Raw genomic sequence first — 127770 nt, 5'->3', positions numbered from 1 at the left:
GGCTCAGGTTTATTTAAATCTACTTTAATTGTGGAGGACAGAGTTCTTTTTGTCTGATCTGGTATTTGTTTCACCCCATTACCAGCTCCCTGCAGTGCCTGATGCTCAGTACTTAGAATTACTCACCTAACACTGAGATCTCGGCTCCCCAGCAGCACTAGCCTTGGCAGCATCACCTTGCCTGCCCCTCCTTTGAGTGAAGGGCTTAGATTGCACTTCCAGATCCTGAGGCAGGATGAGGTGCAGAAGGGGCCAAACTTCCCTTCTCTCTGAAACAAAATGAGAATTAAAAATGAGCTCTGAACTTACACAAATCCCACACAAGCACATTGAAAAGTTGATGCCCTTTTCAAAGGAGGTAGGAAATCAGATTTACTTATTGACAAGGGATGAACATGGAACATTTTAAGTGCTATCAGCAACCTCTTAACTGAAGCTTGTGAAGGGAGAAAGGAATGAGATTCCGATAAGCTTAAGAAAAGCCATAGTAAAAATTACAGGAGTAGGACCTTGCAATATACTAATGCTATTTGCTGGAGTAGGAGATGGCACCCCACTCCAGTATTCCTGCCTGGAAAATCCCGTGGGCAGAGGAGCCTGGCAGGCTACAGTCCAAGGGGTCACAAATCGTCAGACAGGACTGAGCGGCTAAGCACAGCACCAATGCTATTTGTAATAACATGTTGGTTACTTTTTGTCTTTTAAGGAATGTTCATATGCATGTGGATAATACACATTTGCAGTCTGGTCCCCCAAACATGCACGTCTAATCAAAGTTTATTGGAGAGAGAAACAGTCATCAGTCTTGTCTGCACTTTGTAGAGTCCAGGGTAAATGTCTCGTATCACAGAGTAAAAGCCAGAGCCTCATAGGAGTCCTTACGATGAAATAAAAAGACTTTGGCGTCAAGGCTGTTTTTGAAATAAGACTCTATCCTTTATTATCTTGATGACTTTGGACATATTTATACTTCTTCTCTATAAAATATTCCTATTTCATCTCTAAAATATTATAATAGCTACTTTAAAATATTGCTGCAATGATTAGAAATCATGCTTGTAAATAGCCTGGAATATATAAGGTATTTAAATGGTAGCTACTACAAAGAATGGCTTCTTGTCAGATTGATGTGAGGTATATTTAAACTTTTGTTTAGATGTGTGTGTTGTAAAGAATTCACCCTTGCTCAAAGAGGTCTGGAGAATATCCTACCTAATAAAAATGTCTTTCCCCACCTGGGGGTTTCAAGTCTCCAAGATAGTCTAACAGTGTGATTCAGGGTCTGGGCTTTGGGTCCCATGATATTAGCTCAGCCTCTCCAGGAGCTGGGGACTGAGGTCAGCCATATGTACAGCCAACCAGGTCTACATGACCAATAAAGCTTCTGGACACCAACGCTCTGGTGGGCTTCCCTGGTTAGCAGTCCTTTCTGTGTGTTGGCATACATTGTTGCCAGGAATGTTAACTATTCAAGACTCCACAAGAGGGCAGTAGGAAGCTCCATGCATCTTTCTTTGGCTGATTTTAATCTGTATCATTGTCATGTAACACACTGTAGCTGAGAGTCATTTCAGTGAGTTCTATGCCTCTTTCTAGTGAATATAAAAACTGAGGATAGTCTTGGGGAGCTTTGAGCTTGCAAATGATATAAGAAGAGAATGATTTTGTGGAATGTTTCCTAACCTTGCAAATTGCTTTGCAACTTCTCCATATGTCTAAAGTAATTTCAAATAAAAATGTTCACTTGAAAACAAAACAAATAACCCAGAATATACCAGAATCTTCTCTGGAATATAAAGCAGATATAGGAAACTAAGTGGAGGAGTCTTAAGGTTAAAGAACAAAGCCTCAAATCACACCATTAAATGTTATTAACACCAGGAACTTGACTTTACTGCAACCACTGTAGCTTTCACTAGGGCTGTTTCTGCCTTAGAAACTCAACCCTGCAAGCACTAGAAAAGCACCACTACTACTGCTCCTGTGACCTGTACCAGCAAAAAGTAGAAGCCCCATTGACAGTATTCTATCACATACCTTAACTGCAAAGGAAGCTTGCAACTCGAATTCTGACATCTCCCTTTGGGGAGGGATGGCTTATTTGTGGAAAAAAAATTTAAAAAGAATAACTAAATGGATGATGGAATAAATACACAAAAGAGAACAAAGAAATTGTAGCTCTAACTAATTCACTCATGATTAGAAAGATTATTAACTCCATACATTACCATGCGACATCACTTCAGTCATGTCTAACTCTTTGCAATCCCATGGACCATAGCCCGCCAGGCTCCTCTGTCCATGGAATTCTCCAGGCAAGAATACTGGAGTGGGCTGCCATTTCCTCCTCCAGGGAATCTTCCTGACCCAGGGACTGAGCCCGTGTCTCTTATGTCTCCTGCATTGGCAGGCAGGTTCCTTACGAATGGTGCGACCAGAGGCCGAAGTGGCAAATAAAAAGCAATAAAAGGTATCATTAGTTTACCATGGGCTTCCCTGGTGGCTCAGCTGGTAAAGAATCCGCCTGCAATGCGGGAGACCTGGGTTTGATCCCTGGGTTGGGAAGATCCCCTGGAGAAGGGAAAGGCTACCCACTCCAGTATTCTGGCCTGGAGAATGCCATGGACTGTATAGGCCATGGGGTCCCAAAGAGTCAGACACGACTGAGCAACTTTCACTTTTAGTTTAGCATCTGTTATGTGCCAAGCACTCTATATACCCCATCTCTAAAGTCTTTAAAAACCCCGTATGGCAGGTATTACTATCCTCACATTATAAACATTAGTAACAAAACTGGAGTCAGAGAAGTGAGCATGCCAGGGTCACACAGCAGCGGATCTGACTCCTGTCCCTCTCCTTGTTGCTGCTTTAGAAAGTCCCCAAACAGGGCCCCTGAAATTAGGTTCACATTGCTACGTGAGTAGTTGGTAAATATATTAAAAGTCTGTTAACGTACGTTTTCTTGAAAGAGTGGTTTTCGTTCTGAAATCCCAGTCAGTGTCACATGGTCCAGGCATTGTGGTAGTAACAACGTCCCAGCCCAGGCAAATGCTAGCAGACAAGAGCTCAAGAAAGCTGTCCACGCAGAGGTGGTCCTGGAGTGGGCACTGCTGGACAGGTGGTGGTAGACACGGAGGATCAAGAGGCACCATCTGGCCTCAGGATCACTGTGGAGGGAGGTTCACCTTCCTGGGGCTAGGAGGATTGGATCAGGCCATCACCCCACTGTTCAGCTCCCCAGCTGGTGCAGCCTAACAGAGGCCCCAATGATGACACATAGGAAAAAGAATGCTGTCCCTTTTTAACTTCTAACCTAGATAGCATATTGAAAAGCAGAGACATTTCTTTGCCAACAAAGGTCTGTCTAGTCAAGGCTATGGTTTTTCCAGTGGTCATGTATGGATGTGAGAGTTGGACTGTGAAGAAAGGTGAGTACCGAAGAATTGATGCTTTTGAACTGTGGTGTTGGAGAAGACTCTTGAGAGTTCCTTGGACTGAAAGGAGATCTAACCAGTCCATCCTAAAGGAGATCAGTCCTGGGTGTTCATTGGAAGGACTGATGTTGAAGCTGAAATTCCAGTACTTTGGCCACCTCATGCAAAGAGTTGACTCATTGGAAAAGACTCTGATGCTGGGAGGGATTGGGGGCAGGAGGAGAAGGGGACGACAGAGGATGAGATGGCTGGATGGCATCACTGACTCGATGGATGTGAGTCTGAGTGAACTCCGGGAGATGGTGATGGACAGGGAGGCCTGGCGTGCTGCAATTCATGGGGTCGCAGAGTTGGACACAACTGAGCGACTGAACTGACAGAACTGAAGTGTATCATTAGGACATTGTATACCTTTTACCTTGTGAACTTCCATTAGGTTTTCTGACAAAGACTTAAAAGACATACTTCTTTGTTTTAGCTGAAATGTTACTTTGGGAAGGTTATGATTTCCCAATAGAAAATTCACACATGGGAGAATATGAACGTGACAGGCTAAACCCTTTGTCTGACTTAAATTTAAATTTCCTTCCAGTCATCCTTGGAGATTTTAATGATGTGGACTTGTTCTTGCATAATGCGTATGGTATAAATGGTTCAGTACCCATGAACAATGCTCTCTTTAGTATCAAAATAGAAGCACAGCAGAGTGATATATTTAACACGCGAATTGAATCATGGGCCTCCTCTCCTTCATTGGCATTCCTTTGCTTTTAGGATAAAATCCAAACTCTTCAACAGAGAAGGAAAAAAAATAAAGATTTGCTTGCCTATGTTATTTCTTTTGCCCTTGACTTTATAAGCAGCAGTGCAACATGTTACAAAGATGCACAAGTTATAGTTCAACTTGGTTACATAATATTAAGTACCTATCATATGTCAAGTTCCTGGTAGGTGATGGGGGTATATATATGTTCATAATATATGGACAATGGTGTAGTCTGTTGGAGGAGACATATATAAATCAGTAGCTACAGAAAAACGAGATACACGCCAAAAAAGTGCATTCACGATGGAGTTGTGGGCGAGGCAGGGAGTGACTGTTGGGAGGCAGACAGCCAGACAAGACTGCACAAGAGATAAGATGACTAAATAGGGGACTGGAAGGTGAAGTCAACAAAGCAGAGAGAACCAGTCCAGGGAGAGGTGCCAGCATGTTAAAAGGCCCAGGAGTGTTAAACAGCACCATACGGGTTTCGCTATGTTGGGCCATACAGCACCGGAGGACAGGTCATAGAGGCGGATGACCAGGCTGAGGCCAAACACGAGGGACCTGAATGGCATGCTAGTGGGTTGACTGCCGTCTTCAAGCCAACGCTTTTCAACACTCCATGAGTCTATGGTAGCGACCTGAATGGAAAACGACATGGTGACATCATGTTTAAAAACTACGTGAAGACATACAGCAGTGTGTGTGCGAATATACGAAGAAAACAGTATTTATATTCTGTGGTGCTGTGCTAAGTCGGTTCAATTGTGCCCGACTCTTTGTGACCCTATCTGTGGCCTGGAGCCCGCCAAGCTCCTCTGTCCATGGGATTCTCCAGGCAAGAATCCTGGAGTGGGTTGCCACTTCCTTCTTCAGGGAATCTTCCCAATCCAGGGATCAAACTCATGTCTCTTACGTTTCCTGCTTTGCCAGGTGGGTTCTTTACCACTAACGCCACCTGGGAGGCCCATATTCTAAGGAAATAAGTGCCATAATTATTCAAAATCGTAATTGTAAATTAGTTCACATTTTAAAGTGAGTTTTGTCTAACCGAGGGCTTTTGCTGGTGGTGAAAACATCTTCTTCTGCCTGCCAAAGGGACCAAAAGTACCAGCTCAAAAGTGCCCAGGAGTGCCCCAAGGCACCTCTGCAACAGTGAAGGAAGGGTGTTGTTGTGAAAATACTTCTGCTTGCGCAGACCCTCAGAGAGACGGTTCTCAGGTTTGCTTCTGTTCCCCCCTAAGAGGCCCCAGCAGGCAGTCCAGGCGCCCATAGCAGTTACCCCCTCACTAATGTACTGAGTGGTCCTTTCCTTCCCTGCCTCACTCCTGCTCCCCAGCCATACTTTAAATTCTTGTCTTGGGGTCTAAGAAATTCATGTGTTTTGTGTATTTTAGAAATGTTAGGAGGAAAAAAACTAAGCCTTGCTTCAAGAGAACTCAAGTATTTCCTTGTTCTCATCTATTACAAGAGTACAGAGGATTATAAGAATGAACAATCCCCATGTGCAGAGATTTGAACAGAAAACTATTTTAGCGTTTGTTGTTGTTCAGTTATAAGTCGTGTCCAGACTCTTTGTGACCCCATGGACTACAGCATGCCAGGCTTCCCTGTCCTTCACTATCTACTGGAGTCCACTCAAACTCATGTCCATTGAATTGGTGATGCCATCCAGCCATCTCATCCTCTGTCGTCCACTTCTCCTCCTGCCCTCAATCTTTCCTAGCGTCAGGGTCTTTCCCAATGAGTCAGCTCTTTGCATCAGGTGGTCAAAGTATCGCAGCTTTAGCATGAGTCCTTCCAGCGAATACTGAGGGTTGATTTCCTCTGTGTGTGTGTGTGTGTGTTAGTCGCTCAGTCATGCCCGACTCTTTGTGACCCCATGGACTGCAGTCCACCAGGCTCCTCTGTCCATGAGATTTTCCAGGCAAGGATACTGGAGGGGGTTGCCATTTCTTTCTCCAGGGGATCTTCCCAACCCAGGGATCGAACCTGGGTCTCCTGCACTGCAGGCAGATCCTTTACCGACTGAGCTACAAGGGAAGCCCAGATTTCCTTTACCAGAGCCTAACTCTGATCATCCATCAGCACCGTGTGGCCCATCAAGGTAGAATGTCTCCTACTCACTCAGAGGAACTGCAGTTTCAGGAAACACATGGCCTTTCATGTATCCTGGCTTGGTGTTAGGGTCACAGCAAGGTCTCCGCCAGCTCCACTGAATCACACGACGCTCTCAGCTCCATGTTCTGACTGCCCCACCGTGTGCTCTCAGTCGGAGCACAAACAGATTTTACACATTGATCAAATCTCTACACTTCGATCTGTGAAGGACTGACGGTCACACGTGCACGATACACCCTGGGCTGGTTTCTTACCGTTCGTCTGTCTGGCTGCACCGGCTCTCAGTTATGGCGTGCAGGCTCTGTGGCTGCGACAGGTGAACTCTTAGCTGTGGCATATTAAGATCTGGTCCCCTGATGAGGAATCAAACCTGGGCCCCCTGCATTGGGAGGTCGGAAGTCTAAGCCACTGCACCACAAGGGATGGTCCCTTGAATGGTTTTAATCAAGGGAATGACGTCTGAATTTTATTTTACAAGGCGCACTCTAGAAGCCAAAGTGGAACATGGAATGAGGAAGGGTAAGAACCAAGATAAGTGAGGAGGACATACATAATAAACCAGGTGAGAAATTATGAAGGCCTAAACGCAGGGAATGAAGTTGGAGACCAGCCAGTGGACCTAAGCAAAATCACAGCAGTGTAGGCGTCCCGGAGCAGTGGCAGTGAAAGCACACGTAGACATGTGGCTGCGTCAGGATTTTGTTTTGCATTTGAGATTGAGTTCTACCAAAAAATAATAATAATAAAGTAAAATACGGCATACAGGAGTCAACAATTACCTGAAATGGTCTCTAGAGCTAGGACTTATATTCTCAATGAGTGCTGTGAATAAATTTTACAGAATCCAGAAGCTACTGAAAGTGTTAGTGATAGTTGCTTAGTCGTGTATCTGCTCTTTGGGACCCCATGGACTGTGGCCCACCAGGCTCCTCTGTCCATGGGATTCTCCAGGCCAGAACACTGGAGTGGGCAGCCATTTCCTCCTCCAGGGGATCTTCCCAGTGCAGGGACTAAATCTACGTCTCCTACACTGTATGCAGATTCTTTACCATCTGATATGTAATTGTGTGTTCTTTTGTGGAGTGAGAATTCACAGCTTTATAAATATTCAAATAGGTACAAGACCCAAAAGAGAAAGCTTTAGCCTAAGGAAGGCAAAGAGAAATGCCACCCCCTCTCAGGGAGGCACATAGGTCGGCCCTGAGTGAATGGTAGGAAGAGCTTGTTGAGGCTGAAGAATGATTGAGTGCTGAACAGGCAAGTTTCTATGAAGATTCTTCCCGACGGAGACAAGGAGACGGGCATATTGAGGCAGCAAGGTTTTCAGGAGCAACTGATGAGGGAGCTTGAGATGGCGCTGAGGCATAAAACTTTCTCCAGTTTGCATCAGGACTTTCATCAGAGCCAACTGAGAAAATGAGCACTGGCCCAAAGGTTTACAGAATGGAATGGGGGGAGGTAAAGGGGCAGGCATGGATGCATGCTGAGTCACTTCAGTCGTGTCGTGGGGTCTGTGCGACCCCATCAACTGCAGCCTACCAAGCTCCTCTGTCCATGGGATTCTCCAGGCAAGAATACTGGAGTGGGCTGCCATTCCCTCCCCCAGGGAATCTTCCCAACCCAGGAATCAAGCCCAACTCTCTTATGTCTGCGTCATTAGCAGGTGGTTCTTTAGCACGAGGTGTTTCCAGATAGAGGAAATGATGAAGGAAGAAGCCCCTGTGTTAGTGGTTCCGGTGTCAAAAACGACCAGAGTCAGTGCTAGCGGCCAAGGCAGTGCTGGTCCACACAGGGCTTGTGAGTCTTTAAAACCGTGCCCCCTTCTGCTAAGGGGTGCCATCCTGTAAACCCCACTCAGCTCCACAGCCATCTGCCGTGCACACAGCCCCGCCTGCACAGCAGTGCTTAACAGCCCTGCCCCGGTGTATGCAGACAATAGCCCTTCCGTGAGTCCTTTCAACCTGTTTTTGTCGCTCCCTTCTCCACACACCAGTTGCCCCAGGTCCTCAGTTACTCTCCCACCATTGTACCCTAAAGAGTCACACTAGATACTCTCCATGCCCTTGCCATCTTGTGCATGAAAAGCTTCCTCACCCATCATTCTCCTGCCTCTAACATGCCTCTTAGGTAGAAAGCCTGGAGACACCTTTCCAGCCTCAAGCCCTGCCGCGCGTGTGCTCTGCGTTCAGAGCATGCCTGGTGGTCATCAGGCCTTGCTGCTCTCCCTCTTCTCATTCTGTCTTCTTCCCTTCATGCCAACCCTCTCTCTTGCCCTCTGCTCTGTTTTTTTGCCCACCTCAGGCTCTCTGATCTTTGTTACTTGCTTTCTTTGTAGAATCAGGAGCTTAAAGCCAGACAAGTCTGGAAGTAAAATGACGTCACTGTGACTGCCAGCACTCCACAGCTGTTTGCCTCAGTGTTCTGCCGAAACCTTAGAGCTCAGTGCTTCATCTAATTCGTCTCCAGTGGTTCTTGGACCTGAAGAGGGCACCTGATGTGTATTATCTCAAGGCCTCTGTGCTGCCTGTTGGCACCGGCCATTCACTTTCTCGGTGGTCCCAGCTCAGCACGGTGGTGGTTTCTGCCCCTGTTGGGACCCGTGGCAGGGGGTGCAAGTCATCCCCACCATCGCTTCTCCTCAGGGCAAGGCTGCCAGTGACTGAAGGTTAAAGGCGCTGACATCTGCCCAGGGTGCCGCCTGCCATTGGTGCCAACCCCCGTGCTGCTAGCATCTTAGGCGTTTAATATCACAACGTCCTTTTCAGTTTTCCTGATGCCGTCCTCAAGAAGTAGTTCACCTGCTTTCCTCTTGTCATTGTCTAAAGTTATTCAAACTGAGCTGCCAATACTTTGATAAACTGTCAAATGTATTCTGGTTAGCATAAAATAAGAGACAATATTTAGGATTCTAATACCTGGATCAGGCGTGTGACCATTATAAATTAATTTTCATTCATTTAACAGATTTTCTCTAACATTCAATTTCCACAATGCTATTTATTAAAGCTGCCTGTGATCTTAATTCTGCATCAGAATTCACCTGTGAAAGACGGTGAGGAAGACATAGACCATGCCTTCCAAGGAGTTTCCCATAAGATCCTTACTATCTGTTACGGCTTGAATTGCATCCCCACAAAAGATACATAGCCCCCGCATACTTCACAACGTGGCTTTATTTGGGAATGGGGTTGTTGCAGAAGTCAGTAGTTAAGATGAGGTCGTGCTGGAGTGGCGTGGGCTTTTAATCCAGTATGACTGGTGTCCACATAAGGAGAGATTTGGACAAAGACACAAAGGGAAGAGGGCCATGTGAAGGCCGAGGCAAACTGGAGTTGCGCTGTCCCAGCCAAGGAACATCTGGGGCTACCAGAAGCTGGCAGAGGCAGGAACAGAGTCTCTCCTGGACGTTTGGTAGCAGGTATGGCTCAATGACACATTCACTCCAGACGTGCAGCCTTCAGAACTGAGAATACATTTCTACTGTTTGAAGCCACTCAGCTTGTGTCACTTCATTACAGCAGCCCTAGTAAACTAATACACCATCCAAGAAACAGCTCTGCTACTACTTCACTTAGTGAGTATTTAGGTGTCCACTGCTGTCTCTCTACACCACGTGCTAGGAATTCAGAGATTAATGGCATGAGCCCCGTTTCCAGGGGAGCAGGGCTGGGGGAGGCAGACACACCAAAGGCCAACACTGAGCAGAGGGTTGCCCAGAATGAGACAGAAATGAACACCAAAGACAGTGAGTGCAAACACGTGAGCTGTGCCCAAGGGAGCTGAGGAGGGCTTCACAGAGGAGGTGCTTTTAGGCCAGATGGAAGGAACACATAGGAATTCTAAGGAAATGGAAGGAACAAGGACTGTTGAAAATGGAATAGTACTAGGAAAGGACCCCACAGTAATATTTTACTGTGGGACTTCCCTGGTGGTTCAGACAGTAAAGAAACTGCCTGCAATGCAGGAGACCCAGGTTCAATCCCTGGGTTGGGAAGATCCCTTGGAGAAGTGCATGGCAACCCACTCCAGTATTCTTGCCTGGAGAATCCCATGGACAGAGGACCCTGGCGGGCTACAGTCCATGGGGTTGCAAAGAGTCAGACACAACTGAGCGACTAACACTTCACTTCATGGCTGAATCACTGTCTGTGTTCAAACACAGCAATGCCCTCCTATTCATTCAAACAAACCGTATACCTTCTGACACTGCGAGGAGTTACCCTAAGGCACCCCTTTGTTTGGTGCACAAAGTCTGCTTCATTTCCCAAGAGGAGGGCACAGCACACCATGGATGCCACGGTGGGGAGCAGCGGGGTTAGTCAGGAGGCAGAGGCCGTTGGAGGAGAACATGACACTTATGACCTTTGCTGAGGTTTCTGTGCGGAGGAACAGGAGGAGCCAGGTAAGCAGGCTCAGGCCGGCTGGTTTGGATCATTTCAGAGGGCTCTGGGGGGTGAGGGCTGTCTCTGGTTGTCTGGTGCCAGGGTGAGCAGGGTGGGTGAAGAGTAGCCCAGAGTGTGAGAGCCAGATAGAGGGTACATGGTGTCCCTGTCTGGGCTGGTTAGTTTGTGTATGAAGGTCATGCTCCGGGCTTTCCTGAGTTTACTGCCTCCAGGACTTGGCAGCCCTGGGGAGGGACAGACTCTCTAGGGTCAGCAAGGCACCCAGAATCAAAGCATCTGAAATGCAGAAGATAAAAAGGCGTGAGGAAGACGAACACCTTTCATACCACTGAGTCCAGTGTAGATCAAATGCAATTCTACTCCCTAAGTTGCCCACCTTAAAGAAATTATTTTATCATTAAACACCTTTTTTGGAATGGTAGGATCCCAAACAAATACCAGTGGCAGGTTCCAGGTTCCAGGGCTGTCCCAGCATGGCATCTCATGGGACTATGTCTTCTAGGTGAGACGTATTAGGACTTTTGCTAGGACATGTGTGTGTTAGTAGCTCAGTCGTGTCTGACTCTTTGTGACCTCAACGTCTGTAGCTTGCCAGGCTCCTCTGTCCATGGATTTCCCAGTCAAGAATACTGGAGTGGGTTGCCATTACCTTTTCCAGGGGATCTTACCACCCAGGGATTGAAGCCAGGTCTCCTGCATTGCAGGCAGATTCTTTGCCGTCTAAGCCATCAGGGAAGCCCAGGACTAGGAGGGGACCCTTGTATTTCTTTCTGTGTGAAAGAAAGTCAGATGAATAGCTAACAAGGAGTCATTTGGACTAAGTGATTCATTAGTTTTTTATGCAGAATACCAAGAGAACCAGACCCATCATGTCCACAGACAGACAATTATCTGAGGAGTAACTTTAACATAATGATTCCTTTAAAAAATAACTTTTCTTCCTTTTTTCCTTTAGTCACCCTCTTTCTTCCTTCTTTCCTTGGTGGTGGTGGGGAACTATATTGGAAGTTAAAAAGGCAAAACTCTAACATAAGAAATTCAAATGCTTCCTCGACATTTGCTATGATTGACATTATTAGCAATATCAATCCTTAACCTTCACTGACTATGTTCATTTGTACTGTTTGAGGGGGTTGCTAAGCACCATGCTAAGAGCTTTACAAGCATGACCTCATTTTATCCTCATAATAACCCATTGACATAAGTACTCTCACTCCCCTTGTATTGGAAATTTAAAAACTGAGGCTTAAAGACATTCAGGTAACCACAGGGGCCCACTTAGAAGAAAGCATGTGATAAATCGAACTCAGAACCAAGGCCACCTGATACCATACCCCCTGTTTCTGACCTCTCTGCTAGGGCTTCTTATCCTGCCTGGAAACCTCTCCAGGGTCTTGTTAAAATGCAGATTCTGACTCCTCCCTCTTCAGCAGGGGCCTGGGAGGCCTCAATTCTAAGGAGCTCCTGGTGATGCTGGTCAGGAGCATCACCCCCCCCCCCGCCCCCCAGCAAGTTGAGGCTATTTGCTGACATTGGGATCTATTCCTTCAGGAAAGCAAAAATCCCATTTTTCCAAAGGCCACAATGACTGGTGAAATTACTTGTTACATTTTAAATCTTCAGATTGTTTCTAATTGCATCTAAAGTTAATTTCTTTTTAATTCAGTGAATTTCAAAGTTTTTGTAGCTTTTAAAATTCTTTTTAAAACTATTACTTTATGTTTTAGAACAGTTTGTCTATAGAAGTTTACATAGTAGAGTCCCATATACACCCTCTCCTGTCTCCACACATTTGTGTGTGTTAATTGCTCAATCATATCCAACTCTTTATGACCCCATGGACTGTAGCCCACCAGGCTCCTCTGTCCATGGGATTCTCCAGGCAAGAATACTGGAGTGGGTTGCCATTTCCTTCTCCAGGGGATCTTCCCGATCCAGGGATGGAACCCTGGTCTCCTGCATTGCAGGCAGATTCTTTACCAAGTGAACCACCAAGGAAGACCCACACGCACCCTTAGTATTCCCTTTTATTAACATCTTGCATCAACATGGGTCACTGTACAGCAGAGTCAGTATTGATGCACTACTATTAACTGAAGTCACAGTTCACCTTAGGGTTCAGTCTTTGGGCTGTACCTTCCCTGGGTTTGGATTCTGCCCCCTCAGGACCCAGACGTTGGCGATCCTGTGGATGTGATCCTCACCATACCCTCTGCCTCCCCAACATCTACCACGGATCATGTGTGTGTGCTATGTCATTTTTCTTATGAAAGAAAAACCCTTTGGGTACTCATGTCTAGAGCAAACATAAGGAAATCAAAGAGGAAAAGCCTCATGCTTCCAGAAAGCAGAGGAGAGGGGTATCACGTAGCTTCCCGTGCCTCTGCCACCTGTACAGCCCAGCGAGTCTGAGGTGCTCAGTAGAGAACTCTGTCCTGCGGCTTTGTCCTTTATGCCTCCAGCCAGGTGGGATAGCCACGATAGAGGAGGAAGGGACACTTCCGGAAACCCAGCATGCTCCCAAGGCACCCGGTTCTGGCCCCTCCTGCAGCCCTCTTGCAGCCACTGCTTCCTTCCCGTCCCTGCCAAAAACAGCGTCAGGCCCCGTCTCTGGTGCAGCCCTGCGCCCCTGCTCTCCTCTAGCAGACTGTCTCAGGTTCCTCTGAAATGAAAGAAATGCCCAGCCAAATTTGAGTTGAGTACATTCATTGGATTAATCATCTAGTGTGTCCACTGGGACTGACAAAAACGACGATACACGCTTTTTTCTTTGAATTCAAATGTGACCGAGTGTCCAGGTTGCTTTTGTCCTGCGCTGCATGTTTTGTTTCATTTTGTTATCGAATCTGTCATAGCTGCCTCCAAGATTCCTTCCTGCCTGCTCAAGTCTCCTCCCGGAGACCATGATTCATCTTTTGCTAGGACCTGCCTGCTCCGCGTTCCCTCCCAAGTGAACCCACTATCCAGTCAGTGCCCGTTTCCACTCTAACGTCTTAGTTGAAAAACGAAGTGTCCTGTCACACTTTTCTGATGTAACAGTAGTAGTCGACCTCCACAAACTTCCACTCCTTTCTGTCTTTTCCTTGTCACCAAGGCAGACATTAGGACAATCCTGAAACAGAAATAAACCGGTAATGTTCTTCCTATGAATCCTTCCTTGGCACCGCCATCTTCCCAGGAACAACCTCGTATTTTTGGGCTGCACTTTAAAGCCTTTTTTCCCCAACTTTATTTGGCACCTTTATGTGTTGCTACTCACACCACTCTTTTTATTTGATCCAATTTTGAAGTGTCCCCTTTCAGTTCTTTATTAGGGACAGGATAGTATGTCCTTGCTTGCTCTTTTATATATTAGGATTATTTTTGTGATGAAAACATTTCTAAAGACAGAGATATAAAATATAAAATATTTCCCCAACTCTAAACTTAATAAAGCCATGGCAAGTGGATCTCTGAGCACTTTGAATGTAAAAGGGATAGACATGTAGACCTCACAAAGTCCTGGTGACTTGTTTTTATGTCACAGAGGTGGACAAGTGAAGGGACTCCTTTTATATTTATTTTCCTCAGAGGTTGCTAAGCTTTCCAGCGGCTCTTCTGGCCTGCCCACTCTCTAAACTCCCCAGTCAATAAAGGATTTCAGACCTTTTCAGGTAGAAGTACATTCTGGTCTCTTCCATTATAGACTTACTCTAAAACTAGGAAGAAAAAGCCGAGAGTTGGAGGTCATTTTGAGAAGTAATTTAAGACCTATAACCTAGCCTCCGAGTTTAAAAACTGAGAGGGCTGGGAATTAGGGTGGACCATGAAGAACTGTGCAAGTGAATATCAGAACACGAAATCCTCCATGTAGGAGCCTGATCAACCATATGTCCAATTCCTCAACAGAACTGGTTCTCATCTGCCCAGGAAATCAGCCTGTTTATTATGAACTTTTTGAATCGTACGCCAGGTGTAGTGTCAGCTAACTCATCCACTGTATTTACTACACTTGACTATTTTCCAAAATCAATCACACCCTCAAAGGCAAAAGATAATGTCCCTGAGAAGTACTCAAAGCATTTGCCAAAATATGTTAATGTTTCTCCTATCTTCTTAGTTATCCCTACTATTTGCACTAAGTGACTGGACACATAGTCACATTAGGTTTCAGGGCATTAAACTTGTAAAAATAACCAACTTGGGGAGAGAGAGGTGGTTTGGTGACCAGTGCAGTGAGGTGCATTGTCGCTTGTGGTGAGAGGATTTTTCATTTCTAAGTTAGTTTATTATAGCATATCTCTCAGTTCTGCTTCTGTAGTCATTACGCCCTTTCAATAAGAAATTTTATCATTCTAAAAAGATAATGGATAGACCTCTACCATTCCTGTGGCAAAAGCACTTAGGCAGATTTGTGATGAAAGCTGAGTCAAATGGAAAGATCCCAAGGCAGTAAATAAACGGCCACATATAGACATCATGGACACACAACCATTGACTCAAATGTGGTTGTGTGTGTGTGTTCCCTGATAGCTCAGTTGGTAAAGAATCTGCCTGCAATGCAGGAGACCCCGGTTCGATTCCTGGGTTGGGAAGATCCCACTCCAGTATTCTTGGGCTTCCCTTGGGACTCAACTGGCAAAGAATCCACTTGCAATGCAGGAGACATGGGTTCAATCCTGGGTTGGGAAGATCCCCTGGAGAAGGGAAAGGCTACCCACTCCAGTATTCTGGCCTGGAGAATTCCATAGAGCGGGCAGTCCATGGGGTAGCAAAGAGTTGGACACAACTGAGTGACTTTCATGTCACTTCACTTTGTGTGTGTATGTGTGTGTATACAGAAGTGCCTTTTGAGATTTTGACCTAGAAGATAATGATCTGACATTTCTACTATGGATTCAGGTTCAATTGAGGTACTTTTGCTTCTGCCTCTCCAGCTGATGCCAGCTAATTGTTTATGTAGTGCTATTTTCTTCATAAAAATGTCTCCACACATGTCCAGAATAATTTAAAAATAGAGATTTCAAATTTGTAAAGTTGAGGATTATGAATGTGAATGGAAGTCTCTCTCCTGGATCCTTTCTTAAAGCTAAGCAACCACTGTGCTGTGCTGGGTGCTAAAGCACTTCAATCACATCCGACTCTTTGTGGCCCGATCCTATGGGCCACAGCCCGCCAGGCTCCTCTGTGCATGGGATTCTCCATGCAGGAATACTGGAGTTCACGGGATTCTCCATGCAGGAATACTGGAGATCATGGGATTCTCCATGCAGGAATACTGGAGTTCACGGGATTCTCCATGCAGGAATACTGGAGATCATGGGATTCTCCATGCAGGAATACTGGAGTTCATGGGATTCTCCATGCAGGAATACTGGAGTTCATGGGATTCTCCATGCAGGAATACTGGAGTGGGTTGCTGTTTCCTCCCCCAGGGGATCTTCCTGACCCAGGGATCGAACCCAAGTCCCTTACATCTCCTGTATGGGCCGGCTGCTTCTTTACCACTAGCACCACCTGGGAAGCCCAATCATTGTGCTGGGTAAGCCTATTGTGCCTCGACAGTCTGGGTAACAATCCAAACGGGAAACTCACTCTGGTGACCAGGCATTAAGGTTCTGGCTGCGTGTGACTTGGAGGCAGAAGGCCTCATGCTACTCCTGCTCCTCCAGGTAAAGGTGGGCTGAGTCCACTGCTGAGCTGACTGACCCTGATTACTGAAAGGAAACTGGGTTGCTGCTCTGCATGGAACAGAGAGGACTATTTGGATTCCAGGAATTCCTCTACCCCTCTCCAAAGCAAGTCCCCTGAAGATTCTGACCCATCAGGAATGAAGCTTTAGAACATCCCACCAGGCATGAAACCATGACCTTCTGAAGTTATGGCTGAGACCAGGAAACATGAGACGGGAGTGGAAGAAGGGAGTTACAGCCTGTGACTAGCTGCAGAAACATTGGCTGAAATCGCTCTAAGTTATTTCCTCTTTGCTTGTTGTATGAGTGGGTGTATGTCTGTGTATTTGTAAATACAAATTTATTTTTCTTTCATGTCCTTCCACTTATTATTTTATACAAGTTTACAATATAGGTGACCAAATATTCAGACAGAACTGGGACTGAGGTTCTGGAACAATTAATACAGCCCAGAGATAAATAGTGTGACTAACAATGAAGGTAAATTCATTTATTTTCAGAAAAGGGTGAGAATATATTTGAACAAAGCATAGTTGCGTTTCTGGGTAAAAACGTATGAGTTGTTGTTGTCATTGTTTGAAGAAAGATAGGCATAGAAAGGATATGGATGTGTGCTGAGTAGTTGAAGGAATGGAGTTTGTCAGTTATTAGGTAATTAACTGTCCCTTCGCTTTAACCCACCCTGTTTTGTGATGGGTTTGGAACTCTGCAGACCCTTGCTTTGCCAGAAGGCTTTGTTAGTCTCTGCCACTAGGGGGCGCCAGAGGAAAACTACTAGACAGGTGGGGAACTCTCACCTCTCACTGCTTGCCTATCAATGTCGCCTCATTCACTTTAAAAGTGGCAACTCCTTCTCTGACATTTGCAAACTAGCCTCATCAGCCCATCTCAGAGACACAAACACCAGCTATCCACTGCCCTCTCCTCAAAGGTCTGGGTTTCAGCTGCTCAAATCACTATCTCTAAGCTTCAAAAGCTTAGTCATTTCAACCTCTCCATTTTTACTCCCAGCCCTAGAACTGAGAGCTGCTTTCTGGAATCTCTCTGATATCTTGGTGTTCTCTTTTTGCTTTCTCAGTTCTTCAGTAACTACTTAACAAGTCTTTATATTAAATTAGCCCAGTAAAAGTGCCTGGTATGGTTTCTATCTCCTGCATGGCCCCTGATTCCAAAGACACAGACTGGATCATAAAGAATCCTACAAAACCTGGTAAGAAGTTTGGACTTCTCCTCAATAAAATGGTTTAAGAGTTTTTAAAGCAGGAAAGTGACATAATCAGATTTAAATTTGAGAAAAACTGTCCTGGCCGCGCTCAGAAGAGGTTGGAGGGGTCAAGACTAGAGACAGTTAAGCAGGTAGGGCAGAAATACAGATGAGGCACTGGCTTGAGTGAAGTGAAAGTGTTGACAGAAAAAAAAAAAAATGACTGACTGTAAGTGCTGTTAGAATCAATAGGAATTGGTGATGAATGGCACCAAAGTGGGAAGGAGGAAAAGGAATTTGTTTCACTTGGAGGTGAGAAAGGGCACCATCAAGGATGATGTGCAGACTCTGGTGATGACAGCTGGTGAGTCAGTTCAGAAAAAGAAGCCCCAACCCTGAAGGGTAATCAGGTTCAGGGCAGTTGCATCAATTCAGTTTTGAACTGTGGTCTTTAGGTCTTAGGACATTGGGGGGTGGCTGGATTCAGAGATACAGTGCTCAAGAAAAATAGATTTGACCTGGAGGCTCATCTCCTCCAAATACTTTAGAAAAGTTCGTTTAAAATACTGACAAATTCAAATCCAGTTCATTCAGCTGTTTTTACCATAACCTTTTTGTTTAATCATATTTAAAAATCAAAATGCTTTTGAGTGAGCTTGTCTTATAAGTTCATTAACAATGTATTTTTAAGTTTAAAATTTTACTATTCTTTACTATCCTGGTGGTTAGTTCCCCTTTCAGTCATCTAGGGTGAGTGGCAGTATCATTGGATATGCCACTCATATGCAGATAATCATTTCAAAGTTGCTTAGCAACCATTATTCAATATTCAACTTTTATCAGCTTTTGCCCTAAGATGTTTTAAACCCTGAAGAGAGTGTACTATTTCAGGTATATAGCACTGAATTCTATTATTTCTTTGCTAAAATAGCATGAGTTAATCTTAAAATTTGTACAGAAATGAAATATCTGTTAAAACTCATGATAATTGCCAACTGAACCCAGCATTTCTGTGTTTCTGTCAGAAATCCAGAAAACAAAATTAATTTGAACAAGTGAATTTCTGTTTCTAATGCACTAATCTTGAGAGTCAAAATGCATTTCTAAATCATTTCTGAGAATGAAAGGGTGAAAAACATTAGGCTATATAAACTTACCATCTTCAAAGTCAATAATTTTGTATGAATTTAACTGACATTACAAAGATCCTCTAGTCTTTTCTACCAGGTCTCTCAATGAAAGAACAAAATTACAAACCAAGGAGAAAACGCAAACAATCCCAAGTGTTCACTGCAAAGCCAAGTTTATTTGAAACATCAATATAAAATGGTGCCAGGGCTAGAAAGCAAAGACCTTTATAACAGATGAATTAAAGTAACAAGTGCAGACACAGAACTAACACTTTTATTTCTCTCACAAATGGGTAAGTTCTTACATCACCATTTTGATCAACTTCATGAAATGTTATGAATACATCAAAATTGTGGAGAGTTGATTTATGCTAAAAGAGGGGAGCTAACTAAGCTGACGGAAAGAAAACTTGTGGTTGCTCCTTAATTGAAATAAAATATTTCCCTGCTTTATTCGTTTAATGATGGACTCTTGTTTTTGTAAAGCAGTAAAACTCAATCTCAGAAATTCGTCAAAATTTCCTAGAGAGCTTTTAAAAACTCTAACCCTCTAAACTGGTAATCTATCCCATACCAATAAAGAAGGAAAATAATTACCCAGTAATTTGTAGTTTTAAAAATCCAACACCATAGTCAACGGTGAAATGCTCTTTAAACAAGGCCCACTACGCTGGGTATTGGACAGGGCAGGAGGTTATTGGTATCTTCTTCAACAATCTTAACCTTTTTTCTATGACCTTAAGCAAATGTCTCCAAAAGTCTTCCAGTATACTTAGAGATTTTCATTATTTCTCTGTTTCCTTTGCTGTTATTTTGAACAATAGCTATCTTTCCCACTTCCAAAGTTTTTACTAGTTTAAAAAATGAAACAGTGAGGTATACCACATATACAGGAAAATGTATACAACATAATTAAAGAATAATGATAAATATTCACACAAACATCTCACAGTCAAAATATAAAACACTGCCTCCCAGACCACAGAAGACCCCATGTGTCCATTCCCAGTCACACGACCTTGTTCCCATGCAAATACCACCCTCCCAGTGTTTATGACTGTTATTTACTTGCTTTTCTGGACAAGTTTACCATTAATATCTGCATCTCTTACAACTTTGTTTCATTTGGCCTGTTTTTGAACTTGTACAAATGAATTCATACTACATGTGTTTGACTTCTTTCAATTAGTATTATGAGAAGGGATACAGTTCAGTTTCATTTCTACATGACTACACCATAACTTCTTATCCATTCTACTGATGAAGACATTAGGACTGTTTCCAACTTGTAGCTGCTAAAATAATTCTCACTTCACATGAACATTCTTGTATAGCATCCTAATCTTCCACAAGTATATGCAGGACTGGTTTTGTTGGTGGTAAAGTAATATTATTAACAATAGGATTAGCAAGTAAAAATGATAGCAAATACTTTACAGTGTTTATTATTTTCTAGGTACTGTTCTGAGTAGTTCACATAGATTAACCCACTTAACCCTCACAAAAATCTTCAGAGGGCAAAAACTGATCCTTGCAGGAAGGGGAGAGGGGAGGAGAGACAAAGTCTTACTCTTTTATGTATAAAGTCATATACTCAAGGTCACACAGCTAGAAAGATGGGAATCAAGTCCATATAGTGGGCAGCAAAGTCTGTACTCAATTGCCACATCATAATGCAACAGTAAGTAAAGGAAAGGAAAGGGAAGGCGCTCAGTCGTGTCCGACTCTTTGCGACTCCATGGGCTGTAGCCTACCAGGCTTCTCCATCCATGGAATTTTCCAGGCCAGAGTGCTTGAGTGGGTTTACTATAAACACCTTCAAATTTGTCAGAGAATGTCAAAATGTTTTCCAAAAAGGTTATAACCGCATTAGTAGAACAAGAGAGTTTCCATTACTTCCTATCTTTGACAGCATTTGTTATTTGTCAGCGTCCTTATTTTAACCTGGAAGTTGTGTGATGCAGTACTGCTGATTTATACTTTCATTTCTCCATTACAAATGAGGCAAAGGATATCTTTTATGTCTACTGATCATGTGGGCTTCCTATTTGTGAATTTCTGGTTCAAGTTTTTTTTGCCTATTTTCTATTGGATTTTACGTCTTTCTCACAATATGTAGGAATTTAGATGTTCCGAGTATTACTTCTTTGGCCATTATCTGAGGTGCAACCATTGCTTCATACTCTGAGGCTTGCATGTGCACTCTGTACTCCTTTTAATGAAAAAAAGTAACACGGATTTTGTTCCAATCACTACTCTGCCAACTTATATATTATTCTTATTTTTAAATCCCTCACTTCTTAACCTCAAGAAACATCATTACGGTTCCATATGGTAAATGTTCCTTTAGATTAATCTATATAACAATCTTGGTCCTTTATTCCTTCTTTCATTATTTTTCTACATACTATATAAAGCATTTCCTTTAATAAGAACGAACCTGCAGGGGGCAACCATGCTCACGCTTTGCCATCTCAAACTGTATTCAACCATCATTCTTGAGATAAATTTGCTGAGTGTAGAATTTTAAGTTGAAATTTATTTTTCTCTCACACATTGTAGACAGTTATCCAACTGGTTTCTGGCTTCCACTGCTGCTGTTGAGAAGTCAGCTAAAGAAAAGTCTAGCTGACGCTGCTCTGAAGGTTATCACACCACTTCTGTTAGCTGCTTTCACGACTTTTTGTCTTTAGCATCCTACTGTTTCACTATTGTTTACCCAGCTGAGCATTTCATCTTTATCCTACTTGGGATAAATCTTTGGACTGGTATTTTTCATTGATTTAAAAATCCTCACCAGTTATTTCTTCAAATATTGCTTCTGCCCCATCTGTCTATTTGAGACCATTACCAGCTAGACCTTAGACCCTTTAGTTTTATTCTCCACGCTCATTTCCAAGTTTCTCTTCGGTGTTACATCCTGTTCTATGCTGTACCCGCTGGGTCTCTTTTCGGGCCCACCTAATCCTGAGTTAAACCTCCTCATTGGCTTATTTTTAATTTTAGTTCTTCTATTTTCCACTTCTAGAATTTCTGCTTGGTTCTTTTTCACGTATGCTAAGTCAGTTTTTATAATGCCTTGTTCCCTGTAGATATTTTACAACTTGATTTTTATTTTTTAAACATGTAAACACAGACGTTTTGCATTATACGTGTGCCAATTTCGAAGTTGTTCTCTTGTGGTCTTTGCTGCCTTTCATTCACGATGCTAGTCTCTTCCTTATGGACTCTGTTAATTTAAGCTTAAAAGGCATTCATTTCCTAGGAAAACTATTTGTGAACCTAGCACCCTCCAAAGATTTGATTACATCGGCCAGGTATTCATTCTGGGGCCCCTAAATTCACAGCTTGAGTTGTTTTAGCACCCAATTTGAATTTGGGGTGACCAATTCTGCAGCAACAGTGGAGCTGGTTCACTTCTGGCTCACTCTTACCTTGAGGGTGTAGTCCTTAGGGTCTGGCTTTCCCCACCTCTGGTGGGCTGTATATTTTGTCTTCTGCTTACTGGGTTCAAAAGGACCATCAACACCAAAGCTGAAATTCACCCTTCGGGCAAAAGAGGCTTCAGCAGTTTCACTGAGATATTGGCCTTATAATTACATAATCTCTTAGGATATTGCCAACTCTAAATGCTTCTCAAAAATGCTTTTATATTCTGCCTAAAAGGAGGGATTGGGGGCAGGAGGAGAAGGGGACGACAAAGGATGAGGTGGCTGGATGGCATCACTGACTCGATGGACGTGAATCTGAGTGAACTCTGGGAGTTGGTGACGGACAGGGAGGCCTGGTGTGCTGCAATTCATGGGGTCACAAAGAGTCGGACACCACTGAGCGACTGAACTGAACTTTAGAGTTCATTTTCATGAGAATTGTTAACAAAGTCTGCCGCAGTACCGAAAAGGAAATCGAACGTCTTTGTTGGAAATGTTGTCTATTTCATAGCATCCTTTCCATGCTTATTAACGTCAAGAAATTTCCCATGTCCTTAAAAACCCTTTGTAAACCTAAATTTAAATTTTTCGATTATCAAGTAATTACAACTCAATCTTTCTGACATGTGGGAAATTTTTGTTCTCAAATTTTGACTCTTTTAAACACCAATTCTAGTAACATGTTTATATCAAAACCTTTGTCTAATTATTTCCCCTTAGGATAGGATTCTAGAAAGAGTTACTAGGTCCAAAAAGGTATGATAATTTTTAAAGTTATCAATACACATTGCCAACTGATTTCCATGGTGGAAAGGAGCTACCCCAAGTCCAAGGTAAGGAGTGGCGGCTGCGCTTTGCAGGAGCAGCCATGAAGAGATACCCCACATCTAAGGTAAGACAAACCTAAGTAAGACGGTAGGTGTTCTGAGAGGGCATCAGAGGGCAGACACACTGAAACCACAATCACAGATAACTAGTCAATCTGATCACACGGACCACAACCTTGTCTAACTCAACAAAACTAAGCCATGCTGCCTGGGGCCACCCAAGATGGACGGGTCATGGTGGAGAGGTCTGACAGAATGTGGTCCACTGGAGAAGGGAATGGCAAACCACTTCAGTATGCTTGCCTTGAGAACCCCATGAACAGCATGAAAAGGCAAAAGGATAGGATACTGAAAGAGGAAATCCCCAGGTCGGTAGGTGTCCAATATGCCACTGGAGATCAGTAGAGAAATAACTCCAGAAAGAATGAAGGGATGGAGCCAAAGCAAAAACAATACCCAGCTGTGGATAGGATGGTGATAGAAGCAAGGTCCGATGCTGTAAAGAGCAATACTGCATAGGAACCAGGAATGTCAGGTCCATGAATCAAGGCAGATTGGAAGTGGTCAAACAGGAGATGGCAAGAGTGAATTGAATGTTCACATTCTAGGAATCAGCGAACTAAAATGGACTGGAATGGGTGAATTTAACTCAGATGACCATTATATCTACTACTGTGGGCAGGAATCCCTTAAAGAAATGGAGTAGTCCTCATGATCAACAAGAGAGTCTAAAATGCAGTACTTGGATGCAATCTCAAAAATGACAAAATGATCTCTGTTCGTTTCTAAGGCAAACCATTCAATATCATGGTAATCCAGGTCTATGCCCCGAACAGTAATGCTGAGGAAGCTGAACAGATCTATGAAGACATACAAGACCTTCTAGAACTAACACCCTAAAAAGATGTTATTTTTATTACAGGGGACTGGAATGCAAAAATAGGAAGTCAAGAAACACCTGGAGTAACAGGCAAATTTGGCCTTGGAGTACAGAATGAAGCTGGGCAAAGGCTAATAAGAGTTCTGCCAAGAGAATGCACTGGTCATAGCAAACACCCTCTTCCAACAACACAAGAGAAGACTCTATACATGGACATCACCAGATGGTCAACACTGAAATCAGACTGATTATATTCTTTGCAGCCAAAGATGGAGAAGCTCTATACAGTCAGCAAAAACAAGATCGGGAGCTGACTGTGGCTCAGATCATGAATTCTTTATTGCCAAATTGAGACCGATTGGAGAAAACCACTAAACCATTCAGGTATGACCTAAATAAAATCCCTTATGACTATACAGTGGAAGTGAGAAACAGATTTAAGGGACTTGATCTGATAGACAGAGTGCCTGATGAACTACGGATGGAGGCTCGTGATATTGTATAGGAGACAGCAGAAATGCAAAAAAGCAAAATGGCTGTCTGGAGAGGCCTTACAAATAGCTGTGAAAAGAAGAGAAGCCAAAAGCAAAGGAGAAAAAGAAAGATATACCCATTTGAATGCAGAGTTCCAAAGAATAACAAGGAGAGATAAGAAAGACTTCCTCAGTGATCAATGCAAAGAAATAGAGGAAAACAACAGAATGGGAAAGACTAGAGATCTCTTCAAGAAAATTAGAGATACCAAGGGAACATTTCATGCAAAGATGGGCTCAATAAAGGACAGAAATGGTATGGACCTAACAGAAGCAGAAGATATTAAGAAGAGGTGGCAAGAATACACAGAAGAAATGTACAAAAAAAGATGTTCACGACCAAGATAATCTCGATGGTGTGATCACTCATCTAGAGCCAGACATCCTGGAATGTGAAGTCAAGAGGGCCTTAGAAAGCATCACTGTGAACAAAGCTAGTGGAGGTGATAGAATTTCACTTGAGCTATTTCAAATCCTGAAAGATGATGCTATGAAAGTGCTGCACTCAATATGCCAGAAAATTTGGAAAACTCAGCTGTGGCCACAGGACTGGAAAAGGTCAGTTTTCATTCCAATCATGAAGAAAGGCAATGCTAAAGAATGCTCAAACTACCATACAATTGCACTCATCTCATACGCTAGTAAAGTAATGCTCAAAATTCTCCAAGCCAGGCTTAAGCAGTAGGTGAACCGTGAACTCCAGATGTTCAAGCTGGTTTTCGAAAAGGCAGAGGAACCAGAGATCAAATTGCCAGCACCCACTGAATCATTGAAAAAGCAAGAGAGTTCCAGAAAAACATCTATTTCTGCTTTATTGACTATGCCAAAGCCTTTGACTGTGTAGATCACAATCAACTGTGGAAAATTCTGAAAGAGATGGGAATACCAGACCACCTGACCTGCCTCTTGAGAAACCTATATGCAGGTCAAGAGCAACAGTTAGAACTGGACATGAAACAACAGACTGGTTCCAAATAGGAAAAGGAGTATGTCAAGGCTGTATATTGTCACCCTGTTTATTTAACTTATATGCAGAGTACATCATGAGAAATGCTGGACTGGAAGAAGCACAAGCTGGAATCAAGATTGCAAGAAGAAACATCAATAACCTCAGATATGCAGATGACACCACCAGGATGGCAGAAAGTGAAGAGGAACTAAAAAGCCTCCTAATGAAAGTGAAAGAGGAGAGTGAAAAAGTTGGCTTAAAGCTCAACATTCAGAAAACGAAGATCATGGCATCCGGTCCCATAACTTCATGGCAAATAGATGGGGAAACAGTGTCAGACTCTATTTTTCTGGGCTCCAAGATCACTGCAGTTGGTGATTGAAGCCATGAAATTAAAAGACGCTTACTCCTTGGAAGGAAAGTTATGACCAACCTAAATAGCATATTCAAAAGCAGAGACATTACTTTGTCAACAAAGGTCTGTTTTGTCAAGGCTATGGTTTTTCCAGTGGTCATGTATGAATGTGAGATTTGGACTATAAAGAAAGCTGAGCACTGAAGAATTGATGCTTTTGAACTGTGGTGTTGGAGAAGACTCTTGAGAGTCCCTTGGACTGCAAGGACATCCAACCAATCCATCCTAAAGGAGATCAGTCCTGGGTGTTCATTGGAAGGACTGATGTTGAAGCTAAAACTCCAATACTTGGGCCATCTGATGGGAAGAGCTGACTCATTTGAAAAGACCCTGATGCTGGGAAAGATTGAAGGCAAGAGGAGAAGGGGACGACAGAGGATGAGATGGCTGGATGGCATCACTGACTCGATAGACGTGAATCTGAGTGAACTCCGGGAGTTGGTGATGGACAGGGAGGCCTGGCGTGCTGTGGTTCACAGGGTCACAAAGAGTCGGACACGACAGCGACTGAGCTGAACTGGACCTGCGTTAGCTTCCCCTAAACTATCACCACCATGGTAGGATGCTAACTGTACCATTTCCAGATCAGACTTGCATGTCGATAAGGCAACGTTTACAGCCACACAGAGAATATATTAAGAAGTATGCCAAAGATAAGGAAACCACATGTAAGTTACTATAAGGGAAAAAAAATTCTAAGTCTAAAATCTCAGGTAGAGAAAACGTAATGATTTTAAAATTAGCTATTTTTTCTACATAACAAAGCATAGGGATTTAAAAGAACTCTCCTTTATTTAACTTACACTTGGCAGTCTGGGCTGGTGGGATCAGCCAGGCGGTCCTTCAGAGCTCAGCTGGGGTGCTTGGTGTGTCTGCCCTTGGCTGTGAGCTGGCTGGTGCAGGATGGCTTTGCCTCTGCTCCGTATTCTCCACGGGGGTGGGTTTGTTCACATGGCAGCTGGGCAGGTTTGCAGCAGCACAGGTGGAAAAGGACACAGCTCCACAGCCTAGAGCCTAAGCTTCCCTCATGTCACACTGCCCACATTCTTTCTAGCAAATCAAGAAACAAGACCAGTCCAGGTTTAGGGAATTATAAAATGGATGGCATTGCCACTGGGAGGAGCTGAAAAGTCACAGTGCAAAGGCCATGGGTACCAGGAACGACAGAGAACATGGTTATTTTGCAATTCACCACCTGGAGTTGTTAGACCTGAATAATGAGGAAGAGGCCTCCAGGCAAATTGTGAAGATCTAGGCTAAGTTACAGAATTCTGGACTGAGTACATGTTACTATCATTCATTCCCTGAGGAGGGAAGAAAAATAAGTTTCATTTTAAATATGAGTTGGAAATGCCAAACACAGATCTGGAGCTCAGAAATGAGGCTGAGGTTGGTGTTACAGATCTGAGTATAGCTAATATCTGAAGTAATGGATGTATAAAGTGGGAGTCCTAAACATGAAATCCCAGAGAATACTGCTATTTTAAAAAAGAGAAAAACTATAACCTAGAGGAGAGTTAGGCAGTATACAAACCAGGCAGCAGTGACTTAAAAGCAGGAGACAGTCAGTCACATTCTCCAGTCTCACAGGGTAACATATCGACCTTATCCTGAGGAATACACCATTAATTTTGGAAAGTGAGCGGTTACCTTGGTGGAGCAGATGAGGAAGAGCAGACAGTGACATCAAGGGTATTGCTACATGGCCGAAGCGAAAGATCACAGAAATCAGGGCTGGGACGGAAAGGAAGGTAATGCGTTCAGCTACACACCATTCTCTAACACTGCTGATTTCATCCATTTGCAAGGTACACCTACGTGAAACAGAATCCCACAACAGTTTCAGAACACAGTTCAAACAACTCAGCAGGTATTAAGGGTCTAACAATTTAGCACCTGTTGGACACCACAGCTTCTCAAATATTGTAATCATACCGAACATTTTGTCACTAATTTTTGTGTGCTATTTGCTTTTCTCACATCAATTGCTAAAGCCCAGGTTTACATAAGATACGTCATCCAAAAGAACGTTGCAATAGAACAGTAAAACTGTGAACTACCTCAAGCAAGTAACTGTGTGATATGCAATAAACAGAGCTGCGATTTCCTGGAAAATCTGATATACCCTGTAACACACTGCAGGTTCTCTGTGGTGCCCTGGGGGATCAGAGTGCATAATGTGGGAACCACAGCTCTGCCCCCCACCCCTGCTTTATTTTTCTTCATTATTCTTACCACCTACCTATTTTGTGCATTTTGTCCCTCTCCTTTAGGATGTAAATTCCGTAGGGACAGACATTTTATCTTTGACAAGTGTTGTATTCGTCTCTAAAATGATGCCTGGCATATGAAGGTTCTCAATAGGTATTTTATTTATTTAATCATTTTTAATTACAGGATCATTGCTTTACAGTATTGTGTTGGTTTCTACCAAACATCAACATGAATCAGTCATAGGTCTACCCATGTCCCCCCCCACCTGAACATCCCTCGCCATTCCACCCCACTTTGTTACCGAGCCCCAGTTTGAGTTCCCTGAGTCACACAGCAAGTTCCCATTGGCTGTCTATTTTACATGTGGTAATGTATGCTTCCTGGTTCCCCTCTCCGAGCCCCTCCTCCCTGCCAACCACGTCCAGAAGTCTGTTCTCAGTGTCTTATCTCCATTGCTGCTCTGCAGACAGGTTCATCAGGACAACACGGATTTGCTGAAGGAATGACCAGGCACACTAGGAGCGAAAATCTGATCACATTAAAAAGCAATGACAAAAGCACGGAATGCTACAATTAGTAATTTCAAACTGAAGCCTTATTCAGTTTTGAATAAAGCAGTTTTAAGTGTAGCCAAGAAAATGGATGGCTGCATTAGTGAAACCAAGAGAGAATCATCTGATTACTAGGTTAAGTCGGCCACATGGATTAATACTAAGGTCACCAAAACGATGCAAGACATGAGATGAAGAGGTAAGAGTCAGGAACCAAAGAACAAGAAAAACAAAGTATAACCAAATTGAAAATAGTACTATAAAGTTCTGAGGAAGTAGTGTATCTGTTTATGATGAAACAGCATTCCTGAATGTAGTTAAGATTTTAAACTTTCGGGTAACAGTCTTATCTTGTTCACTGTTTATTCCTAGAGCCTGTTATAATGTAAAGAGTAATTACTGACCGCTTAGCTTATGAGGAAAGCCTCACCCATCCATCTACAGACTGACTCCAAGAGAGATGGAAGAAAGGACTGAGGGACTTGGCGGCCATAAATGTACATTTTAAAAATATTACTCTGATATTTGTATATGAGATAGATTGTAGGTGGTCACAGAGGATACAGGGAAAATGATTAGCAGTAAGTTCTTAATAGTCCAAGTGAGAGAGATGACAGTTTGGACTAAAGAAGACAAGACAGCAAAACAGAGCAAATATGAATTAATTTTTTAAAAAGCTGATATAAACAACTGCATCTGAAAATGATCAATCTCAGAGTAAACATACATAATTAAATATCCAAGTCATTTTAGTGTATAATATTTTTTTAAATTCATAAGCATTTTAGAATATGAATGGGATTTTCATTTGATTTTTTTCAGTTTATAAATCAACTTAACGTGTAAGAAAAAAAAATAATTAAAGTGTTTTTCTCTCTCCATGAGCTAGCCCATGAGATTCTCCAGGTAACTACAAATTATTTAAGGGGTCATCTGTTACTAACAAATACCACAGAAATGTATTACACATTGTATAATCTATTAGACAAATGATAATATGTATAATAGTGAATTCTAAAGCTACTTTTTAACCTTTCATTGTAAATAAAAAATGACTCAGGAAGAAGGAACACTTAAAAGAGTAATCTTATGTATTATTAAAAGCAGAAATGATGAAGTTTTCAGGGTAACAATGTATCTAAATAATAACCTAGCAGGACTTCAGGTCACCACCACTCATGAAAACACCAAAATCACAACTGACTGCTGAACAACCATTGGCAAATTAGACTTAAATCTACCTGCAAAGACTTTCTATACCCACAGACGAAAAAAGAAGTCACAGTGAGATGAGGAGGGGCACTTTCACAACATAATCAAATCCCAGACCTGCTGGTAGGCAACCCGTGTCTGGAAAACAATTACATCACCGATGTTCTCCCACAGGAGTGAGGGTTCTGAGCCCACGGCAGGCTCCTCGGCCTTCGGGGTCTGTCATTGGGGGGAGGGGCCCCCGGAGTTCTGAAGGCCAGCAGGGCTTGAGTGCAGCAGCGCCACAGGACTGCATGGAACAGACTCCCCTCTGGAAGCGCGCACAAGGTTTCACAGGCACTGGGACCCAGGGGACCCAGGACAAAGCAGTGACTCCACAGGAGCCTGGGCCAGACCCACCTGCAGCTCCTGGAGGGTCTCGTGTGGCTCAGGTGGGGGGGTCCCAGGAAATACCTGTTGGTATGCGCTCTCCTGGAGGCCGTCATCTTGAGACTGAGACCTGGCCCCACCCAAGAGGATAAACACAGGAGGAACACACCAAGACACATATTAATATCTGATTAAAAGTTAAAGACAAAGCGAGAACATTAAAAGCAACAAGGGGAAAGCAACAGTTAACACATAAGGGAATCCCCATAAAGTCATCAGTCGATTTTTCAGGGGAAACTCTGCAGGCCAGAAGGGAGTGGCATGATATATTTATCTAAAGTAATGAAAGGGAAAAACCTACAACTAATAATATTCTACCCAGCAAAGCTCTCATTCAGACTTGACAGAGAAATCAGAAGTTTTATAGACAAGCAAGACCTAAGAGAATTCAGCACCACTAAACCAGTTTTACAACAAATACTAAAGAACTCTATAGACAGAAAAGAAAAAGGCTACAACTAGAAATAAGAAAATTACAAATGGGAAAGCTCACCCATAAAGGCAAACATACAGTAAAAGTAGGCAATCATCCACACACAAATATATCAAAACCAGTGACTGTGAGAAGAGAAGAGAGTACAAACGCAGGACACTGGAAACGCATTTGAGACCAGCAACTTAAAATATAGACTGCTATATTAAAGCTTCATGGTAACCATAAACAAACAAAAAAGACCTACAAAAACAAATTCAAAATAACTGACAAAATGGCAGTAAGAACATACGTATTGATAATTACCTTAAATCTTAATGGATTAAATGCTCCAACCAAAAAACAGACTGGCTGAATGGACACAAAAACAAGATCCCTATAAACGCTGTTTACAAGAGACCCACTTCAGATCTAGGGATACTGAACGAAAGTGAGAGGACAGAAAAAGGTATTCCATGCAAAGAGGAATTAAAGAATGACCTTGGAATTCTGGATCTATCATGATCATGATATATTAATCTGATACAGCTAGAGCCACAAGATTAATGCTTGAATATGAATAGCACTAAAACAAATTTACATATAAAATTTTGGGGAAAATTTCACAAGCTTTATGTAGTCCAAAACACAAATCCTATCCAGCAACTGTTACTACTTCAATAAATGTAGTTTCATCCACTCATGATCCTGACCTGTATATTACAAGATTCAAAATATCCCCAAATAGAAGAACAGTTCATTAACACCAGGCATTCTCAAAACCTAAAAGCTTAAGAAACAAATTTTAAAACCCAATTAGTTAAAAGGCTCTGAACTTGAAATGCTTTTTTAAACTTTATTATATAGACTAGAACTTTGGTTTCCTAGACTCAGTAATATTAAATTGCCTGTTGGGTTTCGTGGCTTCTTGCATCAGTTCCTGCAATTGTCCGATCTGTTCATCACGAAAGTCATTAAGTTTTTCTTCTGGTAGGGAGATTCCAAAACATGCTTTTTCAGTTGAATTTTGTTTGCTTTCATTAGCTTGTTGCCACAGCACTGCTGCATATGCCTAGTAAAAAGAACAACAACAACAAAAAACGAAGGTTATAGATATTAAAATAAGATCTGTATTCATTCATTTAACATTGAAGGACTTAATTCTATCGCCGAGTCTTATGCATTTGGCAAATCAGACTTGAACTGTGTCTTCACTACTCAGTGATCATTTCAAATACCCTGTATCTTATTATTAGCATTTTAAGAATTTCACTGAAGTCCTGAATCTGAAAAATCTAGAAGGCTCAAATGGAGCAGGAGTGGTCCACGAGCAGGCTTCAGGAACACGCATAAACTACCCCAAATCATATGCAAAATGGCACGCACACAAAAACACATACAGTTCCCAGGCATGAATTTCATCACATTTTCAGATGGAGAACTATGGGTCTTATAGGCTTAAAAGTGAGTCTTGAAATTCTTAAAAGGTTTATTCGTCTGTCTTCAATTTAAAAACCAATTTAAATCACAGAGAGAAACTTTTCAAACTTTAAGCTTTCAATATTTAACAAACATCTTTGTCAGAAAAAAAAATTCTACATTTTTCACACTGCAATTTTTCTCTCATTTAGTCAACTTGATATTACAACTACCATTGTTCAGCACAGATTAATTAGCAGCAGATTCTCACTCTAAAATCAATATTGTAATTAGGCAGGAAGTACAGTTCACAAAGTTAAAAACTGATGTGCCCCCTCTGGGCAAGTAAACAAATTAGTGAACTCTGGATAATGCTGCTATTTTATCTGGTTTAAGACAATTAAATTGCTTATAACTGCTGGATTACCAGCATCACCAAAGAAACCTTCATTTTAATTCCAGGTATTCCAAATAAAACCTTTGCTTGAATCGAAATAATATCTTCATGTTTTATAGAAATCCGTTAATATAATAACAACAAAAAAAAACTGTACACATCCTGAAAGTCAAAGTGTTAGTCATTCAGTTGTGTCCGACTCTTTGTGACCCCACGGACCACAGCCCACCAGGCTCCCCTGTCCATGGGATTCTCCAGGCAAGAACACTGGAGTGGGTTGCCATTTCCTTCTCCAGGGGATCTTCCCAACCCAGGGATCAAACCCGGGTCTCAAACTTTGCAGGCAGATTCTTACCACCTGAGCCACCAGGGAAGCATTCTAGGGCTTTATAAATCCCACTTCTGAGTATATGGCCCAGAGCAGCATTTCTCAACCTCGGCTCTATTTACAAGTTGTATGATTTGGGTCACGCTTTGTAGTTGGGTAGGTGGGAATCTGCTCCACCACAGTGGCATGTTGAGCAGCACCTCTGGTCTCTCCCTAGTGGCTCAGACGGTAAACGCATCTGCCTACAATACGGGAGACCTGGGTTCAATCCCTGGGTCGGGAAGATTCCCTGGAGAAGGAAATTGCAGCCCACTCCAGTATTCTTGGCTGCAAAATCCCATGGACAGAGGAGCCTGGCAGGCTGCAGGCCATGGGGTTGCAAAGAGTCGGACAGGACTGAGTGACTTCACTTTCTGGTCTCGCCACCTGCTCCGTGCCTGTAGCACTCCTCCTCAGTCTTGACAGTCAAAACCATCTCCAAACACTGCCAAATGTTCTCCTGCAGACAAAACTGCCCAGGTTGAGAACTACTGTCTGAAGGAAACTTTCCAACACGTGGACAAGTATCAAGCAGAGCATGTTCATTATGGCGTTGTTTATAAAAGCAAACCACTGAAAAGAATTCAACTGTACTTCAACAGAAGAAAGGACAAGTGCTTAGACACTTCTTTATAATCCACTATGTGAATTAAACGTCTGTATTGACCTGATTAAATCTCTAAAGTAATCAGAATCCAATGAGCAAGTTTTTAAAGAAGTTATTCATTTGTAAAATTGGAAAAACCAAAACTCAAATTCATATGAAAATGTGAAGCCTTGAATAGCCAAGACAATCTGTTGGAGTATTCAGTTCTCAATTTTAAAACTTACTACAAAGTTACACTAAATAATCAAAATAGTATGGTACTGGCTTTTAGGGTAGATATATACACCAAGGGAATAGAACTGAGAGTTCAGAAATAAACCCATATACATACGGCAAACTGACTTTTGACAAAGCATCGAGTCCATCAATGGGGGAAAGAATATCTCCTCAACAGATACTGCTGGGAAAACTGGATTTCCACATGCAAAGGAGAAAAGCTGCATCCCTACCTCCCACAATACACAGAAATCAATGCTGTAAGATGGAGGAAAGACACAAACAAATGAGCTAAAACCATAAAACTCCTAGAAAAAAATGGGTAAATTCTCATGACTCTGATTTGGCAGTGGAGTCTAAAATATACCAAAAGCATAAACGAAAAAAGAAAAACTAGATAAATTGGATTCATCAAAATTAAAAACTTCTGTGCATCAGAAGACACTCAAAGTGGAAAAACCACAGAAAGGGAAAAAATATTTGCAAACCATGTCTGTAATAACCAGAATATATAAAGAATTCCGACAAGTTAACAATAAAAAAAGGGCAGAAAACGTGAATACACATTTCTCCAAACATACATAAACCATCAACAAGAACATGAAAAGACACTCAACATAGTCATTAGAGACACAAAAATCAAAATCGCAATGAGACACCACTTCATACCCACTAGGATGACTATAATAATAAATAAATAAATAAGGAAAATACATGTGGGCGAGAATCTGAAGAAACTGCAAACTTGTAATTACTAGCAGGAATATAAAAGAGTATAGCCACTGTGGAAAACAGTTTGGCAGTTCCTCAAGAAGTTAAAGAATTACCATATAATCCAGCGCTACTTACAGGTGAAAGTGAAAGTGAAGTGAAGTCGCTCAGTCATGTGCGACTCTTTGCGACCCTGTGGACTGTAGCCCAACAGGCTCTCAGTCCATGGGATTCTCCAGGCAAGAATACTGGAGTGGGTTGCCATTTCCTTCTCCAGGGGATCTTCCTGACCCAGGGATTACTTATAGGTATATACCCTAAATAAATGAAAGCAAGAACTCAGACAGACACTTTTACATCCATATTCATTACAGCATCCATTACTTACAACAGCAAGTATGTGGCAACAACCCAAGTGGATATCAACAGACAAATGGAAACATAAAACATATCCGTACGATGGAACAGTGTTCAAGCTTAAAAAGAGTTCTGATACGTTCTACAACATGGATGAAACTTGAAAACATCATGCTAAAACTGAAATAAACCAGACACAAAAGAACAAATATTGTAGGATTCCGCTCATGGGAAATATGTAAAATAGGCAATTTTACTGAGACAGAAAGTACATTAGAGGTTACCAGAGGGTGGGGGAGACGGGGTAGGGATGCACTGCTTCTGGGACACAGAGTCTCTATTTGGAGAAAACGTTTGGGGTAAAGACAGTGGGAATTGATGAAGAAGACTGTAAATGCAATTAATGCCCCTGAATGTACCCTTCAAAGGCTAAAAGGCAAACTTTAAATATATTTTTACCACACTAAAAAGAAAAGTTATGTGAGGAGTGCCTTCTATCAGACCCTTCTACAGGTAACATGAAGTCCAGACGGAACATAATCCAAACAGCAATCCAAAGACGCTGGAGAGCAACCAGTCAGAAAGGAGAAAGGATTTGACGGAATGGAGAATGGCAGAGAACACTGGGTCAGATTGCCATTTTTATGACTGCTTTACGGAGGGAAGATGCCAGTTGCTACTGCAAGGTGACTGAGGACTCACAGCAGTGTGGGAGAACAGGAGGAGTTGAAACATAAGAAAGGGAAATCTCAGAAAAAGAACTGCAGAAGAGGATCCCCATTTATTCTGTAAATAAACTGCCAAAATCTCCAGTTAACCCCTTAACTACGTATGCTCAGGACAAAGCTCAGCTAAGGCAGAAAGAACTAAGAGATTAATTCTTCCGCTGGCTCTCATCAAGGTGAACACAGAATTTAGAGAACAAGTATACTATGTTAACTGCTTGATGAAACAAAATTCAATACACTTTGAAAGAATACAGTGGAAGAACGTCTCTACAATGTATAAATGATTGACAGTGTCCAGAAAAAAAACCAGAGTCACAAGAAACATGAAGAAACAGAAAATGTGACCGATAAATCAAGAGAAAAGACAATGCCTGAAATGATTCAGACATTAAAATTAGCAGCAAAGGATTCTAAAGTAGCTATTATGAATATGTTTAGATACATAAAAGAAAATATGGTCAAAATAAATGCACAGATGAGAAGTCTCAGCATAAAGTAAAAAACTTTAAGAACCAAGTGAAAACTCTAGAACTCTTAAATGTACTGTCTGAAATTTAAAAATCTTCACTGACTGTTCAGTTCAGTCACTCAGTCACGTCCGACTCTTTGTGATCCCATGGACTGCAGCACGCCAGGCCTCCCTGTCCATCAACAACTCCTGGAGATTACTCAAACTCACGTCCATTGAGTAGTGATGCCATCCAACCATCTCATCCTCTGTTGTTCCCTTCTCCTCTCACCTTCAATCTTTCCCAGCATCAGGGTCTTTTCAAATGAGTCAGCACTTCACATGACATGGCCAAAGTATTGGAGTTTCAGCTTCAGCATCAATGAACATTCAGGACTGATTTCCTTTAGGGTGGACTGGTTGGATCTCCTTGCAGTCCAAGGGACTCTGAAGAGTCTTCTCCAACACCACAGTTTAAAAGCATCAATTCTTTGGTGCTCAGCTCTCTTTATAATCCACCTCTCACATCCATACAGGACTACTGGAAACACCATAGCCTTGACTAGACGGACCTTTGTTGAAAAAGTAATGGCTCTGCTTTTGAATATGCTATCTAGGTTGGTCATAACTTTTCTTCCAAGGAGTAAGCATTTTTTAATTTCATGGCTGCAATCACCATCTGCAGTGATTTTGGAGCTCCCCAAAATAAAGTCTGACACTGTTTCCACTGTTTCTCCATTTGCCATGAAGTAATGGGACCAGATGCAATGATCTTCGTTTTCTGAATGTTGAGCTTTAAGCCAACTTTTTCACTCTCCTCTTTCACTTTCATCAAGAGGCTCTTTAGTTCTTCTTCACTTTCTGCCATAAAGATGGTATCATCTGCATATCTGAGGTTATCGATATTTCTCCCGGCAATCTTGATTCCAGCTTGTGCTTCATCCAGCCCAGCATTTCTCATGATGTATTCGGCATATAAGTTAAATAAGCGGGGTGAACATATACAGCCTTGACGTACTCCTTTGCCTATTTGGAACCAACTGTTGTTCCACGTCCGGTTCTAACTGTTGTTTCCTGACCCATACAGATTTTTCAAGAGGCAGGTCAGATGGTCTGGTATTCCCATCTCTTTCAGAATTTTCCATGGTTTATTATGATCTACACAAAGGCTTTGGCATAGTCAATAAAGCAGAAATAGATGTTTTTCTGGAACTCTCTTGCTTTTTCGATGATCCAGCAGATGTTGGCAATTTGATCTCTGGTTTCTTTGCCTTTTCTAAAACCAGCTTGATCATCTGGAAGTTCACAGGTTACGTATTGCTGAAGCCTGGCTTGGAGAATTTTGAGCATTACTTTACTAGCATGTGAGATGAGTGCAATTGTGTGATAGTTTGAGCATTCTTTGGCATTGCCTTTCTTAGGGAATGGAATGAAAACTGACCTTTTCCAGTCCTGTGGCCACTGCTGAGTTTTACAAATTTGCTGGCATATTGAGTGCAGCACTTTCACAGCATCATCTTCCAGGATTTGAAATAGCTCAACTGGAATTCCATCACCTCCACTAGCTTTGTTCGTAGTGATGCTTTCTAAGGCCCACTTGACTTCACATTCCAGGTGTCTGGCTCTAGGTAAGTGTGAATGACCACACCATCATGATTATCTGGGTCGTGAAGATCTTTTTTGTACAGCTCTTCTGTGTATTCTTGCCACCTGTTCTTAATATCTTCTGCTTCTGTTAGGTCCATACCATTTCTGTCCTTTATTGAGTCTATCTTTGTGTGAAATGTTCCCTCAGTATCTCTAATTTTTTGAAGAGATCTCTAGTCTTTCCCATTTTGTTGTTTTCCTCTATTTCTTTGCACTGATCATTGAGGAAGGCTTTCTTATGTCTCCTTGCTGTTCTTTGGAACTCTGCATTCAAATGGGTATACCTTTCATTTTCTCCTTTGTCTTTGGCTTCTCTTCTTTTCACAGCTATTTGTAAGGCCTCCTCAGACAACCATTTTGCGTTTTTACATTTCTTTTCCATGGGGATGATCTTGACCCCTGTCTCCTGTACAATGTCACGAACCTCTGTCAATAATTTATCAGGCACTCTATCAGATCTAGTCCCTTAAATCTATTTCTCACTTCCACTGTATAATCATAAGGGATTTGATTTAGGTCATACCTGAATGGTTTAGTGGTTTTCTCTACTTTCTTCAATTTAAGTCTGAATTTGGCAATAAAGAGTTCATGATCTGAGCCACGGTTAGCTCCCGATCTTGTTTTTGCTGACTGTATAGAGCTTCTCCATCTTTGGCTGCAAAGAATATAATCAGTCTGATTTCAGTGTTGACCATCTGGTAATGTCCATGTGTAGAGTCTTCTCTTGTGTTGTTGGAAGAGGGTGTTTGCTATGACCAGTGCATTCTCGGCAAAACTCAAATTTGCCTGTTACCCCAGGTGTTTCTTGACTTCCTACTTTTGCATTCCAGTTCCCTATAATGAAAAGAACATCTTTTTTGGGTGTTAATTCTAGAACGCCCTGTAGGTCTTCATAGAACCGTTCAACTTCAGCTTCTTCAGCATTACTATTTGGGGCACAGACTTGGATTACCATGATATTGAATTGTTTGTCTTGGAGACGAACAGATATCATTCTGTCATTTTTGAGATTGCACCCAAGTACTGCATTTTGGACTCTCTTGTTGACCATGATGGCTACCCCATTTCTTCTAAGGGATTCCTGCCCACAGTAGCAGATAGAATGGTCATCTTGAGTTAAATTCACCCATTCCAGTCCATTTTATTTTGTTGATTCCTAAAATGTTGGCGTTCACTCTTGCCATCTCCTATTTGACCACTTCCAATTTGCCTTGATTCATGGACCTGACATTCCAGGTTCCTATGCAATATTGCTCTTTACCACATCGAACCTTGTTTTCAATCACCAGTCACATCCACAACTGTGTGTTGTTTTTACTTTGGTTCCATCTCTTTACTCTTTCTGAGTTATTTCTCTACTGATCTCCAGTAACATATTAGGCACGTACAAACCTTGGAATTCATCTTTCAGTGTCCTATCATTTTGCCTTTCCATACTGCTCATGGGGTTCTCAAGGCAAGAATACTGAAGTGGTTTGCCATTCCCTTCTCCAGTGGACCACATTCTGTCAGACCTCTCCACCATGACCTGCCCATCTTGGGTGGCACTATATGGCATGGCTCATAGTTTCATTGAGTTAGACAAGGCTGTGGTCCATGTGATTAGATTGACTAGTTTTCTGTGATTATGGTTTCAATGTGTCTGCCCTCTGATGCCACCATAGTTTGAAAGTGAAGTCACTCAGTTGTGTCTGACTCTTTGCGACCCCATGGCCTGTAGCCTACCAGGCTCCTCTGTCCATGGGATTTTCCAGGCAATAGTCCTGGAGTGGATTGCCATTTCCTTCTCCAGGGGATCTTCCCAACCCAGGGATCAAACCCAGGTCTCCCACATTGTAGACAGATGCTTTTGTCTGAGCCACTTGGGAAGCTGGCCAAACCATAGTTTGGCCCCAGGTAAATAGCAGGGAGGGAACACAGCTTCACCCATCAACAGAAAATTGGATTAAAGATTTATTAAGCATGGCCCTACCCATCAGAGTAAGACCCAGTTTCTGGCTCAGTCAGTCTATCCCATCATAGACCTGGGCTCGATCCTGGGTCGGGAAGATCCCCTGGAGAAGGAAATGGGAATGCACTCCAGTATTCAAACTTTCAGACTTTGGAGTGGAAACATTTAATGTGTCCTCGCCATCAGATATGTGTCTACGGGCCAACTACGTGGGTGGTCAGGGAGGGCTGCTGAGAGGAGACAGTTGGGGTTGAGGTTTAATCAGCAGAATCAGTGGCCATTTATGAAGATGAGCAGGGCAGGAAGGAGCTTTCTGTACTGAACAGCCAGGGCAGAGGCCTGCCAGTTGAAGGAGCTTGGTGTGTCCTACGGCCAGCAGGGGGCCTAGTGCTTGCTGGCTTCAGGAGGGTGTGAGCATTGTGTGGGCCTGCGTGAGAAGTCAAGTTTACCTGTCACTATGATGGGCATGGGGCACTTTAGATACTGAGCCATCGGGAAGTTTTAAGGAAGAGTGTGACGTGGCCTGATCTGTGTCTTTAAAAGCCACTGGGGGGAAATCCCTGGTAGTCCTGTGGTTAGCACTCTTGCACTTTCACTGCAAAGGGCACAGGTTCAATCCCTAGGGAACTAAGATCCCATGACCCACAAGGCCCAGCCTGTATGTATGTATATATATATGTGTGTGTGTATATATATATATATGTATATATATATATATATATATACATATATATATGCCACTGGGCAATGAATGGAGGGTGGATTCAGAGGGGGACTTGGTGTGGGGCAGGGCTGTGGACATGAGGAGACTGGTCAGGAGGCTGTTGCATTAGTCCAGGCAGGCAGTGCTTGCAGAGGGGTGGCAGTGGGGCTGGGGAGGAGCGGGTGGCTTTGTAACATTTGTTGGTGGCACAGCTGGATCTGGCGGTTCAGGGTAGGCAGGTCACGAGAGGGGTTGTGGGTCAAGGGTCACTCCTAGGTGTTTTTGAGTTAAGGAACTGAGGAGATGGTTGTGCCTTCCACTGAAGCAGATTTGGGGAAGTACCGTTGAAGGGGTTGGAGGATTTGGTATATGGATTAGTTTGAGTAACTCTGCCGGGGCTTCCCAGGTGGTGCTAGTGGTATAAAAAACTTGCCTGCCAATGCAGGAGACATAAAGAGACTTGGGTTCAATCCCTGGGTCAGAAAGATCCCTTGAAGAAGGGAATGGCAACCCACTCCAGTATTCTTGCCTGGAGAATCCCAAAGGCAGACAAGCCTGACAGGCGACAAGTCCACAGGGGCACGAGAGTCAGACACAGCTGAGGCGACTGAGCACGCACACACGCCACACTAACATCTGGGTGTGTCTCACGTAAGGCGAAGAACTGTAGATGGAAATAAGTTTGAAAAAACAAACCATACCCAATTCAGCAAGAGTTTACTCACAGGTGGCCAGTGGGACCGAATCTAAATTCATCCAGCATTCAAGGCCACGTAACTTTCGATAACTTAAATCTCTACACAGGTTTGGAGACACTTTTCCATTTATGCACATTTAACTGTGCTTTACTACAAACAGGAAAGAAAGAAAAGAAAAAGAAACTACTAATTTTCAATAGTTAGGAAAACTCGAACTTGCATTCTGACATGCAAGTTCTGGAGAAGGCAATGGAACCCCATTCCAGTACTCTTGCCTGGAAAATCCCATGGATGGAGGAGCCTGGTGGGCTGCAGTCCATGGGGTCGCTAAGAGTTGGACACGACTGAGTGGCTTCACTTTCACTTTTCACTTTCATGCACTGGAGAAGGAAATGGCAACCTACTCCAGTGTTCCTGCCTGGAGACTCTCAGGGACGGGGGAGACTAGTGGGCTGCCGTCTATGGGGTCACATGCTACTTAGCAGTGACTTAGCAGCCTTATCCCTGCCTTGTAGAGGCATGAGCTGGATGGTGTGAAGGTGCTGTTTCTGTCCTCTAGTGAGTCCCAGTTCCTGAGTCAGTTTATGGTAAGGGCATGTCACCACACTTAAGAGCAGTTTGAAGGGACCAGCCAACTCTGTCAGGGGTAGAATGGTCTACACAGTAGAAAACCACACAGCCCTGCAAACACAAAAAATTACTGCTCTACCTAGCAACATGAGTGAACGTCACAGATACAATGTTGGGCATAAAAAGCCAGACATAACAGAGTACGTGTATACTGTGTAATGCCATTTATATGGAGGCCAGAATCAGGAAAAACTAACCTATGGTGATAAACATTAGAATAGCGGGGTGAACTATTCCCTGGGGCTCAGTGGAGAGAATCTAACTGCAATACAGGAGATGCAGGAGGTATGGGTTCAGTCCCTGGGTTGGGAAGACCCCCGTGGAGAAGGAAATGGCCACCCACTTCACTTCAGTATTCTTGCCTGGAGAATCCCATGGACAGAGAAGTCTGGAGGGCTATCGACCATGGGGTCACAGAGAGTCGGACATGACCGAGTGACTAAATGAAACGACAAACGAAACGATTCTTGCCTGGAAAATGCCATGGACGGGGAGCTTGGCAGACTATAGTCCACGTGGTCACAAGGGTAGGACACAACTTAGTGACTAAACCACCACCACCTGATGGAAGTACTTGACCACCTACACTGAAAATCAGTCTGTACGGAATAAGCCTCTACTTTTAAGACAGCTTACAGACTACCTGAAATATTACTCTGAAATTCCATTAGAGAAATCGAGACTCTGAAAAGACAAAAACAAACAACCCCAGTCTTAGAATCAATAAAGAAAAAAACAATGTAGCAGTGGAGAAAGCTGGAAGACTCAGCGAATGGTCAGGATTAACAGCACCAGAGTAAGTGATACTGAAAGCATCGTGATGAAGTGAGATGCTCCCTTTGTCTCTCCCCTTTAATCTGCAACCACTAAACATCTGTACTCAACAAAGGTACCTCTGCCCAACACACTGCGATGCCAGAGTTTCACACATCTGTACACCTAAAGGTGGGCAGACTGGAACACACAGAGGAAACAGACCAGAAGAATCCAAAGGCAGTGCCTGCCATTCCAGCTACCTGGTCGCAGCAGCTGCGCCAACAGCGCTAAGGAAGCCAGTAGCAGCAGAAGAGGAAGCACATGTGACCCCAGCCTCCTGGCCACAGTGGCTCTCGTGGTCACAGATAACCGGACAGCAGTGGCAGAGGCGCCTATGATGCCATTCCTTCAGGTACGGAGGCACCCGCAACTCTGACCCCTTGCCCAGAGCTGTGCTGCCTGCAAAGACAACAATCCCAGACACAGCAAGGGCAACCCTGCTCCAGCTCCTCCCCACCTGTAGCAGGGCCTGCGGCTTCAGAGATCCTGGACACAGCAGAAGCAGTCACCAGCCCAGCGTCCCAGGTGGCAATGCCAGCAATCCCACAGCAGCAACACACCAACAGTGTCAATGGGCAACACCTATGACTGAGGTGCAAAGTGCCAACGCTCAAACATAACCAGAGGCAGCTAAGGTTAAGGAAAACAAAAAGTTTGTGTTATAGTACCACCCACTGGCAAACAAAAGAAAGGACTCTAATTTCTACACTGTTGAATCCTTAGAATCAAATTAAAAACAACAACAACAACAACAAAAAACTACCTGAAGAAGACAGACGTCTGTTACTTCAAATGGACCAGCAGAGGAACAGGTCATCAAAAAAAGAAATGAGAAAAAAAGAAATAATGCCCTTTGCAGCAACACAGATGGACCTAGAGATTGTCATACTGAGTGAGGTCAGAGAAAGACAAATACCATGATATTGCTTATACGTGGAATCTAAAAAAATGTATAAATGAACTTATTCACAAAACAGAAAGGGAGTCACAGATGTAAAAAACAAACTTATGACTTGCCAAGAGAGAAAGTGGGAGGGCAGGGATAAATGGGAGATTGGGACTGACATCTACACACCACTACATATAAAGTAGATCATTAATAATGACCCAACTATAATATAGAGCACAGGGAACTGTACTTGATACTGTGTAATGACCTAATAAGAGGAAATAATCTGAAAAAGTGTGGACATATGTGTAGCTGATTCACAATGCCGTACAGCAGAAACTAACACTATAAATCAAATACTCTTCAACAATAAATAAGTAAAAAAAATTTTAAAAAGAAGAAATTCTGTAAGAACTATCTGACTCTTTTAGGAAAGGCAACATCAGGATAGCAAGCATCTGAGAAGGAAGCATAGTTTGTCTAAAGAAATAATAGCTGAGAACTTCCCAATCCCCAAAAGGAATTGGATATATAAGTCCATGAACCTACAAGAACACATAATCACCTCCGTGCAAAAATACTTCTCCAAAACACACTACATTAAAACTCTCAAAAGTCAATGATGAAATTTAGAGGCAGCCAGGAAAAAAACATATGGTAACCGACAACCGACATAGGCACCACTAGGAAAAGAGCAGATGCTACCGCCCAGGCAACAGTGAAATGAAAAGCTCAAAATTCTCAAAGATAAGCACTGTCAGCCAAAGACCCTCTAGCCAACAAAGTTATGCAGGTATGAAGGACAAATACTTTCCCATCAAACAAAAGCTGAGGGAGTTCAACATCAGACCTGCCTTACAAGAAATGTAGGAGCAGCTCTTCTGCAAGAAACAAAAGGCAAGAGTACAGAAGACTCTGAGCAAAGTGATGAGTAGGCGGAAATCAGAACCTTCAACGCTCTCTCAGGGGTTGTTTACTTTTTTCTCTTTTAAATTATGAAAGTATGATAACACACTTGTAGGGGCCTTGGAAAATATAGAACAAAGTTACATATAGTTCTACAATATAATTATTTTTAAGTAGAAAATTAAGATTTTTAGTTGGAGTTTCAGTATGAAACTTCCAAAAACTAACAGAACGAACATACAGAGGAGAAGGATATAAACCTGAAAAGCACTATGAACTAATTCAACACAATTGAGATTTATACAATTTTCACACAACAGCATGATATAAATTCTATTCAAGAGACTATAAATCAGGAGACACTGGAACATATCCAGGGACATGACACAAGGTGCAAAAATTTCATGGTCTAGAGGTATTTAAATCATTTTTAGTCTGTCGTCTTATCACTGAATTATGTTAGAAATCAATATCAAAAGATACTCAAAAGTAACTTACATATTTTCAAGTGCAATGTGACACTTACCAAGAGAGACCTTTGACTTAGCCACTGGAAGCCTCAGTCAAGTTAAAAGACTGAAAAAACACAGCAGGTGATTGCCAAGAAGAATGAATTTAAATGAAAAATTAATAAAGATGCTTTAAAATACCCATGTATTTGGAAATTAAATGTCCATTTTTAAATGATGGGTATCTCTAAGAAGCCATAACAAATAAAATTAGAAAATATCTGTAACAGAATGAAAGTGAAAAGAGAATTTATCAGAACTTGCTCCATACAACTGAGTTGCTCAATGCAACTTACTACAATGCAGAATTTTGAATAAGGTATGAAAACAAATAATGGACACAATGCATAAAATTTTGTGAAATCTGAACAAAATCTATACTTTAGTTAATAATACTGTATTAGATAGTACACTCCTGTTTGCTTTTTTTAAAAACAATATAATATTTCTTTATATTCTCAGAATTGGATTAGAAGTTTCAAGCCTCAAAATAGGTTTTTTCCACAAAATAAAAAACACTGAAGCATAAATATTAAAGAGGGGGGGAAAAAAAGGCAGTAACAGTAACTATAGCTACTTCAATTTGGTAATAAACTCACAACATAAAAAAGGATAATTTGACACAACAAAATAAAGGGTGGCAGAGGAGAGGAAAAGGACAGAACCCATACAGGCAGATGAAGACAAGAAGCTATCACCTGAGAAAGGACTATTTTAACTCATGAGACATTCTATACAAACCTCATCGTAACTATAAAGCACAAATCCAGAGCAGAGGCAAAAACTACAGGGGAATTTAAAAAAAAAAAAAAAAAGGAAACTGAGAAAAAAAAAAAAAACACACAGATACACAGATCAATGGAACAGAAATGAGAGCCCAGAGCTAAACACACTTATTTGTGCTCAACTCATTTATGACAAAGGAGTCAAAACTATACAACAGAAACAGGGCGGTCTCTTCAACAGATGGTGCTGGCAAAACTGGACAGTCACATGCAAAAGAATGAAACTAGACCCTCATCTTATACCATACACAAAATTAACTCAAAATGGATTAAGGACTTGAATGTAAGGCCTGAAACCATAAAACTCCTAAACAAAAACTATAGGTAGTACACTCTGACATGAGTCTTAGTAACATATTTCTGGATATGTCTCCTCAAACAAGAAGAAACAAAAGTAAAAACGACAGAATGGGACATCAAACTAAAAAGTTTCGGCACAGCAAAGAAAACCACCAGCAAAATAAAACACAATCTATCAAATGGAAGAAGATATTTGCAAATCATATATTTGATAAGGGATCAATATTCAAAATACATAAAGAATGCATACAACTCAAACAACCTGATTAAATAATAGGCACAGGAACTGAATAGACATTTTTCCAAAGAAGACATACAGATGGTCAACAGACATATGAAAAGATGTTCAACATCACTAACTATTAGGGATAGGCAAATCAAACCCACAGTGAGACATTACCTTTTACACGTCAGAATAGCTATTGTCAAAACCAAGCATGGGCAAGGATCTGGAGAAAACACTACACTACTGGCAGTATGTAGATTGGTACAGGCACTTTGGCAAACAGTATGGAGACTCCTCAACAACAACAAAAAAACAGAACTACAATATAATCCAGCTGAAGAGGAGAGTGAAAATGCTGGCTTAAAACTCAGTATTCAAAAAAACTAAGATCATGGCATGTGGTCCCATCACTTCATGGCAAATAGAAGGGGGAAAAGTGGAAGCAATGGCAGATTTTATTTTCTGGGGTTCCAAAATCACTGTAGATAGTGACTGCAGCCATGAAATTAAAAGAGGCTTGCTCTTTGGAAGAAAAGTTATGAAAAGCGTATTAAAAAGCAGAGACATCACTTTGCTGACAAAGGTGCATAAAGCTGTGGTTTTTCCAGCAGTCATGTATGGATCTGAGAGTTGGACCATAAAGAAGGCTGAAAGCGAAAGAATTGATGCTTTTGAACTGTGGTGTTGGGGAAGACTCCTGAGAGTCCCTTGGACTGCAAGGAGATCCAACCAGTCAATCCTTAAGGAAATCAACCCTGAATATTCACTGGAAGGACTGCTGCTGAAACTGAAGTTCCAATACTTTGGCCACTGATGTGAAGAGTTCAGTCGTTGGAAAAGACCCTGATGCTGGGAATGACTGAAGGCAACAGGAGAAGGGAGCAGCACAGAATGCAATGGTTAGACAGCATCACTGACTCAATGGACGCGACTTTGAGCAAACTCTGGACGACAGTGGAGGACAGAAAAGCCTGGCATGCTGCAGTCCGTGGGGTCGCAAAGAGTCAGGCAGTACTCAGTAACTGAATAATGACAAATGATCCAGCTATTCCTCTTCTGGGAATTTATCCGAAGAATACGAAAACACTAATTCAAAAGATAGGTGCTTCCCTATATTAATGGCAGCATATTATACAACAGCCAGAAGATGGGGGAAAAAAAAATGCCCATTATCAGATGAATAGCTAAAGAAGAATTGGGAGGTGGTGTGGTCTGTGTGTGTGTGTTTGTGTGTCTAGTGTGTGTGTCTGTGTGTGTCTATAACCACTCGGTCACAAAAGAGATGAAATCTTGCCTTGTGACAGAAGAGATAGACCTTGAGGGTATTATTCTAAGTGAAATAAGTCAGAGAAAGATGAACACCATAGGATTCACTCGTGTGGAATATAAAAAACAAAATAAGTGAAAAAGACCAACCAAACAAAAACACAGAAATAAACACATAGGCACAGAGAACAGAGTAGTAGTTGCCAGAGGGGGAAGGGTGAGCAGGGCAGAGTGAAATGGGCAAAGAGGATGGACTGTATGGAGACAGCGGACATTAAAGTTCTGGTGGTGAGCACGCTGCACTGTATACAGAGGTAAAATTATAAGGTATATGTAAAACAAAGTTATAAACCAATGTGACCTCAATAAAGAAAAATAAAAACAGCAGGTGATACTAATACGTGCCCTCAGATTGGTACACACTGAGATGGGATTATTGGCTCTGTAATATTCCTCACAATAATGTACAACCTCAATCTAATCAAAATAGACACACTATAAAATAACAGGCCAGGAGCCTTCACAAGTTTTAATGTCCCAAAAGAAAAGAAAGAACTACAGAACAATCAGATTAGGTCTAAGGCAGCACGACAACCAAATGCAATGTGGAACATGAGATTAGGTCCTGGAACAGAAAAGGAGTCATCAGGGTAAAAACTGGGGAAATATAATACACTTAGTAACTAATATTGCACCAATGTTAATTTCTTAGTTCTGATAACTGTACTATAACTATGTAAGATGTTAACAGGTAGGGAAGCTGTACTATTTTTGCAGCCCTTCTGTAAAACTAACTCAAGGGAATTCCCTGATGGTCCAGTGATTAGGACTCCATGCTTCTACTGCAAGGGGCACAGGTTCAATCTCTTCTTGGGAAACTAAGACCCCTTATGCCAAGCAACATGGCCCAAATAAAAAAACCCCACAAAACATTAACTGAAAATACAAAGCTAAAAAAACAATTTTTTTTTTCAAAAAGAGATTTAATGGATATATCAACAAATTACAATGCATCAGTTTATCTGGATTCTTATTGAAACAGGATTCCCAGGTGGTGCAGTGATAAAGAATCTGCCTGCCAATGCAGGAGGCGCAGGTTCAATCCCTGGGTTGGGAAGATCCCCTGGAGAAGGAAATGGCACCCCACTCCAGTACTCTTGTCTGGGAAATCCCATGGACAGAGGAGCCTGGCAGCCTACAATCCATGGGGTTGCAGAGTCAAACATGACAAAAAGACAACCAGGAAATCTAAAAATCTGAATAGATGTTTGATGATGCATGTTATTAGGAATTATTTCTAGTTTTGCAGGTATTCTGGTCATTATTATTAATGAGGGCGTGAGAGGGCAGACACACTGAAACCATAATCACAGAAAACTAGTCAATCTAATCACACAGACCACAGCCTCGTCTAACTCAATGAAACTAAGCCATGCCCATGGGGCAACCCAAGATGGGCGGGTCATGGTGGAGAGGTCTGATAGAATGTGGTCCACTGGAGAAGGGAATGGCAAACCACTTCAGTATTCTTGCCTTTAAAACCCCATGAAGACTATGAAAAGGCAAAATGATACAATACTGAAAGAGGAACTCCCCAGGTTGGTAGGTGCCCAATATGCTACTGGAGATCAGTAAAGAAATAACTCCAGAAAGAATGAAGGGATGGAGCCAAAGCAAAAACAATACCCAGTTGCGGATGTGACTGGTGACAGAAGTAAGGTCTGATGCTATAAAGAGCAATATTGCATAGGAACCTGGAATGTCAGGTCCATGAATCAAGGCAAATTGGAAGTGGTCAAACAGGAGATGGCAAGAGTGAACGTTGATATTCTAGGAATCAGCGAACTAAAATGGACTGGAATGGGTGAATTTAACGCAGGTGACCATTGTATCTACTACTACAGGCAGGAATCCCTCAGAAGAAAAGGGGTAGCCATCGTGATCAACAGGAGTCCGAAATGCAGTACTGGGATGCAATCTCAAAAATGACAGAATGATCTCTGTTCGTTTCCAAGGCAAACCATTCAATATCACGGTAATCCAAGTCTATGCCCCAACCAGTAACGCTGAAGAAGCTGAAGTTGAATGGTTCTATGAAGACCTACAAGACTTTATAGAAGTAACACCCAAAAAAGATGTCCTTTTCATTATAGCGGACTGAAATGCAAAATTAGGAAGTCAAGAAACACCTGGAGTAACAGGTAAATTTTGCCTTGGAATGCGGAATGAAGCTAGGCAAAGGCTAACAGAGTTTTGCCAAAAAAATGCACTGGTCATAGCAAACACCCTCTTCCAACAACACAAGAGAAGACTCTACACATGGACATCACCAGATGGTCAACACCAAAATCAGACTGATTATATTCTTTGCAGCAAAACATGGAGAAGCTCTATACAGTCAACAAAAACAAGACCTGGAGCTGACTGTGGCTCAGATCATGAACTCCTTATTGCCAAATTCAGATTAAATCCAAGGAAGTAGGGGAAACCACTAGACCATTCAGGTATGACCTAAATCAAATCCCTAACGATTATACAGTGGAAGTGAGAAAAAGATTTAAGGAATAGATCTGATACAGTGCCTGATGAACTATGGACAGAGGTTTGTGACATTGTACAGGAGACAGGGATCAAGACCATCCCCATGGAAAAGAAATGCAAAAAAGCAAATGGCTGTCTGGGGAGGCCTTACAAATAGCTGTGAGAAGAAGAGAAGCAAAAAACCAAGGAGAAAAGGAAAGATATAAGCATCTGAATGCAGAGTTCCAAAGAATATCAAGGAGAGATAAGAAAGCCTTCCTCAGCAATCAATGCAAAGAAATAGAGGAAAACAACAGAATGGGAAAGACTAGAGATCTCTTCCAAGAAAATTAGAGATACCAAGGGAACATTTTATGCAAAGATGGGATTGATAAAGGACAGAAATGGTATGGACTTAACAGAAACAGAAGATATTAAGAAGAGGTGACAAGAATACACAGAAGAACTGTACAAAAAAGATCTTCACAACCAAGATAATCACAATGGTGTGATCACTCATCTAGAGCCAGACATCCCGGAATGTGAAGTCAAGTGGGCCTTAGAAAGCATCACTACGAACAAAGCTAGTGGAGGTGATGGAATTCCAGTGGAGCTATTTCAAATCCTGAAAGATGATGCTGTGAAAGTGCTGCACTCAATGTGCCAGCAAATATGGAAAACTCAGCAGTGGTCACAGGACTGGAAAAGGTCAGTTTTCATTCCAATTCCAAAGAAAGGCAATGCCAAAGAATACTCAAACTACTACACAATTGTACTCATCTCACACGCTAATAAAGTAATGTTCAAAATTCTCCAAGCCAGGCTTAAGCAATACGTGAATCGTGAACTTTCAGATGTTCAAGTTGGTTTTAGAAAAGACAGAGGAACCTGAGATCAAATTACTAACATCCGCTGGATCATGAAAAAAGCAAGAGAATTTCAGAAAAACATCTATCTCTGCTTTATTGAGTATGCCAAAGCCTTTGACTGTGTGGATCACAAGAAACTGTGGAAAATTCTGAAAGAGATGGGAATAGCAGACCATCTGACCTGCCTCTTGAGAAACCTATATGCAGGTCAGGAAGCAACAGTTAGAACTGGACATGGAACAACAGACTGTTTCCAAATAGGCAAAGGAGTATGTCAAGGCTGTATATTGTCACCCTGCTTATTTAACTTATACGCAGAGTACATCATGAGAAATGCTGGGCTGGAAGAAGCACAAGCTGGAATCAAGATTGCCGGGAGAAGTATCAATAACCTCAGATATGCAGATGACACCACCCTTATGGCAGAAAGTGAAGAGGAACTAAAAAGCCTCTTGATGAAAGTGAAAGAGGAGAGTGAAAAAGTTGGCTTAAAGCTCAACATTCAGAAAACGAAGATCATGGCATCTGGTCCCATTACTTCATGGCAAATAGATGGAGAAACAGTGGAAACAGTGTCAGACACTATTTTGGGGGGCTCCAAAATCACTGCAGATGGTGACTGCAGCCATGAAACTAAAAGACGCTTACTCCTTGGAAGGAAAGTTATGACCCACCTAGACAGCATATTCAAAAGCAGAAACATTACTTTGTCAACAAAGGTCTGTCTAGTCAAGGCTATGGTTTTCCTGTGGTCGTGCATGGATGTGAGAGTTGGACTGTGAAGAAAGCTGAGTGCCAAAGAATTGATGCTTCTGAACTGTCGTGTTGGAGAAGACTGTTGAGAGTCCCGTGGACTGCAAGGAGATCCAACCAGTCCATTCTAAAGGAGATCTGTCCTGGGTGTTCTTTGGAAGGTATGATGCTAAAGCTGAAACTCCAGTACTTTGGCCACCTCATGAGAACAGTTGACTCATTGGAAAAGACTGTGATGCTGGGAGGGATTGGGGGCAGGAGGAGAAAGGGGTGACAGAGGATGAGATGGTTGAATGACATCACTGAGTTATGAGTTTGAGTGAACTCCGGGAGTTGGTGATGGACAGGGAGGCCTGGCCTGCTTCAATTCATGGGGTCGCAAAGAGTCGGACACGACTGAGAGACTGAACTGAACTGATTATTAATGACCATGGTATTATGGCCATTATTTTAAAGTCTCCTAGAGAAATACTGAAATATTTGTGATTAAAATTATACGCTTGTGATTTGTTTTAAAATAACCCAGGACTGAGAGGAAAAGCAGGAGGGAGTACAGAGGAGACAAGATTGGCTTTAAATTGATAAATGTTGGAAACCAAGTGATAGGTACATGACGGTGGTTCATGATATTCTCTCTACACTTGTCAATGTCCGAAAAGTTTTCCATTAACTAAAAAAATGTGTGTGTATGTATACACCTAAATGGAATTAACTATGTACAAATAGCATTCAACTAAAACTATCTGAATCGCTTGTAAATTTAAACTATGAGCTTGAAATTTAACTTGCCTAACAAAGCTTCCCAAACACTGAAATGCTATCTTTGGCCTAATCTAACCCCAGGACTCTAGAGAGTTCTCTCATACTGCTTTAACTTCTCAAACCAAAAATCATAGCCCTCAATTATTCTCATTTCAATGAGTGAGAGAGATTAAGTGTTTTCAATACTAAATTTAATTTTTATGAATCAGCATAGAAAAAAAGCAAACTTTTATTCAGATTCAAATATTATTTATTCTCTCCTATCTCAACTTCTAAAAGTCTTCAGGGTTTTTTGGTTTGTTTGTGAATTCGTCAGGGTTCAAATAAGAAAACTAGTTAGCTTTGAGGTATCTTTTCTCAGTCTTGAGAACTCTGTTTCCAATGAGGCCATAGTGATTACCTGGGTAACAAAGTTTAGTCCCTTTCAGTTCTTGCTGTTACTCTTACTTGAGCCTCATTCTCTCCTGCTGCCAATTTACCATTTCTTTAGGCTTGTCCTTCTTCTCTATTTTCATTGGAGCATAATAAGGTTCTTTAGTTTAAAAAAATCCTACACTTACCATCAGTTTTTCTATTTTTTGTTTCTGGAAATATTCTTAAATATCTTAGAAATATTATTTTTTAAGACAGACATTTTTAAATCTTAGTAAACATATCAAAATCATTTAAAAATAGATTTCACAACAATATCCTCACCCAAAGAACAGAATTTTTAATAGTTACTTTAACACACAATTTTGACTGCTGAATAAATTCACTGTGTGCACCATTTAATTACCATCTGTATTTATAATTAGTGTGAATCACTGGATTTGTGCTACCTGATCCCACAGGCTAGCATCCTAGTGCAATAAAATTCCTTACACATCTGACATATAAAACTTGAGACTGATTGGTTCTTACAAACATATCTGGGCCACGACTTTTTAGGACGCCAATAAGAAACACCACTGGCAAGAAGAAAAGAGAATGAAATTGAATATAAGATGGTGACGGAGTCTCAGAACGCCAATAATCTACAGATTTAAGAGAACAGGGATTTTAAGTGCAAGCAATAGGAAGACTGGCTTCCCTGGTGGCTCAGTAGTAAGAATCCTCCTGCAATGCAGGAGACCCAGAAGAGCCTCTGGAGAAGAAAACGGCAAGTCACTCTAGTATTCTTGCCTGTGAAACCCCACGGACAGAGGAGCCTGGTGGGCTATAGTCTTTGGGGTTGCAAAAGAGTCAAACAAGACTTGGCAACTAAACCACAACAACAGGAACATTAGGGCAGAAAAGCTACGGATATATTTGTATCTTGAAGAAATAGATGTATATAGAAAAAGATATAAGGATTGGTCAAATTAACTGTGGTAGATCTATACTATAGAATAGTATGCAACAGTAACAAAGAATAAAGTAAAAAAAAATGTACCGACATAGTTTCCCAAGATAAGTGAAAAAGGCAACTTGCAGAATACTATATAAACGTGATGCCATTTATATGTTTATTTTTAAATATGTACAAATTTAAGTGCTAGATGTTTATATGTTTATTTATGTAAATAGAGAAGCTGACAGAATGCCCACAAAAGTTTGGGGTGTGGTCTTTCACATTTTTTCTGAACATTTCATCTCTGTATCATTTTGATCTTTTACAAATGAACATTATTTCAATAGTTAACATTATTTAAGTAGTTAAATGGGAAGGAAAGAAAGCAAAGAGGAGAGAAGCTTGTAGGAGAAATTTTAGAATGGAGGAAGTTTATAACTGCTTTTTCATCACTTGTACAAGTTGCCTATTGTACTTAATTAACTCGGCAATAAAGATTAACGAAAGGAAATTCAAATTCCATTATTGTCTTTAATCACATCTGTCCTTTTTCCTTAAAGAAAATTACAACTAACTATCCCAAAAGTACAGTCAGAAACACTTTGGAACCTGTAAGAAACCTTGACACATGAAAATTGAAACTGTCAAACTCTGTAAATAAAAGGACAATTGTATCCCCCCAAAATATTCATACTTAGAAATGCATTTATCATAGACCCCTTTAATGAAACCAAATGGGTTAAGATACCTATCTTGCTTTTGAACTACATAAATCATTATTATTAGTTCCACTATAAGACATATATAGTGCTGCCATACTCACAATTTCCTGAAAGGCTAAAATGACAGTAATTTTTCAGTCTTGGAGACCTAAATTACTTATATTCCTTAATGTAAACTCACAAACGCGATGACAACCATTAGATCTAAAAGGACAAAGTTCTTTCTGCCCAAGTTATTCAATTATTTTAAAATTTTATTTAGCAACACTGAATCAACAAACTTAAGTTTGGAGCATGTAGTCAAGCTTTCCCCCAGAGAACTGATTAAAAATGCCATGCCTTGTCCTCACGGAACAAAGCAACAAAAACACCCACCCTGTAAGAAACCTTTAAGTTACCTGAATTACAATGACTAAATTCAAAGACACCTTGGGGATTTGAGGCACAGCTGCCCAAGTCATTAATACAGAATATTTTACATTACAGGAAAAGGGAATCTATGTTGACAATGATAATAAATTTGATTTCTTGGCTCTCTTTATTTGGGTTTTATGATTTTTAAGTCAAAGATGACAGATTATCCATTTTTATACCACACACACACACACACACACACACACACACACACACATCAAATAGCCACCGATGCAATCTCTTGGCCACACACACACACACACACACACACACAAATCAAATAGCCACCGATGCAATCTCTTAGGCCCCAAACACTCGTAACACGTCACACTGACTCACAGAACACAGACAAGAATAGAAAGTAGCACTGTGTCGCCAGGGTATTTCTCAGGTGGCCATGAAGCTGGGCCCCTCTGGAATCGAGTTCCCCAGGTTCACCTGCCCAGCGCAGTAAACCAGACTGAGGACTCATCTTGTGACTCCAGAGACGAACAAAAGAGGGTATTAGTTGCAACTGCACTTAAAGCAGGAAAAAAGACTAAAAGCAAGAGCAGTCAGAGTTCTTGGTTAGGGAAGTAGTAAGGAAATGCAGACCATCTAGTTCACAAATGCTCTGTACACTTGTTTACTGTGAATTCTATAGATATATATAAATCAAACATGTCATGATGGCAGAAATGGGAAGCCAGAACAAATAAGCACATTCCTGTTTATGAAATTCATCTAAAATTCCTAGAAGCCTATTAACAACAGACTGTACTTAAGGTGAACATTACTATGTAGCACTTTACTTAAAGCCAACTCTTCACCACCTAAAAATATATTCATTAAAATACTTAGATGATGATCAAACCCAGGTCTCCTGCATTGCAGGCAGATTCTTTACTGTCTGAGACACTAGGGAAGCCCCCCACCACTGAAAAATATATTCATAAAAGTAATTCAATGATCATTTTACTGATCATTTAGAGAACTATGAAATTAAACGGATTATATGTACATTTTATGCTTTATATAATAACTTTATTCTTCTTGTAACTTTATATAATTTGCTTAAGTTTTACAATAGGGGCTTCCCTGGTGGTTCAGCACTAAAGAATCCTGTTAACACAGGAGATGTGGTTCTGTCCCTGGGTCGGGAAGATCCCCTGGAGAAGGAAATGGCAACCCACTCCAGTGTTCTTGCCTGGGAAATCCCATGGACAGAGGAGCCTGGCGGGATATAGTCCATGGGGTAGAAGAGTTGGACACAACTTAGCAACTAAACAACAACAACAAAGTTTTACAATATTCAATTATGTTCTAGATAACAGAATCAACCAATAATACTGTGACCCATTAACACAGGATATTGAAAACTGATTTTTAAGTGTTACCAAGCAGTCCAATTAACTAGACATTCTTATTAGACCCACCCAATGTGTACTGTACAATACCACTGTGAGAATTAAATGACAAACTATTTTTTTAAAGGTGTTTGTATCCAGGCTGCAAAATACTACAGGATCCTCTTGGTGGTTATGTGTCTTTGGGAGTACTCTTGCTTGAAATGCTCTTCTTGTAGGGGGCTGCTGCCTCTCCCTCAGGTTACAGCTTAAATGTCACTTCCTCAGAAAGGGCTTCCTTATTCACCTTAGGTAACCATTACGCTCTTTCTCAGTACACTAAATTTCCTGCTTGGCACTAACCCTAATATATTATTTTACTTCCCCCACTGAAATGAAAAAATCCACAGAAAATAGGAACACATCTGTCTTTCTCACTACTGAATTTCCTTGATCTTACATGGTGCCTCGATTAAAAAAAAACTGTTCAGTAATTATCATCTTAAAGATGAATAAATGACTGCTGTCCAAACATCTACTAGAAACTACTCTTCCAGGTACAATGTCAAATGTCGAATCTTCAAATACAATCTAGTTTTTTTAAAGAATTCATAATATAAGATTTTGATATTTTCACTTTATGGAAACAGTGATACTACCCTTAAATATCCTATTTCTTACTGATGACATTTTCAAAGGTTGCCTTCTCCGCTCAGTGGTTCTCAAACGTTTTGGTCTCAGAATTCCTTTGTACTCTCCTAAAAAAGCGAAGAGTTTTTGTTACACAGATTTTACCTATTTTATTTAAACATTTATCAATATTTATTGTATTAGAAATTAAAACAGATTTTAAATTAATTCATTAAAAATAATATAGGTATTACCCATGACTTCATAAGCTTGACAAATATACTCCCAAAGTAACAGCACATTTTTATTTTTAAAAATTTTCAGAAAGAAAAAACTTCTTAGAAGAATGGCACTGTTTTCTAGTTCTGCAAATATAATGTCTGACTTATTAAAAGACAGCTGGATTCGCTTATCTGTTGGGATATACATAATTTTGGTTGAAGTATATATAAAGAGCACCTCACACTGACATAATAGTTGGAAAAGGGAGTATTTTAGTACTTTTTTCTGATAACTGTAGATAGAATTTCTTGACACTACAGCAAAACTGGACAATGCCAGTTTCTGAAATGTTAGTTGCAATATATCACATCAATGAACATTTTTTATTCTATTGCATAAAAATTCATTGCTGCATTTCACCTTCTGAATAAATTTTTTAATCCATACATAATTCTCTAATATCATGCATTGGCCATTTGAAAACCATTGGCTCACTGGGTTATGCTGATCTCTCAAATCCTGACATTATATAATATAATATATACTTGTTAATATCACCACTGATAAAAATGGGAGAAATCTTTAAGTGTGGGAACTGTCAAGCTTACAGTGGTAAATATAAGCTAAAAAAAATCCTGATTTTTTTTCTTGAAAGCTCAAATTTTATCTTTGGCAGTAAATGTCAGTTATTTTCCATGAAGTGACAAGCTCACTCCACTAGTTTTTGAGAAAATGCAAATACCTAAGTTTGAATAATGATTATTTGCCAGTTGTATTTTTTAGATAAAAATGTTGCACAAGTTAAAAAGTGACTGACATGCAACTCAAACATATGCACAAATGCTTTTACTCGTAACAATCATGATACTTTGGTATGAAACTGTCAGGCGAGTGTAATCTTCTCGTTTCCGTCTCGTCTCAACAAAAATTTGAAGTGACGGACATTAAAGCCCTCGGCGTGTCACAGTTCTCAGACAGACCATGTTATAGCTCTGGGGTCTTGAATAGACCGTGTTATAGCTCGTAGACAGATCAGTGTTACAACTCTGAATTACAGCTCAGTTTTATTTAGAAAACAGCAGGGAAATACATCCTTGAGGCACAAGGGCATGCCATCCAGAGAGAAGAGAGAGAGCGCCCCACCCCTCGGGCCCCTCTCTTATGTGGCTCTCCTCCCCCGGGCCCGCCCTGTGTGAGCTGGGCCAGCCAGGAGTGCTGTTGGTTCTCCCTGAGGTCCTCACTCCGGTCCTCGGACCTTCCTTTGTTCCATTTTCGCGGGCTTTTCCCTTCCTTGTCTTTTAGCCACCACCATTCTGGACTCCTTTTTCCTATTCTAACCTCCTAACACAACCAAACTGCTCCATGAGTGCTTCCCATTTCTTTACAGAGAAAATTAAAAAGACATGTACTCAAAGGTCAGGGTTTAATCAAATTGTTAATGTTTACTGTTTTGTTAAGGCAAGTATTAAACAAAACTGGCTTTTAAAATGTGCGAGTGCAAGGCAGAGATGAACAGAATACTGCCTGTGCCATGCCTCAGTTCTGCTCAGGTGCCAGCAATTGCACCTAACACTGGTTTTGCACCATCAATTACACTCTTTCCCAAAGTGTCTTCCATGGATCTCTAATACCACTCTTCCTTAGAAAACAGAATTCTCTGTTTAGGTGTATCTGGAAAATGCTGCACATTACATGCCATTATTAAGGGTTTGAAAAGTACCAAAGTAAAAAAATAATAGTAATGAAAACTATAAAATTGATTAATACAATGTTCCAAAAACATGTCTACAGAACCTCTTTAATGAAGAGATTAAAAAGATCTCAAAGAACACACCTGCCAACACAGCACTATGATTAGAAACTCTAAAATGAAGATTCCACCTTGCCTCAGAGAAGAGCCACTATTCTTTCCTAATTCTGCATTTTTCTTTCATTAAATGCTTACTTCAGTTGTTAATTATCTATCTGATGAAAGGATTTAACAAAAATACAATCTATTAAAAAACACAAATCTTTTTGACTTCTTTTAGGAGAAAACTCAAGTCAAAATGAGATGTATGGGCAACTCAGTAAGATATAAAATAAGTGGGATAAAACTCCTGGGAAAGAGGAAAATTATTTGCATATAAAAGTTATTAACAAAACTTTTAAAAATTGATTAAAACTATTAGGAAAAAGGAGTCAGTATCAAAATGCACAGCAAAATTAAAATAAACCTATGTCAATTCTGCCCAAACTGATTCACAGATTCAGTGTAGTCACAATCAGAACAGCAGCAGGATGTTTGTACAGGAACTGACATGTTGATTCTAAAACATCTATGTAAAGCCAAAGGAACTAGAAGAGTACAGTTTTGGAAAACAATAACAAAGTTGAAAGATTTGCTTACTTGATTTGAAGATTTTACAGTAAAACTACAATAATCCAGAGAGTGTGGTACTGGCAAAACAAGGCAGACACAAAGAACAAAATGTTCTAGAGAACCCAGGTCTAGCCCCCACAGCCAAATGGCTTTTTATAAGCTACAAAAACAACTCAATGGAAAAAGGATCATCTTTCCAACAAAATGTACTAGGACAACTGGAGATTCATTGGCAAAAAAGTGAAACTCAATCCATACAGTACACAATTCACAAAAAATTCACTCAAAATTGATCACATATCCAAAAGTTAAAACCTCTAGGGAAAAAAAAATCAAGGAAAGATTTTTGTGACCTTCAGGTATACAAAACTTTCTTAAACATGACACTAGAAAATCCATATAGAAAAAAATTGGTAGACTGGATTTAGTAAACATTTTAAGCATTTGCTTTTCTAAAGACACTGTTAGAAAAATGAAAAGGCAAGGCATAGGTTGGATGAATATATTTATCAAAGCATATCTGACAAAGGACTTATACTAATAACTCAATAAGGAGACAACCAATTCAACAAAGAGACAAGCAATTCAAAGAAACCCTTGAGACTGACAAGGGTTAATTGACAAATAGCTCATACAACTCAGTACCAAAAAAACAAAGCACCCAATCAAAAAATGGACAAAAGACCTAAACAGACATTTCGCCAAAGAAGCTGGCCAACAGGTACATGAAAAGATGCTCAACATCGACAATTATTAGAGAAATGAAAATCAAAACCACAATGAGGTGTCACTTCACACAGATCAGAATGGTCATCATCAAAGAATCTACAAACAATAAATGCTGGAGAGGGTGTGCCAGAAAGCAACTCCCTGCAACAGCTGGTGGGAATGTAAATTGGTACAGTCCCTCCCTATGGAGAACAGTATGGAGGTTCCTTAAAAAACTAAAAATCGAGCTACCATATGATCTAGTAATTCCACCCCTAGGCATATATCCTGAAAGGACAAAAACTCTAACTTGAAAAGATACATACACTCCAATGTTCATAGCAGCACTGTTTACAACAGCCAGGACATGGAAGCAACCGAAGTGTCCATCAATAGATGAATGAATAAAGATGACGTGGTACATATCTACAATAGAATATTAGCCACAAAAAAGAAGAGCGCCATTTTCAGCAACACGGATAAACCTAGTGTGTATCCTGAGTGAAGTCAGACAAAGACAAGTATTGTTATGATTATCACTTACATGTGAAATCTAAAAAAAGTAATACAAATTAGTCTATTTACAAAACACAAACAGACTCACAGACATAGAAAACAAATGTATGGTTACCAAAGCAGATGGTGGGGAGGGATAAATAGCACCATGGGATTAACAGATGTACAGTATTCTATACAAAACAGATAAGCAGCAAGGATTTATTATGTAACACAGGCAATGATATTCAAGATGTTGTAATAACCTACAAGGGAAAATAATCTAAAAAAGAATATATATAACAGAATCGCTGTGCTATATACCTGAACTAACGTAATACTGTAAGTTAACTATACTTCAATTTTAAAAGGAGTGAAAGAAGGCAAAAAATTTGAACAGATACTTCACCAAAAATATAGGGATCACAATAAACACATGAAAAGATGCTCAAAATCATTCAGTTTAGTTCAGTCGCTCAGTCTTGTCCGACTCTTTGCGACCCCATGAATCGCAGCACGCCAGGCCTCCCTGTCCATCACCAACTCCCTGAGTTCACTCAGACTCGCGTCCATCGAGTCAGTGATGCCATCCAGCCATCTCATCCTCTGCCGTCCCCTTCTCCTCCTGCCCCGAATCCCTCCCAGCATCACAGTCTTTTCCAATGAGTCAACTCTTCGCATGAGGTGGCCAAAGTACTAGAGTTTCAGCTTTAGTAGTTATCAAGAAAATGCAGAACTTCCTTGGTGGTCAGAGCAACTTCCAGTGGTCAGAGCAACTAAGCCTATGCGCCACAATTACTGAAGACCTGCAGCGAAAGAAGCCACTGCAGTGAGGAGCCCCCATGCACCACAGCAAGCCGCAGCTGCACCGCCACTGGGGAAAGCCTGGGTGCAGCGCCAAAGACCAATGCAGCCACAAATTCCTAAAAAAAATTAAAGAGATGCAAATTAAAACCACAGGGAGCCTTATTAACACACCTACAGAATGGCGAAAATTAAAGGACCTACCATATGAAGTGTTCCTAAGGATGCAGAGAAACTACAACTCTCAAACACAGCTGGTGACAACGTAAAATAGTAGAGCCAATTTGGAAAACAGTAGGGTAGTTTCTGAAAATGTGAAAGAAAAAAATGACCCAGCTATTTCAGTCTTAGATATTTACTCAAGAGAAATAAAAGCATCAGTTCAGTTCAGTTCTGACTCTTTGTGACCCCATGAATCACAGCACACCAGGCCTCTCTGTCCATCACCAACTCCCTGAGTTCTCTGAGACTCACGTCCATCAAGTCAGTGATGCCATCCAGCCATCTTATCCTCTGTCATCCCCTTCTCCTCCTGCCCCCAATCCCTCCCAGCATCAGCATCTTTTCCAATGAGTCAACTCTTCCCATGAGGTGGCCAAAGTACTGGAGTTTCAGCTTTAGCATCATTCCCTCCAGAGAAATCCCAGGGCTGATCTCCTTCAGAATGGACTGGTTGGATCTCCTTACCGTCCAAGGGACTCTCAAGAGTCTTCTCCAACACCACAGTTCAAAAGCATCAATTCTTCAGCGCTCAGCCTTCTTCACAGTCCAACTCTCACATCCATACATGACCACTAGAAAAACCATAGCCTTGACTAGACAGACCTTTGTTAACTAAGTAATGTCTCTGCTTTTGAATATGCTGTCTAGGTGGGTCATAACTTTCCTTCCAAGGAGTAAGCGTCTTTTAATTTCATGGCTGCAATCACCATCTGCAGTGATTTTGGAGCCCCTCAAAATAAAGTCTGACACTGTTTCTACTGTTTCCCCATCTATTTCCCATGAAGTGATGGGACCAGATGCCATGATCTTTGTTTTCTGAATGTTGAGCTTTAAGCCAAATTTTTCCACTCTCCTCTTTCACTTTCATCAACAAGCTCTTTAGTTCCTCTTCACTTTCTGCCATAAGGGTGGTGTCATCTGCATATCTGAGGTTATTGATATTTCTCCCGGCAATCTTGATCCTGCTTGTGCTTCTTCCAGCCCAGCGTTTCTCATGATGTACTCTGCATATAAGTTAAATAAGCAGGGTGACAATATACAGCCTTGACATACTCCTTTTCCTGTTTGGAACCAGTCTGTTGTTCCATGTCCAGTTCTAACTGTTGCTTCCTGACCTTCATACAGGTTTCTCAAGAGGCAGGTCAGGTGCTCTGGTATTCCCATCTCTTTCAGAATTTCTCACAGTTGATTGTGATCCACACAGTCAAAGCCTTTAGCATAGTCAATAAAGCAGAAATAGATATTTTTCTGGAACTCTCTTGCTTTTTCCATGATCCAGCAGATGTTGGCAATTTGATCTCTACTTCCTCTGCCTTTTCTAAAACCAGCCTGAACATCTAGAAGTTCACGGTTCACGTATTGCTGAAGCCTGGCTGGGAGAATTTTGAGCATTATTTCACTAGCGTGTGAGATGAGTGCAACTGTGTGATAGTTTGACCATTCTTTGGCATTGTCTTTCTTTGGGACTGGAATGAAAACTGACTTTTACCAGTCCTTAGAATCCCTTAAAAGAAATGGAGTAGCCATCATGGTCAACAAAAGAATCTGAAATGCAGTACTTGGATGCAATCTCAAAAACGACAGAATGGTCTCTCTTCGTTTCCAAGGCAAACCATTCAATATCACAGTAATCCAAGCGTATGCCCCAACCAGTAATGCTGAAGAAGCTGAAGTTGAACCATTCTATGAAGACCCACAAGACCTTTTAGAACTAACACCCCAAAAAGATGTCCTTTTCATTATAGGGGACTGGAATGCAAAAGTAGGAAGCCAAGAAACACCTGGAGTAACAGGCTAATTTGGCCTTGGAATGCGGAATGAAGCAGGCCAAATGCTAATAGAGTTTTGCCAAAAAAATGCACTGGTCATAACAAACACCCTCTTTCAACACCACAAGAGAAGACTCTACACATGGACATCACCAGATGGTCAACACCAAAATTAGACTGATTATATTCTTTGCAGCCAAAGATGGAGAAGCTCTATACAGTCAGCAAAAGCAAGACCAGGAGCTGACTGTGGCTCAGATCATGAACTCCTTATTGCCAAATTCAGACTTAAATTGAAGAAAGTAGGGAAAACCACTAGACCATTCAGGTGTGACCTAAATCAAATCCCTTATGATTATATAGTGGAAGTGAGAAATAGATTTAAGGGACTAGATCTGATAGATAAGAGTGCCTGATGAACTATGGACAGAGGTGCGTGACATTGTACAGGAGACAGGGAGCAAGACCATCCCCATGGAAAAGAAATGCAAAAAAGCAAAATGGCTGTCTGAGAAGGCCTTACAAATAGCTGTGAAAAGAAGAGAAGCGAAAAGCAAACAAGAAAAGGAAAGATATAAACATCTGAATGCAGAGTTCCAAAGAATAGCAAGAAGAGATAAGAAAGCCTTCCTCATCGATCAATGCAAAGAAACAGAGGAAAACAACAGATTGGGAAAGACTAGAGATCTCTTCCAAGAAAATTAGAGATACCAAGGGAACATTTTATGCAAAGATGGGCTTGATAAAGGACAGAAATGGTATGGACTTAACAGAAGCAGAAGATATTAAGAAGAGGTGACAAGAATACACAGAAGAACTGTACAAAAAAGATCTTCACAACCAAGATAATCACAATGGTGTGATCACTCATCTAGAGCCAGACATCCCGGAATGTGAAGTCAAGTGGGCCTTAGAAAGCATCACTACGAACAAAGCTAGTGGAGGTGATGGAATTCCAGTGGAGCTATTTCAAATCCTGAAAGATGATGCTGTGAAAGTGCTGCACTCAATATGCCAGAAAATTTGTAAAACTCAGCAGTGGCCACAGGACTGGAAAAATAAAAGCATATGCCCATACAAAGACCTGAGAGCATATGCTCATAGCAGATTTCTTTATAATAACCCAAATTAGAAACAACCCAAATTGTTCACAAAGGGATAAATGAATAAAGAAATCCTATTAGGGCCACACAGTGCTTTATTACTCAGCTGGGGGTTCAATCCCTAGGTCAGGAAGATCCCTTAGAGTAAGAAATGTCACTCTGCCCCAGTATTCTTGCCTGGAAAATTCCATGGACAGAGGAGCCCGGCAAGCTATAGTCCATGGGGTTTCAGAGAGTCAGACATGACTGAGCACACACAGCACATTAGTCAGCTTCGACACTGCTGCTGCTGCTGCTAAATCTCTTCAGTTGTGTCCAAGTCTGTGTAACCCCACAGATGGCAGCCCACCAGGCTCCCCCGTCCCTGGACTCTCCAGGCAAGAACACTGGAGTGGGTTGCCATTTCCTTCTCCAATGCATGAAAGGGAAAAGTGAAAGTGAAGTCGCTCAGTCATGTCTGACTCCTAGCAACCCCACAGACTGCAGCCCACCAGGCTCCTCTGGCCATGGGATTTTCCAGGCAAGAGTACTGGAGAGGGTTGCCATTGCCTTCTCTGGCAACAATGACAAATCCCCAAAATAAGTATAGTGAATGAGAGTCAGACAAAAACAAGTACTTACTGAATAGTACTAGTTATATTAAAAAAAAGAGAGAGAGAGAGAAACAAATAGTGCTGTCTTGGGCCCATGAGTAAGGGGAGGGGTGCAATAGAGAACAGAATAAAGTAAGGCTCATGGAATCTTTTTGGAGTGATGGTATTTTGTTACTGTGGTAGTGGTGATAGTATCATGGGCATCTACACAGGCCAAAATTCACTCCATTTTAAACTTTTAATATGTGCAACTCACCATACATCAATGGTACCACAATAAAGCTTTTAAGAAAAAGGAACTAGCCAACTCCCTCCTTACCTACTCCCTATTCACAACTTGATGCCACTGAAGGGGAGGAGAGACCAGAAAATCAGCTAGGAAATGAAATTAGCTATAATAGCTAAAGATGGCAAGAATACAGTGAAACAAAAATGCATATATGTAATTGATATAATAAATTAGCTTGCATTTCTGATACACTGATCAAAGACAAAATTCAAAAGGCATTAAAAAAAATCCTCTTTCCTTATCAAATACATATTAACCATCAGAATTTTTAAGCATCAAAAACAACTAGTTTAATAATAAACAAGAAAATAGGGAGGAAAAAGGGAAGATAATACTACACAGAATTCAACATTATACTTTCATTTTTCTTTTCAAATTGATGTAACCACCACACACCACCCCACCCCCCTTTATTTCATTTACACAAGGGGGGAAAAAATCACAAAAACGTACAAGAAATAAAATGGTAAAATTTTTATAATTCACTTTTTCTTTTTCACTCTACAGCCACATATTTTGTAGATGAAAAGCTTATAAATTCTACATGTTTTCCTAAACTCAATTTATTTCATTTACCAATAGAGAAATTTTTTTTTTTACTGTTACCTGTTTATCTACAACACAGGATAATTCTGTATTTTAAAAAAGAAAGAATAAATAAAACTATTACATAAACTAAGAAAAATGATGCATTCAAATCATACTTTCATGTAATCTTTTTCAGAAAATCTTTGAGATTTTATCAAGAAAATAAAATGAGCAGTATGTTTTCTAATTACTGTTTAATATTCTGAGGTGCATGAAAAAAAACCCATATTAACCCACAAAATTCTCAGATACTCTCCAAAGATATCTATTAAAAGATCAAGTGAGTAACTTTATGAAGTTAAAAATGTATTTTAAAGATCACATATGAAATTGGCAGTAATTTCACACTTCAATGTTGGGTTGTATGCCACGATCCAAAACAGACTATTATTACATTAAATACTACTTTGTTTCTGAAAGACAAATTTTAACAGAAAATTAAAATATACTATGTCTTAAGTTATTTTTCTACACTTAACTATTATTTGAACGAACCAGATGAGGGAATGTAGCATTATCATCATGACAATTATGTTACACAAGCTGCCCAGAAAACACTCCGTAACTAAAACAGAAACAAGCAAACAAAAAAATACCTCAATCACTAAAGAGGACTGCGTGATGAAGCATACAAAACATGAACTTTAGGACATTTCTTCATAGGTTTAAAAAGAAGAATAACAGGATGAGGAAACAAAAATCAGTTTATAGAGCAATGATTTTAAAACTTGCAAAAGGCATGAGGAAAACAAAAAGCCCAAATATAAATCCATCTGAATACAGCCCTTTTTCATTGCCCTGGCGTGAAAAAAGGCACTGAATGTTTTAAGATGTTATCAAGCATTTTCAAGTGAGAAACCAGAAGTGAGTGTTTTGATCCTTGAGCACAACCTTAGAGTAGAAAAGGTCTATCACTGTAAAAGCTTAGTTGTAAAAGCCCTTAGACAGTTGCTGCTGCTGCTGAGTTACCAAGCCGTGTCTGACTCTCTGAAACCCAATGAGCTGCAGCATGCCAGACTTCTTTGTCCTTCACTGTCTCCCCAAGGTTCCTCAAAACTCATGTCCATTGAGTCGGTGATGTCCTTCAACCATCTCATTCTCTATCACCCCCTTCTCCTCCTGCCCTCAAGTTTTCCCAGCATCAGAGTTTTTTCAAAGGAGTTAGTTCTTTGCCTCAGGTGGCCAAAGTATTCGAGCTTCAGCTTTAGCATCAGTCCTTCCAATGAATATTCAAGGTTGATTTCCTTTAGGATTGACTGGTTTGATCTCCTTGTTGCCCAAGGGACTCTCAAGAGTCTTCTACAGCACCACAGTTGCTGCTGCTGCTAAGTCACTTCAGTCATGTCCGACTCTGTGCAACCCCATAGACAGCAGCCCACCATGCTCCCCTGTCCCTGGGGTTCTCCAGGCAAGAACACTGGAGTGGGCTGCCATGTCCTTCTCCAGTGCATGAAAGTGAAAAGTGAAAGTGAAGTCTTTCAGTCATGTCTGACTCTTAGCAACCCCATGGACTGCAGCCTACCAAGCTCCTCCATCCATGGGATTTTCCAGGCAAGCGTACTGGAGTGGGGTGCCATTGCCTTCTCTGAGCACCACAGTAAAAAAGCATCAATTCTTCGGCACTCAGCTTTCTTTCTGGTCCAACTTTCACATCTGCACGTGACTACCGGAAAAACCATAGCTTTGACTATAGGGACCTTTGTTGGCAAAGTGATATCTCTGCTTTTTAAAACACTGTTTTGACATAGCTGCTCTTTCAAGGAGCGAGCATCTTTTAATTTCATGGCTGCTGTCACTATCTGCATTGATTCTGGAGCCCAAGAAAGTGAGTATGCTTAATGAATAACTATCAGATATGCATTTGTTTCTTCAAACTTCGAGGATGGTAACTATTCTATCTACCTACTAATCTACTAATAAGATCCTTCATCATCAGGCCCCTGCTGACGTCACCAGCCTCATAACAAACTGCCTGTAGTTCCTAGTATGTTGCGGCTCACTCATGCATCAACAGCCACATAGTCCCTCTGTGTGGACTGTCCTTGTACTTCGTGGCAGAAAACTTCGAGACTCAGCTCAAACGTCACTTTCTTTTCTGTGATGACTGTACCCTCGCCCTAGGTTTGCTCTAGTGCTCTGTGGGCACTCTGTACATACTCCTTACAGCACTCATCTTAGGGCAGGCAGTTTATTTATGTTATTACGTTGTTTGTGTCCGACTTTGAAGGCTTCACGAAGGAAACTGCCAATTCAGCACTGTAGTCTAAATTACCACAAGAACACAGGGAACTTGACACATCAATCTGAATAAACTTGCAAATTTAAAATCAGACTTCAGACTCTGATTTATCCCAATAAAAAGGCTATTCAGTAAAGATTAATATAAACATGATTGTTTGAGGGTGGTTTTAAATTTCCCTTTTTACTGTTTTACAAAATCTCCCCTAAGATCACTTTATTTTTTAATCACAAATGTTATTAAAGAAGCAGAAAGGTCTCTTTAATCCTATATTTGAAAGTCAACTGTTAACTTTCAAATAAATAAAATACTTAAAAAACATATTAATAAAATACTAAACAGCAACCAAAATAAAAGCAAAACAAGCTACAAAACAAAAACAGGAAAAAAGTTTCAGATATTCTAATTGAAGTCAAGAAATTAATTTTGCCACTTATACAACTGTATATACATTTATACAGTTGTATAAGACACTTGTAGCTTGACCTCTTAAAAATTCAACCTCAAAACATTTCTAAGAATGTCCATGCCTTTCTCTTTTCTCTCTATACATGTGAAACCCGCATCACTAAAAATAAGTCTCTGTAGTAAATAATTTATCACATCAGTTTCCTTTAGCTTTTGTTTTATTTTCATTTAAAGGGTAGTTTAAAATGAGTTTAAAGTGAGGCTTCCCTTGTGGCTCAGACAGTAAAGAATCTGCCTGCAATGCGGGAGACCCAGGTTCCATCCCTGGGTCCAGAAATCCACTGGAGAAGGCAATGTTAGTCCACTCCAGTGTTCTTGCCTAGAAAATTCCATGGACAGAGAAGCCTGGCAGGCTATATAGACCATGGGGTTGCAAAGAGTCAGACAAGACTGAGCGATTTCACTTTATCAATGTAGCTACTTTATTTATGTGTAAGTTTTTCAATTGCTGACAAATCTCCGACTGCTTAACAAAAACCACTGTTTTCAGAGGTGATTCTCATGAAGACACTATCTCTTTGCTTTTCACAGCTACTATTTAATCTTTCAAAAAGTGAGTTACTCCACTGATCAAGGGAACTCCAGGCTACTGGACTGAACTGAACTGAAGCTACTACTTTCCACTAGAATTTCTTCATAGCCATGATGCATCATTTTAAACTATGTTCCTAAAAAACTTATCTTGCTATCTTTCCTATAGTTTAAGTTCACTATATAGTTATTATATGATGATAATATATTGGCTTCAATATGCAGCAAAATTATGAGAAATTATGTTAGTCTATCCTATCCTCTCTCCTTCCCCAAATTATAGGCTAGTTTCACTCTGAAACTTCACCCCTAGAGATTCACTGTGAACAACTCAAACAGTTGTAAGATGGCTGATGGCGTTAATAGTCAGAGCAATGTAAAAGAACCATCAATCACCTTGTGTTTAGTTTGAAGGTAATTATTACTTTGCCACAACACATTCAGAAACAATGACATTAACAGAGTCATTCTTTTATGTTAGAAACCACAATGCTGTTCCAGTTCCCACTGGATCAAATTTAAATTCTATCAACCAACGCTAAACAACCAATCCAAAATTATTTTCAACTTATTCGGTATTCTCTATTCCCACAGTAATGTAATACATATACATATATATATATATATATGTATCTCCAACTCTACTCTGGCTTTTATCATAGTTTTATTCACTCTTCATTTCTATATCTATCACAGCTATTGAGCCTAAATCTCCTCCTTGGGAGGAAAGATGTTTTTTTAATCTAATAATAGACAATGAACCATCAATAAATGAACTAAGCAAGCAAATAAATACCAAATCACCTTTCTCATTGGAGCAATCTCTCTACCTGCTTTCAGTTCACTTCAGTCGCTCAGTCGTGTCCGACTCTTTGCAACCCCATGAATCGCAGCACGCCAGGCCTCCCTGTCCATCACCATCTCCCGGAGTTCACTCAGACTCACGTCCATCGAGTCAGTGATGCCATCCAGCCATCTCATCCTCTGTCATCCCCTTTTCCTCCTGCCCCCAATTCCTCCCAGCATCAGAGTCTTTTCCAATGAGTCAACTCTTCCCATGAGGTGGCCAAAGTACTGGAGTTTCAGCTTTAGCATCATTCCTTCCAAAGAAATCCCAGGGCTGATCTCCTTCAGAATGGACTGGTTGGATCTCCTTGCAGTCCAAGGGACTGTCAAGAGTCTTCTCCAACACCACAGTTCAAAAGCATCAATTCTGCGGCACTCAGCTTTCTTCACAGTCCAGCTCTCACATCCATACATGACCACAGGAAAAACCATAGCCTTGACTAGACAGACCTTAGTTGGCAAAGTAATGTCTCTGCTTTTCAATATGCTATCTAGGTTGGTCATAATTTTCCTTCCAAGGAGTAAGCGTCTTTTAATTTCATGCCTGCAATCACCATCTGCAGTGATTTTAGAGCCCCCAAAAATAAAGTCTGACACTGTTTCCACTGATTCCCCATCTATTTGCCATGAAGTGATGGGACCCGATGCCATGATCTTAGTTTTCTGAATGTTGAGCTTTAAGCCAACTTTTTCACTCTTCTCTTTCACTTTCATCAAGAGCCTCTTTAGTTCCTCTTCAGTTTCTGCCATACTGGTGGTGTCATCTGCATATCTGAGGTTATTGATATTTCTCCCGGCAATCTTGATTCCAGCTCGTGTTCCTGCCTCTAAACTTCTACTCCAGCTATTCTCTCCACCTAAAATGCCCCTTTTTTCCTTGTTTATTAATCTAAAACTTTACAGGGATGATAGGGAGACCAAAGCTGAAACTGTAGCTATAAAAGCCCTTCATATTTTAGGGTTCATATTATAAAAAGAACAACAATCCTAGACAGCAAAGTAAGGTCAGTATCAATGATATTTTACACATATTAAATCAGTATTATTTACCCAATTCTATTTATTTGTAATATTAGAAATGTTTATGCTTTCCCTTTTCTGTACTTCAACCATACGCTTATCAATTCTTCAGTATAGGTAATATACATATAGTAAAAAGGCATTTTTGTGTTCACAAGTGAGATCTATCAGCTGAACATGAATAATTATGTGACTTAGGACTTAAGTGGAGAAGGAAATGGCAACCCACTCCAGTGTTCTTGCCTAGAGAATCCCAGGGACGTGAAACGTGGCTGCCTTTAGGAAGCAAAAATGTAGGAATGAAAAAAGGAGAGGATAGGGTAATGATTTTTTAAAATTTTATATGTTTTGGCTTATTAAATGTTTTGATAAAATTGACTTCTGAAACTATGCAAGCCTAAAACCTTTAAAAAAAAATTTAAGAGAACATTTGATAACATTGTCTCTCTGACAGGCAGGGTAGGTGTTTGTGAATTAGAACCAATTTTTCCATAATCCTGTTACCTAACTGCCTCTTAGATTTCCAACCTGCCTTCATTTTTAGAGTGAAGTCTTCCTTCTGATTTCCCTGTCAGCCTTATCTGTCTTAAGTTTCTGAAACAGAAAACAGTGTTGGCATCACCTGAGAACTTGTTAAATACACAAATATTCATATCTCATCCCAGATCTTAAAAATCAGAAACTTCAATTGGGATCCAGCAACGGTAAGAGTCAGACACGACTGAACAACTTCACTTTCACTTTTCACTTTCATGCACTGGAGAAGGAAATGGCAACCCACTCTAGTGTTCTTGCCTGGAGAATCCCAGGGACGGGGGAGCCTGGTGGGCTGCCGTCTATGGGGTCGCACAGAGTCGGACACGACTGAAGCGACTTAGCAGCAGCAGCAGCAGCAATGTGTATTTAAGAAGCCCTCCAGATGATTCTTAGGTACCCTAAAGTTTGAGAACAACTGCTCTAATGGCTTGACACTCTCTTTTCCTGACTCCTTCCTTCACAAAGGCCGCATCCTCTCCATTTCCACACAACATATATGTAAGTGCACAGTCCACACAGAAGCTCAGTTCTGCTTAACATAAACACCTAGGGAGAAAGGGAGAAGGCACCAATTGTGATAAATACTGCTCTTTATTCTGCCCTCTAATATCCAGGGACAGGCATTTAGTCACAAATTTGAAATGTCTTTAAGTGTTTAATGAAAAGAATTAGTACAAAAAGGATGCCTTAGAGATCTTTTCACCAAATAAAAGTGCCCTCTTTAACCGTAAGGTATAAAGACAACTATCAATACTCTAACACTAAAAAAGTGGGTTTACTTTAAACATCACACTTTTTACCACTCTGACTTATCTTCTAATTCTTATAATCAAATAACACCACAGAACACATTCTATAGCACATGTTCATAAATGCTAATAAATCAAGATATAGCTTCTAAGGATTATTTTTAAACTTCAAAAACTTTATAATAGCAAAGCTTATCCAAATAAAAATACTACTATTTTTAAAGTCACATCACGTGTCTTAAATACGTCACACCAATAAATGCTTGGAAAAATCAACTCCCATTCTAAAGATAAAAAGCTAACATGGACCCTGGAATGTTACTGAAACAACTGAATGTCTGTTGGAAAAGAAAGTAATAGAGTTAAATAGAGTTTAACTTAGTACCAAAGTAAGTTTCAATAGAGGTACTGAAATCATAATTTTTCACTAGTTTTAGTTTCTAAAACATTATCAGTATAAAATTAAAGTGACTATAAAGGCCAGAGTTTTACTTAGTAAGATTTTTTTTGTAATTTTATTCTACTCTGGTATATCTTAAATTTCAAATTTTAAACAAACACAAAAATATTAACATTCAGATGCTATCAAGGGCTTAGAGGGGGGTTACTTTCTTAAATAAAATCTTTATTCAATATGTTAAAATGGAAATTTAACATATTCAATATGATCTCAGGATGAAAGTAAGAGACTTATACTTCATTATTAACCAAAGAAAAATATTCTACAATATACAGCTTTATGGACTGTGCCAAAGCCTTTGACTGTGTGGATCACAATAAACTGTGGAAAATTCTGAAAGAGATGGGAATACCAGACCACCTGACCTGCCTCTTGAGAAACCTATATGCAGGTCAGGAAGCAACAGTTAGAACTGGACATGGAACAACAGACTGGTTCCAAACAGGAAAAGGAGTACATCAGGGCTGTATATTGTCACCCTGCTTATTTAACTTATATGCAGAGTACATCAGGAGAGATACTGGGCTGAATGAAGCACAGGCTGGAATCAAGATTGCCAGGAGAAACATCAATAACCTCAGATATGCAGATGATACCACCTTATGGCAGAAAGTGAAGAGGAACTAAAAAGCCTCTTGATGAAAGTGAAAGAGAGTGAAAAAGTTGGCTTAAAGCTCAACATTCAGAAAACTAAGATCATGGCATCTGGTCCCATCACTCCATGGGAAATGGATGGGGCAACAGTGGAAACCGTGTCAGACTTTATTTTGGGGGACTCTAAAATCACTGCAGATGGTGACTGCAGCCATGAATTTAAAAGACACTCCTTGGAAGAAAAGTTATGACCAACCTAGACAGCATATTCAAAAGCAGAGACATTACTTGCCGACTAAGGTCCATCTAGTCAAGGCTTGGGTTTTCCTGTGGTCATGTATGGATGTGAGAGTTGGACTGTGAAGAAGGCTGAGTGCTGAAGAATTGATGCTTTTGAACTGTGGTGTTGGAGAAGACTCTTGAGAGTCCCTTGGACTGCAAGGAGATCCAACCAGTCCATTCTGAAGGAGATCAGCCCTGGGATTTCTTTGGAAGGAATGATGCTAAAGCTGAAACTCCAGTACTTTGGCCACCTCATGGGAAGAGTTGACTCATTGGAAAAGACTCTGATGCTGGGAGGGATTGGGGGCAGGAGGAGAAGGGGACGACAGAGGATGAGATGGCTGGATGGCATCACGGACTCGATGGACGTGAGTCTGAGTGAACTCCGGGAGATGGTGATGGACAGGGAGGCCTGGCGTGCTGCGATTCATGGGGTCGCAAAGAGTCGGACACGACTGAGCGACTGAACTGAACTGAACTATCATTTTGCACAGGAGAGCTTCTGGGATATTCATGGACATAAACACATTAGCCTAGACTTATGAGAAACTAAGTAGTGCTGGTTATGTTACATATACCTAATAATCCCACCATTATTAAGTAAAAATTCTAGACTTAAATCATAAGGAGAAACTAGACATGTTTGCATGATGGTCAATCACTACAATGACTCAAAACGAAAACCATGAAAAAGTTTCTGATCATTTATAATGCATGTGCCTACTCTATGTTACAAGTTCAACTGTAAGTTCTGGCTTACGTACTGTAGTAAAATCAGCTTAAGAAAAATAATTCTTTTACAAAACAAATGTGCCATTTCATACAGCCTTATCCAATCTTTTTTTAAAAAAATACTTAAACAGAATTCGGAACTTATCTTTTAAAAGACTCAAATATAACTTAAGTACAAAATCCCAGTAAAATGTAAACATTATTAATTTCCATAACAAGCAATTCTCAATTATCATAGTACTGAAGAGACATACAGATCACACAGAGTTAAATCTGATGTCTACTCCACTCAGTTTGATGTACACTTCTCTTAATATCTTTTTCCAAAGGTGGTCTGCCCTGCTAGACCACAGTTTTAAACAGGCTGAGATCAGAATCCCGAGAGTTACTAAAAATCTCAGTCCCTACACATTCCAAGAAGAATGAGACAAAGACTGAGTAGGTGGGACCTGTCTCCCGTGCTGCCAAGTGAGCAAAGGGGAACCCCGCCTTCTAATTGCCACGGTCCTCATTCCCCAGTTCTGTAAGGTCATATTAAGACGGTAAGAAAACACAGAAAAGTGTAGATGCTGCATTGCAGGCCACAGGATTCCTGTCCTTAAGTCCCTTTACAAGCTTCCCCATTTCACTGAGCTAGGCCCCGGCCTTGAGACCAGCTTCCAAGGCGTGCACATGACCGCCAGTGCAGAGAGACAACATAGGTTTTTATAGTACTCCTACAGACCAGTGTAAGAATATAGAATACATATTCACAAAAGCGAATATTCAGCTATAAACAGAATTTTCCTTAAAACCTATATACTTTATTAGTCCATTTACAAATTGTTAACATGATCTAAACCAATACGCAAGGGGAAATGCTTTTGGTGTTTCTAAAACCCAGTCTCTATAGTATACTATCCTATTCCAATTTTTCTAAAATGTTACTACTTTGGTAAAATACACATAGGGAGCAATTAAAACTTCCCTGATCATATCCTTTCTCTTACAGTCTAATTATGGATTGATTTTTAAAAGACAAATAACTTACAAGTCACTAGAGAGAAATTACTTTGAAACTCCCAAGATGTTATGATTCAGTCTATATTATATTTATGAACTACAATCTTGAAATTTAATGAGATTTTTGGCAATTGCAAATAATTAAAGCCTCCAGTATTTTATTCTGGAAATTGGTGAAGTATACTGGAATTTTTATCAATTTCATCTCATTGCCTTTTCATAAATGCCTGTAATTAAATATGAGAGAAATAAAGCCTGGAAGGGAAAGGAGAATAGGAAGAAGTGGAAAACAGGGTAAGGTTGGTTTGAATACTTGGAGGACTGGCTAGATAACAGAAAGTTGTGTGTGTATGCTCAGTTGTGTCTGACTCTTTGTGACCCCATGCTAGGCTCTTCTGTCCATGGGATTTTCCCAGCAAGAATACTGCAGTGGATTTCCATTGTTAGTTTCACTAAATTGGTTGTTCAAAATGATTCAGCAGAGATTTTAAAAGTTACGGCATTAATGGTAACTACAAATAATCGACCTGAGCTTGAAAGGGGGGTAAGGAATTGACAAAGTGAAAGAAAAATAACAAATCAGCAGCCCTCTGATTCAAAACTAAGCAGAGATATACCAGAATTGGAATAATTCCTTCTTCCAATCCCAACCAACAGCCGTTAACTGTGGAGTCCCAAAGACTATGCACACTATCTTTTTCAGTAATGACAGAAATTGACTCAATTAGAAACTGATGTGCTAGTTTATATCAAATTCCAAAAATAAGGTCCCAAAAATAATTTTTTGAAAAAGAAGACATTCTACTGCACCACACTAATTTATTTCCTTTTACACAGCTATACTGTAGGCCATTCTCCAATCTAAGGCCTCAGCAGCCCTTCAGTATTCTTTCTACAAATTCACTTCCAAGTTCCAAGGGTTCAACATCACCAAATCCAAAGTCTGACCTCACACCCTGATACCTCTGCCTTTCACTACAGTCCCACATTTACAGCTGCCTACAGTATGTCTCCATTCGGGTACTCTTCCATTAGTATCCAGTGTGTAACATCTCCTTGTTATCATCACCTCTTGCTTCCTAATGTCCTAGGATAGAACCATTCTTGAACATTAAAAATTGTGGAACCAGATGTCAGCAAAAAGGGTGGGATAGGGACCTCCCCAATAATTAACTCCTCCACAAAAGTAACAGATACACTGGCAAAAACTGTCAAAACCAACTTTTTCAGAACTCTAGAAACTTAAACTTTGTGATAATCAGGTAAACGTTACCAAACTCAAGGGAAAAAAGGTGAATCCCAGTCAGAGAGCTCTGTGTGTTTTAACTAAGTCTGGTTCTGCCCCACGCTCTCAGATGAAGGGCTGTCCTTGAAGACAACAGTTCCTGGTCCCAGCACAGGTACCTGGTATCAGAGAGAACAGAACAAACCTTATCCTTGAACAACTGGGACTGCTGTGACCTGTCTGGTGACTCCCTGGAGGAGCAGCATTCCTTTATCTCCTCCTACTTGGAACCTGCCCAGTGCTGGGGGACCTCCAAGACGCATTTGTCAGAAACATGTCAGATAAATGCACACTGATACCTGGGACAAGGGATAACAGCTGAGGCAAACAACAGAATACCCGAAAGCCCAAGAAGGAGAGGCTGCTGAATGGCATGCCTTGGGGACTAACAATGAAATATTACCCAGCCAGTAAAAAGGAGGAAATAAGGCCATCTGCAGAAACACGGATGGACCCAGTGAGTGTCATCCTGAGGGAAGTAAGTCAGAGAAACAGAAATATCATATGGCATCCCTTCTATCTGGAATCTAAAAAGAAATGATACAAATGAACTTACTTTCAAAACAGAAAGAGATTCACAGACTGAGAAAACGAACTCACGGTTGCCACGGGGAAGGGACAGTTAAGGACTTTGGGAAAGTCATGTACACAGTGGTATATTTAAAATGGATAACCAACAAAAACCTACTGTATGGCACATGGAACTCTGCTCAATGTTATGTGCCAGCCTGGATGGTAGAGAAGTTTGGGGGAGAATGGATACATACATATGTATGACTGAGTCCCTTCATAGTTCACCTGAAGCTATCACAACATTGTTAATTGGCTATACCCAAATACAAAATGTTTTCATGTTCAAAAAAAAAAAAAAGAGTTTTGAAAAATACCCACATATTTCTGAGACTTTAAAAGGTCACACAATTGGCCACAAGTGTAAAATGCTGAAGGAGTTTAGACTCCAGAGTCACTGCTTAGAGGAGATCCTTCTGGGAAAGCTGTCTGAACAGAAACATCTACATACACTTCTCAAGACCAAGACAAAGATTTTTATCTTAAGCCACTAAGATCTGGGGATTATTTGCTTCAGAAGTTGGTGTTAATTATATGAGTAACACAGACCTAGAATCTAAAGAACCTGGAAGATATACATGCTATACTGTTGTAAAAGAAAAAAACTTGCTTAAAGAAAAATGACTGATTCTTTATACTATGTTTCTGTTTATTTAGGCTCTCAGCAATTATATTTTATTTATATTGTTGCTCACTAACAAAAACATCAAAAGGAAAAAAACACCAAAAAAAACCCAACACTGTTTAAATGTGTTTATAGATATACTTTTCAGTAACCTCCTGCAGTGCATGTTGGCCACTGCCACCAAATTTTATATTTTGTAATATAAATCATTAGGTAAATGGAATTATATATGCTCAAAGTTAACTTTGCAAGAATCTATCTTATAAGGAAAGGGTCATGTGAGTCAGAGTTTTAGTATTAGCAACTGGGAGAAACAACTGAAAAATAATAACCATGACTAGTTCCGAGCTAAAGTTGTAGAGTAACACAGTCAACACGAATCTATTCAGAGTGTATTCAAATTCATTCAATTATTCTTCTGAATGATAATGCTTCAGATGAGGAACATATGACAAGAGAATAGCTCTCAATAATAAAAAGAGAATCATCTGAAACAATGGGAAGGCAGTAACAAATGAAAAAACATGCAATTATTAACAGTTTACCAGGAATGACCAAAATCTGCATTTAACCTGAATAAATATTTTTAAACAAAAAATTTAACAAGTGTCACAAAATTTGTTAAAACATACACACATGCACTAAAATCAAAAGAATTCAGGAAGCAGCATCTCAAAAATGTAAAACAGACATAAAATACTGACTTCCTTGAGCATGCTGCCATACACCATACTTAGAATGTATCATGAATTTCTTTTTCTTATTGTTGCATCAAAATGCCGGTTTCTAAATTTTGTAATTTACCTATCATATTTAGAGACTTAGATTTTAGTATTATGTAGTTAATGTTAAGCTGAATTTTCTGATTATTACATAGGCCACAAATGCTAAAATAAGTAAAAGTCACATCAAAATATTATATATATAACATTATATAAAGTAAAATGGAATACATTATACTTACTTTCCTTAAAAAGGTTATAATCAAGACCTCCCAATAAAATATGTATCATTAACTTCTGATATTACATTTGTGAAGTATAATAATATACAGTAGTATAGATTGTCCAAGTATTGCCTTATACAGCATCCATTAACTGGAAACTCTTAACAACAGGGCTTCCCTGGTGGCTCAGACAGTAAAGAATCTGCCTGCAATGTGGGAGACCAGGGTTCGAGCCCTGGGTTGGGAAGATTCCCTGGAGAAGGGAAAGGCTACCCACGCTAGTATTCCTGCCTGGAGAATTCCATGGACAGAGGAGCCTCGCAGGCCACAGTCCTCGGGGTTGCAAAGAGTCAGACACAACTGAGCAACTTTCAGTAACAACAGGAACCAGTCATAAATGCCTAGAGATATATGCCTCACTGTATAGTAGAAAATTCTGAAAAAGTTTGACAAGTTGAATTATATTAGATGAACTATACAGTGAATGGAATGAATGGGTTTCTCTCCTAAATACTTTGTTAATGTTAAAAAATCCCTTTGGAGATAAAATAATCAGTCCTAATTCATCATGATTTAGGTTCATATGCTGTATCCTGCATTTCCTTAAAATGATCCTAGTCTGTATTATTCTCTAATTTTTCCCAGTGTTATACACATGCATCTTCCCTTTTCAAAGAATTACTCACAACCATTGGGGAAATAGGAAGGTGTTTATAAGATGAAAAGAAATGAAGACTTAAAAGGCAAAAGAGTGAAATCATTCAAATTCTATGTTCCTAGAGAATATAAAAATGTCAGCCTCCTAGAAGTGCCCTCCTAATTAACCCACTCCCCAAAAGAAAATTTTTAAGTCAAGTAATCTAGCAATGGCTGGGATTTCTAAATGGATTCCCGGTTCTAACTAATTGGAATGCAGTCATGTACATTCAGTCTTGTTATCAGAAAACAGAAAGAAATGTCATAACAAGGATACAGTGCACAAAGGAATAATAATGTGAGGAAGTCTGGAGGATGCAGAAAAGAATCAATTTAAGCAGACAGTAAAATGATCTTTGAAATTCTTCCAGTTCTCTAGATCACTGGTCTCGAGAGTCAGATGTGAGCACTTCAGGGATACAGGGATTACAGCAAGGCAATCCACTGGGGTTAAGGGGAGAAAACGTCAGAACTTCTATTTAAGTTTCTCATTTAAAATATAAGAGAAATTTTACTTTAGTGGTATTTAAATTACAGGCTGTCACTGGCATCCTCATAACTGTGTAATATAGTAAAAGTCATGTAAAATTCAAACAAAAAAATAACGTAAGGTTAGTTCTCCAGAACGTCCAGGTCACCAAACTGACAGACCTCGCCATACAACCGGTGCATTCGCCCCTGGCATGCTGTATTTGGATGTGCTCTACTGTGACAGGCAAGTTAAACAGATTTATAGTTTATATTACCAAGTTTAAGTAAACTAACACAAAACAAACTATGGCTTTAAAAGATGTCCACAGAGAAACTTCTCATTCAAGACGGTATTAATAATGCAAGCACAAGCAAAGAAGATGATGGAGAATGGATACTTTTCCAATGACTAGTACATTAACAGTCACATTAACGAGGCAAAAACAACGGCAATAATGGCATTTACTTCTTCTGTGATCTTCCCCCTAAAACCTGTAATTCCTATTTATTCATGAAGAAAACATTAAATTCCATTTGGAGGACACTGCACAAAATACTCTGACTCCTCAAACTGTTAAGTTAATCAACAACAGGGTGAGAAAAGGCTAAAGAGATATGACAACTAAATGTAATATGGTCTCCTGAATGGGATCCTAAATCAGAAAGAGGTCCTTAGGTAAAATCTAAGCAAATATTAATAAACAATGGGCTTCAGTAAGTAACAGTATATCAACACTGGTTCATTAGTTGTGAAAGAGGTACCATACTTTTTAAAAATGGAAATAGAATTAAATCTAAAAAAAAAAAACTCAGCCACAAATTTTCAAAAGTATCAAGACTATTTGAAACACAAATTTACAGCCACTGTTGTTAATGATAAATGCCCCACTCTAAACTATAATATGCTGTAGATATTAGCTAATCATAACACAGGTTCAGATTTTATAATAAATATATATACCATAGGTAATACATGCTCCAAAAGCTGAGGGGCCACAATTCTAGAAAATGGTAAGCAAATTAACTAGATGTGATACTACTATTCATATCTCCCCAATTATTTAGGTGTGAGGTGCTAGAGATACAAGGATAATCACACAATCTGATTCAAAGTAGCTTATAATTTAGTGATGAAGCAGACAAGTAAAAAGGTAATCAGCGTACAATGCAACCCTGAGCAGGAGTGAGTACATAATCATCACCATAATAGAAACGAACATGGAGTTCGACGGGAAGACTTGGGCTGAGGAACGAGACATGGGACAGAGAACATGTCTAGGACAAGGTGCCATCTGAGCTGAGTTTAAAAGAGTAAGAAGTTAATTAACGCTTCTTGAATAGGAGAAAGGTGTTTCAGAAACAGGGAAGAGTCTGAAGCTACACTGTTTAACACAGTAGCCATAAACCAACATGCCTTACTGAGTACCTGAAACAGGAGTACTGAGAATCTAAATTCTTAATTTTATTTCATTTAAATTTAAAACTGAAGTAATTCAGCATGGTAAAGATTTCAACACTCCATAAGATGATTTTCCAAAATTTAACAAGATTGCTGTTAAAAGCCTACAGATTATTTTTCTTTTAGACAGACAAACTTATCTTAAAATGTATATGGAAAAGGAAAGGTCCTAGGATGGCCAAAAAAGTTTTGCCAAAGTGATAGGAATAACACTTCCTGATGCTATGGCTCACTCTACAGCCACAGCAAACAAGACAGTATTGAAGCATATACACAGAGATCAATGTTACACAGAGAACCCAGAAACAGACTCACATAGACATACCTACTTGATTTTTTAGGAAAAGTTCTTCAATGGAAGTTAATTCCAATGGTGCTGAAGCTACTAGACACTCATAGGTCAAAAAATGAACACTGAGTTAAACCTCACATCACATGCAAAAGTTAGTTCAAAATGATTCACTGCCTGAAACTATAAAACTATAGTTTTAAGCTATAAAACTTTACATTAAAAAAACTGGAGCAAATCTTCAGACCTGTGAGTAAATTAGCAGTTCTTAGACTTGATGGCATGCCACTCCAGTACTCTTGCCTAGAAAATCCCAAGGACAGAAGAGCCTGGTGGGCTGCAGTCCATGGGGTCACTAAGAGTCGGACATGACTGAGCGACCTCACTTTCACTTTTCATTTTCATGCACTGGAGAAGGAAATGGCAACCCACTCCAGTGTTCTTGCCTGGAGAATCCCAGGGATGGGGGAGCCTGGTGGGCTGCCGTCTATGGGGTCGCACAGGGTCAAACACGACTGAAGCGACTTAGCATAGCATAGACTTGACATCAAAAACATGACCCATAAAAGTAAAGAAAACAATAAACTGGACTTCATCAAAATTTAAAACTTCTGCTCTAAGAAAAACTGTGTTAAGAGGATAAAAAGCAAACTACAGATAGAAGAAATATGTACAACCCACATACCTGACAGAAGTCTAGTATTAGAATATATAAAAGATTCTCAAAGCTCAAGAGACAGAAAATCTAATTAGAGATCACTGAGGAAATCAGAGGAAATAAAAAAATACATAAGAAATGACAGCAAAAACATGGCAACCCACAGTCTACGGGATGTGGCAAAAGCAGTTCTAACAGGGAAGGTTATACAAAAGTATGACCCCACCCTAAGAGAGAAGAAAGACCCCAAATAAACAATCTACCCTTACACCTGAAGCAACCAGAGAAAGAAAAAAGAAAGCTCAAGTTAGCAGAAGGAAAGAAATAACAAAAATCAGAGCAGAAATAGATGAAATAAGAATGAAGAAAACAATAGCAAAAATTAGTGAAACTAAAAGCTGGTTCTTTAAGATAAGCAAAATCAATAAACGTTTAGCCAGACTCATCAAGAAAATGAGGACTCAAGTCAATAATATTAGAAATGAAACAAGAGGTATTACAACAGATGCTACAGAAATACAAAGGATCATAAGAGACTACTGCAATCAACTATATGCCAATAAAATGGACAACCTAGAAGAAATGGACAAATCCTTAGGAAAGTACAACCTTCTAAGACTGAACTAGGAAGAAAAAGAAAACATAAACAGACCAATCACAAGTAGCGAAATTAAAACTGTGATTAAAAATCTTCAAATGAACAAAAATCCAGGACCAGATGGCAAATTCTATCAAACATTTAGAGAAGAGCCAACATCCATCCTTCTCAAATGCTTCCAAACAACTGCAGAGTAAGGAATGCTCCCAAGCTCATTCTATGAAGCCAACATCACCTTGATACCAAAACCAAAGATATCACACAAAAAGAAAACTATAAGCCAATATCACTGATGAACATAATGCAAAAATCCTCAACAAAATACTAGCAAATAGAATCCAATAACACATTAAAAAAATCATACACCACGATCAAGTGGGATTCAATATATGCAAATCAATGTGATATATTAACAAACTGAAGAATAAAAACCATATGATCATCTCAATAGATGCAGAAAAAGCTTTTGACAAAAACTCAACACCAATGTATGATCAAAGTTCTCCAGAAAGTTAGCTTAAAAGGAACCTATCTCAACATAGTAAAAGCCATATAAGACAAACCCACAGCAAAGATCATTCTGAATGAAGAGAAACAGAAAGCATTTAAGATCAAGAACAAGACAAGGATGTCCATGCTTGCCACCATAATTCAACATAGTTTTGAAAGTCCTAGCCATGGCAATCAGAGGAGCAAAAGAAATAAAAGGAATCCAAATTGGAAAAGAAGTAAAAGGGCATGGCACTATACACTGAAAATGCTAAAAGCACCACCAGAAAACTGCTAGAGTTAATCAATGAGTTTGGTAAAGTTACAAGATACAAAATTACTGCACAGAAATCTCTTATATTCCTATACACTAACAATGAAAGATCAGGAAAAGAAATTAAGGAAATAATCTCATTTACGAACACAACAAAAACAAAAAAATACCTAGGAATACACCTACCTAAGGAGGCAAAAGACCTGTACCCAGAGAATTTTAAGATACTGATGAAAGAAATCAAAGACCACACAACTAGATGAAGAGATAAACCATGTTCTTGGATTGGCAGAATCAAAACTGTGAAAATGACTATACTACCCAAAGCAATCTACAGATTCAATGAATGGAATCCCTATCAAATTACCAATGGCATTTTCCACAAAATTAGGACAAAACATTTTTAAAGTTTCTATGGAAACACAAAAGGCCTCAAATAGCCAAAGCAATCTTGAGAAGGAAAAATGGAGCTGGAGGAATCAGGCTCCCGATTTCAGACTGTATTACAAACAAAGCTACAGTGATCAAGACAGTATTATACTGGCACAAAAACAGAAATATAGATCAATGGAAAAGGATCTGTGTAGGATCTATACAGGATCAATGGAACCAGACAGAAAGCCCACAGATGAACGCATACAACTATGGTCACCTAATCTATCGCAAAAGCAGCAACAATATACAGTGGAGCAAAAAAGAGTCTCTTCAATAAGTGGTGCTGGTAAAACTGGACAGCTCCGTGTAAAAGAATGAAATCAGAACATTCTCTAACACCATACACAAAGATACACTCCAAATGGCTGACTGTGAAACTGGACACTATAAAACTCTTACAGGAAACACAGGCAGAAAGCTCTGACATAAATCACAGCAAGACCTTTTTTGACCTATCTCCTAAAGAGAATAAAAACAAACAGGACCTAATTAAACTTGAAAGCTTTAGCAAAGCAAAGGAAACCATAAACAAGATGAAAGGACAACCCTCCAAATAGCAGAAAATAATCGCAACTGACAAAGGATTACTCTCCAAAATATACAAGCAGTTCATGCAGCTCAATATCAGAAAAACAAACAACCCAAATCAAAACATGGGTGGAAGACCTGAACAGACATTTCCCCAAAGAGGACAAACAGATATGGCCAACAAACATGCAAAGACACTCACCATCACCCATTCTTAGAGAAGTGCAAATCAAAACCTCAGTGAGGTGTCACTTCACACTGGTCAGAAAGGCCATTATCAAAAAATCTACAAACAGGGCTTCCCTGGCAGCTCAGAGATAGAGAGCCTGCCTGCCACTGAGGGAGACTCAGATTCAATCGCTGGAAGACCCCACACGCCACAGGGCACTAAGCCAGTGTGCTCAGCTGTGAGCCACAACTACTGAGCCTGTGCTCCAGAGCCTGGGACCCGCAGATATTGAAGTCCAAATGCTCTAGAACCTGTGCTCCGCAACAAGAGGCCACCGCTACAGGAAGCATAAGTACCACGGATAGCGTGGCCCCTGCTCGCCGCCACGGATAGCGTGGCCCCTGCTCACCGCAACTAGGGAATGGCCTGAAAGCAACGAAGACCCAGCACAGCCAAATAAATAAAATTATTTTTAAAAATCTACAAACAGTAAGTGCTGGAGAGGATATAGAGAAAAGAGAACCCTCTTGCACTGCTGGTGGGAATGTAAATTGATACAGCAACTATGGAGAACAGTATGGAGATTCTTTTAAAAAACAGGAATAAAATTACCGTATGACCCAGCAACTCCACTTCTGGGCATATACCCTGAAAAAACCATAACAAGACACATGTACTCCAATGTTTACCACAGCACCATGTACAACAGCCAGGACATGGAAGCAACCTACATGTCCATCAACAGATGAATGGATAAAGAAGTCGTGGTACATATATACAACGGAATATTAGTCTTACAAAGAAACAAAAGTGAGCCAGGTGGAATGAGGTGGATGAATCTAGTGTGTGTCATACAGACTGAAGTCAGAAAGAAAAAAAATACCTTGTACTAACGCATATATGTAGAATCTAGAGAAATGGACTGATGAAGCTACTTGCAGGGCATGCACAGAGATGCAGACGCAGAGAATGGACTCACGGGTGCAGCAGGGGAAGGAGAGGGTGGGACAGACACAGCGAGCAGCACTGACACACACACACTGCTGCGCAAAAGAGCAGCAAGTGGGGGGCTGCTGCGCAATGAGGGAGCGCAGCTAGGTGCTCTGGGATGACCTAGAAAGGTGACCTAGAAAGGTGGCGCAGAAGGGTGGGAGGGAGGCTCGAGAGAGAGGACATATGTGTACACTCAGCCGATTCACGCTGACGCACAACGCTGTGAAGTAATTATCCTCCAATCTAGAGGAGAGTTCAGAAAAAAGGTTTTATGAATAAATGCTGGAGAGGGAGAGGGGAATAGGGAACTCTCTTGCACTACTGGGCTTCCCAGGTGGTGCCAGTGGTAAAGAGCCCACTTGCCAATGCAGGAACATAAGAGATGCCGGTTCCATCCCTGGATTGGGAAGAGCCCCTGGAGGAGGGCATGGCACCCCACTCCAGTATGCGTGCCTGGAGAATCCCACGGACAGAGGAGCCTGGTGGGCTACAGTCCATAGGGTCACAAAGAGTCGGACACAACTGAAGTGACTTAGCACAGCAGTATTTGCACCACTGCTGGGGATGTAAATTGATACAGCCACTATGGAAAACTGTATGGAGGTTCCGCAAAAAACTAAAAATAGAACTCTGTATGTTGTAGCAATCCCACTACTGGTATATACCCAGAGACAACCATAATTCAAAAAGACATGCATCCCAATGTTCACTGCAGCACTATTCCAGTAGCCAGGATGTGGAGGCAATCGACGTGTCCACTGGTTAGATGGATGGATAAGGATGTGGTGCATGTCCACAACGGAATATTCTTCAGCCTTAAAAGGAACAAAACTGGGTGAGTTGCAGTGAGGTGGATGAGCATAGTGTGTGTCATAGAGCGTGAAGTCAGAAAGAGAAAAGCAAGTATTGTACATTAATGCATATGTGTGGAATCTAGAAAAATGTTACAGCTGAACCTATCTGCAGGGCAGGAACAGAGATGCAGATGTAGAGAACAGATGTGTAGACTTGGGAGGTGAGGGGGAAGGGGTGGCATGAATTGGGATTGACATAGATACACTGCAACAGATAAAGCAGACAGCTAGTGTGAACCTGCTGCATAGTGCAGGGAGCTCAGCTCCACGCTCTGTGACGATCCAGAGGGGTGGGATGGAAGTGCAGGTGGGAGGGAGGTCTAAAAGTGAGGGGACAGATGTATACATACAACTGGTTCACTTCATTGTACAGCCAAAACTAACAAAATATTGCAAAGCAACTATATCCCAATTTTTAAAAAAGATACTACAGAAGAAATATGTACAACCCATGTATCTGACAAAAGCCTAGAACTAGAAAATAAAAAGAATTCTCAAAACTCAAGAGAAAGAAAATGGGCAAAAGGCATGGACATTTTACCAAATGGCAAATAAACACATGAAAAGATATTCACCATATTAGTCTCTAGGAAACTGCAAATTAAAACACAATGAGATATCACTGCACACCTATCAAAATGGCTAAAATTAAAAACAGTGACAATAGATACTAATGGGGATACAGAGAAATTGGACAATTATATATTGCAGGTAGATATATAAAATGGTAGTCACTCTGGAATATAGCCTGGAAATTCCTTTCAAATAGACTTACCATACATCCCAACAATTGTGTTCTTGGGGATTTAGCTCAGAAAAATCAAGACATTTCATATAGGAGCTTATATACAAGTATTCATAACAGTTTTACTCAGAATAACTAAAAACTGCAAACTACCTAAACGTCTTTCAATGAACAGTGGTTTAATAATGATTAAACCCCCTGTGGTACAGCTATACCATGGAATATTACTCAGCAATAAAAAAGAACTGGCAATACACAAAGCAGTTTGGATGAACCTCAAGAGAACTGTGTGAAGTAAAAAAATAAACCTCAAAAAGTTACAGGATTCCATCTATATAACATTTTTGAATAACAAAATTATGAAAATGGAATCCAGATTAGTGGCCAGAAATTAGGGATGGGGTAAATGTGACTTCCCTGGTGGCTCAGACAGTAAAGCGTCTGTCTACAATGCGGGAGACCTGGGTTCAATCCCTGGAATGGGAAGATTCCCTGGAGAAAGAAATGTCAATCCACTCCAGTACTATTGCCTGGAAAATTCCATGGACAGAGGAGCCTGGTAGGCTGCAGTCCATGGGGTTGCAAAGAGTCGGGCACAACTGGGCGACTTCACTTTTCACTTTCACAAACATGGCTACAAAGGGGTAGTACAAAAAAGCCCTATAGTGATGGTGAAGATCTGTATCTTCACTGTGGTGATACTTACCTATCCATTTAAAATCGCATAGATCTACACACACAGACGTGCATTTATAACTAGGGAAATATGAATAAGTTCTCTGGATTGTGAACAATGCCAGTGACTTGGTTTTGACATGGTATATATAATGTTAACACTAGGCAAAAACAAGTCAAGACCTCTGTACACTTCTTTGCAACTTCCTATGAATCTATAATGAATTCAAAATAAAGTTTTTAGAAAAAACAACCTGCATAAAATATCTTCCAGTAAATACAACTTTGTTTCAATTTCAGTGTAACAGTTGCTTTGTGTAAGATATCACTATTGCATTATACTAAGGAGAGGGGAATACAACTGTTACTTCTAGTATTAAACACAAGCATGCCTCCAATCCAGTTAGCGTGAGTGGACTGGTTCAGCTCAAGTGGTATTTTCATAGGCAACAATGTAAGGTATATTAGAAGATTTTATGCAAGACAGAATGACATATGATATCTATTAACTGGTAATTAAGTCAAAATACTTGTGAAGTTAAAATATAATTTTTAAGCTTCAAAAATAGTATGGATAACTTTTTAAATTTAATAGACAGACATACTGATGTAGAATTGAGTAGATATAAAAACAAGTACTATGACCAAAATATTTAAAAAAATAAAAAAACAGAAGAAGGCATTACAAACTTCACATTGAAATCAGAAACTAAAATTTACTAGAGCACAACACAATAAGAAGGGTGTTTGTTTTTGTGCCAGTTATTAGTTCATAGCCACAGCTCCAAATTCACCCAAAGCCAGCTCTGTGAAATGAATTTGGGCCCTCTGACTATGTTTCCTTTACCAGCAGGCTTGACAAAGAGCTTAGTCAGGACGGGGCACAGCTGAGAGCGCAGGAGGAAGATTTCACTCCTTATCTGGAGCACAGTGTTCTCCAGACCCTCTCCTGTGGCATTCGCATCTCCTGCAGTACCAGTGGCCAAGAGCAACCAGCAACCCACACTCCTCTAGTCAGCCCCCTCAGATGTCCGCGGTGAGACACATCCCTGTAAACGCTTTCCTAGCACGCTTAGGTGTTCATTTCTGGCAAGTTCCGCCAGCACGGTACCACAGCAGCTTCTCTGCTATCCCGACAACCATGGCTGTGCCCTCTCCAACAAGGTCTGGATCTCAGCTGCGTCCACTCTCAGTCCTGAAGGGAGTGGTTGTTCCATTTACGTTGATCCTAGTCTCTTCACTTCTTCCTGGCCAATCCCTCTATTATTCCCATCCCCTGTTGTAATTACTAATGCTTTATACTACTCTTTCCTATTCAAAGTCCTGTAAAAAAGTATTTTAAACGTAACAGAAAATCTGAAGAGATATTTTAGTAAACAGTGATTTTGATAAGATTCCTCTCAAAAGTTAAAGAACTGATAAAATCAGTTACCTTAAATCAATTATATGTCAAATAAAAAATATGTAAGCAATTTTTAACAAGACATGAGCTTGTATCTTTGGCCAGCTATGTAACAAATAAAAGCAAGTACACTGGTCCAGAGATACAGCTCCTTCTGGTCTGGACTAGAACAGTCAAATAAGTTTTTGACTCTACTTCCCTCACCAGATACTTAATCTATCAGGCAGTTCTCCTCCGGGCTGTGCTTCAGCCAAATACAAAGCAGCATTTCTGCAGGCTCAGCAGGAAATATGGGAAATTATAGGTTAGGTACATGTGAAATATGTAAGGGAACAGTATACCAGAGTTCCATCCTACCAGAGGAGTTTTGTCATTTAACATACAGCACAAATCTCTGTTTACAACACTTATGTATGTTGTCTGGCAATGCTTTTTCTCGTAATAAAGGACAGAAATGGAATTGACCTAACAGAAGCAGAAGATATTAAGAAGAAGTGGTAAACAGAAGAACTGTACAAAAAGGATCTTCATGACCCAGATAATCATGATGGTGTGGTCATTCACACTCACCTAGAGCCAGACATCCTGGAATGTGAAGTCAAGTGGGCCTTAGAAAGCATCACTATGAACAAAGCTAGTGGAGGTGATGGAATTCCAGTTGAGCTATTTCAAATCCTGAAAGATGATGCTGTGAAAGTGTTGCACTCAATATGCCAGCAAATTTGTAAAACTCAGCAGTGGCCACAGGACTGGAAAAGGTCAGTTTTCATTCCAACCCCAAAGAAAGGCAATGCCAAACAATGCTCAAACTACCGCACAATTGCACTCATCTCACACACTAGTAAAGTGATGCTCAAAATTCCCTAAGCCAGGCTTCACTAATACGTGAACCATGAAATTCCAGATGTTCAAGCTGGTTTTAGAAAAGACAGAGGAACCAGAGAGCAAATTGCCAGCATCCGCCAGATCACCAAAAAAGCAAGAGAGTTCCAGAAAAACATCTATTTCTGCTTTATTGACTATGCCAAAGCCTTTGACTGTGTGGATCACAATAAACTGGAAAATTCTGAAAGAGATAGGAATACCAGAGCACCTGACCTCCCTCTTGAGAAACCTATATGCAGGTCAGGAAGCAACAGTTAGTACTGGACATGGAACAACAGACTGGTTCCAACTTGGGAAAGGAGTACATCAAGGCTGTATATTGTCACCCTGCTTATTTAACTTCTATGCAGAGCACATCATGAGAAACGCTGGGCTGGAGGAAGCACAAACTAGAATCAAGATTGCCAGTTCAGTTCAGTCGCTCAGTAATGTCCGACTCTTTGCGACCCCATGAACTGCAGCACGCCAGGCCTCCCTGTCCATCACCATCTCCCGGAGTTCACTCAGACTCACGTCCATTGAGTCGGTGATGCCATCCAGCCATCTCATCCTCTGTTGTCCCCTTCTCCTCCTGCCCCCAATCCCTCCCAGCATCACAGTCTTTTCCAATGAGTCAACTCTTCGCATGAGGTGGCCACCGTACTGGAGCTTCAGCTTTAGCATCATTCCTTCCAAAGAACACCCAGGACTGATCTCCTTTAGAATGGACTGGTTGGATCTCCTTGCAGTCCAAGGGACTCTCAAGAGTCTTCTCCAATACCACAATTCAAAAAGCATCAATTCTTCAGCACTCAGCTTTCTTCACAGTCCAACTCTCATATCCGTACATGACTGCTGGAAAAACCACAGCCTTGACTAAACGGACCTGTGTTGGCAAAGTAATGTCTCTGCTTTTGAATATGCTATCTAGGTCGGTCATAACTTTTCTTCCAAGGAGTAAGCGTCTTTTAATTTCATGGCTGCAGTCACCATCTGCAGTGATTTTGGAGCCCCAAAAAATAAATTCAGCTACTGTTCCCACTGTTTCCCCATCTATTTGCCATGAAGTGATGGGACCAGATGCCATGATCTTTGTTTTCTGAATGTTGAGCTTTAAGCCAACTTTTTCACTCTCCTCTTTCACTTTCATTAAGAGGCTTTTTAGTTCCTCTTCACTTTCTGCCATAAGGGTGGTGTCATCTGCATATCTGAGGTTATTGATGTTTCTCCTGGCAATCTTGATTCCAACTTGTGCTTCTTCCAGCCCAGTGTTTCTCATGATGTACTCTGCATATAAGTTAAATAAGCAGGGCGACAATACACAGCCTTGACGTACTCCTTTTCTTATTTGGAACCAGTCTGTTGTTCCATGTCCAGTTCTAACTGTTGCTTCCTATCTGCATATCTCCAGGAGAAATATCAATAACCTCAGATATGCTGGTGACACCACCCTTAGGGCAGAAAGTGAAGAAGAACTAAAGAGCCTCTTGATGAAAGTGAAAGAGGAGAGCCAAAAAGTCGGCTTAAAGCTCAACATTCAGAAAACTAAGATCATGGCATCCAGTTCCATCATTTCATGGCAAACAGGTGGGGAAACAGTGGCTGACTTTATTTTTCTGGGCTCTAAAATCACTGCAGATGGCAACTGCAGCCATGAAATTAAAAGACGCTTACTCCTTGGCAGGAAAGTTATGACCGACCTAGACAGCATATTAAAAAGCAGAGACATTACTCTGCCAACAAAGGTCTATATAGCGAAGGCTATAGTTTTTCCAGTGGTCATGTATGGATATGAGAGTTAGACTATAAAGAAAGTTGAGCACTGAAGAGTTGATGCTTTTGAACTGTGGTGTTGGAGAAGACTCTTGAGAGTCCCTTGGACTGCAAGGAGATCCAACCAGTCCATCCTTAAGGAGATCAGTCCTGGGTGTTCATTGGAAGGACTGATGTTGAAGCTGAAACTCCAATACTTTGGCCACCTGATGGGAAGAGCTGACTCATTTGAAAAGACCCTGATGCTGGGAAAGATTGAAGGCAGGAGGAGAAGGGGATGACAGAGGATGAGATGGCTGGATGGCATCACCGACACAATGGACATGGGTTTGGGTGGACTCCGGGAGTTGGTAATGGACAGGGAGGCCTGGTGTGCTGCAGTTCATGGGGTTGCAAAGAGTTGGACACGACTGAGCGACTGAACTGAATGCTTTTTCATTTTGCCATAAACTTTTGACACCAGTGTTTAAAAATGCATCTTAAATAAAAAATTAAGTATGGAATTTCCATTTCTAAAATAACTGGATAATAAATATGTAACACAGACACTATTGTAGTGTCACTGACCACGTGAAAAGCAGACGATACAAATTCACTGATTCAGCACCAGTATCTATTTAAAGATATTTTAAATTATTTTAAGAAGGCTGTACATGGAAACAATCTAACACACATAGCTAAAGACAGAATGTTTATACATTATGCTAAGAGCATTTGTCTCAATTAGCTCAAATCCCTAATCGTCTAAATTAATTTTACTCATTTTTATCCTAGATTATCTTATGCTTAAATATAAAGCAATTGTGAAACTGTTTACAAAACCACAACTTTGCCAAAAGTTAAATGATATCAGCTTGGTATCAGTGATACCAGATGCTTCAAACAGAAAAGCAATTACACTGAATCGAATAACAGCTTTATTTTTTTTATCCAGTTCATGGAATCAAAGTAAAGCTATTAGAAATTCATCCTTAAAGATGGCACATCTGACATTATTGAGTGCTACTATAAATTCTGTTTAACAGTTCAGCATGAAAGGCAAAATTATTTGTTTTTAAAATGGTAACAGGAATATAAATCTTGGTAGAACAGAATGACAAGAAGAAATATTATTATTAAATTTAGAGACCCTTAGAGAAGGAAGGTACTTGGCATTGACTGTGTTGTGTTCCTAATTTATAGCTACGTCAAATTTATGCATTCTACTATTTAAAAAAAAAAATCTGTTGTCAAAACTGACATTTGAAAAAAAATTCTTTTTATACAGAAAGAATAATCTACAAAAGTTAATGACAAGGCTGACACCGAACACAATTATTCAGCATGGCTGTGGAACTTTCTCTTTGTGCTGCCTATCATGAACAAATTTTAGAAACACTGGAGCTTTTAAAAAACTAATTTGTAAATTAACCTAAGTGTCCCACAGTGATACTGAATTTTTGTAAAGGGATTTCTTACATTTTGGTTGCATTTGTTTAAATCAGTAGGAATTCTTAAAATATGAGATACGGGCAAAAAGCTTACGCTTTTAACTCTTACATGGCATTTTTTAAAAGTAAAGCTTATAAACAGAAAGACTGAAATTTACTGCTACAAAAACAAGAAAGAAGCTTTTGCACAATGAAAGAAACTATAAGCAAGGTGAAAAGACAGCCCTCAGAATGGGAGAAAATAACAGCAAATAAAACAACTGACGAAGAATTAAAATCCAAAATATACATGCAGCTCAATATCAGAAAAATGAACGACCCAATCAAAGAGTGGGCAAAGACCTAAACAGGCATTTCTCCAAAGAGCACACACAGAGGGCTAATAAACGCATGAAAGATGCTCAACACCACTCATTATTATAACTGCAAACCAAAACCACACTGAGGCATCATCTCACAATGGTCAGAACGGCCAACCTCAAAAACTCCATAAACAATAAATGCTGGAAAGGGTGTGGAGAAGAGGGAACCCTCTTACACAGCTGGTGGAAATGCAAACTGGTACAGCCACTATGGAGAGTGGTGTGCAGACTCCTTGAAAAGCTGAGAATAGAACTGTCATACAACCCAGCAATCCCACTGCTGGGCATATACCTTGAGGAAACCAGAACTGAAAGAGAAACACGACCCCAGCGTTCACTGCAGCCCTATTCACAATAGCCAGGACATGGAAGCAGCCTAGATGTCCACTGGCAGATGAATGGATGAGGAAGCTGTGGTGACTATACACAACGGAATATTACTCAGCTTTAAAAAGAGATGCATTTGAGTCAGTTCTAATAAGGTGGATGAACCTGGAGCCTGATATACAGGGTGAAGTAAGTTAGAAAGACAAATATAGTATATGAATGCATATAAATGGTACTGACAATTCTACATGCAAAGGAGACACAGACGTAAAGCACAGAATTGGGGGTTTTCCTTCCAGTTCAAGATGGTGGAGTAGAAGAATGTGCACTCACCTTGTTCTGCAAGAGACCAAAATCACAACTAGCTCTTGAACAACCACTGACAGGACACTGGAACCTACCAAAAAAAAGTATCCCACATCCAAAGACAAAGGAGAAGCCAAAGGGAGATGGCAGGAGGGGCACAATCATGATAAAGTCAAATGGGAATCTCCAGGGAATCTGACCATGAAGCCCAGAGGGATTTGATTACAAGACTTTAGTGGGGTGGGGGGATGGGGGGGCCTGGCGGCAGCTGTCTAAAAAACTTACCCTTGGTGTAAACACTCTTGTTGTTCACTCACTCAATCCTGTCCAGCTCTTTGCAAACCCGTGGACTGCAGCACCATGGGTCGCCATTAACCCAACCATACCGATGAGCCACCTCAGGCCAAAAACTACCAGGGAGAGAGCACAACCCCACCAATCAGCAGCTAATTGGATTAAAGCTTTACAGACTGGTTCCAAATAGGAAAAGGAGTACGTCAAGGCTGTATATTGTCACCCTGCTTATTTAACTTATATGCAGAATACATCATGAGAAACGCTGGACTGGAAGAAACACAAGCTGGAATCAAGACTGCCGGGAGAAATATCAATAACCTCAGATATGCAGATGACACCACCCTTATGGCAGAAAGTGAAGAGGAACTAAAAAGCCTCTTGATGAAAGTGAAAGAGGAGAGTGAAAAAGTTGGCTTAAAGCTCAACATTCAGAAAACTAAGATCATGGCATCTGGTCCCATCACTTCATGGCAAATAGATGGGGAAACAGTGGAAACAGTGTCAGACTTTATTTTTGGGGGCTCCAAAAGCACTGCAGACGGTGACTGCAGCCATGAAATTAAAAGACGCTTACTCCTTGGAAGAAAAGTTATGACCGACCTAGATAGCATATTCAAAAGCAGAGACATTACTTTGCCAACTAAGGTCCATTTAGTCAAGGCTATGGTTTTTCCTGTGGTCATGTATGGATGTGAGAGTTGGACTGCGAAGAAGGCAGAGCGCCAAAGAATTGATGCCTTTGAACTGTCGTGTTGGAGAAGACTCTTGAGAGTCCCTTGGACTGTAAGGAGATCCAACCAGTCCATTCTGAAGGAGATCAGTCCTGGGTGTTCTTTGGAAGGAATGATGCTAAAGCTGAAGCTCCAGTACTTTGGCTACCTCATGCGAAGAGTTGACTCATTGGAAAAGACTCTGATGCTGGGAGGGATTGGGGACAGGAGGAGAAGGGGACGACCGAGGATGAGATGGCTGGATGGCATCATGGACTCGATGGACGTGAGTCAGTAAACTCCTGGAGTTGGTGATAGACAGGGAGGCCTGGCGTGCTGTGATTCATGGGGTCGCAAAGAGTCCGACACGACTGAGTGACTGAACTGAACTGAACTGAGCAAGGCCCTGCCCACCAGAGCCAACTCCGTTTTTTCCACCACCACTACCTCCCATCAGGAAGCTTACACAAGCCTCTTAGCTTCCTCCATCAGAGGGCAGACAGAAGAAGCAAGAACCACAATCCCACAGCAACTAAAACAAAACCACATTACAGAAAATTAATCAGCATGAAAAAGCAGAAAGTTACCTCCCAGAAGAAGGGACAAGATAAAACCCCAGAAAAAAAACTAAATGAAGTGGAGATAAGCAATCTTCCAGAAAAAGAAATCAGAATAATGACAGTGAATATGATTCAGGATCTTGGAAAAATAATGAAGGCAAAGATTGAGAAAATGCAAGAAATGTTCACCAAAGACCTACAAGAACTAAAGAACAAGCAGAGGTGAATAGTGCACTAGAAGAAATCCATAGCAGAGTAACTGAGGCAGAAACACAGATAAATGACCTGGAGGACAGAATGGTGGAAATCACTGTTGCAGAACAGAATACAGAAAAAAGAATGAAAAGAAATGAAGACAGCCCAAGAGACTTCTGGAACAACATTAAACATACGAATATTTGCATTACAGGGGCCCCAGAAGGAGAAGAGAGAGAAAAAGGAACTGAGGAAATATTTGAAGAGATAATAGCTGAAAACATGGGAAAGGAAACAGTTAACCAAGTCCACGAATCCCAGGAAGGATAAACCCAAGGAGGAACACACTGAGACACACAGAAATCAAACTGACAAAAATTGAAGACAGAGATAAAATTAAAAACAACAAGGGGAAAACAGCAAATAACATACAAGGGAAATTCCATCAGGCTATCAGCTGATTTCTCAACAGAAACTCTATATGCCAGAAGGGAATGGCATGACATATTTTAAGTGCTGAAGGGGAAGAACCTACAACCAAGAATATTCTAGCCAGCAAAACTCTCCTTCAGATTTGATGGAAGATCAAAAGTTAAGAGAATTCAGCACCACCATACCAGCTTTACAACAAATGCTTAAGGAAATTCTCTAGGCAGAAAACAAGAAAATGAAGAGCCCTACCTACAGAAAATAAACCCAAAACAATTAAAACGGTAACAGGATCATACATATCTTGGACATATATATTATACAGTTTCCTTAAATGTAAATGGATTAAATGCACCAACTAAAAAGACAGACTGGCTGAAAACACATGCATGCATGCACTTCCACTTACCACATCACTCTGCTTAACCCCTCACATTGTAATTACTTTATATTGTTTGTAATTACCTTTTATTTTTCATCTGGTTATTGATTGTGAAAACTGATAAACATCTTTTTTACTATTGTGATTATGTTACTATTACTGTATCATGATTGTTGTCAATAGAAAAATTATAGAATTCTGTATCACCAAATTGAAAGTGAAAGTAAAAGGTGCTCAGTCATGTCTGACTCTTTGCAACCCCACGGACTATACAGTCCATGGAATTCTCCAGGCCAGAATATTGGAGTGGGTAGCCTTTCCCTTCTCCACAGGATCTTCCCAACCCAGGGACTGAACCCAGGTCTCCTGCATTGCAGGCAATTCTTTACCAGCTGAGTCACAGGGAACCCCAAAAATACTGGAGTGGGTAGCCTATCCCTTCTCCAGTGGATGTTCCCAACCCACGAATTGAACCAGGGTCTCCTGCATTGCAGGTGAATTCTTTACCAACTGAGCTATCAGGGAAGCCCTCTATATCACCAAAACTACCATTTAATAAAAACCTGTAATGACTTTTTAAAATCCAGATGCATATCAGAATTATCTCAGAATTTTTTGAAAAATACAAATGCCCAGGTACTGCTTTATTTTTTTTTGTCAAAGCTCCAGATATATTTCTAATGAGTAGCCATGTTTAAAAACAACTGGACTATATGAGGATCTTTTACTTTTATCTAGTTTCACTTTTTCTATTTCATATTCAGGGCTCCCTTTTCATTTCGTTTATGTTTTCCAATTTCTCCATCTCTTTTTTAGAAATGTTCTTTCTCAAACTTTTACCAAGCATAGTAGAAAAGCTTTTGTATACATATATAATACATACAAAATATATATTTTAGACAACTTACAAATTTTTGCCTAACCAAAAACTTTGTGACATTTTTATTTTATGTGACTTAGTATGAACAGAATGCTAGATTTCTAATTTTAAAAAATAGATATGCAACAAGCAACAAAGGCTTACTGTATAGAACAGGGAACTACAGTCAATATCTTGTAATAACTTTTAAAGGAAAATAATATTTTAAATAATATGAGTACAACTGAATCACACACCAAAAAAAGAACTCTACTTTTTGAAATTTAGTAATGTTTATCTTTTTTCCAGTTTTTCCAAATGTCCTATGGACATCTAATAACAATGTATGAGACACAAAATTTTACATACATTTATGTAGGATATGATTAATGTAAATTAAATATAAACCTATTATATTTGAATTATTAATGACAAAATTCAAGATGCTCCTATTCTTTTTTCTGAGCTTGATAAAATATTCTCAGAGAAATGTCAATATGTCTATGATTATATATTTTTCTTTTCCTTTATATTTCTTCTGATTTTTGCTTTCTTTGTTGTTGAAGTGACTAATGAATGGTTTATGATGTCTATCTTCTTTGTGAATTGTACCTTTTATCATTAAAACTATTCATCTTTGTTTCATTTAAATAAATTAATTTTTTAAAAAAAGAATGGACTTTTGGTCTCAGTGGGAGAAGGGGAGGGTGGGATGATTTGAGAGAACAGCATTGAAACATGTACATTACCATATGTCAAACAGATGACCAGTGCAAGTTCAATGCAAGAAGCAGGGCACCCAAAGCCAGTTGTCTGGGACAACCCAGAGGGATAGGGTGGGGAGGGAGGTGCGAGGGGGTTTAAGATGGGGGGCCAATTCATGTTGATGTATCCATCACCATATTGTAAATTAATTAGCCTCCAATTAAATTTAAAAGGCAAGAAAGAAACAATAAAATTAAATTTTAAGAGCACAAATGGTATACAAGATTTAACCTTGAAATTTTATCATTGCCTATGTATCTCAACTCACAGGAACAATCTTTTAAAGGAGTGCCAATATTCATAGTTGGATGTATTTATATTGATACCATTTGAAAAAGCAGAGACATCACTTTGCTGACCAAGGGTCGTATAGTCAAAGCTATGGTTTTTCCAGTAGTCATGTACAGATGTGAGAGTCAGACCAGAAAGAAGGTTGAGTGCCAAAGAACTGACAACTTTTGATCTGTGGTGTTGGAGAAGGCTTGAGAGTCCCTTGGACTGCAAGGAGATCAAACCAGACAATCCTCAAGGAAATCAACCCTGAATATTCATTGGAAGGACTGATACTGAAGCTGAAACTCCAATACTCTGGTCACCTGATGTGAAGAGCCCACTCACAGGAAAAGACCCTGATGCTAGGAAAGATCGAAGGCAAAAGAAGGGGGCAGCAGAGGATGAGATGGTTAAGATAGCATCACTGACTTGATGGACATGAATCTGAGCAAACTCGAGGAGATAGTGGAGAACAGAGAAGCCTGGCATGCTGCGTGGGATCACAAGGAGTTAGACACGGCTTAGCAACTGAACAATATTCACACAAAAATGGATGAAAATGTAAAAGGCATATGATTTTGGATCATCTGACTTTGACAAAACATTCAAAACAACCAATAAAAAAGACAATTTACCTGACAAGTTTTGTCTCATAAAATTATTTGTCCTGACCTCCCTGGCAGTCCAGTAGTTAAGGCTCTGAGCTCCCAGTGCAGAGGGCACGGGTTCAATTCCTTGTCAGGGAACAAGATCCTGTTATGCTGCAAGGCACAGCCAAAAAATGTTTTTTGTTGTGAAAGCTACTACATACAACAATCTCTATTTTTTTTTTTTTTTGGCCAGGCTGCACAGCATATGGGATCTCAATTCCTTGACCAGGGATCAAGCCCATGCCCACTGCAGTGCAAGTGGAGAGTCTAAACGACTGGACCACCTGAGAAATTTGAAAGCTACCATAAACGAAGACTGAAAAGTACTTGTCAAAATACTGGGGCTTAAATAGTTACACAATTCCAATACAAAAAATACTGATTTCTAAAATATCCTCCATCAAGAAGAATTTGCCCTGAGCTCCTGTGATATCTCAACACTTACAGAAAGATGGTTTTCTCAATTAAAGAAGTCAACAATTCAAATGTATTCATTATAAAATATAACTCTGATAAAGCTGGCGGGCAATTTTAAGAAAAAAATTTAAATAAAACCATATTGCAAAATCAGGAAAACCTGACAATATTATGGGAAAAAACAGCTAAAAAGAAAGTAATATATCCCAAGAGTAACTGTTCTATTTATGTACTTTTTGTAATGCTTATATAGTCATTATAAAAGGCAATTATTTTTGGCCTTAAACAGATATATATATATAGTTTTTATATTTTAAAAACTTATTTTTGAGAACAATTTTCATAAAAAACTATTTTATAGTTCCATCAATCAACCAAATTTATAAGTAAATAAACATTTCAGATATGTTTATGATTTCATTTTAGTATTTCTAAACTCTTGTGTCCTAATTTTAACAAATTACACAATCAAATTCAAATATAAAACATCTGCATATTAAAAAGGCCAGATCAACTACAATAAAAAATAAAGTTTAATGAACATCAAAAAATAAAAATAGAAGTTTCTCGATATACATCATTTAAAAAAAGGTGGGGGGGACAGAAAATTACTAACCAAAACAAAAAATGCCATGTAACCCCCCCTCACTTTTCAAACTAGATAATCTATCATCAAGTGTTCAAAAAACAAAACACTTTGGTCTAAGCTTTCACAAACGGAGAAGGCAATGGCACCCCACTCCAGTACTTTTGCCTGGAAAATCCCATGGATGGAGGAGCCTGGTGGGCTGCAGTCCATGGGGTCACTAAGAGTCGGACACGACTGAGCGACTTCACTTTCACTTTTCACTTTCATGCATTGGAGAAGGCAATGGCACCCCACTCCAGCACTCTTGCCTGGAGAATCCCAGGGATGGGGGAGCCCGGTGGGCTGCCGTCTATGGGGTCACACAGAGTTGGACACGACTGAAGCGACTTAGCAGCAGCAGCAAGCTTTCACAAAATTTCCAAATCTTTACTTTGATCTTTCTCATGTCATCATTTCATCTAACTCATGCTTTCACAATTAATCTACCATACCTATGTAAAAGCTGCATACTCCTTAAAATTCTAAGCAAAGTATATTATTTTAGGTGGCTACCCAGCTGGCTCAACGGGTACAGAATCCGCCTGCAATGCAGAAGCAGCAGGAGACGCGGGTTCGATCCCCGGGTCAGGAAGGAAGATCCCCTGGGGGAGGGCACAGCAACCCACTCCAGTATTCTTGCCTGAAGAATCCCACAGACAGAGAAGCCTGATGGGCTACAGTCCATGGGCCCGCAAAGAATCAGACACAACTTAGCAACTAAACCAACAAATTATTGTTTTACTAAGAATCACAAAAATTAACTCAAACACAGTAATCTAATTGGTAGTTATCTGCCTTGTAAGATGTGAACTCCAAAAAATGAGGATTATATCTGGTGACTTTTTTAAATACTATGAATTATTAATGTTGAGGGCAGTATATGAAACACCAAATATTTAATAAACATTTATAGAATGAATGAATTTTTTTTAATTTTAGCCACACTGTGCAATGTACAGGATCTTAGTTCCCAAAGTGAAACTGAAAGTGTTCTTCACTCAGTCCTGTCTGACTCTTTGGGACCCCATGAACTGTAGCCTGCCAGGCTCCCCTGTCCATGGTTTTCTCCAGGAAAAAATGACACTGGAGCGGGTTGTCATTCCCTTCTCCAGGGGATGAGAGAGAAAATGATGAAAGAATGAAATGACAATGGAGTGGGGATCTTTCCTGCTCCAGGGGATCTTCCCAACCCAGGGACTGAAGCTGGGTTTCCTGCACTGCAGGCAGGTTCTCTACCGTCTGAGCCACCAGGGAAGCCAGTCAAACCCTGCATTTCAAGCACAACGTCTTCACCACTGGACCCCCATTCACCCCCAGAATGAATGAATTTCTTAAATTAAGACAGGGATGATTTCAGAGAAGACCTGACAGTGATGGAGAAGGGAGCCAAGAAACAAAACAGTCAAGACAGCATGAGGCGGCCATTCACACAGAAGAATGTATGCTGAGTCAGTTCCTTAATTTCTAAAACAAAGTCAAATAAAAGTACACGTGTTCAGTTTCATACATTTATCTATAAAGAGTATATAACTGCACTCAATTTTCTCAAACTGTCTTACTGAAAAAAAGACATTTACAAAAACAAGTACTTAAAACACTATTCAGGGGAAACTCATGAAACCTTCAAAAATAAAATTATACACAAGAAATCAGGGAAAAAATTATTTTTAAAATTTTAAATCAGTGAAGACATTTAAAATGTTTTAAATGGCAATGACATATCTCTATCAGATAATACAAGTATGAGAATTACTAGTAGAGATATGAAAAGACACATGTTAGTTTAGATAAAGTTGAAATACAAAGTTTTCTGACTTTCACTCATTGTTTCTAGATAAAAGGATCTTCTGCCATCGTGTGGAAATTTTTGATATTACAGTTACACAAAAATTCCTGTATCTGACTGGAGTATTCCAGTCAATACCAGCAAGAATGACTCCACTTGTAAACAAGGTAAGTATTCTTGGAAAAATTTAGTGAAAATGACCCGGCACAGTTGTTACCATCTTCTCTCTTCTTCCGGAGAGAAGATGATGTTCACTGTAGCTTAAGGAAACTGCATGACTGACACGCCGCCTCTTTTTCTGTTTCCAAGTCTCTTCGCAGTTACGGCCATCCTAGGACTCTCCCAGTTTATGTTCGTAAATTCTTTACTCTTTACTTCTCTTCCTCCAACCTTAGGCACTTAAAACACCATATTAAATGGGGGGAAAAAAAAAAAACCAGAGTAAGCTACTTTATCTTGAATCATTAGTAACCACAGATGCTTGATACAAGTTTTACACATAGCAAAAAAAAAAAAAAAACCTATATATATATATATATATATATACACACACACACACACATATTTTAAAAGGAACCAGCTATTCATACATTCATATGCCTGATGACTTGAAAGTATATCTAGATAAAAACATGGATTAAAGTGCTTGGAATAAGCTCAGTATGCTATGAAATATAACACTGAATTCTCATGTATTTACAAAATATAATTTAAGAATTCCCATAATCAGGATAAAATTCCTTAAATTATTAATTTTTACAAACTATAATTCACATATTTGAATGGTTAAGTTTTTAATCCAACAGGCTGTTGTTCTTCACCTGAAAAATTACATTTTCTTTCGGAGGAAAGAAAACAAGATCTACTGAGCATCTGTTATAAGCAAAATACTGTCCTAGGAGCTTTAAAGCACACAAAGATAGGTAAAACATCATTTTTGTTCTCAAGGAATTTACCCTCTACTAACACAAGAAAAAGATGTACAGCAAATAACCATAATACACTGTAAACAGCAAGAAAACAGACAAAATACAGAATTTTGCTTTTAATTGGGAGAATTAATCAAGAAAAGTTGATAGCAAAGGACTGGAGCTGTTTAGAAAGACATTTTGGATTTGGCTATACAGAAAAAGACAGGAAAACTTTTAGGCCGAATGAACAGTGAGACCAAGACAACATAAGGCCACATGTAGAGACAACGCTCAGTTGAATATGACTGAAACTGAGGAGACCTGACAGAGAATTTTGAGATGTACGGCAGGAAAAAACATACTCAAGTCAGATTTTGCATAGTTTTGAATGCCACATTAAAGAGATGTCAACAGGAAAACAGTGATGGCTTTTGACAAGGCCAATAAGGTGATCAAAGTTGTGTTTTACAAGCTGCTAGTTAAAAGGGACTAAAGGCAAAATTATTCATGAAATTACTACAAACAGCCAGAGGCAATGAAAACGGAGGCAACAGGTCAGAGTTCTGATACTGTAAAAGGACTCAACAGGTTTGACAACTAACTGGATATGGGAGACAGGAGAGAAGGAAGAATTAAGAATAATGAAATTACAAACTTTGTTTTCAGTACCTTTGAGATTTCTTGCTAGCAATCTCCTTCCTACCATACACTAGAGCTGAAACTATCATTTACTGAGAACTTACTATGTGCAAGGCAACTACTGTGCATGTATTTATTATCCCATTCAATCCTTAACTTCTGAAGTAAGTACTGTTGGTATTCTCATTTTACTGGTGAGGAAACTGAGGCTTCACTATCCAAGTTCACACAGTAAGTGAAAGTGAAGTCACTCAGTTGTGCCCGACTCTTTGCGACCCCATGGATTGTAGCCCATGGAATTTTCCAGGCAAGAGCACTGGAGTGGGTTGCCACTTCTTTCTCCAGGGGATCTTGCTGACCCAGGGATCAAACCTGGGTTTCCCACATTGCAGACAGAGGCTTTACCTCTGAGCCACATAGTAAAGAGTCAGATGTTAATCAGTGTCACTGTTTATCATCAAAGTATTAGTTGACAATAATTTAAAATGAAATTTCTCACAGGACAGTTATATTTTAAAAAGAAACTCAAAGATAAAAAGATCTTCAAAATCTAAAGAACACAGTCAGATGAAGGAACAGCAAGTGACAGGGTAGATATACTGAGCAGAAAACTATCTAATAATCATAAATTGGATGGCTAAGGGAAAGAGAAGTTTCCTCCTGTTCTCATATCGGTTTGCCCCGATGCCAAAAGACCAACATTCTAAACTACTATTCTTTAGAATACGATCAGTCTTATGCTATCTTATACAGACCTGTACCAGACTTACAAACTCCTAAACTATACTGACCACATACTAATCCTCTGTATCCCCTGAAAAACAGTAGGTACTGAATGACTGAGGGAACAAAGAAACTCGGTTGAATTCCTTCTGTCTAGTTCTCCCTGGCAGAGTGTGACCAACATCCTCAGACAATTCCAGACCTAACGTTTGGAACAATTTCTCCATGAGCTCGTTGCTAAAACCTCTGCTCCTGCTTCTCTGCTTTCCAGTTTTCGTCCTTACCAATGTCTTCTAGATTACCCCTGACACTCAAATTGTTAAGGCCATGAACAAACAAACGCTTGGCCTTATTTATTGGTATACTGGGAGATGTCTGTACTGGATCCCAGAACATCTCCAAGGGTTCTCTAACCCACTGTGTTCTTCCTCAGTTATGGAGGGAAGGCTTTACTTTCCGTGGAATCAAACGGTACCCGTCTAAAATCAGGAGAGGATTCTCTTTTGACTGACTATCCAATAGGCTGTGCAGAGGGTCTGAGAGATGGGGTCAAGCTTCCAATACTCTAGAGTTTAATTTGTATATACTTTCCCAGAGAAACAGTGTAACAACTGGTAATTAGGCTTCCAGACAGCCCTGCAGAAAAAGTCTATTTAACCACAGCACAGTTAAAGTATTACACAATGGCAACTACATTTTTTTTTCATGGTAAATCTACTGTATTTATGCTATATTGTGGACTAAATAGCTGTTTATGGTCAATACTGGTTAATAACACTTCAGTGAAGTGAAGTCGCTTAGTTGTGTCCAACTCTTTGTGACCCCGTGGACTGTAGCCTGCCAGGCTCCTCTGTCCATGGGATTTTCCAGGCAAGAATACTGGAGTGGGTTGCCATTTCCCATCCAAGTATTAAGCAGAGCGATAAACTTTTGAGTATTATCACCACACTACAGTTAAGTAGAAAGCTAACAAATATAATTAAAACCAACAAATACATCTTCTATAACTAAGACAAAGCAAAATTTTTAAAGGAAAAGAATCATTAAGATGTGATTCCAGTTATGCTTTAAGAAAAGACAAAACTACTAAATAACTTTTTAAACTTTATATAACTTCATACTAGCCCTATTACTATTTAAGAAAATAGTTTAAAAATACACTGCAGTTCAATCTTAATATATGAACTTCTTGCCACCTCTTAATTAAAGGTGTTGAGTATATTTTGATAGCACTTAGTTGAAAAGAAAAGAACTAAAAGAATCTGATATGTCTCATTTATCAAAAGTGCCAAATCCAAATTTTGTTCTTCACATCAAACAGAAATTAAATTTTCTTCTTTTTAGACATATGTCTTGACATTTGTAGACATACCCTATTTAAAAGAAATTTGATGCAGGCAAATGCAGGTTTACACAGAGAAAGAAATTATGGGCTGATTATCCATTTTACAAAAGGATTAACAAAAGAATTTCTTTAAATAGTTATTCCCGCCAGTATACTTAAAATACAGTTAAAATTTTTAAAAATCAACTTATAAACAACTTTTCAGAAATGTACTCCTAGCATAAAAGTAGTTACAAAAGTATCAAGCTTCCAATATGTTATTATTACAAACTGTGTCTCAATTGCTTGACTAATCTAGTCTGGGACACAAAAAGATTAAATACAACTGCTTAAAATGGCACAGAAAGGTGTATTTACTATAGTTTTTTTATTTATTTAATTGGAGGCTAATTCTTTACAATATTGTATTGGTTTTGCCATACATCAAGATGAATCCGCCACGAGTGTACACGTGTTCCCCATCCTGAACCCCCTCCCTCTTCCCTCCCCGTACCATCCCTCTGGGTCATCCCAGTGCACCAGCCCCAAGCATCCTGTATCCTGCATCGAACCTAGACTGGCAATTTGCTTCTTATATGATATTATACATGTTTCAATGCCAGTCTCCCAAATCATCCCACCCTCTCCGTCTCCCTCGTACTATAGTTTGTAAATGCCTAAGTGGATGACTATCCTAACCATCAAGAAACTACCCAATTCTTCTTTAACATTTTATCCATAGGCGAGCAAACAATGAGTCAATATGGCTAAAGGTAACCTAAGAAACCAAAGAGCAACGGGGCTTCTCTGCCTTCATTGCGCAGGCAAGCCAGAGGTACAAAACGAAGAAATATCCAGGGATCCCATCCGCACTGCAGCTGTTGCTTTGCTTTTGCAGTGTTCTGAGAAGACTCTTGAGAGTCCCTTGGACTGCAAGGAGATTCAACCAGTCCATTCTAAAGGAGATCATGCGTGTTCTTTGGAAGGAATGATGCTAAAGCTGAAGCTCCAGTACTTTGGCCACCTCATGCGAAGAGTTGACTCATTGGAAAAGATGCTGATGCTGGGAGGGATTGGGGGCAGGAGGAGAAGGGGACGACAGAGGATGAGATGGCTGGATGGCATCACTGACTCGATGGACGTGAGTCTGAGTGAACTCCGGGAGTTGGTGATGAACAGGGAGGCCTGGCGTGCTGCGGTTCATGGGGTTGCAAAGAGTCGGACACGACTGAGCGACTGAACTGAACTAAAGAAGTGCTCCGAGACACAGAAGACAAGGTCTGGGAAAAGGAAATCCAAATCTGATGATCTAGACATGGAGCATTCTGGAACAACTGAAGGAAGCAGGAAGGACTCCTAACGCTCCCAAGCGGCCAACTACTGGGTGTATTCCCTGTTCCATGCTCCACTCTGAGGCCACGCCCACGAGCCCCGTACCTCCACTGAAGGCCAGACAGACACGGTATAACTGGACAGCAAAAAAGCAGCCTTCCAATAATAAGGCAGTGAGGCCAGAGGAGAAACAGGAAAAAGGAGAAAGATTTAACCAACTGAGGAAAATCTGATGGTGCAAAAGAGAGAGCTGCTGCCTAAAAAAAAGAAAGATGAAGAGGATGACCGGAGGACAAGAGGAAGAGAGGGCTAGGAAAAGGCCAGGGAAATAAAACTGAGCATCTAACGCCACAAGAATTCCAGAGCAGGGAAAACCCCATAACAAACCTCTCTGAGGTGGCTCTGCCTGCATTAGACTGAATTAGATTATGATCCTATTGCAGTTTCTACAAGTGCACTGGAAATTTTAAGCAGTTTACATGAAGTAGCCAAGGGTGTTATGAACAGCCTGACACTGTATCAAAATTGTACATATTTCCAAACATTTTAAAATAAGAAGTTTTGCTCACTCTGTGCATCTTGCTTATACTAGCTTTGTAAAGGCATTTAAATGTTTGTGATATTTTTGCATGTGTGCTATGTTACCTCACTTTTGTTCAACTCTTTGCAACCCTATGGACTGTAGCCCGCCAGGCTCCTCTGTCCATGGGATTCTCCAGGCAAGGCAAGAATACTGGAGTGGGTTGCCATGCCCTCCTCCAGGAGATCTGCCCCACCCAGGGAATGCCTCTTCTGTCTCCTGCACTGGCAGGTGAGCTCTTTACCACTAGCGCCACCTGGGAACCCTCATGGTGTTTCTGAATGGTGTTAAATACGGTTACTGGCTAGAAATCCTGCATTATCAACTGCACATATCTGTACCTTACAGAATAAGTAACTCAGCCAGCCAGGTTGGGAAGTGTGAGGCAGTGAACAAGGTGCCTTTGGGAGGTATCAGAGCTTTGGGCATGTGCTGTGAAGCTGCACCCACTGATGCTGTGTGCTGATGTCGCTGTAGTTGTTTATATATATATATATATATAAACATATACATACATGTATGTATTTGCCGTGTGATAAGCTGCCAATCTTAGTTTGAAAAGGGAGAAGTTCCTATGAGAAGTGCGCGATTTTTTCATTCAATGGAATAGTTTTAAACAAACTGTGGACAGCTATGTCTTCACCAAAGCGTCACTAAAGCAAAGTCCAGAATCCTTTGCAACTTAACCATACAGCAAACAATAGTCACTTTTTTGTATGGTTATAATGTGTTTTTTTTTTTTAAGAAGAAAACGAAAAAGACCGTGTACATGTTTAAAATCTATTCAGATAAAGCAAAAATATTTTAGTGCTTGAAAGCCAAAATTCAATTTATTTTGAAATGCTTCAAGTTCTACTGACTCAGGACCAAAGAAGACCAAAGACTTGTAAATAAGATAAATATGATCCTCCCTTGGGAACTGAGCTAATTAAATCAACATGCAGTGGGAAATACCTGAATTCTCTCAGGACCCGAAGACACATCAGGTAGCTTAATCTAGTAACACACACTAATAATAATAATAATGCTTTGATAGAAGAAAAAGGTGCTTAAAATAAAGTAACAGGAGGGGGCAAACTTCCTAAATATGTGTTCTGCACTGTCCAGGAGGAAAGGGGAGCCCTCCAGGAGGTCCCACGATGTTTTCCGCTGTAAACTAAACGGACGTTTTCTACAAGCACAGTGACTCCTGGTGAGCAGTCTCTCATGAGGACTTGCTTCCCATTATTTTAATTCCATGTTTACCAGGCAACCTTCTAAACACTAATTCAGTTTCCCAGAAAGCCGAACAGAGGTCCACCATCCCTGACTCACAATTCTGAAGTCAAAGAAGTTTCAAAATACAAAAGCTCCTTTTAGAACTCATCTGGTGGCAAATCCTGCCCTAAATGGCCATGCAGCTTTTATTTACTCCACTTAATATGAAAAGTCAGAAGCTTAAGCAGAAATATGAAGGTACTTGATTATAGGGTGCCACTCCAGATCCCACTGGAGTGTTTCTTACAATCCAATCACACTCCTTACCTTTCTAAAATCTAAAAATTCTAAATTCTGAGGCACCTCTGAAAGAAGTGTCCCTGGATCTAAATATAAACATTCTGACTCCTGGGCTTCACCAGCCCATTCCCCTACCCAGAGAAATCAGTATTCTACCATACAGTTCAGTATTATATAAATTTAGTTAGTGTGATAAAGGACAGAAATGGTATGGACCGAACAGAAGCAGAAGATATTAAGAAGAGGTGACAAGAATACACAGAAGAGCTGTACAAAAAAGATCTTCACGACCCAGATAAACACAATGGTGTGATCACTCACCTAGAACCAGACATCCTGGAATGCAAAGTCAACTGGGCCTTAGGAAGCATCACTACAAACAAAGCTAGTGGAGGTGATGGAATTCCAGATGAGCTATTTCAAATCCTGAAAGATGATGCTGTGAAAGTGCTGCACTCAATATGCCAGCAAATTTGGAAAACTCAGCAGTGGCCACAGGACTGGAAAAGGTCAGTTTTCATTCCAATCCCAAAGAAAGGCAATGCCAAAGAATGCTCAAACTACCACACAGTTGAGCTCAACTCATATGCTAGCAAAGTAATGGTCAAAATTTTCCAAGCCAGGCTTCAATGGTACATGAACCGTGAACTTCCAGATGTTCAAGCTGGATTTAGAAGAGGCAGAGGAACCAGAGATCAAACTGCCAACATCCACTGGATCATAGAGAAAGCAAGAGAGTTCCAGAAAAACATCTACTTCTGCTTTATTGACTATGCCAAAGCCTTTGGCTGTGTGGATCATAACAAACTATGGAAAATTCTTAAAGAGACACGAATACCAGACCATCTGACCAGCCTCTTGAGAAATCTACATGCAGGTCAGGAAGCAACAGTTAGAACTGGACATGGAACAACAGACTGGTTCCAAATAGGAAAAGGAGTACGTCAAGGCTGTATATTGTCACCCTGCTTGTTTAACTTATATGCAGAGTACATCATGAGAAACACTGGGCTGAATGAAGCACAAGCTGGAATCAAGATTGCCAGGAGAAATATCAATAACCTCAGATATGCAAATGACATCACCTTTATGGCAGAAATCGAAGAAGAACTAAAGAGCCTCTTGAGGAAAGTGAAAGAGGAGAGTGAAAAAGTTGGCTTAAAACTCAACATTCAGAAAACTAAGATCATGACATCTGGTCCCACTACTTCATGGCAAATAGATGGGGAAACAATGGAAACAGTGACAGACTATTTTGGGGGGCTCCAAAATCAGTGCAGATGGTGACTGCAGCCATGAAATTAAGAAACACTTGCTCCTTGGAAGACAAGTTATGACCAACCTAGACAGCATATTAAAAAGCAGAGACATTACTTTGTCAACAAATGTCTGTCTAGTCAAAGCTATGGTTTTTCCAGTAGTCATGTATGGATGTGAAAGTTGGACTATAAAGAAAGCTGAGTGCCGAAGAATTGGTGCTTTTGAACTGTGGTGTTGGAGAAGACTCTTGAGAGTCCCTTGGACTGCAAGGAGATCCAACCAGTCCATCCTAAAGAAGATCAGTCCTGAATATTCATTGGAAGGACTGATGCTGAAGCTGAAATTCCAATACTTTGGCCACCTAATGCGAAAAACTGATTCATTAGAAAAGACCCTGGTGCTGGGAAAGATTGAAGGCAAGAGGAGAAGGGGACGACAGAGGACGAGATGGTTGGATGGCTTCACCTACTCGATTGACATGAGTTTGAGTAAACTCTGGGAGTTGGTGATGGACAGGGAGGCCGGACATGCTGCAGTCCATGGGGTCACAGAGTCAGACCCGACTGAGCAACTGAACTGAAGTTAGTTTGAATATGTTACCATCTCTGGGTATACTGATAAACGTCCAATTCCAAATCTACAAGATCAATTACCAGGGTTTTTGCTGACAAGCCCAGGTGGCACAAATCTGTCTAGAATCACCATCCTAAGCCTACTGTCTCCCAAGCCACCTTCCATCCTCTGTCTGACCTGCCAGAAGACAAACTAACAATTAACCAATCTCCTCTGCCAGTTATAATACACTATCAGCCTTCATGCAACTTTCTACAATAGTAGAAAAAGAAAAGGTGAAAAATTAAAATGGATTTCTAAGTAACAATTTTGATCAAGTTAAGTTATTGGAGAATTATCACTATTTAAACATGATTGCTAAGAAATTAACATGAGAAGATTCTTCACGTTGCTTAAAAAGACTTCACACTATACCAGGTAGATAGCCCTGCTGACTCTTTTCTAATCTCAATTTACAGCTCTAAAGGTTCTAAATTCTTAATATATCTTCTAGTGGTTAGGGAAAAAAGAGTAATAACTAAAGTTTAATTTTTAATCCACACATATTTATTCTTTTCCAGTAACAGTTTATAGTTTTCAGTGTACAGGTTTGTACATCCTTTATCTGAAGTTTCCCTTCATATTTCATAGTTTTTTATGGTAAATGGTATTTTAAAATTTTATTTTCCAAGTTTTCACTGCTAGTATAAAAAAGTACAGTTAATTCTTATATATTAGTCATGTTACCATACAACATTGCTAAACTGACTTACTAAATTCCAGAAGATTCTTTGTAGATTACATCAAATTGTCTACATAATCTTATCACCTGTAAATAAAGGCAGTTTTATTTTTTTCTTTTCAATCTGGATGCCTTTCATTTCTTCTCTTGTCTTATTTCAGTGGTTATTTATAATACTAAAAGTCTACACATTTGATTGTTTAATTTTACAATGCTCAGCAAGAACTAATAAAATATATCACTGAGATTCATTAAACATGAAGAAGTCTAAGTTTACCCTAAATAATTTAAGGGTGAAATTACAAGATACATTTATACGTGCTGGTTGACTCACTGAATGAGACTGCCTGTGCTTTGTGATATAATCAGAGACAGAAACAATGAGCATGTTCAACTGCATTTTTTAAAAAATCACATTTATTGGCTTTCCTATAATTACTAAAGTAGCACATGATCTGGAACTTTGAGATACTAGGAAGAAAATTATAATTATCCTTAACCCTATCACCCAAAGATAAACACTGTTTATGTTTAATTGTATCATGAGCAGTTTTCTACAGTATTAATTCTTCTGAAGCACCACTACTAAGAGCTCCACACTAACCCATCCATCATATAGCTATGTTATAATTTTATTCTTCTCCCATCATTGGATATCCACAATGCTTTAAAGTCTTCACTATTACCATATACATTAAGCACAGCAGTTAAATTTGTATATAAATCAGAACAACCTCTTATTAGAGTCCCTTTTGCCCATTCCTTTATTAAAGCTACCAGTGTTTTCCTAATCCAAGCTCTTCTTATACTAACGCTATCAATCACCTATCACATTAATCCCAAATATATTTCATTTGCCTTTTTATTATTTTTAATTCAGGAATTAGTAATTTTATGTTAATGGTAACTATTACAAAGACAAATAAAATATATTTCATCTCTATTATCCATTCTATCACTATAGTAATACAAAGCCTTGAAACTAAAAGATTAAAGAGAAAAATCAGTGGTGCCGATGAGAAGTGTAAAGCAGGTTAAGCCATTTCATATAGTTTTAACTCATCTCTTAATATAATCATATCTTAGGTAAAAGAGAACTCAGTCCATCCTTAATCTCAAGGGTAAAATATTGCTTCCCCTACTAAGACAACTGAAGTCCAAAGAAAACTCCCAAAAATCCCACAGGAGACATTTGTCTGGCACTGCAGTAACTTCCATTCTCATTTTGTTAATGAAAACAATCTTTGAGAGAGAAATGTGTCCCAATTAGCATCTTGGGTTAATAAACATTAAATTATTACCTAAACATTTCCCTATTAAACTAGAGGTGTATTTGATAGAAATCTAATTTTAAGAAACTTCCCTGTCCCTTAAGAAAAATACCCAAAATGGAAAACAAACCAAATATACAAATAAATTATAGTAAGAAAAATTCAAAGAAAAAATATGTAATCATTCTATATTAAACGAAAGTTGAATAGTTTTTTGGAAACATTTCGAAAATAACATGATCATGCGCTAAGAACACAAGGTTTTCATTGCAACTAGTTGTGTTCTAGCACACAGGTCATTTCACTTCTACAAGCCTTAGTTTCTTCATCTTCAAAATGAAAAATCTAAGGAGCCCCCGTTCGAGACGGCAGACTAGAGAAATCACAGCAGCTTATTTCTTCTTCACCCTTCCAAAATTCCACTGATCTGATAATAAAGACACTTTTAAAGGAGCAATCCATAATAATTAAGAAAGGAGCCATTAGAAGCCAGAGTTCAATAAATTTCTCAAGATGGAAACCAGGTGGAGGAGTGTAATTAATAAAACAGCCTCAATAAGAGCAGTCACAGCTTCAAACAGAAAAGATCTGAGGATACAGCCAAACTGCTAGAATCAACTGAACGCGAACACCAGGGAGGTAAAGAGGAGGAGGAGTCAGAAGCAAACACAAGGGAGATTAACCGAAACTCTGTAATTCAAAAAATTATCCTCCAAGAATAAATAAATTTTAACTTTCTAATCACCACACCTCACTATATGCAGAGTTCTTAGTTTATTATTGCTTTACTTATAAATTTGGACAGATAACCAAAATTCACAAGATATTGGAAAACTGAAAACAAGACACCAAAGTAAAATAAAAACTGTCCCCAGAAGAGATAAATTAAGGAATAAAAAAGAATACAGGTGTTTATTATAAGCCCTTCTACACAACTTAGTTTTTTTAACCATACGCATACATACTTTGGTTTTTCAAAAAAGCTTAAGTGCATTAACTGAAAAAAAAAGTTTACTGAAGTCCTTTCCATCAATTCTAATACTCTCCCTATGTAAAATTTCAGACGTTTGCTCTTACTAAGCAACTGTAAAACATAATTATGTCATAAGTAAACCAGTAAGATTAATATTATGCATACAAAATCTTTAAATTATAGGCAAAACTTTCAAATTCTTAACTCTGTATGGTATACAGATACACACACACCTCTACAAACACATAAAGTCTTGTTTTAGAACCATAACCACTAGCATATTAACATTATCATGCTATTATCATTATTTTAAATCTATTAAATTAAATACATTTAATCAAATACATTTAAAATCACTTAAATAAAAAGACATACCTCTATGTTCCAATAGCATAATATAAAGTCGATAATATATGCAATGTTGATCAAACTATTATTTTTTAAAAACATCTTTAGCTACTTCATAAGTACTGTTATAACACATCTCAGGACACCAATTAAAAGTTATTTCTCTAAACAAACAATATCTTAAAAACTTCCAAATGTTCAGAAATTGAAAACAGAAACATTTTATATTCCAAGGATATACTGTTTCAAATCCTCTCCTTTAACCCTTTTTCAACCATTAGTTAAGGACCACAGCCCAGCTAAAATTTTTAAAATGGTAAAGCTTAATGTGGAAAACACACGTGTAACACATCACCATTCAATCAACCATCATCCAGTAAACCATCACAAAAGCAGAGTAGCAAGCACGGCAAACAGTGCAGCTAAGAGGCTCCCAGGCGACCCCCTCATACTCGGTAGATGACCCCCCACAGGTATAATCCATCAACAGAGGTAACTCATTCCCTTTCTTCCACACACTAAAATACAAAGTACAAAGCAGGATGTTCAAAAGCAAAGAAAAATGAGGTCTTCAAATTAGGTAAGTGAGGTATACAATTATAAAGCTGCAAAATACCCATCTAACCCTAATTATATGAAGTTAAGGAAACTTACTCATTGGGAAAGACTGATGCTGGGAGGGATTGGGGGCAGGAGGAGAAGGGGTTGACCGAGGATGAGATGGCTGGATGGACTCGTTGATCACGGACTCGATGGACGTGAGTCTGAGTGAACTCTGGGAGTTGGTGATGGACAGGGAGGCCTGGCGTGCTGCGGTTCATGGGGTCACAAAGAGTTGGACACGACTGAGCGACTGAACTGAACTGAAGGAAACTCTAAACATAGATGACATGCAACTTCATCATACACTATTAAATCTGATAATCAAAGTTATAAATAAGAAAGAGATCTCACGTGAGTTACAAATGGACAAGTACATGAATCTGAAGCATTTTCTTGTCTCAAAAATGAGTACAACAAAATGAAAAAAGCAAATATTATAATAAGGACTATCACAGAAACCTGAAGATTTAAACATAACCAGGAAAGGAAAGAGAACGTTGCTTTGCAGAAGTAGCTAGGAACAACAGAACACAGGGAAAGGGAAGGAGCGCACCCAGCACTGCACCAGCGCCTCCACCCTCTTCACCGGCACTGGCCTGTCTCTGACCACCTTCCAGTCCCGGCACTTGCGTTCACATCGTTGGCCTACCGACCGACTACAAATAACAAACGTTAACTCGCTCCCTCCACTCACAATCTGTCACCTGAGCATCAGAGGAATATTTCAGCACATTGTCACTTGGCTGTCCCATCAGAATTTTTAACACAAAAATGAACGATAATGAACTCATCTGCCACTGCTCCTTCTGTATACACACACACACACCCCTATTCTGGCTACTGGTATCATATTCCAAAACTTAAGAGTTATCCATTCTGTTTCCTCCCCTCTAACTAATCTTGTATTGGTCACCAACTCAAGTTCTAGTCTACTGTAAAAAGAGTAACACAAAAATCCATACTCTCCATCCTCAACAGCTCTGTCTTGGTTCAGTTAAATATATTAGGGTTGTTAGTTATATTATATATATATATTTATATAGAACATATATTTATATATATAAATTATACACATAAATTAATATGTATTAATATTTATATTAATTTAATATAAATTGAACGTTTATATATCATAAAGTATATATTTAAATTAATGTGTTATATTAATATTTATATTGCATTTATATTAATTTAATATAAATTAAATGTTTACAAATATGTTATATATTTACATATTATAACAGTATCTATATAAAATATAATATAAATGAATAGCTTATATATAAATAGTTACATTAATACATATTATATATATTAGGGTTTATATATATATAAAGTTCTGTAAAACCTGTTTTTTTTTAAATCTTACAGAAAAACTCAAGCGAACTTTCTTCCTACTCGTATTTGGGATCACTGCATCTCTCCTAAAAGCTCTCCCTGCCTTCAATCTGGCTTAATTCTTCAATCATTCCTTCCTACTCCTGTTGACATGATCTTTCTAGAATGTAACTTGAGTCATTTTCATCACCACTGCTTAAAATCTTTCAATGACTCAAAATAAAGACCTAAAATCCTTAGAAAAACATCCTGTTTCTTGTCATCTCTTTAGCTTTAATCACTTTCTAATCTCCCATATAATACACTAAATTCTGATCACTGCAGATCCTGGAAAAACTTTCACTGTTTCTTACCTCAATACCTCTGCATATGTTTTATTTCCACTTTCCCGGGGTCTTTTTCTTGACAAGGCAACTCTGACTTGCCCAAACGTCCTCTCATACATTACATGAGGCCTTGATTTCCATTCCTTCTTTGGTCCCACAGCATTTTAACAAACACCCTTCCATACTATAAATGTCTATTAACTTGAAACTTGGACACCATAAACGTGAAATACATATATTATTCATTTTTGTGTCCCACAATGCTAGCACTCTGCCTCGCAGTAAGTGATCAATAACTAAAGAATGCTGAAGAATTTTTGCTTTTTCCAGACACTTTCACTATCAGCCTTGCCCAGAGACACAGAACAAAGCAGCTACTTAAAGAAAACAACTGAAACCAGGCAAGAAAGCAGTAAGTGGGGCCCACAAAATGAAAAATTAAACGCACTTTTCAAAGTTGTTCCTGAGAAATGTCTCACAGTTTAACACAAACGTGTCATACTTGCTATTTAATTTTCAGTGCTTATTCTGATTCCCAAGAAAATAAGTGGTAAAAAGTTGTTCTCTCTGCAACTGGGTCAGCACAGAAAGAAAAATGGGAAGTATTCTGCAAAACTGAGCATAGTTAGAATTTTTAAAGTTCTGTAATAAGTAAGAACCCCGCCTGATCCACCCAACCCCAATTCCACTCTTTATAGCGTTGTCTCTTAAAAGATTTGGGAGTAAGATTACAATGGGTATTTTACTAACCAGTTATCATTCTCCATAGAATCCCAACATATTTTCCTGAACTTAACATTTTTCCTATTACGGTAAGGAATTATCATAAATTCACTACTTTGCAAATATGCATTTACATTTTTATCCTTAAGATAAAATGAAATACTTTCCTCTTACCATCCCTCAAACAGTCCGTGAATAGAAATTTGCCCAGTTGAACTCGTCCTAATATTTATAACAGTTTTCTGGGATCAGAGAAGGGAATAGAGAACTCTCCTCCCAATACTGAGCCCCCTAGCATTCCTGATCCTTCCCCTTTCTCTTTTCCAGTAGTACCCACACGCAACTTTGCTCTTTAAAGTAAAACAAATTCAAGTTCAGAAGTAATTTTAGAAGTGTGTGAAAGAATCCCAGAGACCAAACGTCACACAGCACTGGAATAAATTTTTTTTTAAGCTGAATTCCTGATAACAAGTCTAATGGGTTGATCAACAGTGGTGTTTTTTTTTTACTTCAGTTTTTTAAAAATGTCTATTCTTATTAATGTCTCTAGCCTATTATCAGGCTTCCCTGATAGCTCAGTTGGTTAAAAAAAAAACACACACAACAAAAAAACAGCCACCTGCAATGCAGGAGACCCTGGTTCGATCCCTGGGTTGGGAAGATCTGCTGGACATGGGAAAGGCTATCAACTCCAGTGCACTGGCCTGGAGAAATTCACGGACTGTACAGTTCATGTGGTTGCAAAGAGTCAACACTTCTGAGCAACTTTCACTTTCACCCTATGGTATTCTGGGTTCCTGTTCTTTCCCCAAAAAGTTTCCATTTTAGGACCTCCCAAAATGCCCTTATTTCTTCCCAATATAGAGCTAAACTCCTGGTCCTGCCACAAACTGATCTGGCTTAAAAGATGTCACTTATATTTACATACACTAAGTTAGAGCTGTGTGAGTGTGTGCTCAGCCGGGTCCCAGTCTTTACAACGCGATGTACTGTAGCCCGCCAGGCTCCTCTGTCCACGGAGTTCTCCAGGCAAGAATACTGGAGTAGGTTGCCATTTCCTCCTCCAGGGGATCTTCCCCACCTAGGTATCCAGTTCATCTCTCATGCACTGGCAGGTGGTTTTTTTTTTTTTTAACCACTGAGCCACTTGGGAGGCCCTAATTTAGAGGTGCATATTGTAAATAATGTTATTATTCTGCAGATGAGATAATAAAACTAGGAGAAGTGATATAACATTTAATAAATGCCAGTACTTTAATTTGAATCCAGTTCTTCTGACTTCAAGATCAAGTTACCATATTAAAAGAAAGCAGTCTGCATTTAAAACGATTCAACTTCCCTGGCTCTAGGCGACCTTATTGCATCTAATAAATATACTTTTTAGGCAAATTCTACATTTCACCCTCGTTCTAAATGTTCCTCTTGAAAGCATCAATAAGGCTTGTACAATAAAAAATTCTGCGACTCAGTTAAAAAGTTCTGTGTTCACCCTAATGTTCATCCTTTTGGCATTTTTTTTAAAAACAGCCTTCAGTAGTTTCTGTAGTCATCAACTTTTTAGGGTAAGAAATTGCTTAACTCGGTTCTTCAACCAACAGAACTACGTGCTTTCAAATACCTGTCCCTTTAATAGTCAATTCCATTCCTTTCTTGCTATCTGCAAATCATATCTGGGGGTAATCCTGCATGGCTCCCAACCCCACGAAATACTCTAAATACTCTGGGGGCTTCCCTGGTGGCTCAGTGGTAAGGAATCCGCCTGCGAATACAGGAGACACGGTTCAGTCTCTGATTGGGTAAGATCCCACATGTCAGGGAGCATCTAAGCCCGTGGGCCACAACCACTGAGCCTGTGCTCTAGAGCCCAGGAGCCAGAACTACTGACCCCACCTGCGGGCAACTACCAAGCCCGCGTGCCTAGAGCCCGAGCTCCGCGACGAGAAGCCACGGCAATCAAGCCAACGCACTGCAACTAGAGAGTAGCTCTCGCTGGCCACAACTACAGAAACACCCGCGCAGCAACGAAGACCCAGCATGGCAAAAAAAAAAAAAAAAAAGTTACTTAAAAATATATACTCTGAATATCTTCTGACTTCACTCAGAAAAAGGAAGGGAAATCAAAGGAGCTGATGCTTCTGTCTGCTTAAGATCTAGTGCAGTGATGCAAATTAAAAAAACGTAACTACGTGAAACGAAGTACATGATTACGAAGAAACCAACTTTCACCTAACTTAACTCTGACGAGCATTTTTGCCCACCGCTTGTAATAAACCCCAAGCTTTTCCCATTTCTGTTATCAGTCATGACATAATATGAGAATATTAAGACCCAACAAAGAGCACTGGGATTTTTAAAAATGGTTAATTATAGAAACAAGCCTCTAAAACTCTGAAAACTAGTAAGGAGAAAACTATTATCAACAGGCGCTTGCTAAGTGCAAGGCACTGGAGGGGACAAAAAGCTGCCAAACGGGAAGCTCTTTAAAAACTTAACGGTGACTTGGTCAATTTTGTAACCTCCATCCTCACCCCTCCAGGGCCAGGCAAAAGTCAACTGAGTCTGACGCGCTGGTGTATGGGATGTGCTGAGGCGAGGACCCGTGGGATAGAGACCGGCTTGGATGTAACTTTGGGAGGTATTGTTTAAACGGCTCTGCGCTGTTCTGTTCAAACGGAACAGGCTGCCGCTCCGTCCGAGCTTGCGTGGGGCCCAGGAGACCAGCCAGGTCAGGTGGTCTCTCCTCTCTACAAACCGGGACACCTCTGAGGGACCCCAAAGGTCTGGGGCGATGAAAACCAGAGTTACTTGCCTCCCATTCCTGCAGGAATCGCTCGGCCTCTTTAGAACCAGCGGTCTTGTGTCTCCTAAATTCGTCCTTCACGTACTGGTCGCCAAGGTCTTTGAGGTCTGGGGGCAGAACCCGGTGCAGCAGCAAAATGCGCCGATACAAGGCCCGGACACGCGAGACGTGCAGGGCAGACATAATGCCGCGCGTGGACCCCAGGCCGCGCCTGCGCAGAAGGTCAGCACCCGCTTGCCTCTCTTTCCAAGCTGGATATAAGTAACCCGAACACAAGCGGAAGACGGCACGCGACCTTCATCCGGTTTGGTCCGTCCTAATATGAGGACCTTCCTGAAACACGAGCGGGAGCGGCAGGCGGGTTACGGGCCGGTCCTCCTTCCAATGGGGCGTGGCTTTCGCGGAGAGCTTGGGATGCTACCACTCTAGGACTGAGTCCCGGGCCGAGGGGGTCCTCCACCAAGAGTCTGACCTGGACCGCTTGTCAGTTACCTGACCTCAGTTACACTCCATCATCTTGTCCATTAATCTTATGCCTTTCTCTAAAAGCCGTCGTCAAAATCTGGCTCCTCCAGGAAGCTTCCCATGCCTAAGTTCAAGCCATTTAAGATCCCTTAGAGGGCTTCCCTGGTGGCTCACAGGTTAAAGACTCTGCCCCCAATGCGGGAGACCTGGGTTCGATCCCTGGCTCGGGAAGATCCCCTGGAGAAGGAAATGGCAACGCACTCCAGTATTCTTGCCTGGAGAATCCCATGGACGGAGGAGCCTGGTAGGCTACAGTCCACGGGGTCGCAAAGAGTCGGACACGACTGAGCGACTTCACCTTCACCTTCACCTTCAAGATGTCTTAGAGTGTTCCTGCGGAGAAGGCAAATGGCACCCCACTCCAGTACTCTTGCCTGGAAAATCCAATGGACGGAGGAGCCTGGTGGGCTGCAGTCCATGGGGTCGCTAGGAGTCGGACACGACTGAACGACTTCACTTTCACTTTTCACTTTCATGCATTGGAGAAGGAAATGGCAACCCACTCCAGTGTTCTTGCCTGGAGAATCCCAGGGACGGGGAAGCCTGGTGGGCCGCCGTCTATGGGGTTGCACAGAGTCGGACACGAGAGTCGGACACGACTGAAGCGACTTAGCAGCAGCAGCAGAGTGTTCCTGCCTTCAGGCAATGAGATGAATCTCTTCATCCACAAGCCCAACCACCTAGGTACCTTGCACAGTGTTGTGCTCCTAATTTGTGCCCCGAAGGAGTGGATTCTTTCCTGTAACTCAAGTGAAACCTGAGCCAGCAGGTAGCAACCCTTAGCTGAAGTCGGGTTGGCTGAAGAAGAATCATTAGGGAACCTTTTAAATGTATGGTTTCCAAGGCCATGAAACTGGAGATTATGATTAAATAGTCTGAGAGGAAAATGTAGAATTGGGACGTACACTAATCTTAACCTTTTACAAAGGCGATTGAGTGTGACCAATGAAAGTTGGCAGCAATTTGGCCTCGTTCTTTCTGTCCCATCACCTTTGGTCCTTCAACAAACTCTGATGGCTCCCCAACAAAATGTATGCAGAATTTGATCACTTCTCACTAGTCCCTCCACCACTATCATCTTTGTTTATTGGATGTGGTAGTAGCTTTTTGTGTTTCTGCTTCTCCCATGATCAACTTTGGTCATCAGTCAGTTCAGTTCAGTTGCTCAGTCATGTCTGACTCTTTGTGACCCTATGGACTGCAGCATGCCAGGCTTCCCTGTCCATCACCAACTCCTGGAGCTTGCTCAAACTCATGTCCATTGAGTTGGTGATGCTATCCAACTATCTCATCCTCTGTCATCCCCTTCTCCTGCTTTCAATCTTTCCCAGCATCGGGGTCTTTTCCAATGAGTCAATTCTTTGCATCAGGTGGCCAAAGTATTGGAGTTTCAGCTTCAGCATCAGTCCTTCCAATAAATAGTCAGGACTGATTTCCTTTAGGATGGACTGGTTGGATCTTTGGTCATAACCCACCTAAATGGTAATGGCCTCTGCTACGGGTAGTACCTGACTGTCCCTTTCTGGTTCCCATCACTCTGACCACACCTTTTCACACAGCTTTTTATTACATTATTTCTAAGTTAAAGAAAAAAAATCATGTCACTCCTCTGCTCACCAAAATCCTCTAGTGGCTTCTCATCAGAGTAAAGCCTCAAGTCTCTGCATTTCTTAGCTCTCTAAATTTTCTCCTGCTGCTCTCTCCCTAGTCAGCCAATTCCAGCCACACAGTCTTTACACCTCCAATTCATCTTTGAACAGTCCAGGCATAATTCCAAATGAGTGTCTTGATATTTGCTCTTCCACCTGCTTGGAACGTTCTGCCACAGGTATCTTCTTGGCTAGCACCTTTATTTCATTCAACTTGATAGGCAGGAAGTTAGCTGGGCGCCAGAGAACCGGCGCCTTCAATTAGTAGTCCAATAGCTGCCTAATCAGAGAAGGCAATGGCAGCCCACTCCAGTACTCTTGCCTGGAAAATCCCATGGATGGAGGAGCCTGGTAGGCTGCAGTCCAGGGGTTCGCTGAGAGTGGGACACACCTGGGTGACTTCATTTTCACTTTTCACTTTCATGCATTGGAGAAGAAATGGCAACCCACTCCAGGGTTCTTGCCTGGAGAATCCCAGGGACAAGGGAGCCTGGTGGGCTGCCGTCTATGGAGTCACACAGAGTTGTACATGACTGAAGTGACTTCACAGCAGCAGCAGCCGCCTAATCTCACCAAGCCATTTACCAGCCTGGCCCCTTCTAGGCCCCCACCAGTTCTCCAAAAATAGTCGAGCATCCTAAGTAGCTTCAGTGTCCCACTCTTTGTGACCCCACGAACTGTAGCACACCAGGCTCCTTTGTGGGATTCTCCAGGCAAGAATACTGGAGTGGGTTGCCGTGCCCTCCTCCAGGGGATCTTCCCCACCCAGGGATTGAATCTGCGTCTCTTACCTCTCCTGCACTGGCAGGCAGGTTCTTTACCACTCTTGCCACATGAGAGGCCCAGTAAAAAAAAAAAAAAAAAAAACTCACCAGAGACTGCCGGGACTTTCTCTGCTCTGGCACATGCGCTCACCTCACACTATCCTGTACTAAAGTAACCTTTGGCGGCCACTGGACTCTTTAACTGCTCATAAGTATTCCATGAATACATACATCTAATTATGACCTTTATGGGACATTCGTGATAGCTAGCGCATCTCTTTATATAACCTGTAGTTGTCAATCAAGGCTGTCAATCAATGACCGCCTCTGGATTATGCAAATAACTCTGCCTTAAAAACTGGACTCCAGACCTCTGGGGCCATTTGCCTCCCCTTGGTGTGGCCCACTTCTCTCTTGAGTTGTTCTCTCCTTTGGGTGTGCCCACATTGCTCAGTTGTATCCAACTCTTTGCCACCTGGTCTTTCTCTCCTTATGGTTAATAAACTTCCTTGCAACAGGTAAGACCTTAGATTCTTCTTTTCGTTCCTACCAAGAAGTGAAGTCCACAGGAGAGACAGTCTCTATCATCTGCTAACAAGCTCATTACTGCAGGTTGAGTTCTGATGAGACCCTCCCTGGCAACTACATTCAATATTGCTATATTTAATCATGCAAAAAGCTCTCTAAGCCCCTCTCGGCTTTATTTTTCTTTATGCTGCTGCGCTGCTAAGCCACTTCAGTCGTGTTCGACTGTAGCCCATCAGGCTCCTCTGTCCTTGGGGATTCTCCAGGCAAGAATACTGGAGTGGGTTGCCACGCCCTCCCCTCCAGGGGATCTTCCCGACCCAGGGATCGAACCCCAGTCTCCTGCATTGCAGGCAGATTCATACCACTGAGCCACCAGGGAAGCCCTATTTTTCTCTATAACACTTACATATTTCACTTGTTTGTTTATTGCCTGCCCTCCCCCTTGCCCCAGTAGATTACAAATTCCAGGAGGGCAGGGATTTTGTGACTCTGCCTGTGTCAGTGACTTAAATGACCTGCTGGTGATGAAGGGGCAAGAGTGGGGGGAAATTTGTGTGATTCCCTCCCAGATTCCAGACTTTTGTTTATGCAAAGACTTTTGAAAGACAAAAAGACGCACATCTCTCTTCCAAAGGCAAGGGTGTACTCATTTTAGTATTCTTTTCAGGACCCACGCGGCAGCAGTGCCTTACAAATAGTAAGCACTCTAACATTTATTACCTTGAATGGACTTTTTCCTTTTGCTTAAATTTTGGAAAAATATTTGTTTAAAAGAGCACAGAAATTTTTTTTAATGGATTTAATTTGTTTTTTTGACAAACCACATTCATGGCAAGGATTGAATGGCAGCATGGTTATTTTACTTCAGGAAATTTTTTCTAACCATACTTCATCTCCTAATATCCCTGTAAATTAAAAATTAATTTATTGTTCCAGTTTACTTTTTTTCTGGTTTCCTTTGGGGTTAAAGTACATGTATAATAAATACTTGTATCAGAGCCAAAGCTCTTATAAAAATGTGGGGGAAATTCTGCCAATAAATTAATAAAAAAAAACAATAAAAGAATTAATTCAGCATAAAGGGAGCAGAAAAGGTCCAGAAAGCTTTGGGCAATCAATGCTCAAAAATGGCAAATGATGGGTAAGAGAGAAGCCAAGGCATAATGGTGTGGTTAGGACTTGAGAAAAATCCAGAATAACAGTGAGAATAATGGTATATGACCTTTATTTTTTATGGTGGGCTGGACAGTGAGTTATGTTTTGAGGACAAAATTTTCTGTTTCTTTCACCTTCCAGTTTAGGCTGACCAGTTTTCCTTTTGTGGTCAAAATAGCCATGAACTAAAACTAAGATCTGAGTTCTGTTCCTGGCCACTAATCCAGATAAGTACACTTCATGCAAGCCTTTCCTTATCCTTCCTCCATGTATTCTGTTTTCCTCTGTGTTACGTGGCAAGCCACTCAACCACTCTGGGCCTAGATTTTCTCATGTGTCAAAGTGGGGTTAGGCTAATTAATTCTCAGGTTTCAACTGTTAGTCTAATCATGTTTTGTACCCACTCCCCTCCAAATTTTTTTTGCAAAAGTAGAAGCAGATAGGGCTTCCCTGGTGGCTCAGATGGTAAAAAGAATCTGCCTGCAATCTGGGAGACCTAGGTTCGATCCTTGGGTCGGAAGATCCCCTGGAGGAAAGCATGGCAACCCACTCCAGTATTCTTGCCTGGAGAATCCCATGGACAGAAGAGCCTGGTGGGCTACAGTCCATGGGGTCACAAAGAGTCGGATACGACCGAGCAACTCAGCACACAGAAGCAGATATGTAACCCACTCTGAAATAACTACCTTGAAAAGATTTTTATTTAAAAACAAAGGGAAAATTCCTCAAAACTTGAATCAAAGAGGTTTCCATATTTTTCTTTGCTACTGCTAAGTCGAGTCAGTCGTGTCTGACTCTGTACAACCCCATAGACGGAAGCCCACCAGGCTCCTCTGTCCCTGGGGTTCTCCAGGCAAGAACACTGGAGTGGATTGCCATTTCCTTCTCCAATGCATGAAAGTGAAAAGTGAAAGTGAAGTCGCTCAGTCATGTCCAACTCTTAGCGACCCCATGGACTGCAGCCTACCAGGCCCCTCCATCCATGGGATTTCCCAGGCAAAAGTATTGGAGTGGGGTGCCATTGCCTTCTCTGATATTTTCCTTTATGGAGGTGTAATTGACACAGAAAAATCAGGAGGGGAAATTGCTTTTGGAAACACATTTTACTTTAGTCATACTGAGTTTGCAGGGACAGCCTATGTTAAAAGATGCATTGAACAAGTTACCTAATAGTAACAGTGTAATTGAATATTAGGGTTTTCCAGGCAGCTCAGTGGTACAGACTCTGCCTGCCAATGCAGGAGATGTGGGTTCAAACCCTAGGTGGGGAAGATCCTCTGCAGTAGGAAATGGCAACCCACTCCAGTATTCTTTCCCGGAAAATCCCATGGACAGAGGAGCCTGGCAGGCTACTGTCCAAGGGGTCACAAAGAGTCAGACACCACTAAGCAACTAAGCTGCTGCTGCTGCTGCTAAGTCGCTTCAGTTGTGTCCAACTCTGTGCAACCCCACAGACGGCAGCCCACCAGGCTCCCTTGTCCCTGGGATTCTCCAGGCAAGAACACTGGAGTGGGTTGCCATTTCCTTCTCCAATGCATGCAAGTGAAAAGTGAAAGTGAAGTCACTCAGTCGTGTCCGACTCTTCGCGACCCCATGGACTGCAGCCCACCAGGCTCCTCCGTCCCTGGGGTTTTCCAGGCAAGAGTACTGGAGTGGGTCGCCATTGCCTTCTCTGAGCAACTAAGCACAGACACACAATTTGCCATTCATCTAAGTCAGTGGTTTCAACTTTGGCTGTATATTACAATTACTAGGGGAAAATGGTTTTAAAAAACTGATAATAGGGCCCCACTACAAACCACTTGAATCAGAATGTCTGCGAGTGGGGAGAGGCATTGCTTTTGCTTAGAAGCCCCTCCAAGTGAGTCTAATGTGCAGCTAGGATTGAGAACCAGTAGTCTAAATTTCCAACTTGGAGACACTTGGGTTCTAGGAAGAGTATTCAAGATATTAAGACACTGTTAAAAATTGGTTACTAAACATCCAGTGCTTTAATACTAAAGTGTTCCTACAATAATGGGGATAAAGGTTTTGATACAGCTAAAAATATCCTAAAAATAAAATGGAGGCAGCGAGAAACTTGGAAACTGGGATTGATACATACACATTACTATATATACAATAAATAACTGTTAGTAATAAGGACCTCCTGTATAGCACAGAGAAGTCAATACTCTGTAATAACCTATATGAGAAAAGAATCTAAAACAGAGTGGATCTATGTATGTCTATAAGTGATTCTCTTTGCTGTACACCTGAAACTAACACAACATTGTGAATGAGCTATACGCCAACAAAAAACTTCAAAAATATGATCAAAAAGAGAAAGAGGGAGGGGACATATGTATACCTACGGCTGATTTGTGTTGATGTATGGCAGCAACCAACACGGTATTGACACAATTATCCTTTAATTAAAATAAACTTAAAAAAACTATTTAAAGTCATCAGACTCTCTCTTGGGGGGTGGGGTGGGGGTGAAGGAAAGAGAAAGGAAAAACGCTAAACGCCTCTGAGAAAGACAGTGTAAGAGTGAAAAAAGAAATGATGTAACTCCAGGCTGTATGCACGTTTATTGACAGGAGGGGATTAATAACTTAAGGGCCGTCTGAAGGGCTCATGGCAGAGTCATCCCACTTCCCCCATGCCACATCCAGAACACTACGGTATTTCCCCAAGGAAATGGTGTAAGCTTTCCAAATGAACATTCAAAACACAGCTTTCTTACTCACAGTTGGTGCTCTTAATAAAGATGCACAAAACCTCTGTTCTCTGTACTCTCCTCCAACCCAAGCCTTCCGCTAGAAGTCCTGGTTGTATCCCAACTCCTCTGAGAGGGAGCTTCACAATTATCCCTCATTCTTTCTCCCACTGGAATCCTCAGCTATTCCCTTCATGAGATTAGTCCATTCAGCTCATAAACATTCACAAGAACACCTCAACAACAACAAA

The 127770-nt window shown here is 40.4% G+C and overlaps 1 protein-coding gene across 1 annotated transcript; it reads right to left on the bottom strand.

Annotated features, from left to right (window-relative positions):
* Positions 1-28113: 28113 nt before the first annotated feature.
* SDHAF3 (succinate dehydrogenase complex assembly factor 3) lies at positions 28114-120494 on the bottom strand. Its single transcript, XM_069587483.1, has 2 exons — positions 120207-120494; positions 28114-31655 (listed from the first exon to the last, which is right to left on the bottom strand). Exons 1-2 carry the CDS (start codon positions 120378-120380, stop codon positions 31452-31454), a joined length of 378 nt encoding a protein of 125 aa, XP_069443584.1. The 5' UTR covers positions 120381-120494; the 3' UTR covers positions 28114-31451.
* Between the last annotated feature and the right edge of the window lie 7276 nt (positions 120495-127770).

This window comes from Ovis canadensis, chromosome 4, assembly GCF_042477335.2.
Source record: "Ovis canadensis isolate MfBH-ARS-UI-01 breed Bighorn chromosome 4, ARS-UI_OviCan_v2, whole genome shotgun sequence".
Taxonomy (NCBI): domain Eukaryota; kingdom Metazoa; phylum Chordata; class Mammalia; order Artiodactyla; family Bovidae; genus Ovis; species Ovis canadensis.
This window is presented reverse-complemented; position numbering and strand designations above follow the sequence as displayed.

Coding starts and splice junctions, on each gene's coding strand:
- SDHAF3 (XM_069587483.1), bottom strand. CDS start 120,380: ATGTCTGCCCTGCACGTCTCGCGTGTCCGGGCCTTGTATCGGCGCATT. Junction 31,656..120,206: donor GATTCCTGCAGGAATGGGAG/GCAAGTAACTCT, acceptor TCTTTTTACTAG/GCATATGCAGCAGTGCTGTG.